Raw genomic sequence first — 144,179 nt, 5'->3', positions numbered from 1 at the left:
ATATGTTGATAGATTTAAAAAAAAAAAAATAGTGAATTAACTTTTTTTTTACTTATAAACATACATACAAACATTCATTAATTAGTTTGAAAATACTCCTACTCCAGACAGCAGATCGTGAATAGTATCTTACGGCCTTGAAAGAATGCAAGTTTTGTAGCAAAGGAAAACTGTGCCTGGTTTTCAGTGGTAATGAATCAGGCTTATGAATGATCCTTTGTACAACAATGTGGATAACCAGTAAAGTATATTTAAAAAAAACACCAATTGTGACACAGAACAATGACACTAAGATATTTTAAGATATGTCAGGGCAAATTATTTTCAGTTGAGACAGCTCAAACATGCATTTTAGTCTGGGACTAGCTTAAGCCTTGTCTGTGAAACCAGGGGACAAAGTTTAAATTAATGACAATAGGTTGAAATATTATAAAAATTTACCAACACAGTTTTTTCTTGTGTCACTTCCATATAGGGTTCAGACAAATATACTGAAACAATATTTTATGTTATTTTAATGTGATAATGATCACAGTGCTTTACACTTGAAGTTCTTGTTGTTTACTTTTATTTTTAATGTAATAGATCATAAGAAAAGTGGGAAAGTGATTTTATAGAGGAATTTTATTAATCAGAACATCAATTAAAGGGACTAGGGAATATAGCCATCTACATAAATTAAGAAAAGAAGCTATTTCACTGTTGTCGAGTGTTTGAAACATGTGTATCTGACTGTGTGTGTGTGTGTGTGTAGGAGTCTGTAAGTGAATGGAATGTGCTCACATATGATAAGCTGAAGCCCCTCATGCGGGCATCACAGAAAATTTATGAAGAGGCCTCTTGTTCCAATTAATATTATCAGACTTTAGTGAAGAAAAGTCCATAAATAATAGTGGTACAGCGTTTAAATGTTTTTAATGTAAGATTTATTGACCACACCTTGGGGAAGAAATGTAGAAAAATGAAAGAATGCAAAAACTGATCCGGCCATCACTCTGTAGACCAACTTGGCTTTGTTACTTACACGATAAAGTATACTTTTTTGAATAAAACTCAAGACTTTAAGAGTGTTCATAACAGTTTTACATTTATAGCTGTGTATGCTTGCTGCAGTTTAATTACAAAAAAGGACCAATTTTCCTGTATGAAAATACTCAAATTCTGCCTCATTAACCAGCTGACTGATGTTCACAGAGATCAGTTAAATGATGATCCCATAGGTGTCTGTATGTATGTCTTGTCTGTATGTTTCTGATGCTGTTCATTCTCCTAGAAATTCCCAAAGAGAGATCAACTGCTGGATAAATTCCACTGACTTCTATCATGTTTTTTTTTTTTTTCACCTGGGCTAGAGGAAGTGCACTGACATAAATCTTCTTACTATTTCTTTAAAAGATGTTCATAGACAGGCAAGTATCACACCATAAGCTGATGATCCATCCTTATTTTTAACATTGAGTTCCTCTTGTCAAAATAAAGTGATTTATTCTCATTTAACAGGGGACTCGACTCACCTGAATTTATATTAATTACAGATGCTGGGTTATTCAGTTGACAGGACAAAAAAGCTGCAGCCTTCACTAAAATTTGAATATGATAATAGGCTACATAAACTGTGTTATTTGTTAGACATGCTGTGTTGATCTATGATCTATTCATCCTGTGTTGAGGATGAATCTGTCAGTCAGGAATGCGTTTTAGTGATTCGGTTTGTAGATTTGTCCTGATAGCGTCCAATTCGTCCACATATGCATCAGTTCCTTTTCATCCCCTTACTTCCTCTCACCCATCCTTCCCTTCACTCAACTCACTCAGAATGGTCAATAATAGAATATAATGTTCTACATGAATGCAAGTGATATTTACAGTCATGTTTGGTATCATTTGAATTGTCTTAGGGCGTCTGGTACAATGGTCTCATTCTTACAAGAAGTAAGTGGAGTGAAGGAGTGGATGCCGAGCTGCCCTATCCTTCATATTGATATTAATTATATTATTTCTTGTTTGACTATTAATCAAGTTATGGCAAGAGTGAAATGTGTAACCTTAAGTGCGCTTATGAGATATTAAAGAATCCTGCTTTATGCTGTACTTCTACTCTCTAAGATGATGACTTCATAGTGTGTGTGTAACAAACCATACTGATAAAAATCTAGCTAGGGCTAGGCGGCCTTGAAGTTCTGATAAGTGCTCTGTGTGTGTGTGTGTGTGTGAGCTGGGAGATCTCTCTCTGTGTGTTAGAAGACTGTCTCTGTCAGCTACCGCCATCCTGACCAAAAATAGGTGTCCGGAAGACACCTATCTTGTATGATCCCTGATCGCTGACGTCTGCCCAATCTGATGGAGATATGTTTGATGCATTTACGTCCATATGTGGAGATTGTCTAAGTTTATCTAGGTTTTAGAACCTATCAGAATTTTGATGACTTATGCATTGACGCAATTAGCAACCTCTGTTAGGGTATAATTGCTGGTGTTTTTGACATGTATGCAGAGCGGCCTACGAACTCAATTGTGAGTCTTGAAGCTGACTTCTGCTGATGAAACTGCAAACTATCTTCAGTAAATTTTCTTCATTTTTGATCGAATCTCTTGACTTCTGGTCTTCATTCAACACACCTGGTCCGAGGGTCTTTACTGTAAATTCCCCTACAAAACTAAAAGGTAATACAGATCCTAAGAGTTTAGAGATATTTTGCATACTGTAGAGGGCAGCTCAGTTCTATCAGAAAGACTCTCTTTATTCCAATATATTTATTCCGTAAAGTGTTAACAGATGGTGGCGAGCCACAATAATTCATGTATAGTTTCTTTGGCATATGCCCCGTCCTTTATCCAAATCCTGGGGATGCAGATTTGGCTGATCCTGCCTGAAGATGAAGTCAGGGGCGGAGCCTACCCCCAAAAAGAAGTGTGAATTGATACCCACCAGTTGACGCATTTCTTAATTGGATTTCCTAAAATGAAAAGTCAGAAGATTAGCATTACATTATATGAAAAGCCATGAATAATAAATATTTATAAACAAATGACTGTATGAGCTATGTTATGACAGGCCGCATTATGCCATTTAACACGGAAAGGCAGCGTAATTCATGTAATAAGAAAAGTCATGATAGGCCAATTTCGTAAAGGGCCAAGATAGGCCAATTACCATAATAAAAGCCAGACTTACCTGATGGTCACGATAGGCCATACTGTTCAAAGGCCACAATAGGCTGTATAATGAAAAAGCCTTGGTAGACCATGTAAAGTGAAGGCCCGTGAATGCCCCGATGGGCCATGTGACAGTAGAGGCCCCGACGGGCTGAGTGATGATAGGTCATTGTATGTGAAAAGTCATTATAGGCTGGACATGAGGAGCAAATGAGGAAGTAACCACCACTAGTAGCTGCTCGAAGTACCCCCTCCCCCCCCAAAAAAAGCGAGAAGAAAAAAAAAAAATCAGATCAGCATAACTCACAAGAAAGAGGAATAATCACTGTTGTGCAAAGGCTACAACTGGCCGAACTTCTTAAACAATAATAGTCATAATAGTCAGACTTACCTGCTGACCACCATAGGGCAGAGTTATGCGAAGGCCACGACTGGCCGTCATATGCGAATGCCACGACTGACTGTGAAATGCGAAGGCTATGATTGACTAAAACAGTAATAGTGTTAACAGTAATAGTCAGACTTACCTGATGACCACCATAGGCAGAGTTATGTGAAGGCTAGGATAGGCCATATTAGGCAAAGGCCGCAATAGGCCATGTAAAGCCGGGCGCACGCTGTGCAATTTTTTTCACTGAGGGATCTCAGATGTCATCAATGTCAGACTGTGCGACAGGTGCATGCAAGAAAACTTGTTCAAAATGATACATTATCAACATGTAAAATTATACATTATAAACATGCAAGCTGCATTACACGCGGGGCTGTAATGTCAGCTATTATTTAAAGTATATGAATGGCAGCAATACCGGAGTATTCAAGAATAGTGTAAGCAGCGCTACGCACCCACATGAAAACAGCACACAACCAGAATTCATCATAGCTAAGGCTAAATAATAAATTGAGCAAAGGACCGAAGCGCCTGAGCTAATGCGGTAAGAAGAAATCTCTAGCATTAAATCTGTTCATGGATTATCTTGATGAATGTGGAAAATTTGATGTTCGTCATAGGAGAAGTCACACTGCAGGATTGTTCACCAAAATTTCTGACACTGCAACGACTATAATCGGCTGCCTGTGAACATGTCAAACCAGATATCAAAGATTACAGATTTTAGCCTATGATTACAGGAATCTTTTAAGAGGTTTTAAAATTTTTCCTCAGATGACCAAATTGTGGCAAAATCACAGTGTGAGTTAGGCTGACCGAAGCCAACAGAAATCATGAAACTGAATGAAAACACCACCAATATCTGCAAAGATAAACTTGCCTTGATTATAGCTTAAAGATGCCTGCTGAGCACTGAGCCAAATATTACCTAGAGCTCAAATGGGAGAATGACCATGTGCATCAACTTGACGAGACTGCATTCGTATAGTAGCACCAGTTCAAAATAATAACCTGTGTAAAGATCAAGTCAAGTCAAGTCAAGTTGAGCTTTATTGTCATTCCGCTACATGCAGTGGAACGAAATGTCGTGCCTCACAGGACCACGGTGCTACATAAATACAGGCATACAACAATGGGGTAAGACAATATAAACCTATACACAACTATCCTACTGATAGATTTTGACTATAAATATAAATATACTATCTATAAAAAAGTACCTATACAAACTAAAAAATACAAACTATACAAACTATACGAATGCTTCAGATAAATACTGTACATGTGCAAGGAGAAACATTGAGTTCAAGCAGCTGGCTGGGGAACAGTGCAGGATGATTTGTAGTGCATGAGCATGTAAACATACATATATTACTGAGTTCTTTTTGTGGGATTTGTGTACACACAGCAGTGTGTGTGAAAAGTGACTAGTGCGCATAGAGGAGGAGAGTGTGTTACTACAGGTGGTTTGTACAGGCCCACTCACCTGTGTGTAGCACACTTCGAATTGCACGTTACATGTTACAGGAGGTAGGGGGTTTGTATGGGGGTTCAGAGAGGGGCGGGGTGATTTGAGTTCAGGGCTCTCACAGCCTGGGGGAAAAAGCTGTTGAGCAGTCTGGCAGAGCGGGCTCTGATGCTCCGGTACCGTCTTCCTGATGGTAGGAGCTGGAAGAGACTGTGGGAGGGGTGTGTGGAGTCCTTCACGATACTATTGGCTTTGCTGGAGCATCGTGTGAGGAAAATATCCAGGATGGAGGGGAGAGGGGCACCGATGATCCTTGCAGCTGTGTTCACTGTCCGCTGGAGGGTCTTGCGGTCTGCTGCAGTACAGTTCCCGTACCAGACAGTGATGCAGCTGGTCAGCACACTCTCAATGGTGCCCCTGTAGAAAGTGGTGAGGATGGGTGGAGGGAGACTTGCTCTTTTCAGCCGGCGGAGGAAGTGTAGGCGCTGTTGTGCCTTCTTGGAGAGTGACATGGTGTTGGTGGACCAGGTGAGATCCTCTGTGATGTGCACCCCCAGGAATTTAGTGCTGCTGACTCTCTCCACAGTCGAGCTGTCGATGGTCAGTGGGGGGTGATCACCGGAGTTTCTCCTGAAGTCCATCACAACCTCCTTTGTCTTACTCACATTGAGGGACAGGTTGTTAGTGCCACACCATTCAGCCAGCTGTGCCACTTCCTCTCTGTAGTGCGTTTCATCGTTGTTGCTGATGAGGCCTACCACTGTTGTGTCATCAGCGAACTTGATGATGTGGTTGGAGCTGGACTTGGCAGTGCAGCCGTGGGTCAGCAGCGTGAAGAGCAGCGGGCTGAGCACACAGCCTTGTGGGGCACCTGTGTTCACTGTGTTCAGTGTGTTCAGATGAGGTGAGAGCCACGGTTCTCTGCATCTGCAGTCATGCTAAGCGACTGCATAGTGATGGAATGGCCATTAGATTAATAAAGTGATAGAATGTAGAAGTTAGTTTTAACAGAAAGGCTCAGAAAAGCATAAACATCAAAACTGTAATAAACATAACTTTTCTCAGGCTTGACTTCCCTGAGAAACCAGATCGCATGAAATATAAAAGTTAAAGAAATACTAGGAATGCAAAACAAGTACGAAGATAGGAAAATGTGGTACACTACCCTTCCAGGAGGATAAGAACACTTTAAATTTGACAACATCTACTTACTAGCTAATTGAACTAAGCTAGCTAATGAACCCTGCAAAAGCATTGTTTAAAGAAAATCCTTACACAAGGATAAATGTAGCACAACAGTATAGCAGTATGTCATGAATAGGCATGCAACTGACTGGAACATTAATGTTCCACAGGGCACGAAAACTAAATTAACGAGAAATGTAGTATTTATAAAACATGTGAGAACTACAGAAAGGCCTTAACCAAAACAAGTTTGCAATAGGATATAGATTACTTTAATATTCCACCACATAGAAAAAGATAAACGCCAACTAGTTACTTACCAGATGAAGACTAATACACAAACAGTAGCTGAAGCTGCATATATCGTCTTGGTCTGGAACAAAGTTAGCTTACAGAAATCATGAAAATAAGTGAAGCAGTCTTAAAATCTGACAATGACTCAAAAGAAAATTGACTGAACATTTTGAAGGGACTCTGCCCTAAAGAGCTGTGGCTGAAGAAAAATGAAGAAAATTCTTAAATAATAGTCAATAATGTTATGCATAAAGAAAATGTCAAACAACGTGCATTTCTCAACCTGAACGAACTTAAGGATATATGTGCTAACTACAAAGTTTAATATATAATTTTGACACCGTAGCAAGAAAAACATGTCTGTTTTCATTCAAACTCTTATTCAGGCAACATTTGTGCAGAATGAACAGCGAGGACATCCTCGCAGAGATGGGCTACACAACAAGAGAGACTCAAAGTCGTAAAACTTACCCTGTTCCAGGACAAGGCATCCAGAGATTGTTGTAGTAGAACAAACGAGAATAATATAACTCATAATAACTCAAGGATCACAAAGACAAAAACATGAGATTAAGATAGCTTAACAGTGTGCTAGACATAGATATTTTCACAAAAAGGTAGAATGCAAGTATCAGTCTTTATCAGATTCAAATATTACATAGGCCTAATAATAAATGCTCATGATGTCACATAACAAAATAGTTGTTTCAAACACTGAATGTTATTGTGAGTAAAACATGTCATTAAATAATCTCTTTTACTGGAAAACAGGTATGTAAATACTTCTAATTAAAGTAATATATACTGAAATATACTTTTATGATCGTGTTTCTATTAAATGCACGTTAAAGGTGGCAACTGAGCTTGCAAAGATAGATCGTGCAGCATTAAGCGTCATGCACTCTGATCTCAGTAGGCCTACTGTATTTTGCCAATAAAACGTTGTGCAAATAATTACTTAATTAGAATTTATTTTTCAAAACTTCAAGCCAAATCGCAACATAGGTTCAAATTGGGTTAATCATGCAGCACTGGTCTGCTAGATTAACCTCATGTTCAAATAATCAAACAACAAGCACTCACTTCGTAAACCAAGCGCTTTGTCTTAAGCACGTGTGTGTGAAAAACCTTGCAAATGATAAACTCTACGCCAAATTGCCAAAGTCCATAAAACAATAAGAATACTTATCATGGTGTGTGTAGCTGATGCAGTAATGAAGAAGGAATTCCGAAGGAGACTAGCAGCTGTGTTTTTGATAGCAGCCCTGGAGTCTTCAGTGAAAGTATACGTGAGCGTTCGGCGGAAAAATAATTTCATGTTTGAGACACAAGCAATGGCGGCGCAACAGTTCGGCGAGCACTCGAAATGACAGCAGCCTTGAATAGAGGGTGACACGGGAGTGGATTTTCAAACCTCTCCCGTCCACAAAAAAAAAATCTTGTCCCGTGAAAAATCCCATGAAAAAACTGGGGGAAAATCCCGTCCCGTTCCAATCCCGGAAGAATGACTCCCATTCCCTCCCACTCCCATGTTGTGTTGTGTTTTTTTTTTTTTTTTGGCTGGAACCTGTCAGTTACAGTAAAACTACAGTACAGATCACAGCGTGCCCACCTTAGTTGAATAAAAATCCAAAATCCAAAAGTTTTTTGTTATTATATTGAACTGAAAGCCAGCTTAAATAATGCACAGTGTGTACTGCACGCACATTAAATTTCATGTAAATCATCCATGCTAACACACACGTTTTCTATTTTAATTTTTTAATTTGACAGTAGACATTTCACTCTCTATAGATGGATGTCCTGCCCGAGTGTATTACCACATAGACCAGCCGTTACCAATCTGTCTGTCACGGACTGCGTCATTCACTTAACCAGCCACACCAAAGCAAACAGGAGGAGAGCGAGACAGGGCAACTAGAATTGAGTTCAGAATTAAAATATACAGTTTATAGTATATTTATATAAAAGGTATATTTGTGTATAAAGTTGGGTATCATTACTATTCCCGGTCCCGCCCACTCCTGCTGACATTTTTTCCTGTCCCGTCCCAATCACGTGATTCGTAGCGATTTTGTTTCCCATCCCGCGGGATTCCCGAAAAAATGTCAGCCTCTAGCCAGGAACTCAAAAGCTCTGCCAAAGTTTTGCATCCGCCACCATGACTGATAATAAATTGTTACATTTGATTTTATTCTGACTTGCTCTAAAAATTAAGTGAAGACGTATGTTTCCTCAAATCTTCGTCCAGAGTTAAGTGCATACTAGATCTCAGGTTAGATGGAGCATAGAGCACATCAGGTGAGATTCTAGATTTCTGACTAACTGCTTGATTTTAGTTTAGCTGTACTCAGTTGCGTTAACTATGGGGGGGGCTAGTTATAATACTGGTCATAACTGTTGGTTACTGTCTCAGTTTTAATTAAGTTGTATGTTGTTATACTAACTATCGGGGGCTAGGTATATGGTACTATCATAACCTCTGATTATGGTTTGAGCTTTATTCAAGTTGTACGTATTTATTTCAACTATGGGGGGCTAGGTGAAAATATTAAAGGGATATTAACATATTTCATAGTACTAGCATAACCGCTGATTATTGTTTGAGCTTTAACTAAGTTGTACATAGGTAACTGTAGAGGGCTAAACAGAACTACTATTTAAAGAATGGTAAATATGGGTGACCTATTAAATAGTATTAGCCATAACCTCTGACTAATGATCAGACTGGCGAGTTTGTGATTATGGGATACTACGTACATCGGCCGGCGTGATACACCCTGTGCAACATAGATTCCTAATGAATGAGTAAATATAAAGTAAGAGTTAAATAGAATAATCAAATGTTATAATAATAATAATAATAATAATAATAATTAGAAATGAACAAACAGCCAATTTGCATTTCAACCTAATTTTGAGGTCATAATCAAATGGAGTCAGATTAAATAATAAAATGGAGTCAGATTAGAATTCAACTTAAATTGAATAACTTTGCGCGCTGAAAAGACTGAAGACGCAGGAAACCTTCATCCACCATTGGATACCTTCTTTGGGCCAAATGCGTGGACCTTACAAAGTGGTGACCCCGACGTGATCTCCTAAGCAGGCGAATTACATCTTTCAGCGCAATATGGATTTGTACCAAAAAAGAGGTTTGACCATCTTTCTCCAGCTGCTGTGGTAAGTCAATTCTTATTTGCCTTTTAGAAATATTGAGGGAAAGATAGATGCATCCCATACACATTTGTAGAATCAACCGGAATGCTCATATTGTTAGACCGGAGACTGGATCCAGTGGGTTTGAGAATTAGACGAAACCATGTATTTGTCAAGGAAATGATAGCGACAGCGTAGACAAGGAATGACATCCCTTGTTCTGAAATGTAAATATCTCTTTGTTTGCCTAAGCAACAAGAGATGGAACTTAAAATTTGAATACCATCATCCAAATTATATTCTGGTACTCAACAGAGAGTCATAAATTAGAACCAAAAATTTTAATCTGCAAACTGCCTTCTCTATTGTTTTATTTGCTTCATTGCAACAAATGAGTAACATTTTAATGAGAATGAACAAACAGAATACAAATTCTAGATTTATAAACAATCTGAAAACTTGTGATTGGATGAAAGGAAGGCAATTTAGGTTGATACAGTTATATATGAAAAGGAAGTTGGGCAAGACAGAGTGATATAATTACAACACAGATAAAAGTGCTTTAAGGAAAGTCTCATTAGGCCAAAATTATATCACAGCTCTTGAGGACTACTGCTACAAAGCAGAACTTCTCTTGACTGCAGTTAAACGAGAGATGATGAGCAGAGAATGAAAGTGATGATGTTGCTATATTCCATTTAATAAAACAAAGGACTTTGTTTCTGAGAGTGGCTCAAAGCCGAGTCCAAGGGTACACTGACTCAGAAGACACATGCTTTTTCTCCCAGTTGCATGAGAGGTGTTTATGGCCAAACAGTAACACACAATTAAACATATCACACTTTATATCAAGCAAATGGCTACTGGGCCTTCATATATTATTTAAACAGACTATATTAAATAAACAAACTTTTAAAACCTAAAAACAGTGATTGTGCATTGCATCAGCCCTGAGCTTGCCCAGCTACTCGACACCTTTTCATATTCAAATTAATTAACTCATGCATTGCAACTTAGACCTTATTGCAGATGGAAAATTTCTCAAATAATTAGTGATTTGACCATGTACTCCAAATGTGCTTGCAATCATTGGATGTTAACAACTACAGAGTCTCTCACTGGCTTTAAGCCTGACCTGTTGTTATACATACAATGTACATGTGTGTATTGCTCTGACGACAGGGCCAAATCACAAGAAAATCTTATCCAAAACAAATACATTGGCAGCTATGTTATTCCAAAGACTCTCCAGAGACCAGAAATAATATTATTTTAATTTATACTATTTTAATATAATATAATTATAAAGCACATTATAATGTACATTATATTATAATCACCAAGCATAGCATTACATGGAGAAAGGTGATAGACTAACCCTTAGAATTCAGTTCATTGTTCCGCTACTCAGTGCTAAAAGGGAGGAGGTGTGTTTTCATTTCAATTGTGTGACACAAGTGATAGCGAACCAATTCATGATTCACTGAGGAGCACCAACTAAAAATTTAATATGATCAGAAACAGTGGTTAGCATTAACATCTAAACATTCAAATTTCAATGCAAAGTATTTTGAGCCAGATTACACCTCATACCCATACTCCCATGTTGGCTCCCTGCTACAGCAGCAGGATCAAATTTACATCACAACTTCCTTACCTTTGTTTGGAGCATAATAGAATTTGCAATTAGCCATAGCTGAATGCAGTTACACAACACCATTTGATCTTTTAAATTTACTAGAAAAATAATGAAAGGGAGGTGTAAAACACTAAATCATCAGACCAAAATACCAGAAGACTTTATGTGCCACAGAGATCTGCATGTGTGAACAACACCAAAAACGACAATTGCCAAACAGGCAACACCGAAACAGGTGAACACATCTCTGCCCACAGATCTGACTGTAATGAGAGCAACTGCAACTAAAGCCATGGACATTGGTCCATTGGAGTTCATGACGATATGGATGATAAAAACACCAGTTAATTTAGAAAATTCTCCCAGCAGAACTGGGGTCTCTAATGCTCATGACACAGCAGACTGTGAAGGCTTAACTGCAAGAGCAGCATCACGTGTTACACACTCAGACTGCACTGAAACAGCAGCAGTAATTCAGATCTGACCAACGAGACACAGTTTCATGTGACATCTGGAATTAAAATTACAATACATGATGATGAGGCAGTTAAAATAATTCCACATGCCTGAACGTGAAACTGATGAGAAGTTGTGGTTCTCTATGTACTTTTCCCTGCTTCAGGTTAACCACTGCAATTCCTTGGAAGTAAGAAACCAGGAAGGCGCCTGATCCCATCTGTATCAAGCCAGGACAACGGAATTGTTAGAACATAACCTGAAACGCGGTAGATGGGTGTGAAGACACTTGAAGGGGCCATTCACACCTCACTGTAGAACATTACTACACAAATACCTATGGCTTCCCGGGTAGCACTGGATTGTTATAGATTAGATTCCACCCATCTCCCAGACATGAGCACAGAGCATACACCTCCACCACTGCAACATTACTTCATCTCTAAATATTTCAAATAATTTCTTCAGAAATTGGAAGATGGTATTGACACATCATGTGACCAGGAAATATTAACATTAGGATTTAAAATATTCTAAAACTATAAAACTGACCAGTGTCTGTCTGACACTGAAGTACTCTGCAGAGGAGGAAGGTGGCGAGGGGTCCTTTAGAGTGACAGCTGCCCCTGATATTCCCTGATTTTATTACATTTTAATAAATGTCTGACGGTGTTGACAAAAAGTGAGGACACAACTTTGAAACCTTATGAAACATGCATGTGTCACTGAAAAACAACCTTGCTTTGATATGAGATATTATTAAGTGTTGCTTTTGATAAAACAAGCTCTTTTTTATCATTAAAAAACATTTTTATCCATTTTATAGTATATGAATGATTGAACCCTTCTCTGTGAACACACTATTTTAGATGTAGTGAGAAGACAATAAGTGTCATAGATTTCACATAATAATGATAAAATTAAATTGAAGGGGATAATTGTGTTAAATACATTCTATTATTAATCCCCATAACATTTACAATTGAAAATATTTTTATTTTTTAAATCTGATAGCAGTTACAATTGCTGGACATGTTTTGTCCCATGTCTTAAGAATGACTGATGTATTGTTTTTATTTCCATAAACACAAACAGCCTGCCCAATAGACAACACATTTATTGTGGCAATCTTCTTTTTTTTTTTTCTTCTTACATTACACATTACACATGTGTGTTAAAACCAACACAACAAGTGTCAGAATGCTGTCAACACAACCATGTGTATTGTTTTTTGACACATCTGTTTTTGCAGTGCACGGTTACTGTTTACTTTAGATTTAATATTTTTGTTATTGTTTTTTTATTTCTTTTGTTCTGTCAATGTGGGACCTAGAGTGGCAGAGGAGAGATTAGGCCTCAAAGAAACTGGGTTAATAGTGACTGTGTTATGATGCTGACTTGTGTTCAGGGCTGGGGAGTAATTACGTATTTAAAATACAAAATATGAGTAATTGTATTTCGTTATAATTACATTTTAAATAGGTGGTAATCAAATTACAGTTACATCCGAAAAGTATTTTAGATTACCAAAGTGATTAGTTTGAATTTGAATGTAATTTCTTAATTTAATATTTAAGTAAACAGTTTGGGGATTTTATCCAATAAGGCAACCGATTCTCCATTGAAAAAAAAAACAACCAAAAAAAACAACAACTGCGTGCAGCAGTTCATTTAGCAACTCGTAGTGAGAGTGCATTCCTCATCACCACGACACAACAGAAAGTCATTCGCATAATGCATTTCTCTCGTGGAAATACAAAGACTATTTTATAAATCTGAAAAAGGACGTAGGCCTACATCTCAGTGCAGTGCAATGCCTACCTGCAACAAAACTTCTATCAGCATCGAAGGATACAACGTCTAATCTGAAAAAGCATCTTGAGGGAAGTTGTTCTTGATCTTTGAAAAATTTTATCCAGTAACTCGTTTTTCTATTTTCTCATATTTTAAGTGTTGAATGGTTATCATTACGTTTAATATTTCTAAGAATTTAATTGACAAATGACACCGAATTCTCCTATAATTCACACTCTGCATTCAGTTAATAGATCCATACAAATCATGCATGAAAGAAACATTTATGAAGTCAAACGATAGCTTTGTGTGCTTTACAGATGAACTTGAAGTCTTTAGTCATTCGAAATGTTCAAGAATAGATCATCTTTGGCGCGGTAATGCGATGATTCGATTCGTGAACAGATTATTCTTTTGAATCAATCTTTTAAATGAATCATTTCTTTTGTTTAACGAATCCAGTGTGAATGGTTCACATTAAACTGGATAGATATGGGGTATGTTTCCCAAAAGCATCGTTAACGAACTGTGGTTGTTAAATTACATAACTATAATGACATTACTTGCGACCGTAGTTGCTTTGGGAAACGAGCCTTGTCAGTTTTGACTCAGCGATTCTTTTGTGACGATCGCTTCTCCATAGAGAGGATTATGAAGTAATCACTTAAAGTTTGGTCCATTCATTAAACAAATCTGTTGTATAACTTGGAGAACTGTGCCAGTTGTTAGCCAGTTGGCTACTGTTATGATATGTTTGGTGTGTTTGGATTCATTTTGAAGCTTGGAATGCAGCATGAAACAGCACGGAATCCCTTTCATTGTATTCAAATTGAATTTATATTGATTGGTTGTTCATTTTTTTGTTGTTCATAGAAATGCTGTGGAAAACAATGTTAAAAAATGCAAAGAAAACACTAATCTTATGACTGGAAGATGTCACTTTTATTTAGAGTTGGAAAACATAAAAACAAGACATCAAGTTAATATGTTCCTTTGTGTTACAGAGCTTAAGTAATTCAAAGTATTGTAAAGTATTTAGATTAAGTTACTAAACCTGAGTAATCTAACGAAATACATTACTGATTACTTTTTAAAGCATGCATTTTGTAATCTGTAGTGAAATACATTTTAAAAGTAACATCCCTTACGAAAAATAAGTTTATTCAAGTGTGCTATTAGTATATTTCTTTTAAACTAAAAAAGAGGAAAGTATACTTTTAGTCTACTTTTTATGTACTTCTCAGAAATGGGCTTTATGTACTTCTCAGAAATATTCTTAAAATGACATTTAAGTATAATTGACTTATACTTAGAAAAAGTCTAAATATATTTGAGTTATACTTGTGCTCCTAGAATCTGTGTTTTCATTGTTATATGGTAAGAGGCGCTAGTACACATCTTCTGTACAGCATTTCCAAAAAAAAAAAAAAAAAACACAAGTGAAGAAGAAACCAAAACAACAGATGCTTCCACGTGTAATCTAATACGATCATCTGACATAAAACAGCATCAAAACTGTGTAACATTATGGAATAAAATGTCGACCAATGAAGAGGTAATAACGACTATCAAGCTTTGGGGTGTTGATCGACTCCATCTATGTTTTGATTATTATTCTGAATTCAATTCATAGTCTTTTTTCAGCTTTTTGTTCAAAATGTTGTTTATTTCTTTATTTTTTATTTATGAAACTTACCCACATTCAAGTGTTTAAAAAAAGAATGCATGAAGCTAGAATAAAATGTGTTTGTTTACAAGCAGATACCCTGTTCTTTCTTTTGATGTTTTGTATGTTCAGATATTCATATAACAAAATATATACAAATTAATAAATAGGGACATAGTAGTATACATAGTAGTATGATGTAAAGTTCACTTAAAGAAAACTTACGAGTACACTGAAAAAAGTGTTTCATTGGATCAAAGTAAAAATTTTGCGTCAAATTGTTACGTCTAATTACTTTACTTTTTATCAACTTTAAATTTTTACATTGAAAATAATTAACTATCCATTACTTAGCCAAAGCAAAAATTATCTTTCAATCAAATAAAGTTTTTAAGTTTAATGAAATCTCAAATTATACTTTGTCTTAATGTTTTCTCTTTGTATTAACTTAATTATTTTACTTTTCATCTAACCAAATATCCAACTAAATACAATTTAAAATATTAATGTAATATAAAGAAATTTATTTACTTTCAGAATGTGTAATTTTATCATCTGTCTAAGATGAATGATTTCAAGCATCAAACTTTTGACAATTTATTTTGTCATACAAAATTTTTTACAATGTGTACAGTATCCTCATACAAATACACACTGTCTAACAATGTAAACACATCATAAACTTGACGATTTTTGTCATAAAACATTTCTACAATGTGTATAGTATTGTTATAAAAACACATACTGTATAACAGTTTTTAGTATCCATATACATAGACACACTGGATACAATGTAAATTCACCATAAGAATCAGTTATGGTTTCGAAGAGAAACATGCAATCTTTCCATGAACAGTCAATCAGAACTGACTACACAATCAAACCTTTAGAATTCTTCTGAAGTTAAAACAAGTTTGGCCCAAAAACTGGTTAGCCAATTGTAGAAATAAAAAAATAAAAAAATAAATGTCTTTTCACCTTCATGGAATAGTTTACCCAAAAATGAAACTTCTCTCATAATTGTCATAAAATGTCTCTGAACCAAATTTAATTCAAGTTAAATACTTGAATAGCTTAAGGATGAGTAAACAATGTAAGAATTTTCATTTTTGGGTAAACTATTTAACTAACCCTAGATAAAACACAAATTAACCAAGATAAAACAAATCAGGTTTAGTAAACAGTAGTACAGTTAACTTTGTATAAAAGGCTTTATACAGTCCAACATCTTCAAAAAAATTTACCATCAGCAGAACTTTGTAGCTGGGTCAAAGGAAACAAATTTACTCCTGCAGCTTTGAAGAGAGGTTTTGCACCCTTCGGCTCATCTGCTTACTCTCTATGTCCATGATTATTTTTTGAAAGGCCTCAAAGGACTGTTTTTGAGTCCTTCAGGATATTTTAAGTTCAGTGCATAAATGAGTCCAAACATCATGGCACAGGCAAATGCAACAGAGGGCAACTCATTTAGTACTTCCACACCGTCAATGACAATGGAAATGTCCAGTGCACGACTAAGAGCATCACTTTCACGGATCACAAAAAAATGCCATGGTTTTCTTTTCAAATTCTCTCTCCGCTTCCTCCCTCCGGTCAGCCTAAAAACATACAAGAACAGAGTAATTGAGGGACTGTGAAAAAAAAAAAAAACATCCCTTCATCTGAAAATTTATTACAAAATTTAGTTAGCTTTCCTACTATGGAGGTCAATGTAGAGCCCAAACGGCTGTAGCTAACTTTCATTAAAATATCTTCATTTGTGTTCAGCGTAAAAATAAAATTTGTACGGTTTATTACAAGAGTAGAGTAAGTGATGACAAAATTTTCATATATACTTTCCAACGAGAATGGTGAGGTAGAGCATAGCAGAGAAGAAAGATAAATTACAAAACTGACCCTCCAAAGCAATAATTAAAAGGTGCAAATTACTTACGTTTTTCATGTGACTGGATTATTCAAAACCTGTCATAATTGTTGTTCAGCAGTACCCCATCCTACAAAAGACAAAGAGAAATAAACTGGCTCACATAAAAGTAAACAGACGACTTCTTTACCGGGTATGCTGGTCGACGTGATACGTTAAAATAAGTGTTTAGGCACGTCACTAACATGTTTTTGGGCTTTCGTGTAAAGCTAATGTTGTGTGTTAACATTAATCATAAATGAGAGAGCACAAAAGTAAGCAGAGCGAATACCTTGCGAATGCGAGCTTCATAATAAATCAATAAAAATCATCATAATAATAAAACTTCATAACAACGTTAAGTCCATAAAAAGCGTCTGAAGCGTGCATGTACTTTATACATGGCGCCGTACAGTATCGCACTCCAGCATACCCGAAACAGTCTTTATACTACGTTTCAATATCAATCCATCTCACCTCAAGCAGTTTACTTGTATTATTATTATTTTATTTCCACTCGGTTTAACATTGTGATGAAGGAAACTTGTAAACCTTCTAGCCGAGTTAGAGCCGTCAAACTAGTAATACTAACCGTATGTAAAACAACAGTACAACATAATATTTTATGAAATCATACATGTATAATGTTAATAATACGCCCAAACGTATGTTTAAAATTACTTACCAATTTTCTTGATTCCCGCTTTACCACGCTGAGTTTATCCATGCGGTGTAACAAGATGGCGGAAAGCTGAACGTCCTCACGGATGACGTTAGAAGTCACGTGACAATGGGAACCAATATTTTTAATTTAATTTACAGAAATGTATTTACTTTACACTAACAAGACTTACTTTTAATTTAAATCAACCAAACCTTTTACATAACACTGATGGCTAGACAGAAAATTAAATGTTTTGAGTTAGATCAAGTAGAACAACTTCTTTAGAGTAATGACATGCCTTGTGCACTTTTTTCAGTGTATACTTGCAGTATAAAACTACTAAACTAGTAGTTTACTGAGACTACACTTCAAAGTGTACTAAAAATGCTACTACAAGTATTTAATTAGTAAACTATCAGTATACCTATAAGTTCACTTTTAGTATAGTTGCAGTACAAGCTAAAAACTTTGATGTAAACTAGTTGTGTACTCAAAGTTTACTACTGGTATACTTAAAGTATACTTAATAGTATATTTTATATACTAGAAAGTGGGCCAATTTAGTCCCAAGGAGTATTGAAATAGTACACTTAAAAGTATACTACTAGTACACTGATATTTGTATACTTACTACATAGAGTATACTTAAAAATATACTTGAACTTTACTTAAGTACTTAATAAAATAAACTTGAAGTATACTAGTTTTTGGTAAGGGCTTCCTAGCCCTGCTTGTGTTTGTGTCACGTGCATTTCCCACTGTTAATTAAATTGTTTATTCTTTTCTTTTGTAGGTTCAGTTTTGATTCCTTCAGCCAACGGTGGCTCGCTGTGCCCTCACTGTGTGGATGGCGGTGGTGAGGTGGCTGGGATTGTGTGGTGGTTTGATCACTTTTTTTGTTTTCGTTCATAAAACCTCTGTTGTAATTGCACAAATGTATGTCTCCCCCCATACAAATCTCTTAAAACTTCAAAAACAGATTCTGGAGTTTCCCTAGTAGCTGGTGATCAGAGTTTTATCTCCATTCTCCATTTTGTACTTTGCGGTCATGTCCAGGACATTGAATATTGCGATTTGCTGAATGGTTTTTGTGCACTACGGACCGACGTGCTGCCTAGCCAAGGACATAAAACACAGCTTTACAAGACTTGGGCTATTGTAAACAAGTTAAACAACTATATACTGACGGCGAATTGCACCTGCATGGCTGGGTAAGAATTAACTCCTATTCATTGTTTATTGTAAACAATGTAAATAACTAGAACTACTGCTGCTACTATAGGTGTATGTAAATGTTATTTCAAGTTATAGGTCTAAATATTATTTCTTGCTGTAGGCTAACTGTAGGGCTAATACAGTGTGCCTCTATGAATTGCATATGTGAATACAAAGAATTAAAAGCTCAGGCTAATTTAAGTTTTACTGCATTATCTAGATCTAATGTTTACATCAAATTCATGCTCTAATGTAGGTTAATCATTACAGGTTAAGGTAGTGCTGCAGCCATGCAGCCGCATTGCTTTTTAAGGTTGAGCTGTATGTCAGGATGCAGGATGGGAGGGAGAGACACAGCAAGCACATCAGGGGCCTGCATGTGGAAAGCCATGTCTAGGAGAGAGGTCAAGCCAGCACCCTTGAGTCAGATCAATTTCAGCAAGCCAAAGAGAACAGCCAGACAGTTCAAAGACATTCCTAAGAAAAGTGGAAAGATTAATGTGAAAGGCATGAACATGAATTGATTTCAGTGTTATCAAGTTAACCTTCAGTCATATTTATCATTAGTTAAAATGTATAGTGATCGTTGAGGAAAGGACTTAAATGTGCAGTTTCAAACTGAATCGTTACAAACAAGATGCAGCTATTCTCACCAGCATGGACCTCAGTGACACAGATTCTGCATCTGAATCTGACACTGAAACAAACCTTCAAAAGCCACTTACATCTGTTTATGACAAACAGTTGAGGGGTCTCCCACCAAATGTTCTGAAAAAGAAGAGTCTTGAGATGTTTCAGAGACTTGGAAAGAAGCTCACTTCAGATCAGTGTGAAGCCCTCGAACTTACTACCAGGGAGCAATCAAAATGCAGGGTCTGGCACACACACACAGAGAAAGCAGAATAACAAGCACAAACTTACACCGTTTGTGCATAGCTGGAGAGCCTACAGACAACAACCTTAAAAACATCATGCATTACAATAAGACAGAGGACCTACAAGTACCGGCCATACTCTAAGGGAGACAAATGGAGGATGCAGCAAGAAAATGCTACACTGAAGAAATGAGTAAAGGTCACACTAAATTCTTTGCTCTAGATTCTAGATTCTAGACTCTCTGGTCTTGTTGTTCGTCCAGACCACTTACATCTTGGTGCATCACCTGATGGAATTCTTATGAGTTATTCATGTTGTGGAAGGGGAACACTGGAGATTAAGTGTTCATATAAATACAAAAGATGTTTTAATAAATGTATACATGTTAAATAAACCTACTATATTTGAAAAATAAGTTTATTTAATTTGCATCTCTATTGTATTTGTCTTATAGTTTGTAATTTATTTTTTATTTTTTATTTAACAAAAATAACCAGATACCACAGCGAGGCCGGTGGAGTTAATGATAATGAGCGACACCTGTGCCACTCACCAGTCTCGAGTCCCACGGAGGAGCTCCGGAAGGATAAAAGGAGGAGCGACGACAGTGAAAGACAAAGAGAGGACCAGGCCTGGACTTTTATTTGTATTTTGTGTGCGGCAGTCGTCAGTGAGGGGCTTCCGCGTTGCTTTTGTGTTTGTTTATTTTATTAAACTTGTTTGAATGTGCGCCGGTTCCCGCCTCCTTCTTCCCGTTCTACGAACTGCGGTACATCGATGCCGAAACCCGGGAGGAAGGAGGGACATGCTGTCAGAAGAGCCCTCGCTGCTGAGGGGGATCGCGGTGCTGACGAGGTCGGGCAGCAGGAAGGAGCGGAGACCGCCAGTGGCTGCTTGAGGCGGTGGTCCTGGAGCAATAGAAGAAGGAGGCGGGAACCGGCGCACATTCAAACAAGTTTAATCATCATTAACTCATTAACTTATTAACTCCACCGGCCTCGCTCCCTTCCTATGGCTCTCAAGCATAGCAACAATATGGAGTAGCAACAATAATGTACAGTATGTGGAAAATAATGTGTTTATTGAACCTTAAATCGCATAAACACATTGCATTACACCAAATACACAAAATAATGTTCTTTTTAGCAACGTCATATGACCCCTTTAATCTGAGAGTGTAATACATACGTAAATTACATATTTTATTTGCATTTATGCATCTAGACTCTTTTATAAAATGTGACATAAAACAGAGCAACATACAGAATTTGTCACGGAGACAACAACATTTATAGCAATGCACAACGCCAGGTTTATTATAAGAAGTGAAATGCAACGAACAGAAAAACGAAAGTGCCACTCAAATTACAAGAAACAAAATCCCTGACTGAATTTTAAGCAATGCACTTGCAAAGCATTCTTTAACAAATAAAATCAGGCCTGCTCATGTCTCCAAAGGGGGTTGGAATTTAAATAACCTTTGCATTTGTACAACCAGAGCTGAATAGATAGTTCAGGGTGAAAAGCCATGAAAAGATTAATGAGGAATCACAGCATTATATCCTTCAGGGAAGGTAAATTCATCTTACATGTTATATGAAGGCCTGAATGAATTAAAGTTTAGGAGAAAAATATATTTAGTATGCATACCAATAACGTGTAGGAACATGTTTCAGAAGTTGCTTTCAGTGAAAGGTTTTTTCTTTCTGAAAATGAAAGTGATTTGACAAATCGTGAGCATGTTCAAATAAAAGTTGATGTTGTTCTCTTCAATACCACGACTGAGGTGAGACCCTTGAGCAAGGCACCAAGCCCCCAACTGCTCCCCGGGCGGCATAAATGGCTGCCCACTGCTCCGGGTGTGTGTTCACTGCTGTGTGTGTGTGTGCACTTAGGATGGGTTAAATGCAGAGCACAAATTCCGAGTATGGGTAACCATACTTGGCCAGGTCACGTCACTTTCACTTTCACTTTCACTACTTTCATATAAAGGCTGACCTCCTCAAGATCTTCCAGCAAACATGTGTGTTGAGGACTGGCAGAGAAAACTTAAAGTCTGTGTAAAGTCAATATTAAATGTGTGTTCTGAGTTAAAATAAGCTATCAAATCTTGAAAAAATAAGCAGTATTCTCTGCACTCAAATGCTGGGAACTTTGTAAATGATCACAACCAGGTATTATGTATTTACGTGACGTAGGCATAGCTAGCTAGCAACATCTAGGCTGTAGTAACGAAAGGTAACTCGCGATTGAGCGGGTAAACCACTGCCCTGTGGTTATTAGGTGTGTTCGATCTGAAGCAGGGCTGTGCAGAACAATCAGTGAATGACATGAGAGCGATTCGAAAGCATGAGGAGCCATCTGCTCTCTATAGCTCTGTACTTTGATTTGTTTTTTTGTTTTTTGTTTTTTTTACTTTTGTCGAACACACATCTTATAGTGTTAGGGGAGGGGCCAGTCACTCCGTTTTGTCATCGAGTCATGATTTTAGCCCCGCCCAAACAATCCAGACCACGAAAATGGTGAAAACCTGTTCAACTCCACAATTAAGTACTACATAGTTCACAGTCTTTGTAACATGTTTCCGCAATGCATTTCTAACAGTTACAATGTGTTTAGAAACAATTCTCAAAATTGACTTTACACAGACTTTAAGGATTTGATTGAAAATGAGCAAAAATAGATTGACACAGTTTTATAATTTAGGGAAAAATCAAGATTTGTGTGACACAGGAATTATGTTTGTATGTTGTATTTTAATGTCAGTTGTATGTGAATATGTGAATGTTCAGGAGTGTGTGAACAAAAAATCTGTCAGGATTTAATGTGTTTTGAAACTGAGCTGAACCAAGCAATTGTTACGTGAAGCAGAACAGACACAGAGGGCTGGATGTGTGACAACAATCTGTATTAACAGCATATTTAATTCTAGTCAAGTGGTATAAACTGTGTTATCTATTTTGCAAAAATAAATGCCTGTCTGTTCAGAATTGCCTATAGCCTTCACTGCTATAGTTTAATATAATTCCCTTGTACAAATCTACAATTATTGTCATTAATTGAATTCATTTATTGAATAACTTATTTTCAGTAAGCCTGTTTCCTAGACCTCATCAAATAAAGAAAACCTCACCTGTAAAGACACACTGACAAAGCAGAGGTTTTAGATCCAAAGTGGTTTAATGGTATTAAAAAATAATTGTACATTTGCATTGTCAAACCAGTTGCAATGTTATTGCATAAAAAGAAAATATTACAAAATCATTTGACACTTTAACATTGCTGTAAAAATTGCATTTAATATATTTTATAATGAAAATATAAGGTCCAGTGAATCTTAAGTCCTGAATCTATTGTACAAGTATTGTTTTGGATGAAAAAGCACAGGCAGGGAAATGCAATATGACTTTAAAGATGAAGTGAAACTATAATTCAGTTTCAGTCTTTGCTACATGAATGTTGTAAGGAATTTTAATAACTGATTATTAATAACTGATAACAACTGTCTTCAGTTCATTGTTGATTCAATTCCGTTCAATGTGTAAGTCCATCTATAAAGCAGCTCAGGAGAAAACAGTGATGCCATCCTCCGGCTCAGTTCACTTCTCATCCAATAATATCTGTGCATTATTATTAGTATTTGTGTATTATTATTATTATTGAGAAGAGATGGAGGAGGAGGGGAAGAGAAAAAATGAAGAGGAAAATATATTAAAGAAATCAATACCTTAAAACACTCCCATCTGATATGTCAGCTTTAATTTTTTTAATTTTTAATTTTTTTTTTTTTTTGTGGTTGATTTTTTTTTTTATGTTAGTCTGTATATCTATTTTGTATAGTTTTTATATGTCTACCACCTGTTCTTTACAACAACATCAACAACAAAAAAACAATTGCCTCTATAATATATGAATATTGTTAGTAGTAAATAGGGCATGGCTTATGACAAAAAGATTTATTGCTTTGACCTTTTGACCTTTCCCCCTCCCCCACACGGCCCACCCACATGGCGACCACCCAGGTCGTGTTGACCCCTTGACCCGTTAATGCTTTCCAGATGTGTGGAAATCGGAGAAGCGTGAAATTCCTACGTCATCCTGGGATGAGATATGTTGTTTGTACAAGTGTAAAACCATAAATGAGCTGTCGGGTATTGTTTTGAAGATTTTATGCTGAACCGGTGGGGGTTTGCCCATCTGTGGACCACGTGGTGGTTGCATTCCGAGGTCTGGTGTGTTATGGACTCTTTCCCTCTTTCTATGGGAGATGTATGTAAAAGGATAAACAGATTAAATTTTAACAGGTCAGTTTTAAGACAAGCATATATTCTGATGACTGTATAAAATGTAATTAAATAACACTCCTAATAATGAATTGGGAATGAATTAAAACCCTCTTACATTTTTTCCTCAAGAGAAAAAAAATATTTCCTCCTCTTGCAAGCATTACCATTCTTCAAATGAGAGGTTTACAAAAAATTGTGTTTAGTTTAAGTTGGAAAAGGCATCTGTCTCCACCCTCACGCTCTCTCTCTCTCTCACTCTCCGTCTCTCACACGCACGTGTGCGCATTCAATCGTCCCGAGTCTTATTTTCTTCTATTAAATGAAAATAAATAAATAAATTATGCAATTACACGCAATATAAAACATTTACACTAGTTTTAGGTAACAAAACATTTTGTAATGAGGAACGGCGACGTCGAAATAAGAAAAGGAAAACAATATATATATTTTAACAGGCCAAACGATAAGGGCCATTGTGGACCCGACACGCCCAGACATGACAAATTTCTATGTTTTATTCACATTTATTTGTATATTTGTACTTGTATCACAGAAAATGTAAGTTTCTACATTATATTTAGAGCCTTTAATATTTATAGTGTATCATCCCTAAACCTACCCAGCACAGTAAACTTTCTTATTTTTTACATTTTCATAAACATCATTTAGTATAATTTAATAAAAAAATAATAATAATAATAACATTTTAAAAAAAAGCTAATTTATTAAAATGTTTTAATTTAATTTATAAAAGTGCTTATGGGTACAATCATTTGGAGTATTACTACACTCCATAGACAAAATTATTTTTTACTGTACACCTACCAAAATTCTGCATACAACCATTTTTAATAAAATATATATGTTCTGAATTATGAGGACTCAAGAAGTTTCATCATAAACCCCATTGTCATATCAGTGTAATACCTATATCATTATACAATTTTGTATCATGATAAGTCATATAAACAAGCATGTGCTTAAACATTTCAAGCTAAAGAGACTTATCTTTTAAAGAATATGGTAATAAATTATTATATATGTCATAGTAACAAACGTTACTGAAGTAAATCATTTATCATACATTTTGAAGTATTCAACAATTAATTAAGTTCACTGAACTTATAAAACACATAATTCTCTTCTTTTAAAGAAGGTGGTAAAAATAAATAAATAATGTGATTATAAATAACATACTGTATAAAAATAACCATTTAGTTTTACATTATTCTGGGAGCGATGATGATTGTCCGAATGAGAGGTTGAAGTAGGAAAAGCCCCTCTGTCCCCTTTCTCACCCTCACCCTCTTTGTTTCTCTCTCTCTCTCTCTCTCTCTCTCTTTCTCACGCACACACACACACACACACACACACACACACACACGAACGAGCGTGCTCATGTTGGTTTTTATGTTTTCTGGGGGATTTTGTACTGTACAAACTGTACACATCACACAAAATGTTCTGCATATGCTTTACTTTTTTATTATTAAATATCGTTTTAAGCAATCTGAATTATGACGATTCAAGAAATTTCATTATAAATCACATCTACATTGTTATATCAGTGTAGCTTCCATGACACTATACAAATTTGAGTTCTGATAAATCATATAAACAAGCACACACATACATAAACATTTCAAGCTAAAGAGAGACTTATCTCTATTTTAAATAATATGGTAATAAAATGTATAGGACACCATAGTAACATGTTACTGAAGCAAATCATTTATAATACATTTAAACATGTATTTAGCATTTATTTAAGTTTATTGACCTTATAAAACACATCATTATCTTCTTTTAGAGAAGATGGTAGCAAATAAAACTGATTATATATAGCACACTGTATAAAATAAACATCTACTATAGTTTTAGATGACAATATAAAACGCCTTACATTTTGCAGAGTACTTAGAGGTAGGCTGGATCTTTATGCAATGACGTCTATTCCAGGAATTAAATGTTTCCAACAAAATAGATAAATATAAAAATAAAACAAAAAAACGTTTAAGTTAAATATAAAGAAAATTCATAGATCCTCCCAGGGCTAAACATAGTAGTGAAATGGATTGAATGCTTCAAGGCCCACTCAGAGACCGGGAGGAGTCTCTACGTCCATAACAGCTCATGTGTCAAGTTAGTCTGCTACCCCTTTTCAGAGTGAACGAAGACATCTTAAAAAATGTATTATTATTATTATTATTATTTAGGTATACTCTTAAGAGTGTAAATAAGAGTGTCTTTCAAACTTAAAAGACTGTTTAGACGGAATCTTACAGGTTTTTAAATAAAATATTTTACTTATCTGTTTGCAAATTTAACCTTAATTATGATTTTTATTCAACAGTACCTGTTCAAATTTTAGTTTAGCATTTAAAATTGTACTTAGTTTATTTTATTTCAAAGCATTTTCCCGCTTAAAAGGCTAAATAAAATGTTTCCCTATCTTAGACTATTACTAGGGTGAGCCTGTAGTTCGGCGCTTATATAGTTGTACATGTTCATACTTTTTTTGAACCGACCTTTATCAGCGTGATAAATATCATAGGCCTATACTATCAATATACTATTGGTTATCTACTGAATAATATATGTAGAAATATACAAAATGTCATGTATCCGTTTTGAAGAGATATTTTATGACTTTTGCAGACACCAACCCTTTCCCCCATAAAGCTCGTTTAAAATGTTTGTTTAAGTCAACTACAGACCACGACATGCATTCTTTGGAGTTGTAAACTACTCTTGAATGAATCAGCACATGTGAGAAACACCTTATGCGGAGCAACGGGGCCCCCTGAGAATATTTAATTACGCTTTAAAAAAACACAGAACAAGCTAAATGAATGTCAGACGGTATGAAAATACCTACAGTGTTAAAACCTATCTACAATATGTATTAAACATATGCTTTGTTGTTAAGACTGCTTACTAATAGTGGTAATACTGATGTTAAGTTTTAACAGTTCACAAGTCTCATAAATCTGTATCATTTTCATTTATTACTTTTCTTATTTTTACAAAGGTTTCAATTCCTAGTAAATATAAGGTCAAAACATGATATTACAAAAGAAATCAGGTTGACAAATGTTTTTAAAAATAGGGAATGCCAACTCCAAACAGATCCTCACAACCACACACACACCCACCCAATCACACACACACACACACACACACATACAGAGGCACCATTCAGGAAGGTCAGCAGTTCAGATCAGAACTTTTTCCAAAATCAAGTATTGTGCATTTGTATAAGACTTACTGTTTTAAAGCATCATATTCCTTTAAAGCTTGAATAAAAGGCTACCAGTTGTAGTTTCATATCCGTTGTGTTCTAACAAAGTCATTAATCGATTCTCTTTGTTTTATAAGATTTACTTTTATTACTGCACAAAGGTTCCGCTACTTTTATAAGTCTGATAAATATGTGATGAATACACGAGGAAGTGAGAATCAGGTTACCAATTAAGTTTGACACAATGTTTTTAAGAAAGACAATTTATTTATTTATTTATTTTATTTATTTATTTATTTATTTTAAACACAACTAAACCAGATAAAATATTCTTCTTTCTTTTTGACAAACCTACATTTAAAAGTATTTGATCTTAAAATGATTTGCTCTTATTTTCTAAGTTCCAATAGATGAACCTTCTTATCCCAACAAAGAAATCGCATTACACACTCATTCATCATATTTCATTCAATTGTATTATTTGTTTGTTATTATTATTTAGTACCGCGGTTTCATGTCTTTCTAATACTTTAGATGCACCAGAATGTGGATTTTTTCACCATCCAACACGAATTTAAAGAAATGTATCAGATGATCTTGTTTCACCTGTTTATTATTATTATTATTATATTTGACTCACATATAGAATAAACCTTATCGTCCATGCTTTCCCCCTGTATAGACCCAAAGATAATATCCAAACAAGATCTATGGGGGTACAGTTGTAAATTCCTAGAGGTACATATAAGAAAAGGGTCATAATGAAAAACCTCCTCTCGATCTCCTGTGACTGTCATTTTACTAAGTCAGATGATCAGGATTATGGATGACGTTGTTCACATTTTGTTTGCTGGACTGTATATGTCATTACAATGCCTGTAGGTGAGGCCTTCTCTCTCTCTAAGAGCAGTCAGTGTTATAGTGTAGAAATAAATGAAATTAAGAAAATTTCGACTTGAGAGCGAAGTCCGTATTACTTTTTAGGACAATTATCCATATCCATATCCGTAGGATGATAAGTCTTGTTGATTTACACATACAACTGAAGCATATCTAGCCATCGCTCTGAATGCCACACATTCAGTAAAGTTGATGTTGTACGTCTTCTTGAAAAGGTTACAGACACAAAATATCGAGGAATTTTGTGAGAACAAAAACCCTATGTATCTCAAGAGACACAGTTTCTAAGAGAATCGCCATATGAATACAGACAATTACGCACGTGGGCATTTGTGTATATTTTTCCTTACGTCACTAGATTTAGACCTCTTGTTCAAGATAGCTGATGACGATATTCACATTTTATTTGTCATACCAACGATTCGTTTCTTTCAAAGTTTTCAGTTTGCTATTAAATATTAGGCCTATGCATACCACCCTTATAAGCATAAGCATATGTCTCTTGCTAAAATTTTTCTGTTTTGTACACTTTTGGCAGATTTGGTAGAGGGGACTATGTCGACTTGTTGTAATGTGACCGCAATTAAGAACCATAACGTTAAACTACATGCCTATGAAAAGGTCATAGACGTAGTTTTTTATACAGGAAATATGTTTGCACAACAGAAATATGTATCGGTATAACAAATACCTAATACTGAAATACTCTCTTTTAAATATATTTAATGTTTTTAGTTTTAGTGTTGATTTGACGGCCTACCCCAATAGCCGATACCGCGCTATACTTTTTTCATTGTTTTTGTACAGTTCTTTAGTTGAAGACCATCCTCAGAGTTTGGTCAATCATGCAGCGAGCGAAAACGGGAACAAATACAGTATAAGATAATTAAAGGAAAGTCGAGAGAGTGTTTAAACGGACATTGTGGTGTGCATATTACTGGTCTGTTTACAAAGGGGCCATGCGACACAAGGCCTCGATCTTACTGTTTTCTCTGTTACATGTACATCTATTTCATTTAGAGCTCATAAGGTTACGCATTACAATTTGAAGATGGTGTGAAAACAATATTTTCTTTGTACGCGTCTCTAAACGTGACTTTAATAAGTAAATCACAAATGTCATGTAGTTGATTCATTGAAAGGTGCATGTTTTTGTCCGTTTTAGATGGTCTGCACCAACACACAGACACATGATTTAGGTATTCATCTGACCAAAAGTTTTGATCTTGGGGGAATTTTTATTTAGAAAACAAAAAGAAATCTACAAAGTCGAACTCTAACTTGGTTCTATGAGGTTCTATCTGTGAATCAGCCAATCAGCACTTCGAATGCACGCAAGAGGACCAATCAGGATCAACGTTCTTTGTCATGTCACCTTAAAACAGCAGGAAAGATTAAACTTTAAACAACAATAATTACGTGTCTGCATAATCAATAAGTGCAATTCACCTTTATTCAACAAAGTGGCACTGTTTAAAACATAATGATGACGTGATTTTTCACTCGTAATTAGCGCATGCATAAAACAAATAATCATCTGCAAAAATTTAACTGGCTTGAATGGCTTTACTGCAGAGCAATTACTGTACATAATGAAATGTAAGTGTCACTGTCGTTTGATGGTGGATGTGGTGAATAGCGATCAAAATGTTGTTTTTGAAGATGCTGAAAATGATAGTTTTGAGAATATATTAAGATCGTGAATATGAGCCAGATGCTGAATGTACAGTGGGGCAAAAAAGTATTTAGTCAGCCACCAATTGTGCAAGTTCTCCTACTTAAAAAGATTAGAGAGGCCTGTAATTTTCATCATAGGTATACCTCAACTATGAGAGACAAAATGAGAAAAACAAAAACCAGAAAATCACATTGTAGGATTTTTAAAGAATTAATTGGTAAATTCCCCAGTAAAATAAGTATTTGGTCACCTACAAACAAGCAAGATTTCTGGCTCTCACAGACCTGTAACTTCTTCTTTAAGAGGCTCCTCTGTCCTCCACTCATTACCTGTATTAATGGCATCTGTTTGAACTTGTTATCAGTATAAAAGACACCTGTCCACAACCTCAAACAGTCCAACTCCAAACTCCACCATGGCCAAGACCAAAGAGCTGTCAAAGGACACCAGAAACAAAATTGTAGACCTGCACCAGGCTGGGAAGACTGAATCTGCGATAGGTAAGCAGCTTGGTGTGAAGAAATCAACTGTGGGAGCAATTATTAGAAAATGGAAGACATACAAGACCACTGATAAACTCCCTCGATCTGGGGCTCCACGCAAGATCTCACCCCGTGGGGTCAAAATGATCACAAGAACTGTGATAAAAAATCCCAGAACCACACGGGGGGAACTAGTGAATGACCTGCAGAGAGCTGGGACCAGAGTAACAAAGGCCTCAAATCCTGCAGCGCCAGACGTGTCCCCCTGCTTAAGCCAGTACATGTCCGGCCCGTCTGAAGTTTGCTAGAGAGCATTTGGATGATCCAGAAGAGGATTGGGAGAATGTCATATGGTCAGATGAAACCAAAATATAACTTTTTGGTAAAAACTCAACTCAGCATTCTTTCTCCTCCAAACACGGCAAGTTGAGTTTTTACCAAAAAGTTCTATTTTGGTTTCATCTGACCATATGACATTCTCCCAATCCTCTTCTGGATCATCAAACTTAATTGGTAAGTGTCAAACTTAATTGGTAACCTGATTCTCACTTCCTCGTGTATTCATCACATATTTATCAGACTTATAAAAGTAGCGGAACCTTTGTGCAGTAATAAAAGTAAATCTTATAAAACAAAGAGAATCGATTAATGACTTTGTTAGAACACAACGGATATGAAACTACAACTGGTAGCCTTTTATTCAAGCTTTAAAGGAATATGATGCTTTAAAACAGTAAGTCTTATACAAATGCACAATACTTGATTTTGGAAAAAGTTCTGATCTGAACTGCTGACCTTCCTGAATGGTGCCTCTGTATGTGTGTGTGTGTGTGTGTGTGTGTGTGTGATTGGGTGGGTGTGTGTGGTTGTGAGGATCTGTTTGGAGTTGGCATTCCCTATTTTTAAAAACATTTGTCAACCTGATTTCTTTTGTAATATCATGTTTTGACCTTATATTTACTAGGAATTGAAACCTTTGTAAAAATAAGAAAAGTAATAAATGAAAATGATACAGATTTATGAGACTTGTGAACTGTTAAAACTTAACATCAGTATTACCACTATTAGTAAGCAGTCTTAACAACAAAGCATATGTTTAATACATATTGTAGATAGGTTTTAACACTGTAGGTATTTTCATACCGTCTGACATTCATTTAGCTTGTTCTGTGTTTTTTTAAAGCGTAATTAAATATTCTCAGGGGGCCCCGTTGCTCCGCATAAGGTGTTTCTCACATGTGCTGATTCATTCAAGAGTAGTTTACAACTCCAAAGAATGCATGTCGTGGTCTGTAGTTGACTTAAACAAACATTTTAAACGAGCTTTATGGGGGAAAGGGTTGGTGTCTGCAAAAGTCATAAAATATCTCTTCAAAACGGATACATGACATTTTGTATATTTCTACATATATTATTCAGTAGATAACCAATAGTATATCGATAGTATAGGCCTATGATATTTATCACGCTGATAAAGGTCGGTTCAAAAAAAGTATGAACATGTACAACTATATAAGCGCCGAACTACAGGCTCACCCTAGTAATAGTCTAAGATAGGGAAACATTTTATTTAGCCTTTTAAGCGGGTAAATGCTTTGAAATAAAATAAACTAAGTACAATTTTAAATGCTAAACTAAAATTTGAACAGGTACTGTTGAATAAAAATCATAATTAAGGTTAAATTTGCAAACAGATAAGTAAAATATTTTATTTAAAAACCTGTAAGATTCCGTCTAAACAGTCTTTTAAGTTTGAAAGATCTTATTTACACTCTTAAGAGTATACCTAAATAATAATAATAATAATAATACATTTTTTAAGATGTCTTCGTTCACTCTGAAAAGGGGTAGCAGACTAACTTGACACATGAGCTGTTATGGACCGTAGAGACTCCTCCCGGTCTCTGAGTGGGCCTTGAAGCATTCAATCCATTTCACTACTATGTTTAGCCCTGGGAGGATCTGTGAATTTTCTTTATATTTAACTTAAACGTTTTTTTGTTTTATTTTTATATTTATCTATTTTGTTGGAAACATTTAATTCCTGGAATAGACGTCATTGCATAAAGATCCAGCCTACCTCTAAGCACTCTGCAAAATGTAAGGCGTTTTTATATTGTCATCTAAAACTATAGTAGATGTTTATTTTATACAGTGTGCTATATATAATCAGTTTTATTTGCTACCATCTTCTCTAAAAGAAGATAATGATGTGTTTATAAGGTCAATAAACTTAAATAAATGCTAAATACATGTTTAAATGTATTATAAATGATTTGCTTCAGTAACATGTTACTATGGTGTCCTATACTTTTTATTACCATATTATTTAAAATAGAGATGAGTCTCTCTTTAGCTTGAAATGTTTATGTATGTGTGTGCTTGTTTATATGATTTATCAGAACTCAAATTTGTATAGTGTCATGGAAGCTACACTGATATAACAATGTAGATTTGATTTATAATGAAATTTCTTGAATCGTCATAATTCAGATTGCTTAAAACGATATTTAATAATAAAAAAGTAAAGCATATGCAGAACATTTTGTGTGATGTGTACAGTTCGTACAGTACAAAATCCCCCAGAAAACATAAAAACCAACATGAGCACGTTCGTTCGTGTGTGTGTGTGTGTGTGTGTGTGTGTGTGTGTGTGCGTGAGAAAGAGAGAGAGAGAGAGAGAGAGAGAGAGAAACAAAGAGGGTGAGGGTGAGAAAGGGGACAGAGGGGCTTTTCCTACTTCAACCTCTCATTCGGACAATCATCATCGCTCCCAGAATAATGTAAAACTAAATGGTTATTTTTATACAGTATGTTATTTATAATCACATTATTTATTTATTTTTACCACCTTCTTTAAAAGAAGAGAATTATGTGTTTTATAAGTTCAGTGAACTTAATTAATTGTTGAATACTTCAAAATGTATGATAAATGATTTACTTCAGTAACGTTTGTTACTATGACATATATAATAATTTATTACCATATTCTTTAAAATAGAGATAAGTCTCTTTAGCTTGAAATGTTTAAGCACATGCTTGTTTACATGACTTATCATGATACAAAATTGTATAATGATATAGGTATTACACTGATATGACAATGGGGTTTATGATGAAACTTCTTGAGTCCTCATAATTCAGAACGCTTAAAAAATATATATTTTATTAAAAATGGTTGTATGCAGAATTTTGGTAGGTGTACAGTGAAAAATAATTTTGTCTATGGAGTGTAGTAATACTCCAAATGATTGTACCCATAAGCACTTTTATAAATTAAATTAAAACATTTTAATAAATTAGCTTTTTTTTTTAAAAATGTTATTATTATTATTATTATTTTTTTATTAAATTATACTAAATGATGCTTATGAAAATGTAAAAAATAAGAAAGTTTACTGTGCTGGGTAGGTTTAGGGGATGATACACTATAAATATTAAAGGCTCTAAATATAATGTAGAAACTTAAATTTTCTGTGATACAAGTACAAATATACAAATAAATGTGAATAAAACACAGAAATTTGTCATGTCTGGGCGTGTCGGGTCCACAATGGCCCTTATCGTTTGGCCTGTTAAAATATATATATTGTTTTCCCTTTTCTTATTTCGACGTCGCCCGTTCCTCATTACAAAATGTTTTGTTACCTAAAACTAGTGTAAATGTTTTATATTGCGTGTAATTGCATAATTTATTTATTTATTTTCATTTAATAGAAGAAAATAAGACTCGGGACGATTGAATGCGCACACGTGCGTGTGAGAGACGGAGAGTGAGAGAGAGAGAGAGAGCGTGAGGGTGGAGACAGATGCCTTTTCCAACTTAAACTAAACACAATTTTTTGTAAACCTCTCATTTGAAGAATGGTAATGCTTGCAAGAGGAGAAAATATTTTTTTTCTCTTGAGGAAAAAATGTAATAGGGTTTTAATTCATTCCCAATTCATTATTAGGAGTGTTATTTAATTACATTTTATACAGTCATCAGAATATATGCTTGTCTTAAAACTGACCTGTTAAAATTTAATCTGTTTATCCTTTTACATACATCTCCCATAGAAAGAGGGAAAGAGTCCATAACACACCAGACCTCGGAATGCAACCACCACGTGGTCCACAGATGGGCAAACCCCCACCGGTTCAGCATAAAATCTTCAAAACAATACCCGACAGCTCATTTATGGTTTTACACTTGTACAAACAACATATCTCATCCCAGGATGACGTAGGAATTTCACGCTTCTCCGATTTCCACACATCTGGAAAGCATTAACGGGTCAAGGGGTCAACACGACCTGGGTGGTCGCCATGTGGGTGGGCCGTGTGGGGGAGGGGGAAAGGTCAAAAGGTCAAAGCAATAAATCTTTTTGTCATAAGCCATGCCCTATTTAGTACTATTGTTGGTGTTTGTCTACCTCATTTCAGCTCAAAAATTTAGCAACTTGTTGATTGATAGGCTTGAAATATACACATAGAATGCAATATAATTATTGCCTTAATATTGTCTCCGAATGTTGATTAAGAATGTTACAAATTGTAGAAGAATTTAAGTGAGGAAACGAATATCATGTCTCATCTCAAAACAAACATAAAACAAACGCAACAAAACGATCAAGGCTTTTCATGTGAGGACATTTAAACTGAAGGTTTAACACTTTCATTCATTTAAAACACTACTCCACGTTGGAAAAATTGACATTCTAGCTAGTTACTGACCTAATGCAAACACTAAGACAGCTAAATCTGACTGAAATCGTCTTGATCTGGAGCGAGATAAGGTAACGTTAATAACTGGGGCAGTCTCAAAACTGCCCAAATGGCTCTCAATTAGAGCGTGCTGTAGTCTCAGCCTCAGACGTCACGCCCACGGAATTTTAGCTAAACGTCTGATGCATATGACACACAAAAGTGGAAACACTTCAGGAGTTTCGAAGTCGTCGTCGGATTGGTTGAATTATACAGGATTTCCAGGAGATGTGTGTGTTGCGTTCTTTAATGTTCTGCCTGGAAACAAAGATGCCGTGATGCCAAACTACGCGAGACTAAGCATGCTGCAGTTCCACTTCTCACATTTAAATTGTAAAATGTGTGGGGCACTGTTGAGTTCGGGAGGGCACAGGTGCGATTGCCCCGCTTAGTATCATTTTATGTGCCTGCCAAAGCTTGCGATTAATTTTTATATATCCTGTGCACTTTATGACTTAAAATTATAAAGAAAATCAAAAAAATATTTGTTGCAGAATGCTGAACACATTTATAGTTTCTTATTGATTAAGTTTAAATAGAGGTCTATGTTTTGGGTGAATATTGGGGCTCTGCCCCACCTGCCCTTACAGACGAGCCGAGCCTGACTAAATGGTTTTTATTTCTATAAAAAAGCACAACTACAATGTGGGCAGTAAAACAGTGGGCAAGTAATGTAACCAGTGTACAGATGAGCTATATACCAATAACACTGACTACTGCAGCAAGCCTAGTGCGTAGGTACGTTTTTGGAGTTTGTAGGCAGAGGCATGTTTTCCCAGTGAGACTGGGTTGTTCTAAACAGTATGGCTATGAAAAACTGATTTGCTATTGAGAAATATTCTCTCCAGTGTGAATTTTCACGTGACTCTCAAGGTTTCCTTGTTGCGTGAAACTCTTTCCATGATGACAGCAGATGGAAGGCATCTCTCCAGTGTGAATCCTCTTGTGATTCTCAAGCTTTTGTTTCACTGTGAAACTCTTTCCACATTGAGAGCAGGGGAACGGTTTCTCTCCAGTGTGAATTCTCATGTGACTCTCAAGGCTTCCTTGTTGCGTGAAACTCTTTCCACACTGACAGCAGGTAAAAGGCTTCTCTCCAGTGTGAATTCTCATGTGACTCTCAAGGCTTTGTTTCACTGTGAAACTCTTCCCACACTGAGAGCAGGTAAAAGGCTTCTCTCCATTGTGATTTCTCATGTGACTCTCAAGGCTTCCTTGTTGCGTGAAATTCTTTCCACACTGAGAGCAGGTGAACGGTTTCTCTCCAGTGTGAATTCTCATGTGACTTTTAAGGTGTTCTGGTTGCGTGAAACTCTTCCCACACTGAGAGCAGGTAAAAGGCTTCTCTCCAGTGTGAATTCTCATGTGACTCTCAAGGCTTCCTTGTTGCGTGAAACTCTTTCCACACTGAGAGCAGGTGAACGGTTTCTCTCCAGTGTGAATTCTCATGTGCCTCTCGAGGTTTTGTTTCATTAAGAAACTCTTTCCACACTGTGAGCAGGTGAACAGTTTCTCTCCAGTGTGAATTCTCATGTGACTCTCAAGGCTTTGTTTCTTTGTGAAACTCTTTCCACAATGAAAACAGATGAAAGGTTTCTCTCCAGTGTGAATCCTCATATGATTCTTAAGGCTATGTTTCACTGTGAAACTCTTCCCACACTGAGAGCAGGTGAACGATTTCTCTCCAGTGTGAATTCTCATGTGACTTTTAAGGTGTTCTGGTTGCGTGAAACTCTTCCCACACTGAGAGCAGGTGAACGTTTTCTCTCCAGTGTGAATTCTCATGTGACTCTCAAGGCTTTGTTTCTTTGTGAAACTCTTTCCACAATGAAAACAGATGAAAGGCTTCTCTCCAGTGTGAATTCTCATGTGACTCTCAAGGCTTTGTTTCACTGTGAAACTCTTCCCACACTGAGAGCAGGTGAACGGTTTCTCTCCAGTGTGAATTCTCATGTGACTCTCAAGGCTTTGTTTTACTGTGAAACTCTTTCCACAATGGGAGCAGGTAAAAGGCTTCTCTCCAGTGTGAATTCTCATGTGACTCTCAAGGCTTCCTTGTTGCGTGAAACTCTTTCCACACTGAGAGCAGGTGAACGGTTTCTCTCCAGTGTGAATTCTCATGTGACTTTTAAGGTGTTCTGGTTGCGTGAAACTCTTTTCACACTGAGAGCAGGTGAACGGCTTCTCTCCAGTGTGAATTCTCATGTGCCTCTCGAGGTTTTGTTTCATTAAGAAACTCTTTCCACACTGTGAGCAGGTGAACAGTTTCTCTCCAGTGTGAATTCTCATGTGACTCTCAAGGCTTTGTTTCTTTGTGAAACTCTTTCCACAATGAAAACAGATGAAAGGTTTCTCTCCAGTGTGAATCCTCGTATGATTCTTAAGGCTATGTTTCACTGTGAAACTCTTCCCACACTGAGAGCAGGTGAACGGTTTCTCTCCAGTGTGACTCCTCATATGACTTTTAAGGTGTTCTGGTTGCGTGAAACTCTTCCCACACTGAGAGCAGGTGAACGTTTTCTCTCCAGTGTGAATTCTCATGTGACTCTCAAGGCTTTGTTTCTTTGTGAAACTCTTTCCACAATGAAAACAGATGAAAGGCTTCTCTCCAGTGTGAATTCTCATGTGACTCTCAAGGCTTTGTTTCACTGTGAAACTCTTCCCACACTGAGAGCAGGTGAACGGTTTCTCTCCAGTGTGAATTCTCATGTGACTCTCAAGGCTTTGTTTTACTGTGAAACTCTTTCCACAATGGGAGCAGGTAAAAGGCTTCTCTCCAGTGTGAATTCTCATGTGACTCTCAAGGCTTCCTTGTTGCGTGAAACTCTTTCCACACTGAGAGCAGGTGAACGGTTTCTCTCCAGTGTGAATTCTCATGTGACTTTTAAGGTGTTCTGGTTGCGTGAAACTCTTTTCACACTGAGAGCAGGTGAACGGCTTCTCTCCAGTGTGAATTCTCATGTGCCTCTCGAGGTTTTGTTTCATTAAGAAACTCTTTCCACACTGTGAGCAGGTGAACAGTTTCTCTCCAGTGTGAATTCTCATGTGACTCTCAAGGCTTTGTTTCTTTGTGAAACTCTTTCCACAATGAAAACAGATGAAAGGTTTCTCTCCAGTGTGAATCCTCGTATGATTCTTAAGGCTATGTTTCACTGTGAAACTCTTCCCACACTGAGAGCAGGTGAACGGTTTCTCTCCAGTGTGACTCCTCATATGATTCTTAAGGCTTTGTTTCACTGTGAAACTCTTCCCACACTGAGAGCAGGTGAACGGTTTCTCTCCAGTGTGACTCCTCATATGATTCTTAAGGCTATGTTTCACTGTGAAACTCTTCCCACACTGAGAGCAGGTGAACGGTTTCTCCAGTGTGAATTCTCATGTGACTCTCAAGGCTTTGTTTTACTGTGAAACTCTTTCCACAATGGGAGCAGGTAAAGGCTTCTCTCCAGTGTGAATTCTCATGTGACTTTTAATGTGTTCTGGTTGCGTGAAACTCTTCCCACACTGAGAGCAGGTGAACGGCTTCTCTCCAGTGTGAATTCTCATGTGCCTTTCGAGGTTTTGTTTCATTAAGAAACTCTTTCCACACTGTGAGCAGGTGAACAGTTTCTCTCCAGTGTGAATTCTCATGTGCAGCTTGAGGCTTGCTTGTTGAATGAAGCACATCCTACATTGATGGCAAGTAACAGAGTCTTCTTTCATATCCACCCGATCTAAAAAGAACATTAAAAGATAAATGTCAAAAAGCCATGTGATCTCATTTGTATGTATTTTTAGTTCACGTAAAGTATGCTTCAAACGTACAGTAATTTACTTACGTATAGACACTACATTGACATGTCTAGACACTGAAATTTAGAGTGTCTATGCAAGTGAAATACACACAATTTTTGCCCCAATTTACAGAGCTGGACAAGTTGACGCTAGTTGCCGAAAGTCAGAGCCAGTCTTCACATTTGAGATGACAGATATTGTTGTGGTTTATGCTAACTTTCCCGCTTGAGAAAGATCTCTCGAAGGTGTTCCAGGTGTCAAAATTAGATTTTATTGGCAAACAATAAAGCCGAGATGTTCAGCTGCACACATCTGAAATCTTGGGTCTCAATGCTCTGGTTATATACCATTCTGTGAGACTATTTATAGCTGTCATTATATTTCATACATCACAATGTTGTTTTTTAACTTTGGTGAACAAGCTCCCCATCATATTCTGAAAAGACCCCCTTATCACATGACTTTCTATATGTGTTAGATTTTAGCAGAAACACTCTGTGCCCTTTTGCTCAGAAGATGCGCTGATGTGTGCTGAGCTTGCATTTGTCCTAAACTTTGTCCTGATTGCTAAACAGACACAGTTCCATATTTAGATGATTTAGATGTCTGTGTCTGATATGATCTTGTGATCATCCAATGGTGCAACTTCTTGTTTTCGTATATATACTCCCTGATGGCTTAATAAATTCTGAGCTTTGGTTAAACAGGACACTTGAGTCTTGTCTTTAATCACTGCCTCCCGGGTACCCGAAAGGTTTCTCTTCTTTGTGCATCCGAACAAACCTGACTGCCGATCTTGGTATTTGTTAAGAGTTAGATTCTAACAATTGGGGGCTCGTCCGCGAAAGGGGGGAATCTTCCTACGAACTGGGAAAAGTGTTCCGAGATCGACAGGAAAAGACGTGTCAAGAGATCAAAGAGAAGGACCTACGATAAATGGGGTAAGTGTTTTTGCATATTTCTTGAGACAGAAATACAGCGCTTACCCCTGTAGGATCCTAGGGTTATCTCCGTATAGAGACGGGATAGTGTAATCACTTCGCTAGTGGAATTAATTTTCCATTGTTGTGCACTTGCTGGCAACAGTAGGTATACTATTAGCGTGAAGAGTGATGGTGTAAGCAGTACTGATCACACTGTATTTTTGTATTGATCATGACAACGTGTATACTTTCGCGAGAAGAAAGAAAATTTTTAATAATTATTGTTACATGCTGACGACAGACTGAAAAGACGGTGTTAGGGGCAATCAGGACTGAAAGTTTTGTGTAAGCCCACACGTAGAAAACACCCAGAAAAGATGGTGATTTAGTGGCAATCAAGACGAAAGTCTTGTGTAAGCCAGAAAATATAGGAAAATCACCCACGGTCACAATATAACCTTATGATTCTTCTTTCAATACATCTTTTGAGTTAACATACAGTGAGGGAAAACATTATTTGATTCCCTGCTGATTTTGTATGTTTTCCCACTGACAAAGAAATTATCAGTCTATAATTTTAATGGTAGGTTTATTTGAACAGTGAGAGACAGAATAACAACAAAAAAATCCAGAAAAATGCATTTTAAAAAAATTATAAATTTATTTGCATTTTAATGAGTGAAATAAGTATTTGACCCCTTCGCAAAACGTGACTTAGTACTCGGTGGCAGAACCCTTGTTGGCAAACACAGAGGTCAGACGTTTCTTGTAGTTGGCCACCAGGTTTGCACACATCTCTGGAGGGATTTTGTCCCACTCCTCTTTGCAGATCCTCTCCAAGTCATTAAGGTTTTGAAGCTGATGTTTGGCAGCTCGAACCTTCAGCTCCCTCTACAGATTTTCTATGGGATTGAGGTCTGGAGACTGGCTAGGCCACTCCAGGCCCTTAATGTGCTTCTTCTTGAGCCAGTCCATCGTCCCTTTGATGAAGTGCAGTTGTCCTGTCCCCTTAGCAGAAAAACACCCCCAAAGCATAATGTTTTCACCTCCATGTTTGACGGTGGGGATGGTGTTCTTGGGGTCATTCACATTCCTCCTCCTCCAAACACGGTGAGTTGAGTTGATGCCAAAAAGCTGGATTTTGGTCTCATCTGACCACAACACTTTCACCCAGTTCTACTCTGAATCATTGGCAAGCTTCAGACGGGCTGTACATGTGCTTTCTTGAGCAGGGGGAGCTTGCGGGGGCTGCAGGATTTCAGTCCTTCACGGCGTAGTGTGTTACCAATTGTTTTCTTGGTGACTATGGTCCCAGTTGCCTTGAGATCATTGACAAGATCCTCCCGTGTAGTTCTGGGCTGATTCCTCACCGTTCTCATGATCACTGAAACTCCACGAGGTGAGATCTTGCATGGAGCCCCAGACCGAGGGAGATTGACAGTTATTTTGTGTTTCTTCCATTTGCGAATAATCGCACCAACTGTTGTCACCTTCTCACCAATTTTCCAGTCTTGTGTAGGTCTACAATCTTGTCCCTGACTGTTACATGTCTGCCTGTTGGGAATCCCCTTTGTCCTTATTTGGTTTAGTTCCTGTCCTCATTAGTTAATCATCTGTCATTGTCCCCACCTGAGTTTAATTACGTTGTTTGCTCTTTTGTTCTCTCTCCTTTAAAAGTCCTCAGTTCTCCCTTTGTGTTTGTCCGTTATTGATGTAATAAATGGGAAAAGTGCGTTGAAGCCGTTTGTCCTCCCATCTTTCATTTATATTCCTTTTTGCTTATGCCACAACCACACGCCCGTGACACTGACATCCTTGGACAGCTCTTTGGTCTTGACCATGGTGGAGAGTTTGGAATCTGATTGGGTCCCACTTTATATTAGGTGGCCTTAACTACTGTGTACTTACATTTAAATTAATAATTTGATACAATGCACTTATTGTGTACATACATATTTTTACATTGTACTTATATTTTTTAAAATACCTATATGTACTTACATCTGTAATTAATTTCTGTAATTACATTTATACACTGTCAACCCATCTCTTACAGTTTAACCCACCCTTTAACCTACCCATACCACCAAACCTGTCCCTAACCTTACCCGTATCCCACCTCAATAGCAGCAGAAGTGTTTTGCAATACAATATGAACACAATAAGTACATTGTACTTATTATTATTATTTTTATTTTTATTTTTTTTTTTGATGTAAGTACATAGTAGTTAAGGCCACCTAATATAAAGTGTAACAAAATCTTATAATGGGCCATGTTTGGATCTTCCAACCGTACAATAATCCAAACACAAACCTCAAAAACAGCACAAAAATGGGTCACTGAGCACAAAATCAAGCTTCTGCTGGCCATTCCAGTCCTCTGACCTGAACCCTGTAGAAAATGAGTGGTGAACTGAAGAGAAGAAGCACCAACATGGAGCTGTGAATCTAAAGGGTTTGGAGTGATTCTGGATGAAGGAATGGTCTCTGATCTCTTGTCAGGTGTTCTCTAACCTCATCAGGCATTATAGGAGAACATTTAGAGCTGTTAAACTGGCAAATGGAGGTTTCAAAAAGTATTGAATAAAAGGGTGCCGTTAATTGTGGCCAATGTGTATTAGAGAAAAACATTTATTTCATAATAATATTTATTTCATAATGATATTTCCCTCCATTTTAAATTCTTATTATCCAATGAAAGGTTAGATTTTTGCAAATTTTTTAAATAAAAGATCAAAAGGATTAACAATACAGATTAATTTTCACAGCCAAAAATATCGGCACCCTTGGTAAATATGATCAAAGAAGGCTGTGAAAATTAATATTTATATAAATATTTATATAAAATTAAGAGCTTAATTAACATTTTATTTATATTCTGAAATTTTAAATAAATATCATTAAATGAAATTAATATAAAACATCAATTTGTAAATGCACCAGTCTGCAGGCATTTTTAGTGTTTTATATATAAGACAAGATACAATAAGAACATGAAAAAATACAATAAAACAAAGAGACAAATGAACAGTGCTTGAATTTTTTTTCATGGAAGTGTACTAACTGTTCAGATAAATAATATATTGTACTCTCAATAATGGCGGAAGACATGATTTGGGGAGAAGTTGAATAAAGTCATTATTTTTGTTTTCTTCGCGCATAAAAATGATTCTCGTAGCTTCGTAAAATTACGGTTGAACCACTGATGTCACATCGACAGTTTTTTTGTCCTTACTACTTTTCTGGGCCTGGGAAAATTTCAGTTGCGTTGCTGTCTGAGGGTCAGAAAGGTCTCAGATTTCATCCAAAATATCTTAATTTGTGTTTCGAAGATGAACGAAGGTCTTACAAGTTTGGAACATGAGAGTGAGTAATTAATGACAGAATTATTTTTTCTGGGTGAACTATCCCTTTAAATTAATAAATGTAATTATGCTAAACTTTTCCATAATTTGTTTGAAAAAAAAAAAAAAGACTTAACTTAAATAATATAAATAAAAACATCAGAAACCAAAACATCAAATACTACTACAAATGTGTAATGAACGCATACTGTATTTTTATTAGAAATACAGTATAGTTTTTTGGCACAATATGATCAGAACTATGAAACTGTAAGTCTATGTGAGATCATTGTTTAGTTAAACTGAACAGGTATACAGGGATATTATGCCAACATATTCTTTTTTACATGTATAAATCATAATCTTATAAAGTGAAATAAAATATATGTTAAAAATAAACTAATTGTGATAGCACCGCCATTAAAAAGGAACCAGTAAGACTATAAGAATTAATAGTGGTGAGAGATTGTGAATAATCCAAAAAGAAAAGAAGGGTAACAGCTGTGAATAAGATTATATGGACTGAATAAAATAAAGAGCTGCATTTGAGGTATCTGCATGGAATTCCATTCTGTTTTGTATTAGCCTAATTAAAAATAGTAATAATAAATTAAATCAGCTCTTAGATATTCAAACAAACTTCAGAATGCAGTAAAAAACGCAACATTTCTTCACACAGCTTCTCATAAATCATGATCAGCAGTTAAAAGAACCGATTCTTTTTAAACTTATTTGATTCTTTGTAAGTGTAGATAACTAACTTACTCTGTCTTTTACTCATCCGCTCTTGCCTTGTTGTCTTTGCATCAGGTGCTGGTGTCATCTGGTTGTTTACATGCTTTTCCATCTCTGTTGTTGTAGAAAATCTTTTTTCAAAAAATCTCTCAGGTCAGGGACTTCCAGACGACAAAAATCAAACTTCACCGGACAAGAAAAGAAAGCTGAGATGCCTGCAGAACATTTAACAATCTCAAATGTGGCTTTCTACAATTCATAACCACTGATCTCAGATGGTCTCCTCCTTTTCTTTTTTGGCTCATACCCAAAGTTTCTCACTCGTCCAAAAGCCCCATTCACGCATCTTTAAGCAACAGCAATGCTCAATATATGTTGATAGATTTAAAAAAAAAATAGTGAATTCCCCTTACAAACATATATATTTTACATAATTAGTTCATGAAAATACTCCAGACAATGGAACGTGAACAGTAACTTATGTCCTTGGAAGAATGTAAAACTGTGCCTGATTTTCAATGCTAAACGAATCAGGCTTATGAATGATCCTTTTTACAACAATGTGGATATACAGTAAAGTATATTAATAAGCCAAAGCAGTTTTCCTTGTGTAGCTTTCATAGGGGTAAAGACAGGGGCTTTCCTGCTATAAACATACTGAAAAAATATTTTTATCTGCTTTTCAATTGTTGTTCTTGTTGTTTACTTTTATTTTTAATGTAATAGATCATAAGAAAAGGAAGTAATTTTTATAGAGGAATTCTATTAATCAGAGCATCAAGTAAAGACTAAGGGAATAATAGCTGTCTACATAAATTAAGAAAAGAAGTTATTTTACTGTTGTCGACTGTTTGAAACGTGTGTATCTGACTGTGTGTGTGTGTGTGTGTGTGTGTAGGAGTCTGTAAGTGAATGGAATGTGCTCACATATGATAAGCTGAAGCCCCTCATGCGGGCATCACAGAAAATTTATGAAGAGGCCTCTTGTTCCAATTAACCAGACTTTAGTGAAGAACAGCCCATAAATAATAGTGGCACAGCATTTAAATGTTTTTAATGTGAGATTTATTGACCACACCTTGGAAAGAAACATGTAGAAAAATGAAAGAATGCAAAAACTGATCCGGCAGTCACTCTGTAGACCAACTTGGCTTTGTTACTTACATGATTAAGTATACTTTTTGCAACAAAACTCAAGACTTTGAGAGTGTTCACAATTTTAAGTTTATAGCTGTGTTTGTTTACTGCAGTTTAAATACAGAAGAAGCTCTCATTAACGTGTGTTGAAGATTGAAAATGTTGAATATAGTCATTATTATTATTATTTTATTTTTTCTTTTGGCACACAAAAGCATTGCTGTTGCTTCTGAAAATTACAGCTGGACCACTGGAGTAACATGGACTACTTCCATGATGTTTTAACCTTTCTGGGCCTTCAGGCTGTCAATGGAGGGACAAGAAACCTCCCAGATTTCATTTAAAATATCTTCAATTGTGTTCTGAGGATGAACGAAAGTCTTAGGGGACTGGAAAAACTTGAGGATGAGTAGCCTAATTAATTAATTTTCATTTTTGGGTGAACTATCCATTTAAAATTTTATTGAGTTTCAGTCCACAATAGTTTGTGATTGTTGTTCTCAAAGAGCTTTAATGAATTCTGTAATATAGAGTTCAATTGAACATTTCTTTTTTTTTAATTCTTGAGTTTTATTTTTTCTTTGATGCACCGAATGAAACTGAATCTGTGCAGAGCTCTGATGGAATGACCAAGGATTCCTGTGTCTGTTTCTGATGCTACTCATGTTCTTAGTGATTCCCAAACACATCAACCACAGGATAAATCCCACTTCATCTATGATCTAATATCATTCATCTTCAGCAGAGCTAGAGGAAGGGGTACTGACATATGCCTGAATCTTATTAAGATTTCTTTAAAAGATATTCTCAGGCCAAAAGAGATTCATTTTCATTTGGTTCAACAGGGCACTCGAATCACCTCCATTTATAATAATTACAGATCTGAGTTAGGCTATTCAGTTGACAGGACAAAAAACTGCAGTCTTCGCTATAAACTATGAATAATGATAATACATATGCTGCTTTATTTGTTAGACATGCTGTGTTGGAGGATGAAACTATCAGTCAGGAAGGCGTATGAGTTCGTTCAACCGATTGGTTCGTTTTAATGAACCTATAGGTTTTCGAAAATCATCGAAGTAGTAAATTTTTTGCTAAAATTTAGTTAAATTCGACAATACTGTGTAAATATACTTTTTATATCACGTTTACAGTTCATGATGGTAACTCTTTAGAATAATGAATGAATGATGCATTTATAAAGCGCTTTATTGTGTATTGCTGTACACCCAAAGTGCTTTAAAATCATTAGGGGGTCTCTCCTCAACCACCACCAGTCTGCAGCATCCACCTGGACGATGCGACGGCAGCCACAGGACAACGGCGCCAGTGCGCTCACCACACACCAGCTAGGTGGAGAGGAGAGAGAGACATAGTGCCAATCAAGTGAATGGGGATTATTAGGAGGCCATGATTGACAAGGGCCAGTGGAGGGAATTTGGCCAGGACACCGGGGTTACACCCCTACTTTTTATGAGAAGTGCCATGGGATTTTTAGTGACCACAGAGAGTCAGGACCTCGGTTTAACGTCTCATCCGAAGGATGGCTACTACAGTAATTTTACATGAAATATGACCCTGGACCACAAAACCAGTCATAAGTAGCATGGGTATATTGTAGCAATTTATATGGGTCAAAATGATCAATTTTTCTTTAATGGCAAAAATAATTAGGATATTAAGTAAATATCATACTCCATGAAGATATTTAGTAAATTTCCTACAGTAAATGTATCAAAACTTAATTTTTATATGCATTGCTAAGAACTTCATTTGGACAACTTTAAAAGCAATTATTTCAGCATTTTTATTTATTTATTTATTTTTTTTGCACCCTCAGATTCCAGATTTGTCCCGTCCTAACAAACCCATACATCATTGGAAAGCTTATTTGTTTAAAAAAAAATTACCCTTATGATTGATTTTGTGGTCCAGGGTCGCAAATAAAACCGTTGAAATAAAACGAAATTAACAAAAGGATATAGACGCCGCATTCTTGAAGATTAATGAATTAACTGTTAATATAAAGACTTAAAAACATTAGGCTATTTACAATGGCTTTACAATCTCGATCAGGCACGTGAAGAATGGGGCTTTGAGGGCTCAAATTTGAAGTAAACGGATGCGAGTCAGTTCAACTGAATCATTACAAAGAATCGTTTTAAATGATTCGTTCTTGAATTGGACGCCACACGCTGGACGCGCATCTTGTTCTCCAGTCGGAGCCGATCCGCGCTGCTTGTCTGCGGGATGAAGGCGATGATGATGATGTGAAGATCCGCCGGTCGAACCGATTCACCGGAAAGACTTGTGAATAATAGGTAATAAACAGACTGTCATCCTGACAGAATATGAGGGAGCTTCATCGCAGATGCTCAGCCGGTACCGGCGGCTCTCCGCCCGGGATCAGCCGCTCCAGCTCCGCGGGTGGAGGTGGAGGAAAAGGCGGATTATCTCAGCCGGCTGGATGGCGCTGTCTGCTGTCTTTCACCATCCTTTTCCTGGCGTGTGTGTGTGGATTCATCTCCAGACTGTTCGCGGTGATCCGCTTCGAGAGCCTCATCCATGAGTTTGATCCGTGGTGAGTAACTTTCCGTCCTTATTTCTTCGAAACACTCTTAAAACTCTTGATAACTGTGAAAGTCATCTTGTATTGTGCATTGGATCTGTTGTGCTTTGACTGTCAGAGCTGCAGTAAAGTGTGTGTTTAGAGAGACTCTGTTTTTACCTCAGTTTGTCTCAAAACCTAGTGAGCTGTCTTACTAGACAGCATATGAACAGAGAGCTGATGTTTCAGAGCAGCACATGAAGACAAACATCTGCTTTAGCTTTCTGCTCTATTTTCAAGCTAAAGAGAGCAGTGGCCATGTCTCAAAATCTAGAGTGATCTGTCTTCCAGACAGTATTTTTGATCTCTCAGACACTGTGATATCAGCTTTTCTGAGTGGACCTGGAGCACACTGATGCCTGCATTTTTCTTCAGAGGTCAGGTTTGTTTAGCTTTTCTCAACAATCAAAATGTCAGTTATTTATTTAACATAATTTGTTGGCAAGGGTTTATTTGGTTTGTTTTATGCAACTTTCTGTACATTCGATTTAATAGTCTAGCAAGTCAGTTAGTTGTGTAGATGTTGACGTGGTCGGTATTGGAAGGCCATGGGGAAACAAGGATGCATTTACTTAAAAATTAAGCAATCATTTTTGCACAAACAAGACACTTTTTCAGTTTTTTACATGGAATTTTAAGCAATATTAATTAAGAAACCTTAGCTGGCAGTAACCAAATGTTTAATATTCATTTGTGTGTTTTGCTTAAAATACTGAGACATGCCAATTTTAATGCTGCAGCATTACAGATGTCACACATGCTCATCTGTTTACGTCTGCCGAGGTTTCAAGTTCATTTTCATTTGTAAAAAAAAATTAAATCTGCTCATATTCATTTCAAGATGTTCTTAATTGGTTCTATAATGAGATGAAGTGAAGTGGAACAGATTGTCTGCTGTTATTGTCTGGACTAATTGAAGGTGTTTGGTGACTCAGAGATGAAAAGTTATTACGTTTCGGTCAAAGAAGGCATTGAAACATTTGCAATAAGACCAGAAGCATGCATTAAAGGGATAGTTCACCCAAAAATGAAAATGTGATGTTTATCTGGTTACCCCCAGGGCATCCAAGATGTAGGTGACTTTGTTTCTTCAGTAGAACACAAACGAAGGTTTTTAACTCAAACCGTTGCAGTCTGTCAGTCATATAATGCCAGTCAATGGGCACAGAATCTTTGAAAAAAAAAAAAAAAACATGCACAGACAAATTCAAATTAAACCCTGCAGCTCGTGACGATACATTGATGTCCTAAGACACGAAACGATTGATTTGTGCGAGAAACTGAACAGTATTTATATAATTTTTTACCTCTGATAAACCTCAATGTCCGACTGTCACAACATCCGGTGCGTGATGCGTCAACCTGCTCTGGCACATAGATATATATACATAGATGCCTCGTTAGCGACTGAGAGGTAAAAAATTATATAAATGCTGTTCAGTTTCTCGCACAAACCGATTGTTTCGTGTCTTAGGGCATCAATGTATCGTCACGAGCCGCAGGGTTTAATTTGAATTTGTGTGTGCATGTGTTTTTTTTTCTCTCAAAGATTGTGTGCCCATTGACTGGCATTATATGACTGACAGACTGCAACGGTTTGAGTTAAAAACCTTCGTTTGTGTTCTACTGAAGAAACAATGCCCTGGGGGTAACCAGATAAACATCACATTTTCATTTTTGGGTGAACTATCCCTTTAAGAAAGAAAGTCTGAAATCATGTGGACTTTAAGGCTGGAGCATCTTCTTATCTGTATCAAAATGGAGCATCACTATTGTGTTTACCTCACATCTAATGATCTTAATTGATTGAGAGGAAAATAAATTCTGGTCGGACTCTGTGTTTGTGTTCACACATGAGTAGAGGAGACAGAACGAGACATAGATGGATGGATGGAGAAAGCGCTCTGGCTCGATCCTGCGGTTTGTTTGCCAAACATCTAGTTCCTCCTGCTGCTCGGCGAGACACTGATAGTTAACCAGTATTGATTAAGTAGCTGTTAGAAACACCGCTGCGGTCTGTTCTTCCTGATAACATAGAAATATGGATTTTCTCCATCGTTTAATCCACTGATTGGTTGGATTCAATTCAAACTGTAGATTAGTAAAGTAAATCAGGTCAGAATGTAAAAGACCTGCTTATAAGATACATTTTTGTATATAATTGCTAAAGTATTTATTGCATGTTTCTCCTCTGTAATAGAATAAGCTTAAAAGCGCTGCTGCAATTTCACTCATCTTAAGTGAATTTCATAAACAAGGTTTCATCATGAAGCAGGTGTGTTTAACCCATGGATAAAAGATTAATTATGTCTCGTCACGGTTATTATAGAAATGTCTAACTGTTACAATCCCAGCGGCTCTTTTATGACACTTAATGTGCTGAAACTGGTTTATTGTGAGGTTATATGGACAATAGATCAGTTAATGGCAGTACAGACTGCAGTCTAAAACACATTGCACATTTCTTTCTGGTTGTATGCATGCAACCTCAGTGAGATTCTGCAATATGCATCTGGGACTAGGGTCGTGATTGACAGCACACCTCGAGTCTGTTTGTTTGTTGTTTTGGCTTGAAGTCATTCTCCTTCAAAACAGCACACTCTGTCCTTGCATAATCCAGTGCATATTATTTGATGAAAATATAAATATTTATTAGATTATCCCTTTTTTTGCAGAGTGCTTCATGAATTTATTGTATCAGCAGTTCTTAGAGCGTGCACAGCTTTTTTCACATTTTGAAAAAAAAAAAAAAAAATCCAGCAAAACATTTATTTTGCAAACCATGACTCAAATTCTATTTGCATTTGAATTCGTTTAACTACAATTTGAATTTAAATTGAAGATTGAGTTGAAACGCTTAACTTTGAATTTGTTTGAATTCCAGATCCAGAATTCCAAAGTTCCAGCAGAAATCAATCTCTCAGAAAACATCTGCTGTTTTGTTGAATCGCGAGCAGCTTTCTCTGAGGGTTTGGAGGGTTTAAACTCACACCGAGAGTGTTTGTTCGTCTGCGAGCTGCTCTGTGTTTGTATGATAAACGGCTTCATTAGTCTCTGTTAGCAGAAACCCTCCAGTGCTTCAGCGATTGATTCTCTCCTTCAGAGCTTCTCAAGTCTGTCTGAAGAGCCGTTCGCTCGTTCTGAAGGAAAATGAATCACTCTTTGTCTGAATCCTCTTATGTTTGTCTTGTGAAACAAACAACATCATACAAGTCAACAGGTTTAAGTATTATCTTTGTCTCCTAAAACATCCACAAATGAGTCAATAGTCGTCGTACAGTACGACTCGAGAGCTATAAAATAAATATGTGGAGCAGCTCAGATTATTTGAAGAGAAATGTTTGAGTTCATAGAGACTCTAGACTTCATGTGAGATTCCTGGAGTCTCTTGCTCTCCATTTAATCTCATTGCTGTCTAGGAGAAAGAATGAAGTCATAAATGAGATGTTCTGTGTGTTTTTTTTGGCACAGAAGTTTGTGATTCTGTTTTCTGGCATAAACACTCGTCTAAGCTGGTCGGCTGGCACATTGTTGGGCATGTTGCTCTGTTGTGTGTGTGTGTGTGTGTGTGTGACTATAATGGCATCATCTCTGGTGGCTCACAGACTGTGTGTTTTGTCAGTGTCGTGTGTTGCTGGTTGGCAGACTGTCAGTCAAACACAGACATCAGACCCACAGGAACAAGAAAACCATTTTATGTGATCCAAAATTCTGTTTTACTTTTTCATAAATTAAAAATGTTCTGGATCCTGTTTTAGTGATTTAATTAAGTTGTAATGATCAAAAAGCATGTCTGATGAATTGAAATCATGGAATTTTTTTTCCAAATTCAGTTTTATTTTTCCCGAAAGTTCTGTGTTTTCCATTTTAATAGTTTCATCTAAAAACGTCTAATTAAAGTCATGAAAGGTGTACAATTTAACAACAATTTATTTTTTAACAATATTTAACAAAAAATTTAAAGGATGAAACTGACAGCAGTGGGCATCTTTTTCAAGTAATCTTTTTCTCTTTAAGAAGCACAAAAGTGAATTGCTGACAGCGTTTCCTCCTGCTATGGTAAACGCTTTGAAAAAGTATTACTTTAGAGCATCAACACTCACTTACTCATTTGTCATTCATCAGGTTTTCAGATGCATGCATTTCAAAGGATCTGTTTTGTCGGCATATTCAGACGTTTGAAGAGATTTCACTGTAAATCACTTGATGTCACAGAAGTTCTTTGAAGTCTCTCTTGACTCTTTCTAACTCAAGAGACTCAGTGAGAATATATAATGTGCAGTGTTCTCAGCCAAATCAATCTCTATATAAGTCTCACTGAATCCAAATGGTCACAACTTAAAATGAGTCAAAATCAGACACGAAAAAAAGAAATTAGGCTAAAACAACTTACAAGTTGATATGATGTTTCTTTTTTAATTCATTTCCTCAAAGACTGCCAAGAACCAGTCTTTGAAAACCTGAATAAATTAGGAGATTTTAAAGTCTGATTTCTGGACCTGGAAGAGTCATGGGCATGAATAAAGTTATTAAAATATCAAGAACAGTTTTACAAGCAATGCATTTTTTTCTGTTTATGTCAAGCACTAAAAAATATTTCATTAAGTGGAACTTGCTATTTGTGAGTAAAAAACAAACCTTCACGAAACTGGTAATAAACATTCATTTAATGATCATTTTTGGGTCTAAACTTTATAATTGATTACATGTCTTGTTTTATTCTTCAGACTTCAGACTTCTGCCCGCAAAATAAGATAATTTCAATTATAATCAATATTTGATGTTGAAGATCATGACTGTTAGTGGATGTGATTATTGTGTGTCCAGAGGTTTTGTGGTTGGTACACAAAGATGACGGCAGTGTTTTTACTCTAAATGTTCTGCTTATGGTAGAATAAACCAGTAAAAAACTATTTTGAAACAGCTGAAGATGCTCTTTACCTGGGTTTGTTTTGCAGGTGTTTCAGTATTTTAACATTCTTCTTCAGCCCCGGAAGATCATTGGAGTCAATGAGGTGAAATTCAGTCCGAGTTTCTCTCGGTTTCTTCTTCTCCCGCTGTTGTTTATTTCTTCATTTGTGTTTGCCTCTGGCATTTTCACGTTGTTTTGCAGTTCTCTCTCTCTCTCTCTTTCTGTCTTGTGGTGGTTTGTTGCATGCGTTTGTGTCAGGGAGGTGCCGGTAAGATAGTAGCTCCCTCCAAGCCTTAAAAATAAAGCTTCCAAAATGTGTTTTTTTTCTTCTCAACGATACAATAGAAGAACTATTTTTTTCCCCCACAGAGAGCCTTTAAGTGTACATTTCTTAAAATATATATTTTTTTTCTTCGTGCGACGAACATTTTTTGATCTAAACAACCTCTTTCTGCTATAAAGAACCTTTTGTGGAATGCAAGGGTTTCATGGATGTTAAAGGTTCTTTACGGAACCATTGATTCCAATAAAGAGCCTTTGTTTTTAGGAGTGTAGTGAGCTGTCTGCACAGGCAGCTCCCTTGTAAATCAGCATTGTGTAACTGTCCAGCCGTTCACATTGGACGCTCGCTTGCGATGCCTTAAAATGCTGTCTAGGTAGGCAAGTTTGGAAAACGGGCGATTTTCATTCCTTCTGCCATCCTGCAGTTCACTTTAGGCCATGAGCAATCGTCATCACACACATATTGATTTGATTCGACTCACAAAAGTCTTCATTTCATGCTCTGCTTTGAGAATATGACAGACTATACAGCATATTTTATTGCATTGTTCGGGTTTAAATTGTATTAGACAAGGTTTTTATTCCAAAAAATCAATAATGGACATTTTAAGAAAGACTTGTCCTGCGGAATTGTAGCTCTTCTGTCAACTATCAAATTGAAAAAGCTAAGTTTTTATGTTGTTAAAACATAAACATAAACTATGTATACCTTTATGTATTGAATTAAATTTGATTGGTATTGATTTAAATTTTTAGTACCCTGAGTTTGCCATTAAAGTAGCATTTTTTGCTGTTTTGGTGTTAATAAATTCTCCTGGGAAAATTGTGGCCTAGCTTTTCTTTCAGATATCAAACTGATATATAATATATAATACAGTGTATAATTTTTTTTGTTTATTGAAATTTTATTGTTATAATGATTATTAAAATGTTTGTAGTTTGCCATGCATAATTTAAAAAAACAAAATACATGAGAATATGTATTTATGTATTCTTTTCTTTTTTGTTTTCTTTTTTCTTTTAAATAATTTTCATCATTTTATGTGACTCAATCAGACTGTCGAAAGACTACTATAAATGCTAAATAACTTTACTCACTTGTGCCACAATATGGACTGTACATTGTTTCATGTATTCATTTTCATGTTTTTTTTATATGGTATGTTTTATGCAGTATATGCTGCACAGTGTGCAGCTCTTTCTCTCTTGTTCTCTTTTCGCTCTCTGTCTGTTTTTCTCTTTTTCTCTCTGCAGTTGGTAATAAATGAGAGCTGGTTTATTTTGCCCTCTCAGTTTCTCTTTAGTTTGTCCTTGAAGTTCTGTTCTGTAGGCCATTTCTCAAAAGACAATCGATATCCTACAGTCCTTTTCAGCAGCCCTGAACTTCCTGTCGTCCCTCTCTCCACTTCCTATTTGTGTGCATGTAATTGAGAATGTAAACCGAGTTAATTTAGATTTCACACTCACTTACATGGTCCTAAAATTAGGCTTTGTTTTTTCCCCATGCAAAAAAATAATGAATACTTTTCTGTTGATTTTGTTTTAAAGATTGAATTGAAGAACAGACTCAATGCCTCTTCAGACTTGTAACTTGTAACATTTATCATATCACAATAATTCAGTTTGATTTAAAGGCCATTTTTTACAATGTCTCTGTGTCCTTGTAAAACTGAAGCTCTTTTTTATAGCTGTACTGTGACCTTGTGAAGTACAGTTATCTAACAGCAGCGTCTCACACCTGCTAGTCCACATTTCTCATCTAATATAAAGTTTGACCTTGGCAGTTTTTATGATCTGTAAATGTATGAATGACAAGATCCAACATCAACTCTTTGCAGAAAGCTTGTTGGATTCACGGGGAATGAATTTGATAGTGTTGTATTAGCTGCAAGGATTGATGCCACAGTAATCCTATAGCTCTTGTTATTAATTTAAGTCTCACCTTAATTAATATTTCTGCTCTGAAGTGTGCTGTGACTTTTTAATCTGATTTCTGCTTCATTTGGTGGCTGGCATGCACAACGCTGGAGAAAATTATTCTGCGTTTTTAGTATTTATAATGCACTAAACAGATCTCTTGTCCTTTGTTTTTACTGCATCACACAATACAATCAATAAAATCATGATGTTACGATGATTATTTTCCCCTATGGCTGAAAACAGTGTTTGTACTTGTACGTGTGCGTTTGTTATGGGTCATTGTGTACCTTTTATGAGCTAGAGATCATATGCTTGAGGGGTTTTTTTTTTTGTGTGTTTGCGGTGATGCATGTAAAAATAGTGAACCTGCATCCTTTAATTCATGGTCATTCTGACTGAAGTTTTCATGTAGGATCTGGTTAGATGTGTTTGAATTCAATCACAGTTTCTGCACTATTGGTTTTCTTAACTCATTGTTTGATCAGACTGCCTTCATTGCACACTGTATACTGTTACACATACTATTAAAAAAAAAAACAGTTGTTTGCAGCACTTACTTTGGAAAACCTCAGTCTCAGATTCAGGCCTTTTTCATGATTTCTTTGGGCTCTTCCCAAAAAATAGAAAATGCCAAAAAAATAAATACATAAATAGGCAGGATTGCTGTGTCAGAATTTAACCAGGGCTCAGGGCAAAATACCACCAAAATTAACAAAAAATTACTCCAGATATTTAAAGCAAAGACATGCCTTTGGAGCAAAAACATGCTTTTATTTTTTTCTTCATTTTAACTCTTTAGAAAACATGTAACATTTTTATGTGCACAATATTTAATAATATTATATTCAAGGTTTAAGCCTGATCTTTTACATTACATACAGCTGGTTTTGTATTTGATATGGCTTTGATTTATTTTTATTTTTCTTTCTTTCTTTCTTTTTTTTTTTTTTTTTTTTTTTTTTTTTTTTGTAAATTGTTAAAAACTTTTTTTTAAATTGACCTTTTGATTTAATTATTTTTATATTGTATTTTTTTTGTATTGTTAATTGACATGTTAACTGTTCCGATTGGCAATTTAAATAAATAAATAAAATATTTGCCTAAATGGGCAGCGTTTTTCTGTGTGTTTAAATTAAGCAAAAATTATCCTGAAATGTAATTATAGGATTTAATTAATAACAAAATTATAAGATTAATTTAATATAGAAAATGTAATTATTTTTAAATTTTTAGATTATTAATTAACACAACTGTTCATATTTAATTGAACAAGTTAAATATTTGCATAAATGTTTGGGAAAAATGCATCCATTAAGATAAAAAAAAAAATGATATGGAAAATGATCAAAATGTAATTCTAGCAGCAAATATTAAGCCTGTTCTTATGCATTATATTCAGATTCTTTTGCATTTTATATTTTTATATTGTATAATTTTTATATTATTAATTGACATAACTGTTCAGATTGGCAATTTAAAATAATAAATTAAGTATTTGCAGAAATGGTTGACTTTTTGTTGTTTATATGGAAGAGATAAATGCCCCCAATAAGCTGAAAAAAATATCCTCAATTTAATTCCAGGGGAAAATATTGTCTGATCAAATATAATTAAATAATAAATGTATTTCTTTGTGTTTATAGAGTATGAAAAATATGACACCACGAAGCAACAAAAATTATCCTCAAGATTTAATTCTATGGGCAAAATATTACCCCTTAATAAAGTGGAGTAATTCCTGACATTGATGCAGTGTGTAGTAGTGTTTTGATGAATTGAATATTTTTGGAGTCTCATAAGAGCTGAATCATTTCTGACTGATCTCAGACCAGCTCTGAATCTCTGATCAGGATGAAACCGGTGCTGGTTTCTTCTGATCATACAGTGAAGAGAGCAGAGTTCCCACTCCATCATTAATGAATCTGTCCACGTCAAACGAATCAGATTATTCTCTAACAGATGGTGGTTATCCTCAGCATGAAGCTCTAGTAATGCTCCACCTGCTTTATTTTCATGTAAATCCTCATTGGACGTCTGTTCTGAATACAGAAGCCATGATCGGGATGTTTCTGGCTGCTGCTGTGCTTTAATGCGTGGCCTTTTTGAATCATTTTAATGAATATAAAGCTCATTTAGTCATGGCCGGTTTGTGTTTGGTGTTTATGTTTGGCAGGTTTGTGTCTCATGGTGTTTGTTAATCTAGGACTGAATGATTAGAGTAGTTAAAGGAATAGTTCACTCAGAAAATGAGGAGACACACGTGTGATTACAGGGTCTTTGTCTGAGCCAGACGTCTGTGTTTGATCTCTGTTCTTCTGTGGAGCACAGCTCAGATCTTTCACTGGTGTTTTATTCAGTCTTGAATGGATCAAACGTCCTCGCGTCGTTTGTGATAAACTTTTATTCGTAGAGTCACTTTAATCTCCTATTGATTCACACACACAAGATCACTTCAGTCTATCTATCTATCTGTCTGTCTGTCATTCTCATACCTAAACAATATCTTAAATATTGTAAGTTTCTGATGTAATCAGAAGATGTCAGAATAACTTGTAACATGTTTTTGGGTCATTGAGTTATTGAGGTTTTTATTCATTGTAACTCTAGATTTACAACTGCCCAGAAGCTGGGTCACTCTGTGTGTGTGTGTGTGTGTGTGTGTGTGTGTGTGTGTTCCTTTGTCCCAAAAAAATGAACCTGTTGACCATCACATTTATTTCACCTCCTCCTCCTCCTCCTCCTCCTCCTCCTCCTCCTCCTCCTCTCTCTCTCTCTCTCTCTCTCTCTCTCTCTCTCTCTGTCTGTCTCTTTCATTCTTCTCTTTGTTCATGGTGAATTCAGGCTGTTCTTTCTCTCTAAACTCTCTTCTCATTCAGTTCAGCTCTTGTTTTCTGTACTTTTGAGAGTTTTGTGTCATTCCTGCGTGAGTTTGAGTGTGAAGTTAGAGGACTCATGCTGAGCTGGAAACATCTGTCTGAAAACCTTCATCCATCCTCATCCTCATCCTCTGAGTGTTGGAGACAACATGACTAAATTTCTTCTGTTCTACTGTCATCGAACGACTCTTCCTCCTCCTCCTTCAGTCTCACGTGATTCAGTGTCACGTTTAGATCTTTTGATTTTGGATTTCACGTCAAAAAACTCAATCTGAGTTTAGTAATCATGTTGAGATCATAATGAATAATGTTGTAATGAGCCGCTGATGTTCCTCGTGTTCCTGGATCTGTTTGATTAGAGACGTCACAGAGATCAGTTCAGTATTTTTATTGTGGTTCTGTTATCTGAACATCAGTTGAGTTGCTGCAGTGCGTCAGATCTGATTCATGTAGCCCGTAGTTTGTTTATAATGGCTTTTATATCAAGTGGTGATATTGAATGTGTGCACTAAACCAGGAAAACTTGAACATGATAAATTTAGAAATAAACACACTGACACAATCATCTCTCAATGTTTATTCTCAAAATAAACTTTCTTGTTGTCTACTCAGATGCAACAGAAATAGGAGGAATATTTTAAACTGTGTAATTCAGATCAGTTTTTAATTTAGATTTTTTTTTCAGAATATTTTTTAATTCAGATTAATTTGTTTTTAATTCAGATTAAGTTTTTTAAGATTTTTTTTTTATTCAGATCAGTTGTATTTTTAATTTAGATCAATTGTATTTTTATGAATTTGTTTGATTTTAATTCAGATCAGTTGTGTTTGTAATCAAATTCAGTTTAATTTTTATTTCAGATCATTTGTGTTTTTAATCAATTCAGTTCTGATTTTAATTCAGATCAGTTGTTTGTAATCAGTATCAATTTCATGTTTATTTTAGATCAGTTGTGTTTTTAATAAATTCAGTTCTTGTTTTAATTCAGGCCGATAATGTTTGTAATCAGTTTCAGTTTAATTTTGAATTCAGATCAATGTATTTTTGACAAATTCAGTTCTGATCTTAATACAGTTTGTAATCCGTTTAAGTTTGATTTTAATTCAGATCAGTTGTGTTTGTAATCAATTTCAGTTTAATTTTTATTTCAGATCAATGTATTGTTGATAAATTCAGTTCAGACCAGTTGTTTGTAATCCATGTCAATTTGATTTTGAATTCATATAAATTGAGTTTTAAATCAGATCAGTTTTGTTTTTAATTCAGATGAATTGTATTGTTATAATTTCAGTTCTGTTTTAAAAATCAGATCAGATTTGTTTGTAATCCATATCCATTTGATTTTAAATTCAGATTGTGTTTTTGTGTAGAGTCTCATTCTGACAACTTTGACTGTACAACAGAATCTGTCATTGACACAGAAAACTGATTAGTGTCCTAAAATAGTGTGTGTGTCATCTGTGATGGATTACCAGCGTTGGTTTCACAACCTCTAGAGCAGAGAAATGGGTTCTCCGAGATCAGCTCACAAACACGCTCAGACTGTCAGACTGTCAGACTGTGTGTGTGTGTGTGTGTGTGTGTGAGGATGCTCAGTGGGAGTTTGTGAGTTTCTCTCGTTGTGTCCAGAAGCTTTTGATGTTCTCATGTTGTGCTCACAGATGCTGCTCTGATCCAGACAGACGGATGCAGATGATGTTCATGTTCTCTCAGTATCTGAGCAGGTGCAGCATCACTGTTTACAGCTCATGCCTTCAGAAGATGAGGAATAGTCTGTCATAATTCATACCATATGTTTGTTTATTTTTGTTGTAAGCTCATTTATTTATTTACTTATTTGTTATGAACTCATTTTATAATTTTATGTATGTATGTATTTATTCATTTATTTATTTATTTATTTATATTTTCATTAATTTAAAACTGAATGATTCTCTTCATGTACTTATTTATACATTTATTTATTTGTCATGAGCACTTTTTGTTTATTTATTCATTTATATGTCATGAATGCATTGTTGTTTATTAGTTTATGTCATGAGCTCTTTAAAGCTTCATCATCAGAATGTGAAGTCTGTCATAATAGCGTACATGTGATGATGGACTGATTCCAGATCAGCTGTCAGACCTGGAAGAAGAGCAACCACACCATACAAATGATGTTACGTTCTTGTTTGGCGTTCGCAAAACCTCTGCTCTGCATCTTATTTGCATATGCACCATTCATGAATGTTTGTGTGTGTTTGTGAACAGGTTTAATTACAGATCCACCCATCATCTGACCACCAGCGGTTTCTACGAGTTCCTCAACTGGTTTGACGAGAGAGCCTGGTATCCTCTGGGGCGAATCGTTGGAGGAACGGTGAGTCGTGATTCAGTTCATTCACGTCTGAACTCTGCTTCATCTGAGGAGCTTCTTGAGGAGCTCAGACCGGTTCCTGTGTGCTCCTGCAGGTCTATCCTGGTCTGATGGTGACCGCAGGTCTGATTCACTACATCCTGAACCTCGTCCACCTGAGCGTCCACATCCGGGACGTCTGCGTGTTCCTGGCGCCGGTCTTCAGCGCTCTGACTGCGATCGCCACCTTCCTGCTGACGCGGGAGCTGTGGAGTCAGGGGGCGGGGCTTCTGTCCGCCTGCTTCATGGCCATCGTGCCCGGATACATCTCGCGCTCGGTGGCCGGGTCCTTCGATAACGAGGCCGTCGCCATATTCGCCCTGCAGTTCACCTACTTCCTGTGGGTAAGAGGAAGCGCTGGAGGAAGTTTGCCATCACTTTATAAATTGAACTGGAAGTGAGTTTTCTGTGTTTGTTCAGGTGAAGTCGATCAAAACTGGATCAGTGTTCTGGACCGTCGGATGTTGCCTCTCGTATTTCTACATGGTGAGTGTGAATGATGTACTGAATTCAGCCCGTGTGTCTACAGGATAAAACAATTATATTGTGCACTTGTAGTGTACTTCAAATCTTATATTTTATTTAAAAAAGACTGTACTTGCAGATAATATAGTATTAGTGAAATAAAAGGCCACTTAAGTATATTTAAAAAGAAGGTTGTTGTACATGAAGGTTTCTTACACACTTAAGTACACTTTTAATAATAATGTCAAAAGTATATTTTAAATCATTGTTTTAATAATCTTTTGTCATGGTTTAAACAAGTACTTATTTGATGTGTTGACTAACATACTAAAGCACATGTAAAGTACTTGATTATATTTTAACTGTAGTGTTATTCAATATTTCTGAATGTGCCAGTTTACTTAATCACAAAAAATGTTTTAATATTTTATATACAAGTTTAAATACTTGCATAAATTCTTGTCAGTACATTCAGCAGTAAACTGTAACCTTATTTCAAAGAAAAGTAATTATAAAAGTATGAAACATATAAAGATGCATTTTAATTCACCTAAGTGGGTCTAATTGCCCATAACATGGAGTTAAGTGCCTGAAAACATTACATTCAAATCAGTTCAATATTTTTAGTATATTATTTCCATAATAAGTACTTAAAAGTTGTAAAAGTATGTTAAAGTGTACTTCTTTTTCTCCAGGGTATTGAAGACGTTCATCATGAGAGAGATCTGATCTCAAACGAAGGACTGAATCTCTTTCTTGAATCCTCTTTCATTGACAAACGTGTTCGTCTCATTCAGTCTGTTTTTCACTTGACTCTTCAAAGCTGATTGATTCTGTGTTTCTGCTCACGGTCGAATCGATTCAGTGAAGAGTGTTTTTCACCGAGGGAACTTTCTGTTTGTTATTTTGACCCGCATATCAGCGTTTTTACCAAAGATGGGATCAATATTTATTCTATAAATCTGTGTGTGTGTTTGAGGTGTCGGCGTGGGGCGGTTACGTCTTCATCATTAATCTGATTCCTCTTCACGTGTTCGTTCTGTTGTTGATGCGGCGCTTCAGTAACAGAGTTTACATCGGTGAGTCTCAGTCAAGATTCACAACGATTCACAGCACAATCTGAACTTTGATTCATTCCAGCGTTGATTCTGATTGGTCCTCTCTCTCTCTCTCTCAGCGTACAGCACGTTCTACATCATTGGTCTGATTCTGTCTATGCAGATTCCTTTTGTTGGGTTTCAGCCAATCAGAACCAGCGAACACATGGCAGCAGCTGGTGAGTCTCCTCATTGGCTGCAGAATCACAAACACACAAAAGCTGATTCAGTGTTGATTTAATGTTGATTCAGTGTGTGTGTGTGTGTGTGTGTGTGTGCAGGTGTGTTCGTGCTCGTGCAGCTCTACTCGTTCCTGCAGTTCCTGCGAGACAGACTGACGCTGCAGGACAAACAGACTCTGTTTTCTGTCTGCGTTTGTGTCGCTGCGCTGCTGCTGTTTGTGTGTGTCGTTTACCTCAGCGGCATCGGTCAGTTTACCGCGGTACATGATCATGAGACACATATGATGACATGAGCGTGTGCTGATGATCGTGTGTGTTTGTGTTCAGGTTGGATCGCTCCGTGGAGCGGACGCTTTTATTCACTCTGGGACACGGGGTAAAAATCAACTGATAATTACATCATTTACAATCAGAAACTCATTCAAAAAACAGCAACATTCTAAACTTCACTCAGAACACCAGGGTTCCCACGGGTCCTCGAAGTCCTTGAAAGTTTGTGAATCTGATTAAAAATTTTCAAGGCCCTGGAAAGTTTTTGAAAATAAACAAACATAGATACAGGTCCTTGAAAATCCAATATTATTCCCTCCGGTCCGCTAATGTGTTATTTCGCCGACACTTTATGCATACTAGCTTGCTTGATTTACGTTGCACATTTATACGTTACGCTAAGTGTTTCCCACGTGAGGTACTTTGTGTTGTTTGTTGCCATGACGTTCACACGCACACGAAACTACTAAGATGGTACCACAACGTTTCACAGACACACCGTGAAACATTGCAAAAATAGGCTGAAACCGCTGAAACGTGATGACTGGAAAATGCAAGTTTCAAAATATTTGGCTCACCAAAGAAGATTACAAAGAATGGCTTGCCAGAGATTCAAAGGATGCAATGTTGAATTGCTTTGCTTGTTAAGATAATGTAAAGCCATGAGGCAAGAAAAACTTAAAAGCATATTCATATATCTTAAAACTTCTGGTTACATGCGCCTAAGCTCTTTTCAATAGTTAATATCAGATCATTTTAGAATACAGTATAGTATGTACCAAATATTATTCAATTTTATGCAAAACAGAAATATGACAAATATCAGATTTCTGTCATATGGCCAAAAATAAATGAAAAAAAAAAAAAAACATTTGCTTTTTTGCATAGTTGTGTTTGATACATGAAAACTGTAACAATGTATCTTACAAGGTGACGCGATGTAACCTTTACTCTCACTTGAAATGTGTCCCCACATTAAGTCCTTGAATTTGAGGGTATTGGACCTGGAAAGTCCTTGAAAGGTCCTTGAATTTGAAGTTAACCAAGGTGTGGGAACCCTGGAACACCCTAGCAACCACATAGCAACATGCTAAAAACACTATGAAGCCCTAGCATCTGTACAGCAGCTCTGGTAATGTTCAGTTTTTTTACAGGTAAACAACACAGAAATCTCATTTTTAATCAAAGTTTATGTTCGTTTCAGGAAATATTCTCAGGCCGTATGTTTAATGCGTGATATTTTTCTGCAGCTATGCTAAGATTCATATTCCAATCATCGCGTCGGTATCGGAGCATCAGCCCACCACCTGGGTTTCCTTCTTCTTTGATCTTCACATCCTGGTCTGCACCTTCCCAGCGGGCCTGTGGTTCTGCATCAGAAACATCAGCGCCGAGCGCGTGTTCGGTACGTGCCCTGCCACGAGTGCTTTCCTTCAGGTCCAGTGCTGCGTGTCTCAGGTGTGTGTGTCTCTGCAGTGGTTCTGTACGGCATCAGCGCGGTGTATTTCGCCGGTGTGATGGTGCGGCTCATGCTGACTCTGACGCCGGTGGTGTGCGTTCTGTCGGCCGTGTGTTTCTCCAGCGTGTTTGAGCGCTATCTGAGCGACGAGCTCAAGCAGGACGATCCTCCGGCTGAAGACGCTGCTGACGATTTCGACAGGAGGAACTCTGGGAGTCTCTATGATAAGGTGCGACCAGAACCTGTGAGAAACTGCAGAAGAGCACTGATTCACCACAGAACAAACATTCATGCAGATTCTGCAAGTTTTTAAGTTTTTATTGAAATTCACCATGTTGATCGACAGAAAGGTTTATGAAATCTGCTAAATTTTCATGAATGTGACCGCACAACTCAAAGCTCTCTTCTCAGTCCAAGTAGACAATTATTTAAAACTAAACTGCAAAAACAGCTAGTTTATCCTGTAGTCTCACGCCCACGGAATGTTGGCTAAACGTCTGATGCATATGGCACACAAATGTGGAAACACTTCATTGGCCTTGGCCAATGAAAGCTACCATAGATTCCAGACCTTCAGCCTTCAGCTACGCGAGACCCCACATTTGTACTTCTATGTGCAAATATGTGCTTATATAATCAAACATTATTTATTATCCATGTAACTTTATATATTTATATTTTCTATATTTTATACAAGTATGTAAATTATTATTTAAAAATACATTATTTATTATATAAAATTATAAAATATAATACATTTAAGTGCTCCTATAAAATAGATGAAATATAAATATATTTTAGTGCTGTCAAGTGATTAATCGTTATATATTCTGACTTTTATTTTGGATGTGATTAATCACAATTAATCGTTTGACAGCACTAATATATTTAGATATTATAAGGATTAAAAATTATGTTTGGGAGATTTAGAATAATGTGTCCTCATGAATCATTCACAGTAAGATCAAACATTTAAGAAAGTACATTTTATTGTCTTGTTGATTTCAAGAGTCCTAGTGATTGTGTGTTAAACTGACGTGTATCGCCCCCTGCTGGTGTGTGTGTGTGTGTGTGTGTGTTTCAGGCTGGTAACTGCGAAAGCATCACGTGTGTGAAGAGGGTTTGGGTTCAAACATCAGGAGTCTGGTGATGGTCCTGCTGCTGCTGCTGTTGCTGATGTTCACTGTTCACTGCACGTGGGTCACCAGTAACGCTTATTCCAGTCCCAGTGTCGTGCTGGCATCACACAACCACGACGGGTACGCACACGCACGCACACACACACACACACACACACACACACACACACACACACACACACAGCGGCTCATCCATCCTCCTGTGTGTTTCAGCTCGCGCAGCATCCTGGATGATTTCAGAGAGGCGTACTATTGGCTGCGGCTCAATACTGATCAACACGCGCGCGTCATGAGCTGGTGGGATTATGGGTATCAGATCGCAGGCATGGCCAACAGAACCACGCTAGTGGACAACAACACCTGGAACAACAGCCACATCGCGCTGGTGAGACACGCCGGCCGCAGGAAGAGACACTCCACCGCAGGAAGTCTGACTGCCTCTCTCTGATTGGCTCTCTCAGGTGGGCAAAGCCATGGCGTCCAATGAGAGTGCGGCGTATGACATCATGAGGCTGCTGGATGTGGACTATGTGCTGATCATCTTCGGAGGGGTGATCGGATACTCGGGCGACGACATCAACAAGTTCCTGTGGATGGTGAGGATCGCCGAGGGAGAACATCCCAGAGACGTGCGGGTGAGTCCCAGCACGACTAAACTATGTAAAATACACATATTAGGTGAAAAACTTAACCAAAAAGTAGAAATGTTGCCTTGGCAACTAACTGAAATATGTTTAAGTTGAAGTACCAAAATTACTAAAACTAAAATAAATTAATAAAAACTATATAGAAATATAACATGACAGAAGCACATAAAATTACTAAAACCATTACAATGCATGTTCATTAATTGAAATAAAGATGAAATGAATATTAGATGAACATTTTGGCAAATAACTGAAGTTTAAGCTAAAGTACTAATTACAAAACTAAAACTGAAATAAACTCATTAAACAAAAATATAATAGAAAACTAATAGCAATGACAAATGCACAGAACAAAATTACTTAAAGTATTTAAAAATCATATTTGTTAACTGAAATAAAATAGATATGTTAGATGAAAAACAAACTTTAAAAAAATCTAAAATGACACGTTGCCTTGGCAACAACTAACTGAAATAAATTAAGTTAAGATTGAAGTAATAAAATTACTAAAACTAAACAATTAGCAAAAAATATAACAATATTACTAAAACTGAAGTAATAGATAAATACAGCTACATTTTATTTTACATAAAATTACTAAAATAAAATAAAACTAAAAAGAAATGTTAAAAAACAAAAACATAAACTGAAAATATAAAAATAAAGCATAATTCAAAATATTAAATACTCTAATAGTATATAAATAACAAAATATCACTGCCAGCCCATACAGTCTTAAAATAAAGAACCTCTTGAACAGGAGTGTGTGTGTGTGTGTGCGTGCGTGCGTGCGTGCGTGCGTGCGTGCGTGCGTGCGTGTGTTGTGTGTTCAGGAGAGTGATTTCTTCACACCGCAGGGAGAGTTCAGGGTGGATAAAGCCGCGTCTCCAGCGCTGCTCAACTCTCTGATGTATAAGATGTCCTACTATCGCTTTGGAGAAATGCAGGTGATTCTGGTCACATGATCTCGTTCTGCAGCGTGTTTGAGGCTCGTGTGTCAGACGTGTTCTTCTCTGTTCAGCTGGACTTCAGAACTCCTCCAGGATTCGACCGAACGCAAACGCCGAGATCGGAAACAAAGACGTGAAGCTGAAGCACCTGGAGGAAGCGTTCACCTCCGAGCACTGGCTCGTCCGGATATATAAAGTCAAAGATCTGGACAACCGACAGCCGCTGGAGCGCAAACCTCGAGTCACAAAACACAATCATAATCATACACACAAACTCTCCTCCAGAAAGGTATTTACGTCTCATCGGGTCATTTACAGATGTTTTGATCTCCTGATGTTGTTTTAACGTTGTTGATCTGTGCAGGGCAGCAGGAGGAAACGAGGATTCATTAAAAACAAACTTGTTCTGAAGAAAGGCAGAAGATTGAAGCGCAAACAGAAGCGAACGAGACTAGACTGAACAGAACCGGATCAGTGAAGATGAAGACTGACTGTTTGATGCTCTAACGCTGGCTATTACTGTTTCATACTTGAATATGTGTTTGATATGAACGGGAATAACAGGTTTTTTTTAATAAGTCATGAAGGAAATGGTAGACTTTTTAGACATTAAAGCTGAAGGAGAATGAAGATATTGAGAGCTCATGATCTCCTCATTTGAAACATTTACACTTGAAAATTACAATTATCATTAAAAAATATTTAGGCCAAAATTAAAAAATTTTATGAGAATTTCATATACCAATTGTAACTTCTTAAATTTTAACAGGTATAACTTAAAACTAATAAACCTGATTTGGTGCGTATGTGTTAGTCATACATAAATGAAACAGGTCAGATTTCTGCTTATTAGTGACTATTTGCATCTGTTTGATTTGATTTAAATAATCAGATTTTCAGAATGCATTTATGCAGTTTGAATCAGCATCAACCTGTTCATGGTGAAAACAATTATATTTAAGAAGTTAAGAGTATGAACATGGTTAAAATGTTTATCTGTGAAACATGAAATATTCCGTTAAAATGTACGAGATAGAAACAAACTGGATCACCTGCTTATCAGTACTATTACAGAAATCTGAACCGTTTCATTTATGTATGACTGACAAATACGCATCACAGTAAGTTTATTAGTTTATTTCAATGAATCAAATGATGCAATAATTATCAGGACTTTTGGAGTTTTTGCGTGAATGTGTTTTCTTTTTGTGATAAATGTACAGCATGAATGTTTTTACATGTAATCCTTAACTCTGATTTTATAGTACAGTTTAGTATGCAAAAATAAATCTTGTCATGTCTGCAGCTGCTGATCTCACTGATCTGATGCTGCTTTACTCCGAAAACTTGAACTCAACTTTTGCGTGGATTTATACTGTGCCTCTGAACTCTGTACTGAATTTCATTTTATTTCTCAATAAAAGCTTCTCTAAAAGCACGTAGCTTTCCAGCTAACAAAAATATCTTCTAAGAACGTTTTGCTGATGTTCCCTGTAAGTTTAAACATTCTTTTTTAAATGTGTGAACATTAAGGGAACATTCCATTTTATCATTTTGCAGAACTTATGGGAACGTTACTTTTGAACGTTCTGAAACAAGTAGGCTAACATTCAAAAAACATATGATCAATGTCCAGCTAAAACATTTCATGAACAATGTAACGTTTTGGCCTGTTTAGCCAAGCTAAAAACATGCAAAAAATGCCAAATCAATAAAATAACATAAATACATAACATATTATGCATTAGTGGTGTTTGGTGATTTGTTACAAGCATTTTTGTTTGAACTTAGTTTTCGTTGCATTTACACAGTTTTGACCAGCATGTGGCATTTAGAGGACTTTGAAACCGTGAATCATTTCGCGGCGCAACGGGTTGATTCGAAAAGCTCCGTTTTTGTTACTCTTTTGAAGATGCCATTCATATACACAGAGAGATTTGGTCAGATTTTTTTTTTTTTGTAATGTTCATCCAATCTCATTTTGTAAGAGACTTTTCTTTCTGTTAGCCTATAAAGATGTTTTCTTTTCCACTTTGAAGGCATCCAACACAAATCTTCGAACATATTCAGGTGAAAACACCACGATGAGCTGCACCTCAAAATGCGTATTAGATGGAAACATTTTGCATTGTGATCGATTTTGTAACTTAATTCACTATATTTTAAATCCTTTGACACCTGCAATTTAGTTCAGTAATCAGTTGAAAAAGATGATGATGGCCATTGATTCACAGACTCGGTTATGTGCACATGTATCTGTAACACTGATCAGTTCACATGGAAATCATGACATAATGTTCATCTTTGAGTGAATGATTCCTTTAATGTCATCAGACAATGGTTTTATTCAGAAAATTCTCTAAAGGAGAAATTTAACTTGGTATGAAGCCCCAAATGTTTTTATATTTTCATTCAGACATAGGGTGTGTTTACACTTGTAGTTCGGTTCGTTTGGTTCATTTGGTCCGGACCAAAAAAGGAAAATGATTCATTAGGTCCTGGTCCACTAAGCGTTCACACTGTCTTTTTTGACAGCGAACCCAAAGATACCGAACCTAAAGGCATAGTGATACGTTCACAACCTGATTGGTAGCCTTGAATGATGTATATTTCCTGAACTTACCGAACACCCCAAACAAAGGTGCGTTCGACTCAAAGCGGTGCTGCGGGTGTATGATATCAAAGCACCCATTAACCAATCGGTCTGCTCGGCGCCGCTTTAAGTCGAACACACCTAATGCCGTCTGCTGGACTAAGCGCGCTCACTGTTGCGCGTATATATAATTTTATTTTCACCAACTGCAAACTCACAAGGAGCTCATAAAAGGCACTTTACCTCATTGTTGCTCCACGTTTGACCTCTGCTCATTTTGTTACACCGCTTGTTCCGTGTCGTCAAATCATGTCGCATAGCATCGCATCTTGTCAGTTTTTGGTTCCTTTATAAGTATTTGGTGTATTTGCCAAATTTGGGTATTTGGCGTTCATATTTCATTCGAACTGCACCAGAGTTCGTTAAAAAAGCAGATCTTTTTAGCGGTCTTGGTCAGCTTGTTTGGTGCGCACCAGAGTTCGGATGGCAGCGTTCACACTTACTCAAATGAAACACACTAACAGAGCAATCGCACCAGAGTACGTTTTAATCGAACCAAACATGACAAGTGTGAACACACCCTTAGGGTGTATTCACACCTGTCTTGTTTGGTTCGATTGAAACGAACTCAAGTTCGTTTCCCCTCTTGGTGCAGATCTTTTGGGCAGGTGTGAATACAGCAATCGCACTCGGGTGCGCACCAAACAACCGCACCGAGTCCCAGCTAAAGAGGTGGTCTCGGTCTGCTTCCAAACGAACTCTGGTATGGTCCATTTAAGGTGTGAATATGAACCGATCCTCGATCCTACCCAATTGCAAAAAGCACGCTCAGAAACACACAGCTCGCATATAGTGCTGTTGTTTGCATTTCAATCGCTTAAATCACTTGTTTTTAAACCGCAATGCTTAAAAACCTGTGCAAATTATGAGTTTTCGTGACCATAGCGCCCACAGTAACGTGACGTGAGCGCACTAAATAGGCTAAAGCTTGCCGCAAAGCCCCAGCAAAAGTTACAATGAATGTGTCTGGGGGAAATAGTAAGGAGATATTTTAATTATTTGTTAATAAACTAGTGTTTTCTGAGTCAGTGTCACAAAGATGAAGTTAAAAATCCTGACTCGCCATCTCCTCATTCATCACTTCTTTAGAAAGAAATACATCTTTACGGATTATAATGAAAAAGTTTTTGTTTTGGATATGAATGATTTCATTTGTAGTAATTCAAAGCTTTCTATAGATATATTCATCATGTCTGTAAGGAAAATATTCACTGAGTTTCGGTTTATTTTTGTGAAGGGCTCCTGTTCAAGACCGGGATGGCAAGCGCATCCGATTAATTTTCTTTATTTTAGAAAAGCACTACGTTTTGTTGATATTGTGAGTGCACACAAATAAAAATATACCCTTTACAGTTCCGAACGATGTATTATTCTTACCTTTATGAGCAACAATTACGGCATATTTAATTTGTTTCCACTGATGTCCTGAAGCGTGCTTCAGCTTCCTAGCGCACATTTATCTAGGTTAAATGTTTAAACTAACATTTTGATATGCTTTAAGTATTTTATATCTATAGATTTTATTTTCGGCAAGTCGTCATTACATCGTATGACATTGTCTCATTTGAGGCTCATAAGTTTCTTCATATTGCGTTAGTAGCCTATCTCATAACAGCAAATCAGTAAAAGAATAAAAATTGCACTACGAAAGATCTCCATGATTAGCCTGTTTTTGCACTTCCTGTTTTCCCTGCTTGAGAATTTCATCCAATGAATGGATGACCTTGGCACACGTGTGGTTTTGTTTACAATTTCTGGTTCACTTGCAAAAAGGGCAGTGTGAAAGCGAACTGCACTAAACAAACAAAATCAACATTGTATTTAGTCCGGACCAAAGCAAGTGAACTAGCGGACTTTCCTGGTGTGAATACACCTTTAAGACACAGGAAGAAAAAGTTTTCCACCTTTATTTTTTGTTCCCTTCATTTTGCAGTTCAGCGCTTCTGTAGAAAGTGTGAATTGTGAAAAGAATGTTTGTTTTATTCTGTGGGCAGAAATAAGCTTCCATAAGTATCATATCCACCTTTCTGCATTTACGTTACAAATGGCTGAGCAGCTCTTATGCTAAAAATTTGGTGGATAGTGTCCCTTTAAATTTTAAATCAGGACATACAGCAATGCCTGCTGGGAACCTACAGTTCAGATCAATGGACGTCATAATGGTGATGTTGTTAATATAAAGTCACAGGACTGAGTGAAGGCCTCTTAAAAGTGCATCAGAATTGCGGAGGAGCAAAGCGATGTCAAATCTCTCGGGTAAAATCTCATTTAATGGCCAATTAGTTTGAACAATAGCGTTCTGTCAGCAGGCTTCAGTAATTAGCAGTGACTCATGAAGAGGATATTGATTGACCAGACGCGCTCATTCATTTAACATTTAACTCAATCACACCACCATCAGCTCACCTGAGCAGTGAAACACAACCATTTTCATCCATTTAATGTCTGCTGATTCATCTCAAACATAATATCATCACTTATTCATCTGTCAAGAACATGTGCAGATCATATTTCATCGCAAAATACTGTTTTATTTCTTAACTAAACATAAGAAACTGAAGCTTATTTCAGGACCATCAAGATTTATTTAAAATAATTGTGAAGTATTTCTATATTGTATTTGTTGTACAACTAAGTTATGCTGATTTAATTAAAATATTATAGGCTATTACAATATTAATTTGTTGTAATGGAGTAAAAAAATAGGATATTACAGTTATAATAATTTAGGTGGGAAATGTGTATTTTTTATTAAAATAATGTCACAATGCAAAAACCTTATAATGTATTATGTATTATTAATTATATAATTATGATATAATTGAATTTATACAATGTATAATTTAACTTACAATTTAATTATGAATTATTACAATATAATGTATATTAAAGAATATATATATATATATATAATATTGGGGTGAAATATGAGCTGAAATACTGTTTAAATTTGATTCTGAACATCTTGACCATATGTTAAATGCACACTGGAAGGAAATCCATGACTGTCTTACTCTGTTAACAAATCATCTAATAACAGATCACATAAATACTGTGTACATGTGCATATCCACAAAGGCTTGGTTATAATCGTGAAAAATAATATATAATTTATACAGTGTATAAAAGGCATGTTCTATGTGTTCTCATATATACACACTGGTTTCTGTACAGTCTGTAGTGTGATGCATCATTATTCTCCTGTTTTTGATTTTTGCTGTTTGTTTTCAGTCCCTGTGTTCGTCTGATCTGCGTTCGTCTTCCTTTCTTCAGTGTGTTTTCCATAAGGGGTTTCTGTAGACCCATCCGTCCCCCTGCACACAGACAAACACCTTCATCAGCTTCACACCAGAGAAACTCCAGGAAAACGGTTATAAAGGTTTCATCTTAGCTGCATAAGAGAGATAAGCTTCTCAATCTTAATGATCAATATTTCCCAAAGTTTTCTAATGTATTTTCTTCAGATTTATAGTTTGTCAGGTTTGATCGAGGCGGTTTCAAGGTGTGTTCAAGTCATGTCAGATAGATCGTATTTATGAGTTGAACGCACATGAACGCCACCACAAAGTCGTTGTTACAAGTGGGAAACTCAATTTTCTTTAAGCCCTGAGTTTCCGAGTTGGGGGCATGTCAGTGAGAAAACGTGTCGGATGCAATGGACGCAGCCAAAGACTAGGCTATAGATATGCAGGCAGCGTCTGTATTGACGGTAAATTTGTTGAAATTAATAAAATGATAAATTTTTTGTAATGTAAATATTATATTATTGTGTAATTACCATAGAACATATAATAATTCAGTTTACATCACCTTCATAAACTGAAAAAAGCAAAAACACAATGAAGCACATTCTTTATTCATCGTTTTGCAGATGTAGAGTTTAAAAAATCTTTGAATTTTATGTAGAAAAGTTAAATCACCATCTTATTCCAACCAAAGAGACTTGAACGCACCTGACGTCGTTATTACGACTTTCAGTACGAACGTCCCAGGAGGACTTGAACGCAGCATCATCATGAACGCACCTCTTTGTTGAAGTATTTGGGTTTCCAGGGCATGTTGTTGGTGGCTCTCTGTCTCTCGTCTGATCGCTGGTCTTCCTCTAACACATGCTTGTGTTCAGTGGCCAGATCAACGTTTCCTTCCTTCAGCGCCACAGTCACATGCTGCCAGAGACGCCTGAGATCAAAAACACAGAATATCACAACTATATCAATGACCACAAAATTTAAAAAAATTGCTCACTAAGGCTGCATTTAGTTGTTAAAAATACTGTAAAATAAGCAATATTAAGAGATATTACAATTTAAATAGCCGTTTTCTATGTGAATATACTGTAAAATGTGATCATTGCTCCAGTCTTCAGTCACATGATCCTTCAGAAATCATTCTAATATGCTGATTTGCTGGAAACCATGATACACTGCAATTCCAAAGTATGGGCTTTCTAAATACCTTTTTAATAATAAGAAATTGACACTTCTATTCAGCAAAGGGGCATTAAATTGATCAAAAGTTAAATTAAGGCTACAAAATATTTCTGTTTCAAATAAATGCTGTTCTTTTGAACTTCTTTCATCAAAGAATCCTGAAAAATAAAAGTGTATCATCATGGTTTCCAGAAAAATATGAAGCAGCACAACTTTTCTCAACATTGATAATAATCAGAAATGCTTCTTGAGCAGCAACATATATATATACAGTGCCTAAATTTATTAGACCACCACCCAGTATGAGGTTTGTGCCACAGCTACCCTAAACTAACAATAGTGGCGATTACCAAAAATCATTTTTTATGTTTCTATAATGGTTAATCCACCAGTATGTGTACGATCTTTACAGTAGTGTTTCTAATGCTAAAATATAATTGTTGTTATCCATGAATTTTCAAATTTACTGTTTTACAAGAAAGGCAAAAAAAAAAGAAAAGTAAAGCACTTGTTTAATTTTTTTATTCAGATGCCCAATTACAGTCAGTAAACACAGTCTAATACATTTGTTAAGCACTGTATGTTCTTAACAAGTTTATTAGACCATCTGCCATAATAAAGAGAAAACACAAATATTGTAGAAATCTGTCAAAAAAACTAAACCTTTATTGACATTTATTAGGCAAATAACAAACTGAAATCAATCTATCTTTATTCACACATAACCAAAAAAAATAATAATTTGTATGGCCTCCTTTGGCCTTAAAAACAATGCCAGCAAAAATGCAAGCTGTTATCATGTACTTTTCCAGTTATTGACTGCATTTAGGCATCCGAGTAAAAAAAAAAAAATATTTTCTGTCTTTCTTGTAAAACAGTAAATTCCAAATTTAATGGATAAAATATATATTTCAGCATTAGAAACACTACTGTGACTATAGAGCATACAGATACTGATGGATCAACCATTACAGAAACATAAAAAATGATTTTGGTAACTGTGGCACAAATCTTACATTGGGTGGTGGTGGTCTAATAAATGTGTACATTTTGTGTATATATATATATATATATATATATATATATATATATATATAAATACAAGTAATCGAAGAGTTTTACCTGGACTCGGTCTGGCCCTGTTTGTCGACGGGGCGAATCATCTTCCTGATGATGGGCAGTTTGTTTGTGTCGATGACTTTGGTCTCTCCGCTGCTGTAGATGAACTCCAGCGTCCCGTTCCACTCGCCCTGAGCTTTACACACCACTATCCCGCTGGAGTTTTGCTTCACCTCTGCGCTGACCCTGAACACACACACCTTCATCATCATCATCACTCAGAGACTTCTCAAGTCTCAATCTTTAAGAATCAACGACATTGCTGACTGACCTGTGAACTTTGCCCCCGTAGAGGGGTTTGGTGTGGAATGTGACATTGGCCGAGTATCCGGTCTTGGCGCAACTGATGGTGACCTTTCCTCCGAGCTCCACCCACGGCACGGTGAGGATGGATCGAGCGTACGCACTCGGGAATGTAAACACGTACTCCTCCCCATGATCACGCAGGTACAGCACGCCTGAAGAGCACAGAGCAAAACCCTAAAGCAACACTGAGCACATCAAGCTTGAGATTTGTGTGTATGTTTCATCAGCACAGATAATCCATCAGGTTCACATCACACCAAGAGTCCAACGGGAAAACAAACTCCACCCTCGTGAACGCACTCACATTCACACAACACCTTTCACCCCTGAACTGAATTGTGACAGTGAAAATTATCTGCTAATGTAAAATCATGGAATAAATCTCATGAAATATATATATATATATATATATATATATATATATATATAAAATGTGACCCTGGACCACAAAACCTTAAGTCTTAAGTGTCAATTTTTCGAAACGATTGAGATTACATAATACATAATACATATTTTATACATAATCTGAAAGCTGAATAAATAAGCTTTCCATTGATGTATGGTTTGTTTGGATCGGACAATATTTGGCCGAGATACAACTATTTGAAAATCTGGAATCTGCAAAAAAATCTAAATATTGAGAAAATCGCCTTTAAAGTCGTCCAAATGAAGTTCTTAGCAATGCATATTACTAATCAAAAATGAAGTTTTGATATATTTACGGTAAGAAATTTACAAAATATCTTCATGGAACATGATCTTTACTTAATATCCTAATGATTTTTGGCATAAAAGAAAAATTTATAATTTCCACCCATACAATACATTTTTGGCTATTGCTACAACACTGTAAAAAATTTCCACCTATTTCAACTTAAAAACTTAAGTTTTGTGGCTGCCTTAAATTTTTAAGTATAAACAAATTACAAATACAAGTCATTTCAACTCACTTTGTAAAATCCTGACTGGCGCTGAATTGCTCTCTGTAAGCTGATTGGACTTTTCAGTATTAGTTGTTTCAACTAATCATGTCAAGTTAAAAAAAAAAAAGTAATCACTTGTGAACCTCAACAATGGTGACCATTTAAAAAAACAAACAAAAACAAACAATCATGCAGCAATGCATGCTGGGATCCATGGATGAGTTTTGTACTATGCTAGTACCCAGCATGCATTGCAGCATGAATTTTCTTTTTTTTCTTTTTTTATAATGGTCACCATTGTTGAGGTTCACAAGCTGATTCTTGATGTCTGTGTGAGTCTAATTGCTGCCATAGATTAAAACTTTTTGTGGACAAACTGTTTGGAAAGTCCTTTCTGTTAACTAACTCACAGAACCACTGGCTCTTAGAATCACTTTTACTATAATAAATATAACATTCATTTAATCAGAGATTAGATACACAATGAGATCAGTTTGCTAACAGATGATTGTCATTATAAACATATAACAAACAACTACTGATCATTTTCTTTGGTTAAGTTATAACAAATATGTTTGAAGAACACATGGTTACAACAGCCAGAGAAAAAGAGGAGGGGAAAAAGATAAGATCTTTTGTAGATGTCTGACAGAAATAAAGTCAGTCTGGTTCTTAATAAGTGGAGCTGGTGATGCTGTTTGTGGGGTTGTTTACTCAGATCTTGAGAGATTTAATGTATTTTATTTCAGTTGATTTCATCTAAGGCTGTGACTAAAATTAATTGTTCTTGTGTTTCTTTTTCTTCAGTGATTATGTTTGTTAACAGCAAGTGTTCATCACTAATGCTCAATTATCACTCAATTGCAATGTATATCTTATGTATATGTATATAAGTTCAGAGCACTCATAATTGTTAGTTTTATAAACTTAAATGGTTTAAGGCAATAAGTTTACTCAAACAGTGTGAGTTAACCTAACTTGTTGGGTGTTACAGTGCGCAAAAATAAGTCGAGAAAACATTTAAGTTGGCTCAATTTTTTTTTTTTTACAGTGTGCCAGTAAGTTAGAACTTAAAATGTTAAGTTCACTGAATTAAATTGGTCTCCCTGAATTTCAATAACATTAAACTGACTTAAAAAATCAAGTTGAATCTAGCATAACTTACAAAAAAAAGTTGAAATTGCTTAAATTATTTTTATGAGTTAAAGTAACTTTAAAACATAAGCTGTCATGACTTTTTCATCATGTCATTTTTTACAGTGAAATATACCCCAGCGACTTAAGACTGGTTTTGTGGTCCAGGGTCATACACACACACACACACACACACACACACACGCACACATACATACATACATATATAACTTTACTCAAGAGCAACTGGTAAACATACAGTAACATATGTAAGCATCATAAGTCCATCTCCTGTTGTCCTCTCACATCAAAATCCACCAACATATTTGTTTAGAGCTGTTTTTGACTGTTTTCGCTTATAAACTGGGCTTGATCTGTGCATATTTTTCTCCTGATTCAGACAAGATGACTTTTCACTGGAGAAAGCAATATTATGAATAATGGACGGTTTGAAAGGTCTTAATGTTGGACTAATTTCTAACAAACACAGTTTTTCACTTCACAAGACATTAATTGCTGGACTGGAGTGGTGTGGATTACTTGTGGATTATTGTGATGTTTTTATCAGCTGTTTGGACTCTCATTCTGACGGCACCCATTCACTGCAGAGGATCCATTGCTGAGCAAGTGATGAAATGCTACATTTCCCCACATCTGATGAAGAAACAAACTCATCTACATCTTGGATGGCCTGAGGATGAGTACATTTTCAGCTAATTTTTATTTTTGCATGAACAATCCCTTTAATTATGAAATTTACTAGCAACCTTTGAGTGAAAATTGACCCACCTTCTCCCACCATAGAGACGCCCACTGACATGCCCATGAACTTGCTCTTGGTCCAGATGTATGTGTTGACGCACATGCCTCTCTCTGCACACTCACAGTAAAACCCAGACACCGGAGGATGATGGGAAACCTGCTCCGCCACGAAACGCACCCTGTAACAGTCTGACCCCGCCCCTGTCGCCTCCTGATTGGTCCTGGGGTTGGTCTCAGTCCTTAGAGGGCAGACTCGATCTTGTGGAACCTCCCACGAGCAGTGGAAGGTCTCACCCAGCACGGGGTTGTAGGGCTTCTTGGCAACAGTGCCCTTACGTCCTTCATGGAAGGCGGTCATGTAATATTCAACGAAACGCACCATACGCTCCTCTGGCGTGCTTCCGGCAGAGATGGACAGGAACAGGTCCGGGTGCGCCATGAAGTTAGCGTACATCTCCAGCAGTGAACGCTTCTCCAGGATGAATGTGGGAAGAACAACCTGCACACAGATAGACATTTTAATGTCAAATGTAACTCTAATATTCCGCAATACTGGAGTGTTGTGTTGTTGTGATTCGCACCCGTGTGAGATCCATGCCCAGTTTGAGCTGAGACAGCAGATGCAGAATTATGCTCCTCTGGTCGTCCAACACACCCAGATCTTCTTCAGTGTTATCATCTGAATCCATCACCTCCTCCTCAGGAGAAATCACCTCCATCCCATCCTGTAGCAAACACATACATCAGATACATGATCTCACACACTAAATTTAAGCAGCAATATTCTATAAAATGAATAAAAGAATGAATACATAATATAAAACATAGAAAAACATATTTGATTATATTATTTGATTATATTATTTGTATCTCATTTATAATATAAAATTATATATATATATATATATATATATATATATATATATATATATATATATATATATATATATATATATATATATATATATATATATATATATATATATATATATATAATAAGGTAATAAATAAGGTAATCAACTTTTATTCCATAAGGATGAATTAAATGTATTAAGAGTGTAAATAAATGCTGTTTGTTTTAACTTTCTATTCATCAAAGAATCTTTAAAAAAAAAAAAAATCTCAGTTTCCACAAAAATATGAAGCATCACTACTGTTTCTTAAGCAGAAAATCTGCATATTAGAATGATTTCTGAAGAATCATGACTCTGAAGACTGAAGTAATTATGCTGAAAATTCAGCTTTGTTCACAGGAATAAATGACATCTTACAATATATTATATTAGAAAACTGTTATCTTAAACTGAAATAATATTTTACAATATTATATTTCTACTGTATTTTGGGAAAAACAAATGCAGCTTCAGTGAGCATAAAAATTTAAAGATTTCAAAAACTTACTGACCCAAAACTTTTGAACGGTAAAATATATATAATGCACCGTATTGTCTCACCTCGGTGTTCTGCAGCAGGTTTGTTTTCCTGAGGGAGGGCGAGGGCGAGGGCTCAGTGGAGCTCCGGGTAACAGCACCGCCATTCCTCAGACGTTCTCCTGAGGGCGACTTTGGGATGGTCCACAGGGGAACATTGTCTGCAGGGACGCAGAACACATGACCAGCAGTCAGCAGTTACACATCACGCTGAAACTCAAAACCAAATCAATTAGTGACCTTCAGTCTGCGTTCAGTCGGTCACACTGATGACCCTGATTAAAAATAAAAAAAACAGCCTTAGGTGGCTTACAGAGTTTAGCCAGTCGACAAATGCCCATCAAACTAAAACTGGAAACCAACTAAACCCAGCAAACCACCTAGGTGATTTTTTTTCAGCAGGAATGATTCACACCTTTCAACACAAACATCATATGCTGCTTTGAACGGCAGTTTTAACACTGTATTATTATTTATTTTATATATATAACCAATCAATTGTAGATTAATTCTGCAGCAGTTCAGTGTGTTGTAGAAAGATGTGAAGTATCTTTAAGCTCTTGTACTGATGCAGAAACATCTCAAATTCTCATTACATCATGATCATAGCATCCTGAGAGCTGCATGAACTTAGCATCTGCTCTCACAATATTTGTGATCAGCTGATGTCAAGTTTCTTACATTCAGACAGATTCAGCCACATATAATTTATGACAGAACTGAGATGTAAATAGTTTGTCTTTGTGACATTGTGGCCCATTTTTAGCTGTAGATTATTTACCTTTTAATAAAATAGATAGATAGAAAACTAAACAGACTTTAGTAAAGATGCATCAAAAAGAAAACAGAATATCACAAACTGAACCTGTTAATTTCCTTCAAGATATTAACTTATGAAAATATTAATTTATAAATGCATGAGATGCATGAGGCTCTCTTTAGAAATCATCTACTCTTAGAAAAAGTGAAATAAACAACCACTGCTTGTACAGAAGTCTTATCATTTACATTAAAAAAAAAATCACTTTTGATGACTATATACAGACTGTTTACTTGAACTCTAGCCCGCATGACTAATATCAGAAACACTCTAGAGAGATTTACTAATGCTTTCCCTCGACTCTCCTCACTGATATACCCAAGAAAATAATAAAAATCACGAATGAGATCTTACTGTTTGCTCTGAGAGTACATGGAGATTATATGGAGTCTTTCACAGATGAATGTTTGATACTTAGCGGGATAGTTCACCTAAAAATGAAAATTCTGTCATTACTCACCCTCATGTCGCTCCAAACCCGTAGGATCTTTGTTCATCTTCGGAACACAAATTTTTTTTTTTTTTTTTGATGAAATCCGAGAGCTCTCAGACACTGCATAGACAGCAAGGGTACAACCATGGTCAAGGCCCAGAAACGTAGTAAGGACATCGATAAAATGGTCCATGTGACATCAGTGGTTCAAACGTAATTTTACAAAGCTACAAGAATATTTGTGTGCAGAAAATAAAAATAAAAATCACAGTTGAACCACTGATGTCACATGGACCATTTTAACAGTGTCTTTACTATGTTTCTGTGCCTTGAACGTGATAGGACCGTTGCGGTCTATGAAGAGTAAGATTTCAAAAAAAAAAAAAAAAACGTGTGTTCTGAAGACGAACAAAGGTCTTGCAGGTGTGGAATGACGTGTCACAAACAGAGTCGGGAACCAGAGGTGAGTGAAATAAGATGATTTATTAACAGGTTGAATGCAGATCGTGAGGAGAGAATGACAGGTGAGTATCTTGGAGGATGGAACAGTTCAGTGGGTCTTAGCTGTCATCTGATCAGAGTATCTTTACAGGATCGATGGAGAGCGGGAACCAGGAGTCAGGGGGTCTCTTGACGGGGTGTCGCAGGAGGATCGTAGGAGAAGGTCTGGGAAACAATAGGCAAGTATAAACACATGTAAGCAAGAGTGGAGTCGGGTTACTGTTTGGGTGGTGAACTGTAGACCGGACGATGAGTGTGAGAGAGAGTGTACTTATGGGAGTGCTGATGAGGGATTGCAGGTGTGGGTGATTAGAACTCAGGTGATTGTGATCTGGTGATTGCTGTTGACGGCGGTGACTGTGACTCTCTGAGCAGGGAAACGTGGAATGTGGGGTGAATTTGATACCTGGGGGGGGTATTTGGAGCTGGTATGTGACCTCGTTGATCTGCCTCTGGATTGTGAACGGACCAAAATAGCGGGGACTCCGCTTCTTGCAGTGCAGGCAGAGTCGCAGATCTCGGGTGGATAACCACACCCGGTCTCCAGGGTGGTAGATGGGAGAGGGAGCGCACTGGGCATCCACAAAGACCTTGTCTCCGCACTGCCCGCTGGAGGTGGATGTGAGCTGAGTCCCACACCCTCTCGCTCGCCTGGAACCAGTGGTCTACAGCTGGAACCTCCGATGGCTCTCCTGTCCACAGGAAGAGTGGGGGTTGGTAGCCGAGTAAGCACTGGAATGGCGTAAGGCCCGTGGTGTTCTGACGGAGGGAATTCTGTGCATACTCGGCCCACAGGAGGAAGTATGCCCGGAGGTACTGTCTGAGTTCTTGGATCTTCTGCTCAGTCTGGACATTTGTCATGGGAAATTAACTGTGGACCGCGATCAGACACAATGTCTTCTGGTACTCCGAAGTTCCTGAATATGATGGAATAAGTGTTCCGCAGTTTCTAGGGCCGTTGGCAATCCACGGAGAGGAATCAGCTTGGATCCCTTTGAGAAGCGGTCCACTGCTAATAGGATGCAGGTACTTCCCTCAAAGTCTGGGAGGTCAGTCACAAAATCGATTCCCATATGTGACCAGGGTCGACGAGGAATGGGAAGAGGTATGAGCTTGCCCACCGGCAGATGACGAGGAGTCGAGGACATGGCACAGACTGAGCAACTGCGGACGTACCTGATGATGTCACGGGACATACTGGGCCACCAGTACCGAGCTTGGAGCGAGAGGGTCCGTTGGCTGCCTGGATGTCCAGAGCCCGGTATGTTATGAACTGAACCCAGAAGGGATTGCCGTTGGGAAGATGGAACGCAAGTCTTCCCTTCTGGGCCTCTCAGCGGAGCAGGTTCAGTGAGAGTGACGGTTCTGATGTCCTTGTCGATGTTCCAGACAATGGGGTTGACAATGAGGGGTGGAGGGAGAATTGGCTTGGGATTTGTGGGAGAATCAGGCGAGTATAGACGGGATAGAGCGTCAGCCTTGCAGTTACGGTTGTGGTAAAGAACAGGGCCCAGCGGGCTTGTCGGGGGTTGAGCCTTTTTGCTTCACGGAGGTACTGGAGGTTTTTGTGATCGGTGATGACTGTGAAAGGATGATTGGCTCCCTCCAGCCAATGCCGCCACTCTTCTAGGGCCAGCTTGATGGCTAATAGCTCCATGTTACCAATGTGGTAATTTTGCGCCGCTGGGGTCAGTTTCTTGGAATATTAAGCGCAAAGCTGGAGGTGTGGAGGCTCATCATACTGCTGGGACAGCACGGCCCCGACCCCCGTGGTGGAGGCGTCCACTTCCAACACGAATGGCACATGGGGGTCTGGATGACGAAGGATGGGGGCCGTGTTGAATGTGGTCTTGAGGCTTTCAAAGGCTTTGTGGGCGCTGGAACTAAAGGACAGGGACTTGGGCTTTCCACGGAGCAGGGTGGTAAGCGGGGCTGTGAGCAGACTGAAACCCTTGATGAACCGGCGATAGAAATTGGCAAATCCAAGGAATCTCTGCAATTCCTTAACAGACTGGGGAGTCGGCCATTCCGTAACTGCTGTTACCTTCCCCTGATCCATCTGGATGCCTTCCTCTCCGATGATGTAGCTGAGGAACTGCACCGTGGGACGATGGAACTCGCATTTCTCTAGCTTTAGGTACAGATGGAATTGCCTGAGTTTTTGAAGGACCTGCACAACGTGGTGGCGATGGTCGGCCAGGTTCTGGGAGTAAATAAGGATGTCGTCGATATAGACTATAACAAAGCGGTGGAGGAACTCCCGGAACACCTCGTTCATGAACTCCTGGAAGACTGAGGGGGCGTTGGCAAGGCCATACGTCATCACAAGGTATTCATAGTGGCTGAAGGGAGTAATGAATGCCGTCTTCCACACGTCGCCCTTCCGGATCTGAACGAGGTTGTATGCACTGCGCAGGTCCATCTTAGAGAAGATGCGGGCCCCACGGAGTTCCTCGAGGGTGGCCGGGACCAGGGGAGGTGGATAGGGGAGCTTGACAGTCTGGGCGTTCAGAGCTCAATAATCAATGCATGGCCTCAAGCCCCCATCCTTCTTACCCATGAAGAAGCTTGCTGCCGCTGGTGAACTGGATGGCCGTATGTACCCCTGATTAAGAGCCTCCTTGATGTAATCCCCCATAGCCTTGCGCTCCGGGATGGACAGCGGATACACTCTACCTTTGGGGAGTTTATATCCAGGCAGCAGATCTATGGCACAGTCCCATGGCCGATGAGGTGGTAACTGAGTGGCTGCCTGCTTGCTGAAGACATCCTGGAACGCCCTATAATCAGATGGGATCATGGGAGTCTTGCTGGACTCGGGACTCTCAACTCGCGTGGAGGCGACCTGAGCGGTGGGTAACTTGAGGTGGCCGTGGAATTTCCCTGAGACAGTGTTGATGACACCATTCACTCCAGCGAATTACCTCACTGGATTCTCATCTGATCTCTGGAGAATGGAGTATGAGCCAGGGGTGTCCCAGGATGATATCCACAGTTGGTCCCTCCAGTACCAGAAATTTGATCTCTTCCTCATGCAGATTGCCGATCTTGAGCTTCATCGGAGGAGACTCGAACTTCACATACCCACGTCCTAGCAGCTTTCCATTAATTGTCTCGACTCGGAGCTCCCGGGCATGCCATTGGCGGGGTAGGCATAAGCGGCTTAGGAGGTCTTGGGAGATTAAATTGCCTGAGGAGCCTGAGTCGACCAGGGCAGAGGCTGAAACGGATTGGGCTGGAGTGAATAGTTGCACAGTAAGCACAGGAAGCTTGGAAATTATAGGATCTGTCTGGAGAGTACTCACCGCTGGACGTGGGGGTTTGATGGGGCACGATCTGATGAAGTGGTCTGCAGAAGCACAGTAAAGGCGCAGCCCAGCTGCCAATCGGCGGGCACATTTGTGGCTGGAGAGATGAGCTCTGTCTACTTGCATGGGTTCTGGGGGACCGGTGGCGATTGAGACAGGGTGGTGAGCGGCTTCGGTGGTGTGGCAGGCAGATAGGCGTTGGGAGATTCGGTTATCCCTTTGCATAAAGTTTTCCAATCCTACAGTATCATCATATAAATTGCCATCTGAGCACAGATAGTAGTATCTAATCCCTGCCGAAAAGCGCTGAGGAGAGCCGCTTCGTTCCAACCGCTAGTTGCCGCCAGAGTACGGAATTGCAACGTGTACTCCTTGGTAGAGGAAGTGCCTTGATGCAGGCGCAGTAGCTGGTCCTTCACCGAGAGCGCTCCGGTAGCTGATCCAAACACCTCCTTGAAATGGTGAGTGAATGCTTCATAGGAATTTGTTATGGCAGTATTGGCGTCCCATATGGCTCTAGCCCATGTTAAGGCTCGACCGATGAAAAGGGAGATTACCTTGGAGGCTACCTTGGAGCGCTCGGTAGGAAACTTCTGTGGCTGCGTCTCGATATACAATGCCTGTTGTAGGAGAAAGCCGCCACACTCACGAATCACCCGCATAGGCAGCCAGCAATGCCATGGGACTGGAAGAAGCAGATTGAGGGGGTGGTGCTGGTAGAAGCGAGGCGCAAAGAGTGTTGACCAGCTCCTCCAGGATTTCGGAAGGTGATGAAGGCTGGGGATCCATGGGAGTAACGGTGCAGGTCTGGTCTTCTGTCACAAACAGAGTCGGGAACCAGAGGTGAGTGAAATAACTAGGTGATTTATTAACAGGTTGAATGCAGATCATAAGGAGAGAATGGCAGGTGAGTATCTTGGAGGTTGGAACAGTTTAGTGGGTCTTAGCTGTCAGCTGATCAGAGTATCTTTACAGGATCGATGGAGAGCGGGAACCAGGAGTCAGGGGGTCCCTTGACGGAGTGTCACAGGAGGATTGTAGGAGAAGGCCTGGGAAACAACCGGTATGTATAAACACAGGTAAGCAAGAGTGGAGTCGGGTTACTGTTCGGGTGGTGAACTGTAGACCGGACGATGAGTGTGAGAGAGAGTGTACTTATGGGAGTGCTGATGAGGGATTGCAGGTGTGGGTGATTAGAACTCAGGTGATTGTGATCTGGTGATTGCTGTTGATGGCGGTGACTGTGACTCTCTGACAACATGAGGGCGAGTAATTAGTGACAGAATTTACATTTTTGGGTGAACTATCCCTTTAAATCCTCTTAAATCCGCTCTGAATAAGCAACCTCTGAACAATAAAATGCCAAAAAAGAAAACTGAAGACCCATTTACACCAAGAACAATAACCATATTAGTACACATCAACAGACTTTGGTATAACCCTGTTTATTATGAGTGCACTGCAGTTTTATCGTCTGTAGCTGTATAAACGCACTAGCTCTTTACAGCAGGATGGATTCTGATTGACTGTCGATTTTTTTAACGTTCATCAGCTGAAAAAAAAAAAAAAAATTCTGAAAGTTATGGTTCCTCTGTATCATTATCATTATGGTTGGACTCTGCGATTAATTTTTAGAACAATTTGTAATACTATATATTTATCGTAATTGTTATAGCCCTTGGTGTGAATGGACCTTCAAATTCTTAAAATTGTAAATCACAGGGAAAATGTTAACATTTAATACATTTTTTAAAATATATTAAAATACAAAATGTATTTTAAATTGTAATGCTATTTCACAATATTACTATTTTTACTGTATTTATATTAAAATAAATGCAACCATGTTGAGCAGAAGAAATTTCTTTCAGAAACACTGAAATGTTCCCAAACTTTTAAACAGTAAAGCCGCAGCTGAAAATAATTAAATAAAATGTCAAAAAATAAAAGTGATCCTTAAGACCATGATTCTCCTCGAAAACACTATATCAGACATCAAGCATCATTTCATATGAATTCATTCTTTTCTGAATAAACTGGAAAACAAATTCTCACACAGACCATGCATCCATGCACAGACCAGAACATGTGTAATGTTCCTGCTGATCATTGTGATGTAAAGCAAACGGTTCATGCAAACAAAACACACAATATGTATTTACCTGATTGGTGTTTCCCTCGTTTGGATCTGCAGGCCCCGCCCCGTTCACAGCCCCGCCCCTGCCAGAGCCCCGCCCCCTCAATGTATGTCACTAGCCCACAGACCTCAGTCAGAGATCAAAGATGTCATCTGAACTCATTCCTTTAATTCATTTCCGTAACATCAGAAACATTCTAAGCGATCAGTTTTGGATTCAGTTCATTCAGTACACCATTACGGTCTCATTTCCATCTAAATTTGAACTCATCTGAAGCATTCAGGGTGAGAGAGGAACAAGCATTTTCGGTCTCGTATTTTCAAAAATATTTTTTTACAAAACTGAAGAAAAACAGCATTAAACGAAGGCTGAAACAAAACGCAGTTTGTTCTCTCCAAACACAAGGAACAGAACCTGAGATCTGAAGATTAACATTCAAAACTGAAAATACAAAAGGAAAATACAATATTCAGATCAGGCACAGAGTCATTCAGCTCTCAAGTGTTTCTCCTTGGAGAAAGAAAGACATCAAAGGTGTCCATTCATATCAAGGAGTTCTCGTTTTGTGAATCAACATAAAAAATGAATAAAAATGCAAAACATAAAATCAAATAAAAAATCATGGCAATTGATTTTGACGCCCAGCGTGAAGCACCTGAGTCCATGTCAGGGTCAATTTGAAATGTTTTATTGGATCCACTGGGTCGTTTTGAGTTTTCAGGCACCTGTGTGTGTGTGTGTGTTTGTGTGTGTGTGTGTATGTATGTGTGATTCTTTGGCATGTAGTTCATCCAGCATTGAAAAGCAACTGGAATCAGATTCCAAACACTCACACGAATCATGCATTAACATGTTACACACTCAGCACGGATACAAATGATACAATCAGGCACAGAACCGAATGAACAAACGATTCAAATGAAGAGCCAAAATACAGATGAACTCACACAAACAGTGAACATGCGGCATGAACGACGAACAGCCCTTCAACAACATTTATTGCAAACGTTTAGCTGCACGGGCCCCGTTAGATACGGACAGGGGCCGCAGTCGACCTCGCCCTGATCTTTGGCCGGCTCCGGGTCTGGAGGACGCATGGGCGTCTGTAGGGTGTCCGTATTGGACTCACCGGAGGGCGGCCCGCGGTTGTGTCCGGCACTCTGCTGTAATATAGTCAGGCACTCGCCAAGGCAGCTCAGGGTGGCGGCAGAGGTGGCTTTCAGCAGCAGCAGGTCCTGATCCAGACAGGACAGGGATCCTCGCGTCGGCAGAGACTCGATGGACTGGACCAGACTCTTCTGCTGAACCTCGACCTGGTTCATAACCTGAAGAAATGAGGAAGGGGCTTTACTGCAGTCGACTGACAAGTGGCGCCATTCAGCTACACTCTTAAAAATAAAGCTTCTTTATTGGCATGAATGGTTCTATGAAAAACCTTGAACATCTCTGCAACCTTGCAAATGCAGAAAAGGTTCTTTATAGTCAAAAAAGGTTCTTTATATTTTTAAAATGTTCACTGAAAGGTAATTTGGGGAACTTCTATGGCATCATTGCAAAAACACCCTTTTGGAACCTTTGTTTTAAGACTGTATATTACTAACTAGAACACAACCCTTGAGATTAAACTGGTAAAAAATATCATCAGAAAACTCGCAAGTCTGTTTCAACAATAAAACACTGATTTTTTTTTTTTTACTTTTATTAATGAAGGATGCATAAAAGGTGACATTTACGATGTTGCAAAATATTTATATTTCACATAAATGCTGTTCTTTCTGAGTTTTCTATTCATCAAAAAATCGAGAAAATTAATATGTATTAATTTCCACAAAACATGAAGCAGCACAACTGTTTTCCACATTTATAATAATAAGACATTTTTCTTGAGCAGCAAATCAGCATATTAGAATGATTTCTGAAGGACCATGTGACTCTGAAGACTGGAGTAATGATGCTGAAAATGCTTTGCATCACAGAAATAAATTATATTTTAAATATATTCAAACAGAAAACAGTTACTTTAAATTATGTAATAATATTTCAAATTTGTACTGTTTTTACTGTATTTACAATCAAATAGCCCTAAATGTGGTCTTGGTCAGCAGATGGCACATTATTGTAAAGAATCTTTATATTTTTTAATCAGATCTTTCTCCATTTCTGAAATGACTGATTTAATCGAGGGCCTGAAATCAAAGCAGTAAAGTTTCAGCTGTGGTTGATGCGGACGATCACACAAGCCGTGTGTCGACAGATTTGACGGACGAGGTAATAATGTTTCAGCTGACGCAGGACTTATTTAATTCTCTAAATGATGCTCTGGCACAGAAATAAAATCCAACAGAGCTCAAACTGACAGTTTATATGAGGAGAAACATCTCTGTGGCGCTTCTTTATGCTCAGAGCTACAAAACCAGCTCAGTTTGTTCCTTATTTCTATTAAAGGAAAGAGATGTTTCCGGAGAAAGTCTGTGTGAAAATGCAGTATTCACATTCATGCATTTGGCATATGCTTTTATTCAAAGCGACTTACATTTTATTCAAGATAATAATCTTGAGAATTAAAAAGGACATTGTGGTGGGAAAAATTTGGGGTGAGTGGAAAAAATTCAGGTTGGGAGGAAAAAATAATTTGCAAATGTTTTGCGTTCTCTCCAGAAACTTTGCATTCTCTCGCAAAACCATTTGAGTTCGGACAAACGCTTCCTGTTTACTTTGCAGCTTGCAGTGGTTACAGCTCGTATGTTCACAATGGAGCGGTTCATAAAGTATTATTTTGAACTTGGACTCAAAGTAATACAGTCAGTGCTTATTTCGAGGCACGAAACGCTTAATGTGGCTTAATGTTTTAAAACAGTGACATTGGAGGACTAAATTCGATAATAAATCCTGATAAAAATTATTAGGCTAACATTAATAACCTTATTAATAGTATTACTATTAATAAAGCAGAATATGAACGCAACGCCCTGCACGTTAAGCCTTTTCTTCCCCATAGAAAACGCTTAAGGCTATAATGAAAGGTTCATACAGCTGGTATGTTCACAATGGAGCGGTTCATAGAGTTTTTATTTTGAACTTTGACTCAAGTATAAAGAAATACAGCCAGACTGTGGTTAGTTCAAGGCATGGTTTTGGGACATTCTAAAACGCTTTAATGTGACTTAATGTATTAAAACAGTGACATTAGGACCAAATTCTATTGTTAGGTTTATATTAATAACCTTATTAATAATATTACTATTAATAAAGGAGAATAGCCCAGAATATGAATGCAACGGATTTGGTATTTTTAAATCACCGTTTTTATTATAGCCTACCTTAAGCGTTTTATGGGGGAGAAAAAGCTTAGGCTACGTGCAGGGCGTTGCGTTCATATTCTGGGCTATTCTGCTTAGTAATATTATTAATAAGGTTATTAATATTAGCCTAATAATTTTATCATCTTTTATTATTATCGAATTTGGTCCTTCAAGTCACTGTTTTAAAACATTAAGCCACATTAAGCGTTTTATTATGTCCCAAAACCGTGCCTTGAACTAAGCACTGACTTATTAATTTATTTGAAACCTAGTTCAAAATAAAACTCTATGAACCGCTCCATTGTGAACATACGAGCTGTGACCACTGCATGCTGTAAAGTAAACAGGAAGAATTTGTCCGAACTCAAATGGTTTTGCGAGGGAATGCAAAGTTTCTCGAGGGAACGCAAAAGTTTTGCGAAAGAACGCAAAAGTTTTGCGAAAGAACGCAAAACATTTGAAAATAATTTTTTCCTCCCACCCCGAATTTTTCCCACCACAATGTCCTTTAAAGGACTCCGTAGTAATCCAATAGAAGAAGACATTTGTGAGAAGTACAAACGAAGCAGAACCAGTAGAGTGTGGCTAAGCCTTACAAAACTACAATCAAAAGTGTTGTCATGTTTAAAGGGGGATACAGCCTACTCACAGTGAAGTTTTCGAGCTAAAAAGTTCTGTATACACAAGCAGCGCTTCACAGTTAGCGAACATCCGCATGCTGCTGAGCAGCATTCAGAAGAATATGCAAATATGTGCTGCGCAATTTCCCCTCAATAACTAAATAAAACAACTAAAATGCTAGTAGGAAGAAAGCATCTGATCATAGCAATGTGGATATGTTTGCAACAGCTCTGCAATTCATCAAGTCACGTTTATTTATATAGCGCTTTATACAATAGATCGCTATAAGCAAGCAGCTTTACAGTATTAAGCATCAGTACAGTGTTTGAGGCGTGTGTGTCTGACCTCTTTGACCTCCAGGAGGCGCTCTGGGTACTGGTTTTTGGCACGGCGGGCGGCTGCAGGCGACTTGTGGTGCGTGATGGTAACGATGTTGCTCTGAGGCCCGTGGTGAGGGAGATGTCTCTGACATGCAGGAGAGGAAGACGGAGGGAGGTGAGGAAGCAGAGAGAAACTCCGCGTCCGGCCCGACGAACCCTGAGACTCACAGAGAGAGATGGTAAACAAAAACCTTCCCATTCACAGATACACATAATACAGTCTAATGAGCAGTGAATGCAGAATTACAGGTGCATTCACACTGCAATCACACTCCAGAAAACACAAGCCACAGACGTCACAACCAGAAAACATTACACTATCAAACTCGCCTTCACACAACTGCTACATACACTAAAGCTTCAGAACTATACCGATATATAAAAGAGCCTGATATATTATCAAAAAACACTGAAACCTTCAAACATCCTAGTTAATGCATTAACATATGCAACTAATTAAATGATGATTAAATCAGGGATATTATCATTAAATAAAACAAACAAACAAAAAAATCATTTCTTGAAATAAAATAAATGTTAACTGAAGTAAAATATATTAAGCTTGTTGCCACAGCAACATTTCTCATTTTCATTTAGTTTCAGCTCAAGTGCTTTAGTTAACTTGATTTTATAAAATAACTCAAACGTAAACGGAAATAAATAAAAATAAAATAAACTATATAGACATATTTAAAAAATAATAATAATAATGACAATAACACACAACAAAGTTACTAAAACTTGAAATAAAATTCAAATGAAAACTAAATGCAAAAACAAAAACTAATTAAAACTATTAATAAAACTTTAACTGTGTAGTATATCATTTCAATGACACTAACAATGTTTTAATGCCGTTAATGCGTGTAATCAGTTATGTAATCAGGCATTATAACTTTGTGGTTGCTAAAGTTTGTACCGAAAATTTTGAGCTGATTAAAACAGGATTTTCTCACACATGCACAGACATCAGCGAAGCATCTGTTTATCACTAAATTGGTAACTTATAAATCAAACCTAGATGTGATGTGTAACAAAAGTCAATTTAGCGTGTTTGTGCGGTGAAGAGTAATGATCAATGAGAATCAATAAGGGAAAAATCACCCATGAGTGATTCACAGAAATGTGAAGAGAACTGCGTCTTTACAGTACGATTAAATCCATAAAGTGAGGAAAGCTGTTTTCAGTATCGAATATGTTGATAAATGAATATGTGTATTGGTGTGTGTTTTGATGCAGTTTGAGGATAATCGGTTTGTTTTTGTGTTTGAGCTGCTACTCTGATGTGAGTGTCATTCACACAGATTACTGTACTTCACAATCACACAAGCACCTGTTACTGAGTTTACTCAGAACTCAGTGTGTTAATTACAACAAGATGATGCAATTAATCACAACAATTCACAGCCTTGAATATAACATTATATGAGCCTGTAATGAAGTGAATCACAGAGTAGAAGTAGGTCAGATGTTCACACAGACCGGTGTCTCTCTCTCTCTCTCTCTCTCTCTCTCTCAGTAAAACACTATAGCGCTCTATCTCTCAGGTGAACTGAGATGTGTGTGTGTGTGTGTGTGTGTGTGGGCCGAACACATTCTGACAGCGAACGTGGGCACAAAGCAACCGAAGCCAAATGTTGTCCCACAGGCCTGAAATCATTTTTAAAATAAAACATTCATTTTATTTAGTGCAGTGTGTGGTGCAATGATATTTCTAGCCAAAGACATTATTAGACATTTTATCAGTGATCTTCATTCTTATTAGTTCATGTATTAAAGCATTAACACTGCACTGAATATATTGCAAGAAAACTGATGTATCAGGAATTTTGTCATTGCATCATGACTCAATTAATCAAAAATTTCCCATAAATACTGTTTAGTTAGTTACCTTTAAAAAATGAATGAATGCCAAAAATGAATGAATTAATAAATAAATAAAAATTATGAGTAATTTTTTATTAATTAAATGAATAACACAACAAATAAATATCTCATCTTTGGAAAAAAGTCTTTAGATCTTTTTAGTGCTTTAGGCTTGGAATTAGTAATGCAACTATGCAACAAAAAAAAAAGTATTCTTAATACTTAATGAGTATGTTTGTCTTTTTTTTCCTGTTAACATCTCAAAATCCTTGAAATAGGATAAGTAAGCTATGGAGTAAGACAAAACACACTCATATTTAAGATACAATCTATAACAACAAGTCATAATTTCTCATGCAGTGTTCTTTCTCAAGTACGTGTATCTTGTTTCAAGGACTTTCAGTGATATTTTAACTAGAAAACTAATTTAAACAAGTTTTTTGCAGTATGCAGGTAACGTATTTAGGATTTTGGTTAACCGTATAAAAAGTGGACATTGAAAAAATGCTTATTTATTAGTGCTGGGCAACGATTAATCGCGATTAATCGCATCCAAAATAAAAGTTTTTGTGTACATAATATATGTGTGTGTATTGTGTGTATTTATTATGTATATATGAATACACACCCATGTATGTATATATTTAAGAAAAATGTGTTATGTTTATATATTAAATATATTTATATATCATATAAATTATATTAATAAATATATACATGTAAATACATGTAAATCTTTTCAAAATATATACTGTATGTGTGTGTCTTTATATACACATAATAAATATACACAGTACACACAGATATATTATATAAACAAAACTTTTATTTTGATGCGATTAATCGCGATTAATCGCATCCAAAATAAAAGTTTTGTGTACATAATATATGTGTGTGTATTGTGTGTATTTATTATGTATATATGAATACACACCCATGTATGTATATATTTAAGAAAAATGTGTTATGTTTATATATTAAATATATTTATATATCATATAAATTATATTAATAAATATATACATGTAAATACATGTAAATCTTTTCAAAATATATACTGTATGTGTGTCTTTATATACACATAATAAATATACACAGTACACACAGATATATTATATAAACAAAACTTTTATTTTGGATGCGATTAATCGCGATTAATCGCATCCAAAATAAAAGTTTTGTGTACATAATATATGTGTGTGTATTGTGTGTATTTATTATGTATATATGAATACACACCCATGTATGTATATATTTAAGAAAAATGTGTTATGTTTATATATTAAATATATTTATATATCATATAAATTATATTAATAAATATATACATGTAAATACATGTAAATCTTTTCAAAATATATACTGTATGTGTGTGTCTTTATATACACATAATAAATATACACAGTACACACAGATATATTATATAAACAAAACTTTTATTTTGGATGCGATTAATCGCGATTAATCGCATCCAAAATAAAAGTTTTGTGTACATAATATATGTGTGTGTATTGTGTGTATTTATTATGTATATATGAATACACACCCATGTATGTATATATTTAAGAAAAATGTGTTATGTTTATATATTAAATATATTTATATATCATATAAATTATATTAATAAATATATACATGTAAATACATGTAAATCTTTTCAAAATATATACTGTATGTGTGTGTGTGTGTTACCTGTGCGTCAATGTGTTCTGAGTTCGGTCCACACACAGATGCTCGTCACAATCTTTGAGTTTCCTCATCTGTGAACAACAACAGATCAGATTACGCCTTAGCAAAGAGCTCTCAAGATGACTTAAAATGATTTCAAATATGACAAATGCTAAAACAACTATCAAGATCTATCTTATTTTTTTTATTTTTAGAAACTATTGCAGGACTTCCCATAGATTCAAATAAGTTTCAGGGCTTTGAATATTGTTGTGCACAGTGAGAGGCCTCGGAGCCAAAATGGCTGATCCACTGCCTTAGAAACTATATTAGTGAGCTTATCTCATAGACTTTAATTGTTTTTCTATCAGATTAGTGATCTTTTCTATCTCCTGACCTTAAAGACCCTCACAGAAAACCGTGCACATAATTAAATTTGCATAAAAGGCAGCAAATGGACCATTCATGAGTCTTTTCAATTAGTGACGGCACATTGAATGTCTTCAGGAGTCACTCATCATGATATTTCACTGTATTAGTGAGGATATTTGACCCTCACAAGTATACAGTATGCAAAACTTTACACACGCTACCCAAAATCTCTCAAATGCAAAAACGGAATCTCCTAAAACACTTTCCTGCTCTCCTCAAACATACTCCCCAATGTATGTGTGTGTCTTTATATACACATAATAAATATACACAGTACACACAGATATATTATATAAACAAAACTTTTATTTTTATGCGATTAATCGCGATTAATCGCATCCAAAATAAAAGTTTTGTGTACATAATATATGTGTGTGTATTGTGTGTATTTATTATGTATATATGAATACACACCCATGTATGTATATATTTAAGAAAAATGTGTTATGTTTATATATTAAATATATTTATATATCATATAAATTATATTAATAAATATATACATGTAAATACATGTAAATCTTTTCAAAATATATACTGTATGTGTGTCTTTATATACACATAATAAATATACACAGTACACACAGATATATTATATAAACAAAACTTTTATTTTGGATGCGATTAATCGCGATTAATCGCATCCAAAATAAAAGTTTTGTGTACATAATATATGTGTGTGTATTGTGTGTATTTATTATGTATATATGAATACACACCCATGTATGTATATATTTAAGAAAAATGTGTTATGTTTATATATTAAATATATTTATATATAAAAAGTGCTAATGTGAATATTGGTGGAATTTGTATTTTTTCATATTTTTGTATTTTGAGACTGAGGTGGGAGAATGTGGTTTTTGAAGATTCAGAAACAACTTTGTGAACCGAAAAACAAAAGTAGTATGTGTGTGCTGCTAATGCCCTCAGCAGTGACTCTAGATCCGTCTGGATCAATATGTGTGATATCAGTTACAGAGGAATCTGAGTGAGAGAGAAAGAAAGAGTCAGTGTTTCACAGGCAGAATCAAGTGTCTGTTCTTCACTGAATGAAGCTCTGTGATCATGCGCTGATGAGCAGTTACTACAGCACAGCATTAACAGAGACAGACCGGCACTATGTGCACAACTATCAAACACTTCAGGACATGAGACACGTAACATAACAAACACACATTAAACAAGAGAAAGTGTGTGTGTGTGTTACCTGTGCGTCCAATGTGTTCTGAGTTCGGTCCACACACAGATGCTCGTCACAATCTTTGAGTTTCCTCATCTGTGAACAACAACAGATCAGATTACGCCTTAGCAAAGAGCTCTCAAGATGACTTAAAATGATTTCAAATATGACAAATGCTAAAACAACTATCAAGATCTATCTTATTTTTTTTATATTTGTTCTTTTTTTATTTTTAACTGTTTCTTTGAAGAACGTGTTTCTTTCACGGTCTTGAAATACCTGGATTTCAATTTTATAAGCGTGATTTCTAGACCTGGAAAAGTCATTGAAATTATTACAACCTTAAAACTATATGGGCATTTTTATAATGAATACACATTTTACCAGTTATGCAAATATTTTTTTTTTATCAGAAACTGAATTATTTTAGGATTATCTAAGGTTTATTTTATTTCAAATAATGAAAATGTTTTAAGTAAGACATGGTTATAAATATTAATAATAGCCCTTAAGAATATTTTTGGAATCCTCAAATGTAATTGTTTTATTATAATTTTTTAATGATGTTTTTTATTTTTTTTTTATTTTTAGAAACTATTGCAGGACTTCCCATAGATTCAAATAAGTTTCAGGGCTTTGAATATTGTTGTGCACAGTGAGAGGCCTCGGAGCCAAAATGGCTGATCCACTGCCTTAGAAACTATATTAGTGAGCTTATCTCATAGACTTTAATTGTTTTTCTATCAGATTAGTGATCTTTTCTATCTCCTGACCTTAAAGACCCTCACAGAAAACCGTGCACATAATTAAATTTGCATAAAAGGCAGCAAATGGACCATTCATGAGTCTTTTCAATTAGTGACGGCACATTGAATGTCTTCAGGAGTCACTCATCATGATATTTCACTGTATTAGTGAGGATATTTGACCCTCACAAGTATACAGTATGCAAAACTTTACACACGCTACCCAAAATCTCTCAAATGCAAAAAACGGAATCTCCTAAAACACTTTCCCTGCTCTCCTCAAACATACTCCCCAATGTATGTGTGTGTGTGTGTGTGTGTGTGTTCGCACAGACCTTGGCACTGCTGTCGGAGTGGCGTCTGGTACACGCCTGTAGCTGCGTCATCCACAGCTGCTGTTCTGTAGCGTCCACCGCTGGGACAGAGGAATTATGGGAGGAAACATGAGAGATAGAGAGAGAGAGAGGGAGAGTAAATATGCAAAGTATTAATGCATTATAGTCACCATGGAAACAACTTAAAAGATGCATTCTATTATATCATGTTAGATAGGGACTGAAGTAAAACACCAAAATTGTCACTAAGCAGATAACTAACTAAACAAAGAAGTAACTAAAATGTAAACATAAAAGTAATACTATTTCAAACTCTAAATGAAAACTACAGTATAATAGTATCTCACTGATACTAAAATAACACACTGATCACAATGACTGCTGAGGGTCAGACGAGTGACTCCGCATCACTTCCACATTCAACAGGAAGTCAGACTATTCCTAGAGACAAAACAAGCACCAGTGAAGCAGAAATCAAGTGAGCTGAAATCAGCAAACTTCACTGAGCTTCAGCAGGGCATCAGCATCAGAGCCTGAATAAACCAGAAGCAGACGATTAATGGGAAACAGAGCAGCAGCCGCCCAAACATTAACAAAACATAACACACACACACACACACACACACACACACACACACACGTCTGGTTTGCTATCCTTGTGGGGATTCTCCATAGGCGTAATGCTTGTTCTACTGTACTGACCGTATATTCTATTGCCCTACACCTAAACCTACCCCTTACAGGAAACTTTCTGCATTTTTAGATTTTCAAAAAACTTAATTCTGTGTGATTTATTAGCTTGTTTACCCGTGGGGACCTCAATTTAGGTAAATAAATAAATACATTAAATATGTAATAAATTACTAATATTAATATGTAATAAATAAATGCATATGAAATGCATCAATATAAAATAAAAACACACTAATAATAAACAAATCAATATAAAATAAATCTAAGTAAATACATATAAATAAATAAAATTATACTAAATAAATAAATCTAAAATAAAAATGTTAAATATAATAAATAAATAAATATTTTTTAAGCTGGCAAGCTTTGATTTCATGTTGAATTTAAGATGACATGACCTGATTTTCATCATCAAGACCCTTGGTTTCATACCTTAGCCAAATCCTCACAACTGAGGACCACCTTGGACCAGCTAGTAGAATCCAGCTACTAAACCGCACAGTAAATACCCTTGAGATGGCAGCAGCGAGCAGATCCTCTGAGAGTCAATGTGGCAGATGTTCTTCCTCTCACTGTTTCTCAGTTATTGTTGCTCATAGAAATAGATGTTGTCTCTCATCAGAACATGCAGCACTACAGTCTTCATCAGAATCCATTTAATGCTCAATCTTATGAACGAATGCATCCTGGGTTGTTAAGAATGCTTCATCACGAATAAGCTTCACTCAGATCCACTCAGCATTAGCAATTTAAACAAGCTCCCACTTTAATTAGGTGATGAAGATGCTTCTGTAACGAGCAGGAGATGGACTGACTGCAATTAACAGATATGCTAATAAACAGAGTCATTCTCAGCAATAAACCTGATGACACCGACAGAACATTGGAAATATATGGAATTTATTCGGCTGGATTTTCAGCATCATTACTCCAGTCTTCAGTGTCACATGATCCTTCAGAAATCATTCTAATATACTGATTTGCTGCTCAAGAAACATTTCTCATTATTATCAATGTTGAAAACAGTTGTGCTGCTGAATATTTTTGCAGAAACCATGATAAACCATGATTTTTTTGGATTCTTTGTAGCATAGAAAGTTCAAAAGAACAGTATGAATTGGAAATAGAAATCTTTTCCAGTATTATAAATATCTGTCACTTTTTATTAATTTATTGCATCCTTGATGAATAAAAATATTAATTTCTTGGGGGAAAAAATCAAACCTTTGGTAATGGTAGTGTATGGAACTGACATCCAAATGGAAGTGAATCATCTGTTTAGTTCACAGTTTTTCTCCATATGGCTGGACAGGCTGAGAAACAGACTGAATGTCAGCGAGACTCTCAATACAAAAGCCTCCAGCACTACAGAGAGAAAATACTGAATAATTGTACAAACTTCTGCACGAAACATTAATTTTGTAAAGAGAGGCCGCTGGTTGCCGTGGTAACAGCCCAATACTGCTGCGTGAAACGAGTAACCTTTAGCTCATCGTCGCCCGAACCCACTGACCTGAGAGTCACGAGCGCGAGTGTAAAATACCTCTAAGTTTGAAGAGCTCCCCATTGGCCGAGCTGACGATGAACATGTGAGGCGCCTCGTCGCTCGCTGTCACAGACGCACCAATCAGAGGCAGGGATCCGCGGGGTTTCTGACTCCGCCCCTGCTCACTCACGAAATACTGCAGCTGACCCACATCAGGGTCCAACACGAAATACCTGCACACACACAGATCAACATCCATCACCATACATTCATACAGTCATGCATCACCACTGGAGTGAAGTGAGAAAGACTCTGTGTGTTGCATTGCACTGCAACGTTTGTCAAACATTAAATGATTTTATTTCTAAATACTAAATACAGAAATACTTTGACAGAACATGCAAAGCTGACAGTCCTGTGGTGTGGAAAGCTTCCTTTAAAAAAAAAAAAAAAAACCTTGTGAATGCCAGACTTACTTACAATACACTGAAAACAATAAGATACAAAAGAAACAAATATAAACAAATAAATATACAAACAAAAGACTAAATCCAAGCATTAATAAATACATGTAAACATAATTAAATCTAAACATAAATAAACCTTAACAAATAATTCTAAACATAAAAACAAATCTAAACAGATAAGTCAATCTAAGCATAAATAAATCAAAACATATATACATAAATCTAAACATAAATGCAAACATAAATCTATACATATTGGATTTATTATTGGATTTAGTTATTATTATTTATTGTAATTTTTTTTTTTCTCTCCCAAGTTTTTTTGCAGGCCTTTTAAAAAAAAAAGGGGGGGGGGGGTTCAGAGGGTCAGTTTGTTCTGTATATTTTGAAGAAGTAATTGTATACAATTGTGTATAACCCTTTCTATGCAAAAACAATAAAAATAATTATCCCAAAGAATTAAAATACATAACATATCAAATAAATATATTTTTGAAAATATAATATATATTTATGTTTATTTGTTTATTTTGCTTCTTTGCTTCTTCCACTAATTTGAGTAATCTGCAATATGTGTGTGTGTGTGCATGTATGTATGTATAGAGAGAGAGAGAGAGAGAGAGAGAGAGAGATTTGATTTCTGTTTCAGCTTTTACAAAAGGAACAAGTGTTTCATGTGACTGCTGAAATGTTTTGAATAGTTGTTTAGAAAACAATTTTATGTTTAGCAAATTATGTATGTGTGCATTTATAATTATTCTATTCTTTGTGTGATTTGTGATTTGATATTTTGTGTGTATTTTATGTAAAATAGTATATATTATACAGTGCCCTCCAAAAGTATTGGAACAGTGAAGACAAAATTGCTCTGTTGGCTGTGGAGTCAAGACATTTACAAATATGATTAAAAGATGAATATGAGACAAAACTACAGAATGTCACATTTTATTATTGGGTGATTCAACACATAGATGTTTTACCAGCTAAGAAGTTCAGCGCTTTTAGAGTTTCATCCCTCTATCTGATGTGAGCATAAGTATTGGAACAGTTGCCTCACAGGTCTTTCTCAGTGATCAGCTGTGTCCTGTTGCATTAATTCTTCAGATATTAAAATCAGGGAATGTGTCGTATCAGTTATATCCATTACTTCTGCATTCTGAATCTTGCATTCGATGATTTTGAGAGAAAAGCAAGCAATTTGGATGCTAAAAGAAAAGAGGAAGTCAATTAGAGCTCAAATCAAGAGTTTGGAAAGGACCAGCAACACCAGCAACCAACAACGACCTGATCGGCTGAGAAAACAACAGTAGTTGATGACAGACAAATCATAAAAGCTGTGAAAATGAATCCTAAAAGACGTGTCTGTAAAATCACCAACAACTTCCAGAAAGCTGGGGTGATGCTCTGACAATTTACTGTCCTCAGGAGACTTTGACACAGAATTACAGAGGCTTCACGGCAAGATACAAACCTCTGACCAGCACCAAAAATAGAAAGGCAAGATTAGAGTTTGCAAAAAAGCACAAAGGTGAGACAGAAGAGTTTTGGAACTGTGTTTATGGACCGATGAGACAAAGATGAACCGTGATGAAAAATGTGGAGAAGAAAAGGGAACTGCAATGATCCCAAGCATACAGCCTCATCTGTAAAGCATGGTGGAGGTGGTGTCATGGCATGGGCATGCATGGCTGCCTCTCAACTTTACTGATGACTTAATGTATGATGACAGTAGCAGAATGAATCTGGAAGGGTACAAAACCATCTTGCCTACCGATATTCAAGAAAATGCCACCAGATTCATTGGGAAGTGCTTCACATTGCATCAGGACAATGACCCAAAACACCTGCCAGTTCAGTCAAGGAGTTTATAAGGGCAAAGAAATGGAAAGTCTTAGACTGCCCAAGTCAATCTCCAGATTTAAATCCGATTGAACATGAATTTCACCAGCTGAAGAGGAGAGTAAAGGCAGAAACTCCCCAAAACAAGCAACAATTGGAAATGGCTGCATTAAAGGCTGGGAAAAGTATTTTAAAGGATGAGACCAAGAGTCTGGTGATGTCTATGGGTCCCAGACTCACTGCTGTGATTGTGCGCAAGGGATCTGCAACTAAATAATAGCTTTTAATCTTTTATATCTGCCTTATGTTCAACTGTCCCAATACTTATGCTCACATCAATGAGTGGGATGAACTCTAAAAGTGCTGTTCTTTTTATTTGGTAAAACATGTATGTGTTGAAACGGCTAATAATAAAATGTGACATTCTGTAGTTTTGTCTCATATTCATCTTTTCATCATATTTGCAAATGTCTTGACTTCACAGCCAACAGAACAATTTTGTCTTCACTGTTCCAATACTTTTGGAGGGCACTGTATATAATCTCCAAAAACCCAAAAGTATGAATGTGAGTGTAGAGCAGAACAGAATCAGAGTCTGGACACATTGATTAATAATTTCATCAACAGACCGAGATTAACAGAAGAACAATGAAAGAGAATCAGACAGAGAGAGTTTGACTTGAAGATCTGCATATGACTGCTGAGCTCAGATGATGGTTTATATGTGATGACTCTCATTCAATCCCACGATCTCTCTGGCCAGAGGCCACGGCTCCAATCACCCGCTCAGACAATTAGAGGATGTAAATGAGAGTGAAAGTCCCAGCTCAGCTCTCTGTGTGATTAAACCGTATGAGAAAGTGCACATAACAGCAGCTGAACCACAGAAAAGCACCGATTCACAGCTCCAGCCTGTTCTTACAAACAAACCTGGAAAACAGTTCCTTCAACGATTCATTTCTCATCCTGTAAAGTAACTGCAGAAGTTGTTTAGATTTTGTATTTGTATTTGTTTTAGCCTTGCTTTCTGGTGATTTTATGATGGTGTTTTTCACCATGTACGACATAGAAACTTCCACTAAAAATACAATAAACCACACTATTATGAGTAATGAATATATGTAAAAATGAATGTGAACATAATATTTGGGTATTATTCTCAACCCAAAGTAAACATTAGTAACTGTTTTTTAGCAATCTTCAATCCCAAATATGCGGTTAAAATTAAGATAAAATTAAAGTGCAATATTTCCAAAAAGAAAATCTTTGGTTTTAGAATGCACACAAAATAAAATATATTTAATATTAATATACAGGTTTTTGACACAAGTTTTATTTTTGGAAAATAAAATAAAGAAATAAAGCAAGAAAAGGAAATAAAGAAAATAAATTAAATGAATGAATGAAGAAAAAGTAGAAAGAAAATTAGAAATTGTAGAAATTGTCAGTCCCTCACATGCTATTCATAAATAAATGAAATAAATTTTTTAAAATATTTTTGTTTAAGAATGCATGCACAATTAGCACATATTTAATGTAATTGTGTACATATTGCATATACAATTTTTGTAATTTTCTTTTTTCTTAAATAAAACAGAAAGCAAGCAAGCATGTGCGAGAGAGTGTGTTGCAGTGAGGATGTTGTTGTGTGCGTGTCTGTGTGTTTCTCTCTGAAGCGGATCGATGACTCTCTCTGATCACAGCAACAGCAGCATTGACCAGGAAAAAACTTCAATAACCACACAAACACACACACACACACACACACACACACACGTTTGACATTTGTTTTGACATGTTTAGTAAAAGTGAAGCACATGGATCTTAGTGACAGGCTCATTTTTCCACATGCATTATGAATGTGTTTCTAGTGTATTCACCAAACCCCAGTGTGCTGCTCGCTGTCTACACACAGTAGGCCAGTGCTTTCTAAAGCAGCATCCTCTCACCCTCATCTGGAGAACTGACTGCTTTAAAACAATCAATAAAGCTTTGGAAATAATGGAAAAAGACAAAACAAACTGCACTTTGCAACATAATCACAGCTCAAAAAAACCTGCACTGTAATGCATCATATACTGTACATGCATTTGCTGTATATCCAGCTCAGAAATGTACAGTATTTTTGTTGCAAGTTGCTACATTTTTAGATGATTTTATAGCCTGTGTTGAATTAAAATCATGCCAAACTTCCTTATTTTGGCACACAAGTAAGCAGATATGATCTGATCAGGCACAAGTAAAAACCCCATTCATTTTCGCCACACAGAAAATTTCATATAAACAACCTTTATAAATTATTTGCTTTTTAGTGATTTCCATTATTCCATATTAAAATATATATGTTACATTGATTCAGTAATGTCATTTGAAATGCTTTATTTGAAACAAGTAAATGTTTTCTTCCCTCTAGTTAATGTTTGTAATGTGATTGATCTCAAGGCTGTTTGGTTTGGTTTGTGCTTAAGTATTCTTTATTGAGAAAATGAGTGGAGAAAATACTTTCAGAAGTGTTCTACTGGTCCACGTGGCACCTTTTAGTTTTTGAAGTATAAATTACATTTGAACATGCAGCTGTATAGTAGGCCTTTTAAAACGGAGGCAAAGAAAAGTTACACTTCATAATATAGATGATGAAATTAGAGTGAACATTTGAGTCCATTCTCTCTGAGGTTTCTATCCTTGCTGCTCTTTATCTCATAGACGAAGCCTTCAGGCACCAAACATTTCAAAATGTGCTCTGACCCCAAATCAGACCCTTTCAAGACCATGTAATCATGTTCACAGAGACATAAAAGAGCAGCTCTGATCCTGAAATAGAGGAGGACGTTGATTTACCATCACTGAAGCAAACAAACACGGTAAAAACGTGCTTCATTCGTCATATGAGCATTATTCAGTAATCAGATGTGTGGCCTAGTTACACAGACACTCGCAGCACTGGAATAACTTCATATCTGTAAATCATTCACTTTTATAGATGTTGTTCTTCCAGAGAGACGCTTTCAAGTCCAGTACGACACCACAAACCGTTTTCCCACTGACAAAGCAATGATCAGTCTATAATTTAATGGTAGATTTATTTTAACAAAAAATCCAGAAAAACGCATTTTTAAAAAGTTATAAATTGATTAGCATTTTAATGACTGAAATAAGTATTTGACCCTTTCACAAAACATGACTTAGTACTCGGTGGCAGAACCCTTGTTGGTAATCACAGAGGTCAGACGTTTCTTGTACACTGTAAAACCCAACAGTTAGGGTAACTCAAACTGATTGAGTAAACCGATTGCCTTAAAAACCTGACAAGTTAGGGTAACTCAAACAGTTTGATGAAACTTATTGTCTTAAAACATTTAAGTTTTTTAAAACTAATAGTTATGAGTACTCTGAACTTATTTCAGCTGAGTTCACTAAATAAGATATATGCCCAACAAGTCACGGTAACTCAAACCGTTTGAATAAACCGATTGCTTTAAAAACCCAAGTTAGGATAACTCAAACCATTTGATGAAACTTATTGCCTTAAAACATTTAAGTTTTTAAATCTAACAATTATGAGTGCACTGAACTTATTTCAGTTGAGTTCACTAAAATAAGATATACATTGCAGTTAAGTAATTAAGTGATTAATTAAGTGCTGATTGAGCATTAGTGATGAACACCTGCTGTTAACAAACAGAATCACTGACAGAAAGAGAAACTCAAGAACAACAGCTGACTTCAGCCATAACCTTAGATGAAATCAACTGAAATAAAATACATTAAATCTCAAGATCTGATTAAACAACCCCACAAACAGCATCACCAGCTCCACTTATTAATAACCAGACTGACTTTATTTCTGTCAGACATCTACAGAAGATCTTACTGAGAATTAACTAAGGTTTAGATGTTGATTTATTTTCATTTGAAGTAACCATGTTAGAGATCAGTGTCTGCTTTAGTTGGGCTCTTGACCCTTGACTTCTGTGTTGGTTGTTTTGTTTTCTCTTTTTCTCTGGTTGTTGTAATCATGTGTTCTTCGAACATATTTGTTATAACTCAAAAGCCCAGAGGAAATGATCAGTAGTTGGTTGTTATATGTTTATAATGACAATTATCTATTAGTGAGCTGATCTCATAGAGATTGAACATAGACTCATTGTGTGTCTAATCTCTGATTGAATGAACATATTGATTCTAGTGAAAGCGATTCTAAAAGCCACTGGTTCTGTCACAGTCAGTTAATATAAAGGACTTTCCAAACACTTTGTCCACAAAAAGTTTTCATCTATGGCAGTAACGAGACTCACGCAGACATCAACAATCAGCTTGTGAACCTCAACAATGGTGACCATTAAAAAAAAAATAAAAAAATAAAAAATCATGCAGCAAAATTATTATTATTTTTTTTAATGGTCACCATTGTTGAGGTTCGTAAGCTGATTCTTGATGTCTGTGTGAGTCTAATTGCTTCCGTAAATTAAATTTTTTTGTGGACAAACTGTTTAGAAAATCCTTTATATTAACTGACTGTCACAGAACCAGTGGCTTTTAGAATCGCTTTCACTAGAATCAACACATTCATTTGACCAGAGATTAGATACATAACAACCAACTACTGATCATTTCCTCTGGGCTTTTGAGTTGTAACAAATATGTTCGAAAAACACATGGTTACAACAACCAGAGAAAAAGAGGAGGAAAAAAACTACTAACACAGAAGTCAAGGCTCAAGAGCCCAACTAAAGCAGACACTGATCTCTAACACGGTTACTTCAAATGAAAATAAATCAACATCTAAACCTTAGTTAATTCTCAATAAGATCTTCTGTAGATGTCTGGCAGAAATAAAGTCAGTCTGGTTATTAATAAGTGGAGCTGGTGATGCTGTTTGTGGGGTTGTTTAATCATATTTTGAGATTTAATGTATTTTATTTCAGTTGATTTCATCTAAGCATGTGTCTAAAGTCAGTTGTTGTTCTTGAGTTTCTCTTCCTGTCAGTGATTCTGTTTGTTAACAGCAGGTGTTCATCACTAATGCTCAATCAGCACTTAATTAGTCACTTAATTACTTAACTGCAATGTATATCTTATTTTAGTGAACTCAACTGAAATAAGTTCAGAGTACTCATCACTATTAGTTTTAAGAAACTTAAATGTTTTAAGGCAATCAGTTTCCTCAAACTTTTGAGTTACCCTAACTTGTTGGGTTTTACAGTGTAGTTGGCCACCAGGTTTGCACACATCTCAGGAGGGATTTTGTCCCACTCCTCTTTGCAGATCCTCTCCAAGTCATTAAGGTTTTGAGGCTGATGTTTAGCAGTTCGAACCTTCAGCTCCTTCCACAGGTTTTCTATGGGATTAAGGTCTGGAGACTGGCTCTAGGCCACTCCAGGACCTTAATGTGCTTCTTCTTGAGCCACTCCTTTGTTGCTTTGGCCATGTGTTTTAGGTCACTGTCATGCTTGAATACCCATCCATGACCCATTTTCAATGCCCTGGCCCTGACGGTACATGGCCCCGTCCATCGTCCCTTTGATGTGGCGCAGTTGTCCTGTCCCCTTAGCAGAAAAACACCCCCAAAGCATAATGTTTCCACCTCCATGTTTGACGGTGGGGATGGTGTTCTTGGGGTCATAGGCAGCATTCCTCCTCCTCCAAACACGGCGAGTTGAGTTGATGCCAAAGAGCTGGATTTTGGTTTCATCTGACCACAACACTTTCACGCAGTTCTCCTCTGAATCATTGGCAAGCTTCAGACGGGCTGTACATGTGCTTTCTTGAGCAGGGGACCCTGCAGGATTTCAGTCCTTCACGGTGTAATCTATTACCAATTGTTTTCTTGGTGACTAGGTCCCAGTTGCCTTGAGATCATTGACAAGATCCTCCCGTGTAGTTCTGTGCTGATTCCTCACCGTTCTCTTGATCACTGAAACTCCACGAGGTGAGATCTTGCATGGAGCCCCAGACCGAGGGAGATTGACAATTATTTTGTGTTTCTTCCATTTGTGAATAATCGCACCAACTGTTGTCACCTTCTCACCAAGCTGCTTGGTGATGGTCTTGTAGCCCATTCCAGCCTTGTGTAGGTCTACAAACTTGTCCCTGACATCCTTGGACAGCTCTTTGGTGTTGGCCATGGTGGAGAGTTTGGAATCTGATTGATTGATTGCTTCTGTAGACAGGTGTCTTTTATACAGATAACAAACTGATTAGGAGCACTCCCTTTAAGAGACTGCTCCTAATCTCAGCTCCTTACCTGTATAAAAGACACCTGGGAGCCAGAAATCTTGCTGATTGATAGGGGATTGAATACTTATTTGACTCATTAAAATGCAAATCAATTTATAACTTTTTTAAAATGCATTTTTCTGGATTTTTTTGTTGTCATTCTGTCTCTCACTGTTCAAATAAACCTAGCATTAAAATGATAGACTGATCATTTCTTTGTCAGCAGGGGATCAAATAATTTTTTCCCCCACTGTAATTAATATATATATATTGGATATATCGAGGAAACCGCAGAGACATGTGCCGATGATGGAGGAGGTCAGAGGTCAGGATGCTAACCCAACCTCCCCATCTGACTCTGTCTGTGTCTGTTAAAAACGCTTTGATCTGACTCTGTGTCACTGACTTCCTGTATAATATCACAGCTCTGTGTCATTTTTGCATAATCTTCATTTCCAGATTTCTCGCATCAAAATGTATCATTAAGAGCAGGAAAGCAGCAGTGCGTTCTATGCCACGTGTTGCAGGCGTCCTCGACCATCACACCAGACTGTCAAATACAGGAAAGAGAGAATGAAGAGACACTCACATTGACAAATATTAACAAAATTAGTCTAAAAGGTGAAAGATTTATTAAAGCCATCAATCTACTGGTAAGATTTTGTATTGTTTTTTTTTTTTAAATAGTTTTGTTTGCGCACCAAGGCTGTATTTATTTGATCAAAATACATTAAAAACAGTAAGTTAAGTCAAATAATGCCACAATGCGTCTTAATGATCCTATAAAATGTGCTTTGCTTTATGTAAATTATAATTTCTTTATTTTGATTTTGGGGTGAATTGTGACCTGTAACCATAAAAAAAAAAAACATTTTCGTTACTTGAAATAAAATAAAACTAATATTGTGAAATATTATTAAATTTTAAAATAGCTGTTCTCTGTGTCTGTATATTGTAAAATGTAATTTATTCCGGTGATGAAATCTGAATTTTCAGCATCATTACTCAAGTCTTCAGTGTCACATGATCCTTCAGAAATCATTTTAATATGCTGATTTGCTGCTCAAGAAACATTTTTTATTATTATTATCAATGTTGAAAACAGTTGTGCTGCTTCATACTTTTGTGGAAACAAGTGATACATTTGTTCACGATTCTTCAATGAATACAAAGTTAAAAAGAACAGCATTTATTTTAAATAGAAATCTACATTGCATTCAATATAATGTTCATGTAAATTATATTAAAAATATTAAAAAATGTATATTACAATATCACTTTTAATCAATTTAATGCATTCTTGCTGAATAAAAATATTAATTTATTTCAAAACAATAATAATAATAATAAAAGTTGCATTTTGCCATAAACTTTTGAATAGTGTGTAAGTTTTGCTTAAAGATGTTTCCTGACACATTATTTAGTGCTGGTGTATAATAAAGCAATGACAACACAAATTTGTGTTATGTGCGTGCAAAACAAATGAATCTTGTTAAGAGAAAGATTCACAAACTAATGATTTATGGGTTTAAATCAGTCTAATGAAATTGTGGAAAGCATTAGAGCAGTAACTGGATTAACATTTACTGACTCGTCTACTGAATGTTTAGTAGTTAAAGAGACACTCTCACTAAAGAGCTCTGTTGTGATATGTGATATTTTCAATTTAAAAATAGAATGTAAAAAAAAAAAAACTTCTGTTGTTTTGAATTCTGCAGGAAACACTTTGATGGAAAACAGTGAAGTGAGTCAGTACTGCAAAAGAAAACGCAGCGACACAAACACGTCAAGAATTGTCGCCCACGGCACAGTAACACCTGTGAGTTTCACCGTTCCTCAATCAGCACAAATAACACAGAAATAAAACCACAGGTACACTTCAGTTTCTGCTTTTCCCTGACCCTTGAACTTCACATTTTCCATGCTTCAAACATCTGTTCACTGAGAAGAATTCAGTCACACAAAGATGTGTCCTAGCAATCTGAGAAAGGTCATAATCCCAGAGTGGAGTTACATTTCTATTCTTCAGCCTGGTTTTTCCAGTCCACCTATTAAACCTGGTAAAAGAGTTACAAAATAAAAAATATACTGTATACTGTAGTACTGACTGACAACATAATGAACAGCTTCTACAGCCTCATTTTCATTCACCTCAAATTAAATATTTAATCTAATTTCCATAGAGCAGAAATGGCTTTTGTAAGTGTGTGAGCTGGAAAAGTTTATGGCGTATCATAACTGATAAATGAGGTGTTATATTATTGATATTTTAGACAGTGATCTCTCTCATCGGTAATTAGCCTGCTCTTTCGATTAATCATTCCCTAAAAAATGTATGTTTGCATCTCAGCAAACCAACAACAGCAGCCTTGAAAACGCCTCGAGAACACGTGTAGGGCATATTTCAACAACTGAAAGAAAGAAAGATAGAATTAACAATGTTTTTAGGACCATTGTGATTGTTGGACTTATATTATCACATTATTTTCAAGACAGTTAAGCAGATTTAAATGCCAAATTATCATTACTGTGATGCAAAAGTAATAAACTACTAGTTATGTATACATAATAGTAATAGCTAGTACATAACACATGTACATAATTTAATTATGGTTATTTATTAAATAATATATAAATTATATATAATATTATATTATTATAGTAAATATTGAGAAAAAAAATAAAGTAATAAATAATTCCACAATGCATCTTAACAGTCCTAAAAAAATGAGCTTTTCTTTATTTAATTATTTTATGAATTATATATATATATAAATGTGAGGGTTATTATAGTTAACATTAAAACATAGTCATTATTTTGAATAAATAATTTTATTAAATAGCTTCTTTTTTATTCCAGTTTGTTTTCAAGATTTAAATTTAAATTTGATTTAACCTGATGTTCTAAAAAAGTAAATCTAAAACTGAAATAAACATTAATACAAATTATAGACGTGTTTTTAAAAAGTACTAAAAATGACAAAAAAAACAACATTTTCACTAAAAATGGGAAGTATAAAAATAAAAACTTAAAAATTTAAAAAATAAAAAATATGATATTATCTCAACGATACTAAAATAATATTGCATGTAAGAGGTGTTTAAGTAACTCTAGACAGGGTATTTATGATCTGAAACATACAACTGAATTAAATGTTATAAACAACCACTGAGATCAAGGACAGAAAAACACAATGGATGAATAACACACATCTGATATATTCATACTATATTTACTTTCACTCTCCTGACAACAACAACAAGAAAAGCTGCTTGAGTCACGTCCACCAGCTCAGAGACTGACAGTCCTGCTGAACACGGAGAAACAAGCGCTGAGCGTGTGTGTGTGTGTGTGTGACTGAACTCAGAAACATTACATTGTCACCATCCAAATGTCAACATATGTTCTCATCTCCTCCTGAGCCATGGAATGAATAACTCTGCATACAGGACAGAAAAATCACAAATGAGATCTCTTTAATATCTCAATTAGTTCTCCTAGACAGAAGGAGCTTAAACGAAGAGCAGAATGTCACTGAATTTGGCATAATGAATCAAATCTTTTGGCATAATAAATCAAAAGGATGGCTGTAGCATACATCAATTTCAAATCATGATATGAATTAGAGTCACTACTTATTAAACTGCAAACTGACTGCTATTTAAATATGTAATCAGCTTGTTCTGTGTGTCTATATTACGACGGGAGACCACATAAACTTCACCTCTAGTTAAATTAATTTAGTTAAACATTTTCACTATTTTCATTTTTTGTTTTTTTCCCGCCAAAATAGAAGTCAAAGTTCAATTAACCCGAAGTTATGATGGAATTATATTACTATTGTACATTCAAATGTACTTCTCAAAGTAATCAATAATAATAACAACAGCATTATTATTTTAGATTATTAGTATTGATAATAATATTTGTATAATAATAAATACAACAGGTTGCACAGTACATGTACTTACAATGTACTCACCTACATGGGGTTAGGGTTTGGTTTAGGGGTATAGTTTCAGGGTTAGTACCTAGTTATTACTCAGTTATTGTAATAATTATAACAAGTAGATAGTATGTACATGTGGAACAGGACTGTAAAATAAAGTGCTACCAAATAACAATTCTTATTGTTAATTATTTATATAATTGTTAATTATGATTTATAAAGGAATATAATAATGCAGATATTTTAACATCCAAGTTCTGTTGTGCATTGCTACCATTGTAAAAAATAAAGAAAGAAATAAAACGCAATGTTTTATTGTAAATTAAATCACTATATTTTCATTTCATTACATTTTAAAAGATTTTTTTTATATATCATCAAACCATTAAAACAGAATCTAGAAAAATTTACATGGAAAAGACGGAATTTGGGAAGAAAATAAAATGGATTTTATAGGGCCCTAAATATGATGTTTACATTTTTCGTAACTGAGGTCCTGATCTTTAAAAGAGTAACGTCTGAGCAATATAATTTTCCTCTAGATTCTAGCTCATAATCTCAGTCTCATAACAGACGGTCCAGTCTCTGCAGATGAACTCTACTGAGTCTGGATGTCACCATCAGCAGAGAATCTGATCTGAATATCAAAGCTCGTCCCACAGACACACACAGGTCAGAACGTCCTAAAACACGCACATTTGCACAATCCTCTTCACGAAACGCAGCCTGAAATAGAGCTTGTGTGTGAAGAAACTTATTTCCGCCTGCGCTGTTTTACAACTTACAGATGGACTGTGTTTAAAGTACAAAGATCAGATTCTCAACTAGATAACATGTGTGTGCATTTATTTATTAAACTGGTTCCTGATCGCTTGTGTAATTATTCCTGAATATCAGTTCATCTCAGAATCTCTTGTGAAACGAGCAACAAGTCTGAACCAACCTCAAGTGTTTGTTCAATGACTAACATATCAGGATGACTTCAGCTTTAACTCAACAAATACAAAAACACATTTTTAACATTCGAATGTTTCGCTTTAACACTAAAAACACAAAAACAAACATGTGGCATCAATATGGGGGACTATGAGGAAGTTTTATGATGATGCAACACTTTAGTAATGAAGGAAATTAGGAAATTTAGTCACATTATGCCAGAATACACAGCAGATATGAGAATCACAACCACAAAATAAGAGCAATACATGAGTTCAAAAGCCAGAAATTGTGTGAAATCGTGCATACCTTATCTTATTTCTGACTATAATTAATCTAAAAAATTTTCTAACTGTTTTTCCAAGCTATCTAATTATTAGTTTATATATTGTCAATTTTTCTTTTATGCCAAATATCATTAGGAAATATCATGCTCCATGGATAGCATAAATTTCCTACCGTAAATATACGTAATTTCTGATTAGTAATATGCATTGCTAAAAATTTGTGTGATTTTCTCAATATTTTGATTTTTTTTTTTTTGCACCCTGAGATTCCAGATTTTCAAATAGCTGTCTCTCTGCCAAATATTGTCCTATCATAACAAACCATACATCAATGGAAAGCTTATTTATTCAAGGTCGAGGGTCATATAAGTAGCCTACAGAAGTATCTTATATGTTATAGCCTATATAATGAACTAATGAACTAATATAGTATCTAATGAACTATCATAACTGAATAACTAACCTAAATTTAACTAAAAAAGGCAAATGACAAACAAAAAAAATCTTAAATAAATCATATTTAGGTCTAAAATGCAGTTAATGTCACACGTAACTTATTGTGGTAATATGTCATAACCTCGGACAGCGGCCACGAGTTGAGCTCGGTCAATGTAAACTTCATCACGCTCTCGGTCGTGTTCGGTTGTGTTTGGTTGTGTTACCTGTTCTGCCAGCCCTGGATGAGGTTGGTGTATTTGCTCAGCACTCCTTCTATCCTGCGCGTGCGTCCGCGCTGCAGCGGCGCGATGTTCCCCACCGGAGACGCGCCGAACCCGAGCGAGGCCGCGGGCTGCGACGAACACAGCGGCTTTTCCATCGCGGTCCGGATCCAGATCTAAATCATGACCGGAGAGCTGGAACCCGTTTCCACCGCGCTGCGCTTCCGCTTCCCTCTGCCCGATGCCATATTCCCCCGGAGCGCGTCTCTCTCGCTGCTCTTTCCAGCGTGTTTCTGTTGGGAATCTGAGACACTCCCTCCTTCCAACCCGGATATTACAAACGCATCCGAACGAACTCTGCCGTCCGTGAGCGCGACGCGTGCGTAACGCGTAGCCTTTTCACTGAATCTTAAATCTCTCTCTCTCTCTCTCTCTCTGTGTGTGTGTGTGTGTGTGTCGTGATGCATCATCTGCTTGGACTATAATGTTCTGTAGATAGCGCTGAGCATCTCTACATTTTGGGTTATTTTGCCTGTATGGACAGCAGAACCCTTTTTATTTTCTATGAAGTACAAGACTTTGTTATAAAAATGAAGGATCTTTATATCATTGGTTCTCAACTGGTTCAGTATCTCAAATTTGACATTGCACTTGAAGTGGCGGCCAAAGAAACTGTTTCTGAAACGCAATGTCTTTACAACCAGACATTGAAATGTATTTAATTTGGCCATGAACTGCATAATAAAATTCAATTTTCTAAATGGATAAACATTGGCTAAGGTGGTTTATAGAGTTAAACCTTTAAAAAAGGGTTCATGCTCTTATAGCCAACTATAATTTACAGCAACTTCTTTGTTGCAAGTGAACTTGTATTTATTTAATATATTCTGGGTCATATTTTCTTTTAGCATGTGTACTTTTATATTCATGCAAATTGTCCATTTATGCCTTGTTTAGATGAATGCTCTCTAAAATATCAGTTTGACTGGACGCGTTGCCTTTGATGTCAACAACAAAATGTATGGGAAGTTTTCATGGCCTCCCTTTAAGTTTAAATTTATATACATATTAATACACACACACACATATAAAGTATGCATAATTTTACAGTTCATTTTATTTTATTAGTTGCATTTAACATTTATTTTTTCTCTACTGTCTGTGACCCATCATAACAATCTATTTTCGGGACTAAATATGTTTTTGCAGGCCAAAAAAGCTGTATAAATAATGTTTCTTTATAACGTTTATTATTATTAAGGACCAGATAACTCGAATGCATGTTCTGGATTGTTGTGCATGTTTTTATCAGCTGTTTGGACTCATTCTGACGGCACCCATTCACTGAAGTGTATGCACTGATGAGCAAGTGATGTAATGCTAAATTTCTCTAAATCTGCTCCCAACAGTGCATACTGCATAATGAGTAGTGTGTATTTCATTCTGAACTCACACTGCACTCAGCACTTGCTTGCGGCTAATTGAACATGACGAAACCGTAATGCTTTAAAGCTGTTTTCTCAAGGCCTGTTCACTTAGTAAACTCTTTACCTGACAGTGACCTGCAGAAAGAAACAGTTTAAAAGCTGAAATAAACAGCACTTCCTCTTCTCGCTCTTTCTCTCCGTCCATTAGTACAATAAAGAAATGCGTCCATGGCTGAAGCATCTTAAGAATCACTAAATCAATCTGAGTCGTGCTGAGAAATAGAGCTACTGATGGATCTGTGCTGCATATTTACCAAAGCCTTTGCATCAGGTTTCACTACAAGAGGCCAGAGATAGATTTCCTTCTGCCAGCACAACACAGCAAACACACTGCAGATCAATATGAGCAGAGAGAGCAGCGATTTTGACTGAAGTCAAGCTCAGGTCAACTGCATTACTGCAAATCATACCGAAGTATGGCTACATGATTCATTGAAATAAAACCGAAATCGTGATATGGCTTAGTGCGACTATCAGATCATAAAGGATGTAATTAAATTCAAATAATATATACGTGTTTCTGCATGTTTCTGAGTGAAGCACGGCACTGTGTTCATTTACACGTGAGCAGCTCGTGATACTGTTTTATATGAAAAATTATTTTCACTAAGGAAAAAACTTCTTACCTCACAATTCTTTTTCCTCTCAACTTTATATTTAAGAATTTTCAGAAAAAAATTCTGAGATAGAAAATTGTTAGATAGAAACTCAAAACTGCAAGAAAAGTCTTTATTGTGAGATAAAAATTGTTATCTATTTATTTCTTGGTAGATATAAGCTTCCGTAGGAAACACAGTATCATGAGCTGCTCACGTGTAAATAAACACAGTGCTGCGCTTCGCTCTGAATCATGCAGAGTATATATTCATTCAAATAAATTGCAACCTTTATCGATCTATTTTCAACATGCATTTGGAAATGCAACATGCGCCAAAATTCCCAGATTTGTAATGAGATTTGCTTATCAACAAAAGAGAAGCTTCAAGTTCTTTCTGAGGTTTTCTGTCAAAATAAAAGTTCAGTGGTTTAATGTTTGAAAATTAAGAAATTAATATTGTAATTTTGCAGTTGTAATGTAAAATAAAATAATAATTTATATTTATTTTTCAAATATTCTTTTTTTATTTTGAAGAAGGTTTTAAAGCTGCACTGTATTTTTCAGTTTAAGGCAACCAGCTTCAGGAGATTTTTGAGTTTTCTCAACTTCTTGTATTCAGTTTATACAATAAAAAGTTGAGAAATCTCAAAAATCTCCTACAAAAACGAGTTGAGAAAACTCAAAATCTTTTCTCAACTTTTGATTTTTTACAATGTGGCTTTGTTTTTTGTTTTTTAAGGCTTTGTTTTACGTGAACCTGCATTTATTTAATATATTCTGGGTCATATTTTGTACTTTTACAGTCATGAAAACTGTCCATTTATGCCTTATTTAGATAAATGTGTTCCAAAATATCAGCTTGATTGGACATACTGCCTTTGTCAACAACAAAATGTATGAGAAGATTTTGGCCTCCCTTTAATTTTATATTTACTTCACTATAGTATGTATGCACAATTATATGGTAGTTTGTTGAATTTTAATAGTTGCATTTAGCATTCTTTTTTTTTCACTGTTATTACTATCATTATATATTTCCTAAATATTCTTAGTTTACAGTGAAATATATAGAATTTTTTTTAAATACTAATAATAATTATTATTATTACTGGTATTATTATTTTATAGCTATATTAATATATTTTTTATTTTAATAGAAAAAAACGGATCCAAGGCACTTCTTCTGGTTCAAAAATGTTAAAAGGCCTTTATTCAAACATGGTTCACTCTAGAAACATTAAAAACTACACACTGATGCATTTCGGCCACCCAGCCTTCCTCAGAGTGTGTCAGATACAAAATTGATCACAGGTGTAGATATAATCAATAGCTCAGTAAAAAAGGAAGATACCAAAATAACCATTACAAGGGGGGACATAATATCATAAACTTTTACAAGGTATAATTACATCCCCCCCCAAAAAAGGAAAACAGTCATACAAATAAGAATCATAATAATGAGTCATTTCACAAATATGAAGTTAAATCTAATTCCTCATTCAAACCAAGAAAAATGGTGGCTTTTATCTGAAAAATCCAAAAGGCTTCCCAATGATTCTTAAAGTAGACGGATTTGAGTCACGTATACAGATGCATAATACTGGGTAATCTTTGTTTCTAGTACGAATTGCATTTTTGTGATCTCATAATCTATCTTGTAGTCTACGTTTAGTCTGGCCCACATAGAAACAGTTACAGGGGCATTGAAGCCTATAAATTACATCCGTACTTTTACAATTAATAAAAGATGTAATTAAATACGTTTTCTTTGTGCATACATCCATAAATGATTTGGTCTGAATTACATTCTCATAGTGATTGCAGTGTCCACACTTAAACATGCCTCGTATTCCTCCGTCAGACCATGTTGTCCGTTTCTTAGCAGGCAAGTAACGTCTTACAACTCTGTCTTTAATTGTAGGAGCCTTTCGATAGCTCACAGTTGGAGGCTCCTATAAAATCTCTCGTAGACTTGGATCACTTTGAATAATCCCCCAATTACCATTTATTATACGCTTGATGTCATGTGAGACAGTACTAAAATCCATAACAAAATACGGTTGTGGAACTGTTCTTTTTGCTTTTCTTTTTGAGTAGATCATCCTGTTGTAACAGCGTCACTTTATCCAAAGCCTGATCGACCACTCTTTTTTGATAACCTCTCTGTTTAAAACGATATTTCATATCCATAGCCATATGATTAAAATCGGAGTCTTGATCACATATCTGTCCATCTTTGAAATTGACCCAGTGGAATGCTTTCTATCAGATGTTTCGGATGAAAGCTCTTTGCGTGCAGGAAGGTGTTGTGGTCTGTATTCTTTCTGAAAAGAGAAGTATGTAAACGTCCCTCTTGATCTTTAAAAATAGTAATGTCTAAATTTTTTTTATCTTATCCTGATTATATTCGAGACTCAACTTAATGCATGTATTTATGGAGTTCAAACTAAGTAATTCAGTTTCATGTCCTTCAAAAATCATACAGATATCATCAATATATCTGCTCCACCATTTTATTTTTGTGAAGAAAGGATTAGTCTTAGCATTAAATACAAACCCCTCTTCCCAGAGTCCCAAAAAAAGATTGGCATAGTTTGGTGCAAAACATGCTCCCATAGCAGTACCTTTAACCTGTTGGAAGAAGTTGTCTTCCGTTAGTGTCAGGATAAATTCTGCCGGAGGACTCTCATCCATCCGACCAGATGTTAGATAGTGTCTTAAGGCTTGAAGACCTTCATCATGGTTGATGTTGTTGTATAAAGCCTCCACGTCCATAACTACCAACAGAGAAACAGATCAACAGACCCAATATCCTTAATTTTTTTAATAGCATCTGTTGTATCCTGAGCAAAGGCTGGAAGAGTGGGTACCAAGGGCTTAATAAAATAATCAATGTATTGTGAAGATGGTTCCAGAAGGCTTATTCGAAATAATCGGACGTCCAGGAGGTATGTTCAAATTTTTGTGAATTTTTGGCAACATGTAAAAACATGCAACACGTGGATTTGTCTCATAAAGAATTTTTAATTCATTATCCATAATCCAACTCCTTTCTCTTGCATCAGTTAATAAAGATAGCAATTCTTTTTTTATTTTTTTAAAATTCTTTAGATAGCATTTAGATAGATTTGTTTTATTTTGCCAATTTGCAATATTTCACAATTTTCATCAGAAAAATTGCGTTTCTATGTTTTCCCTAAAAAGAGCAGCCCGACGCCAGTGAAGTTTGTTCCTACAATTTCCTGCTTCAATTTGAGGTAATCTGTGCATGAGAGTCTCATCCTGCATCACAACATGAACATGATGAGCTGTGATTTACTGCACAGCTGCAGCAGATGTTGATGCAAATGAATGTGAATGTGAGGGGTAAATGTTCAGTCTGTGTTGTGTGCAGTGCAGTGGGGAAAACTTAAAAAACTTTCATAATTTCTGTGTTTAGTGTTTGACTTACTGACATTACCAGTGTCTGTCTGTTTTTTGTCTGTTCTGTTGTCCAGCACATACATATTAAGACCAAAGCGCTCATTCTGATGATGATGAGCTCAGGAACTGGACATCAGGAAATCTTTCCCATTTTCTTGCTGTTTTGCTGGTCATCACATACTAATATCTGAACACACACAATTAAATCACAAACATCTGCCTGTCACACAGTCCTAATGATCTCCTGTATTCTCCTGCAAATATTTGCCTCATGGTATCCAGGGAAACTAAAACTACTTTCTTCTCATACTATGTTATAAGGAACAGAAATAACAAGCATTTTTATGCTTTATCACAAGAGTATAACATTTTGTTAGTTTTTGTAATTAATGCACAGTATGCTTCATACAAATGCAAATGCACTTAAGGCAGGGATGTGGACTATAAAGCAGTTCTCTGATCTCTTATATAATGCATCTGATTAATTCATAAGAATGGAAGAAATGCGCATCAGATCAGATTCTGCCTTCAGAAGATATTCAAAGGCTTCTGAATGATCAGCGCGAGAGACACAATGAGCTCATGTGATTGTGTGTGCTGATGTTTTGGCATGCGTCTGCTGATGCGTGCTGTCATTCGCTCGCTCTGTCGTCGTCTGAAGCAGCACGCTCCTGTGATGGAGGCTATATTTGGCCTCAACATGCTCACAGTGAACGTCGTTCCAGCTGAGAAGGTCCTGTCAAATTAGGCCCCCCGACCAGCACTGCATCTCTAAGAGCTTCTGAACAGAGAGACGTGACAGTGGAGCCACAACTGTAGCCTGTTACACTCCAGAAAACTAACTCTCTATGTCTATCATCTGTCTGTGTCTATCTATCTATCTATCTATCTATCTATCTATCTATCTATCTATCTATCTATCTATCTATCTATCTATCTATCTATCTATCTATCTATCTGTCTGTGTCTATTTATCTGTCTATCTGTCTTTGTCTGTCTCTCTATCTGTCTGTCTATATATCTGTCTATTTGTCCGTCTGTCTATCTATCTATCTATCTATCTATCTATCTATCTATCTATCTATCTATCTATCTATCTATCTATCTATCTATCTATCTGTCTGTCTTCAAAAGGGTTCAGTATCGGGGAGGAATGGATGGTGTATTTTTAATTGCCTAGGCCGTCCCAGTTCGCGTCGTATCGGGGCACTGACTGCATATTGTTTTGTAAACAAGGTACGGTGTAATGGAGAGTCCACACAAAGAAACATTCATTGAAAGATGAAGCAGCCAACTGTACTGAATCTGACAGCAGCAGCAGTTACAGTTGTAGTAATGTTTGTCAATTTATTCGTTTTTTATTATGTCTGTTTTTTTTTCTTTTTTAGTAAGTTTTAGTTTTGTTTTGTTTAATTTGAGTTATTTTACTACTTCAACATGCTAAATGGAAATGAAATAATATATATATTTAATTAATATATATATATATATATATATATATATATATATATGTGTGTGTGTGTGTGTGTGTGTGTGTATGTGTGTGTGGTTGTACATAAACATATGTAGTTGCTGTTTTTTTGGTGTTTGGCTTAGTGTTATGTTAGAATCACAATTATACTCATACCTTTTGTTCTTTTAATATTTTGATTTGTTTTTAGCTTTATTTTTTGTTTTCATTTAAATGTTTAGTTTTGAAATGTTGTTGTATGCATTTGTCATTTTTATTTAATTTCTTTATTTTTTAAATGTGTATATATAGTATTTATAGAGTTTTAGCTTTTAGTTTTAGTTACTTTTCCTTATTTATAAGTCGCTTTGGATAAAAGCGTCTGCTAAATGACTAAAAGTAAAGTAAGCTGCAAGCCGTGAGTAAACAATTTCATAATGATTTGTCTTGTTTTGTATGTATAATGTGTTTTAAACACTTATTCATGGGGCATTAGTTAGATCTATAAGAGAGCTCATTACATTTATATAGTGGATTATACTTTTTCCTATCGAATGAAGCCAATGACCCCTTAAAAATGGATAATATCGGGCCAGAATGAGAAGACCTCAAGGAATGTATAGCTATTGCAATAATAAAAAAAAAAAAAAAAAAGATGCAATTCTTGTCAACCAATCAACATCGCGAGAGAGAAGGAGACCATTTTTTGACAATCCTCTGTATGACGTTACACGTCAGGCCCGATCACAGCAAGAACTGTAACAACCTTAATTTAATTAATTAGTTATGGAAATAATGCGTCAATTCTTCGTCATCAGTTAGGAACCTAGGTGTGCTATTTGATAGCAATCTTTCCTTTGACAGCCACGTTTCTAGCATTTGTAAAACTGCATTTTTCATCTTAAAAATATATCTAAATTGAGACCTATGCTCTCAAAGTCAAATGCAGAAATGTTAATTCATGCATTTATGACCTCAAGGTTAGATTATTGTAATGCTTTATTGGGTGGTAGTTCTGCACGCTTGATCAACAAACTACAGTTGGTCCAAAATGCAGCAGCTAGAGTTCTTACTAGAACCAGGAAGTATGACCATATTAGCCCGGTTCTGTCAACACTGCACTGGCTCCCTATCAAACATCGGATAGATTTTAAAATCTTGTTAATTACTTATAAAGCCCTGAATGGTTTAGCTCCTCAGTACTTGAGCGAGCTCTTATCACATTATAGTCCTCCACGTCCACTACGTTCTCAAAACTCTGGCCATTTGATAATACCTAGAATATCAAAATCAACTGCGGGCGGCAAAACCTTTTCCTATTTAGCACCAAAACTCTGGAACAATCTACCTAACACTGTTCGGGAGGCAGACACACTCTGTCAGTTTAAATCTAGATTAAAGACCCATCTCTTTAACCTGGCTTACACATAATACAGTAATACGCTCCTAATATTCAAATCCGTTAAAAAATTGTTAGGCTGCATTAATTAGGTCAACCAGAACCGGGAGCACTTCCCATAACACACGATGTACTTGTTACATCGTAAGAAGAATGGCATCTACGCTAACATTAGTCCGTTTCTTTCTTATTCCGAGATCACTGTTGCCACCCGATCCAGTCCGTATCCAGATCAGATGGTGGATCAGCACCTAGAGACGACCTCTACAGCCCTGAACGTAAGCAGAGATCAGGACACCTAGATGAGCCCCAGAGACAGATCCTTAGTGAAGACCTCGTCACCTAGACAGCCATCGGGACAAGACCAAGGGAACCAAATGAGTTCTTTACAAAATCTGACATGGCTGTGGTTGGAATTGAACTGCAAGTTTCATCTGGTCAGAGGAGAACTGAACCCCCGACTGGTTCCTCCCAAGGTTTTTTTCTCCATTCTGTCACCGATGGAGATTTGGTTCCTTGCCGCTGTCGCCTCTGGCTTGCTTAGTTGGGGACACTTATTTTCCAGCGATATCGTCGACTTGATTGCACAGATACTATTTAAACTGAACTGAGCTGGACTATGACATCACTGAATTCAATAATGAAATGCCTTTAACTGAAAATTGAGTGTTTAATCTTGTCATTTTATATTATTGACACTATTTTCCTATTCTGATATTGGAAAGTTGCTTTGACACAATCTGTATTGTTAAAAGCGCTATATAAATAAAATTGACTTGACTTGACTTGACTTGACTTAAAACCACATCACAAGCATTGTGCATTTCCAAGCACACAAAAACACAATTTCTGAATGAATCTGCGATTTGAAAAAATGGGGTGAACCAATGATTCTGCATGAATCAGCCATTTGAACAAATCCAAAGAATGAATAAATGACTCGATTTATTCATTAAGACATTTTACTGCCACCTACTGGCAGTTTTAGTTTCTTTTTTAGAGTGTAAAAAGACAAAAAAAAAAAAAATCATATTTATGTAATAAAAAATCTATATTAATAAAAAATAATCATAATAAAAAATAATAATTGAAGGGATAGGTAACCCAAAATGTAAAAAAAAAAAAAAATTAAAATCTACTTTTTAAAATATCATATCTTATGTTAAGCTAACTGAGACTTGTTATAGCACTCGCGTATAATTGCTATTTTGATGATTTTGATTGCTTCCATTGCCCTCATTTGTATGTCGCTTTGGATAAAAGCGACTGCTAAATGACTAAATGTAAATGTATCTGTCTGTCTTTATATCTATCTATCTATCTATCTATCTATCTATCTATCTATCTATCTATCAGTCTGTCTATCTGTCCGTCCATCATTATCTCTGCTAATTAACTCCTCGTGTTCTTCACACTTTCAGGAAGGAAAATCTTGCACATAAGAGGCCAATTATCCTTGCGTTCAGCAGAGACAGTGAACTGTGACGACCTTTAACTGCTTCTGTCTGTTGTTCATGGGAGGATCGTCCACAGAAACACGAGCTGGTGGACTTTTGCCCCTCAAACGTTCGCTCTGTTTTCTCATGCTGTTCATTGTTCAGAGTGTTATTGTGCTAATGAGAGAGTCTAAAAGTTCGATGATCTCTGGAGGCATCTGCATGGACTCTCTCAGAGAAACTTCAGTCTTTGCTGAAGATGAAAACATGCAGCTGATGACCTCAAGCAGCCTGGATCTTCCAGTTTGCTTAATCTCAGAGAAGTTACTAAAATACTAAAGGAGTTTTGGAAAGAAATGTTTTGCAAACTTTTCCAATCTCACGCCTTGCTCTTTTTATTTTTGAGATGTTTTTTTTCTTGAACTGAGAACGATCAGATCACAGAACTTCCGTTTGGTAGTTAAACATGGCAGGGGAAGATGAAGAAGAGGGAAAAGAGGAAGTAGAAGCTTTGAACTTCCTAATAGCAAAAAAGACCGAGAAACCTGATCGACTGACAGAAAAGAACAGCAATATTTCCACAAACCTCCTCAACAAGACACGTGATTTGAGGGCTTGATCATGTCTGGAGCACAAACAATGAACAGTGAATCTAGTGTCCTCTACTGGCCTCACAGCTATATAACATCACTAATATACCTTCAAAAATAACAGAGGGCTGCCAAAACAACATTTAGTTTAAATCAAAATAAAATCAATTAAAAATGGCTGTATATAAAAAAAAGAAGAAGAAGAAGCTGTATAGACCTTTTATTTTAAAATGACAAAAACACATCAAAATTAACTTATTAAGCCTAAAATTATAATGTAAAATATATAAATATCTCAGTGATACTAAATTAATTTTAAGTAAGATAAGAACAGTCCACTGACATGCCTGTAATGACCTTTAGATCTGAATCTGATCTCCATCAAGTCACCATCCATCGCTTATTAAAGTCACAGTTCTTGGATGGAAACATATGTTCTTTAAATGTCGTTGGATGATTTCTTTAATGGGGATGATGAGTCATCCGAGAGCATCTCTCTCTCTGATGTGTCTGATAAGGTCATGATTCCTGTATCTATCTCAGAATGGAGAATCATCTCATTACCATTATATTATTCTCTCCTTCCACAGACAAAGAATACTCAGAATTTCACTGGAACATCTTTGAATTCAATTTATCTAATTCATAAATGCACAAATGCATGTATGTTTGTTTTTGAAAGAAGTCTCTCATGTTATACATGTAGATTTTCAGGATTCTTTGATGAATATAAAGTTCAAAAGAACAGCATTTATTTGAAAAAAAAAAACAACCTTCTATAACAAATCTCTTTACTGTCACTTTTAAATGATTCAGTGCATTCATACTGAATAAAATTAATTACATTTTGAATAGTACTGTACAATTTCATTAACAAGGCCTCAACCATGTATTCATTAAATGTTAAATTTAAAACTGTGATCTAAATAAACCATTTCAATAGTCATGACAGTTTTTTATAATTTAACAATTTTCTTTTCAAAAGTTGTGATGAGTATCATGAGATGTTACATAACAAAGAATATATATATATATATATATATATATATAATTTTTTATTATTTTTAACTCTATAATTTTAAAATAATTGTAATGATCTATAAGCATTTATAAAATAATTATATACTACATACATTTATTATAATTATATAATACATATCAACTGATTCTATTTATTTGTCATTCTAACTGATAGAACCAAACAGAAAAAGGATTAGGTTTAAAATATGTATTTTCCTAACCGTAGTATTCCAGCCTTCATCTGACATTGAAAAACCTTCAAATGTCTGATGGTTTTTATTTTCTGTTAGGCCCCAGAGCATCAGGAATTTATTAAACTAAGCATGTTTCTTCAGAATGACTTGTTCTTCATATGTCAAAAGTTTTGAGGAGTTTGAACAATGCACTTTAAAGACAGGCTATAAGACAACTCCTGTTTACTTTATTGGCATTGTTTTAATAAATCACGATGGCAACACCGCTTGAGATATATAATTTAGGCTCCTTAGTGTTTTGGCAACATGTAGACAAAGTTTGGTGTAAATCGTATAACAGCCATTGGAGGAGTATATACATAAGAAGAACTTTAAAGTTTGAAGCATTGCCATGGCAACAGTACTTAAAATATCAAAAATCCCTTCACATCTGCCATGTTTTGACATTATTCTGATGAAGTTTATAGCAAATCGGGTAAAAATAAGAGGACGATTTCAAAGCATTTTGAAAAAGACACACTTCCTGCTGCCAGTTGGTGGTGCAGTCATGGCCAAAAATATCGGCACCCTTGGTAAATATGATCAAAGAAGGCTGTGAAAATTAATCTGCATTGTTAATCCTTTTGATCTTTTATTTAAAAATAAAATTCACAAAAATCTAACCTTTCATTGGATAATAAGAATTTAAAATGGGGGGAAATATCATTATGAAATTAATGTTTTTCTCAAACACACTTTGGACAAAATTATTGGCATCCCTATAAATTATCTCTGAAGTATATTCCCATTCATATTCACAATTATGAGCACTCCAGGGTGATTATGAACATGAAATTATGTTTCACAGAAATATAAATAGGAGGGAAAACAAAGCCCAAATTCCCTTAATCATCCATCACAATGAGAAAAACCAGAGAATATATTTCTGATGTGCAGCAAAAGATAACTGAGCTTCACAAATTAGTGAAGTGGCTTTAAGAAAAGAGCTAGAGCAGTGAAAATTCCCATTTCCACCATCAGAGCAATAATTAAGAATTTCCAATCAACATCAAATGTGACGAAACTGCCTAGAAGAGGACGTGTGTCTATATCGTCCTAATGCACGGTGAGAAGGAGAGTTTGAGTGGCTAAAGACTCTCCAAGGACCACAGCTGGAGAATTGCAGAAAATAGTTGAATCTCGGGGTCAGAAAACCTTAAAAGAAAATTGTCAAACAGCACCTACATCAGCACATGTTGTTTGGGAGGGTTTCAAGAAAAATTCTCCTCGCTCATCCAAAAACAAACTCCAGCATATTCAGTTATCAGACACGACTGGAGCTTCAAATGGGACTGGCTTCTATGGTCAGATGAAACTAAAAAATGAGCTTTTTAGCAGCAAACACTCAAGATGGGTTTGGTGAACACAGGGATAAAAAGTACCCCATGTGTACAATGAAATATACTGCTGTATTTTTGATGTTGTGGGCCTATATTTCTGCTGGAGGTCCTGGACATCTTGTTTAGACACATGGCATCATGGATTCTATCAAATACCAACAGATAAAAAATCAATAAGTGACTGACTCTGTTAGAAATCTTATAATGGGCCATGTTTGGATCTTCCAACCGTACAATAATCCAAACACAAACCTCAAAAACAACACAAAAATGGGTCACTGAGCACAAAACCAAGCTTCTGCTGGCCATTCCAGTCCTCTGACCTGAACCCTGTAGAAGATGAGTGAACTGAAGAGAAGAAGCACCATCGTGGAGCTGTGAATCTAAAGGGTCTGGAGTGATTCTGGATGAAGGAATGGTCTCTGATCTCTTGTCAGGTGTCTCTAACCTCATCAGGCATTATAGGAGAACATTTAGAGCTGTTAAACTGGCAAATGGAGGTTTCAAAAAGTATTGAATAAAAGGGTGCCGTTAATGTGTTTTAGAGAAAAACATTTATTTCATAATGATATTTCCCCCCATTTTAAATTCTTATTATATAATATATATTTAATATTTTTGGCCATGACTTGTATCTTTCACTCATAATAGTCACATCTATGTGACCGGCCTGGTGAAGTTTGATTAAAATCAGACAAAGTATGCTTAAGTTATAATAACACACCTTCTCGAATATATCTCGAAAATCCCTTTGCAATTTTGTTTCCTCAATGTCTTGACATCATGCCTGAGTTTGGTGGCAATCGGACTAACATACTGAAGCGTAGAGAGGTAGGCTACAACAAAACTGTGTTGATCATCTTCTCTAAAAGCACTTAGCTTCCAGGTAACAAAAATATGTTCTAAGAATGTTTTGCTGACGTTCCTGTTTAGTTATGAAAATGTTATTTCTGAACGCATAAACTTCCATTTTTTAAAAATGCGTGAACGTTAAGGGAACATTCCATTTGATCATTTTGCAGACATTATGGGAGCATTATATTTGAATGTTCTAAGTTTTGCGCAAATCTGTAATGGAAACTCACCTACTGTAAAGCAACAAATATAGATATTTAATCAATAAATTAGGCCTAGGACAAACACCCGCCTTTAGAGCGATTATATGAATGGTTTGGTTAGCATGGTCTGTGGCAGACTTTTCTTAGTGTCAGGACAACATTTCAGTAAACGAGAAAAAAAAAATTCTACTCTGACTAACTGTACTCTCGTGACTGAACCGGAAGAGAGAAAAAATATTGAATAAAGTTGTTATTTGTTTTCCTTTGTGCACAAAAAGTATTCACATGGACTATTTTAATGAAGTCCTTACTATGTTTCTGGGCCATAAAACGTACCAGTTGCATTGCTGCCTAGGGTCAGAATTAATCTCTCGGATTTCATAAAAAGTTAATTAACTTGTGCTCCGAAGATGAACGAATGTCTTACGGGTTTGGAACAACATAAGGATGAGTAATTAATGACAGAATTCACGTACACAATGCATAAAATGTGCAATGCGGCACGGACTACATTTCCCAGAATGCACCTGCCCGCGCGCTTCCTCGCAGCGGTGATGCTGATGGAGTGTTTTCGCTCGCGGTGCTGGAGATGTGATGGGTCTTCTGGAGTCCGTCTCTGATCGTCATGTTTCCCGGGGTCCTTTACGCGCTGCTGGCGGGTTTTCTCGGCGCGGTCGCGTCCTCCTCCGCCAAACTGTCCCTCGGCACCGACTATCTGAAGGGCGTATGTGAGACCGGCCTGCGGACGTGGGGCGAGCAGAGGAGATTCACGCAGCACAACGACACGAGCGCGTGCGACTGGGTGAGTGTGCGTCGCGCGTGAAAACACAGCCACTGTCACATCAGGGTTCAAACATCTCGCGTTTAGCTGTTTTCTGGGATGAGGATGAGGATGAGGATGATGCTGTTACGTGACAGACACGTATGACCTTCAGCAGCGCGCACACGTGAATGCTCTTTTTGATGCACTAATTGAGCATTAGTATTTCCACAGCTTGAACCAGTAGTATTCATTTATATGGACACCATGAGTCATATATGGCTTGTGAATATTGCAGTATATTCTAGGTTAAAAAAAAAGCAACAACAAAAAAAAGTACACTTCTACTTAAAGTGCTCTATTTTTGCGCACTAATTTTGTACTATAGGCTACTAAAAATGATTCTTTAGTACTACTTAAGTTAAACTTAAGATCAACTAAGAGTACTCAACTGTGCATTTTTGGTAACCATGAATATGAGCTAAAATAAGCATTTAACATACTATCTCTGTATTTAAAAAAAAAAAAATTATCACTTGCACACTTGAACCCATTTTTCATACACTACTGCTACACTCAAATGTACTACAAGTGGTTATTAAATACATTTTTTAAATGCAGAGATAGTATGTTAAAAGCACATTTTAGTTCATATTCATGGTGTCCCAAAATAGCATAGTTGATCTTAAGTTTATCTTAAGCAGTACTCAAGAATCATTTTTAGTATATTAAGGATAAAATTAGTGTGCGAAAATAGAGCACTTTAAGTACATTATGGAAGTGTACTAAGTGGGATACTAAGTGAATTGTAATTGGCCCACTTTTTTGTGTGCTAGTTGCACATCCCTCTCAGACTGCTGTGTGGAGGTCTGCTGTTCACCTGTAACGCTGTGATGTGGACGTTCCTGGCCAAAGCTCTCCGCAGCTCGTGCTCCTCCACCCGCACCACTGTGACCACCACCGCCTCCAACTTCATCTCCTCTGTGAGTATCAGCGCCACAGCATCTGACTGATGAGTGGGTCAGTGTGCAAATGACAGGGGGTTTGATAGGAGGGTCTGACTTTCCTCACGAACTGTGTAGTCAATAAAAGTACTTCTAGTTATGCTTAAGTCAAAAACAATTCATCAGCTAGAAATCATTAAATAATTTGACATTTTTAGTTTGTATTTATTTTTTGTGTTTTTGTGTGTGTGTGTGTGCATCTAATACAAATTGTACTCACAAAAACCAAAAAATAAATAGTAATTAAAAATAATAGAACAATTTTTAGCTGATTAATTATTTTAACTAATTATTTTTTAAATATATTATCTTAAGAATAATAATAAAAAAAACCTTAGCTAGTAATCTGGAACAACTGGAACAATCAGAAAAGTGATTATCTTTTTTTAATATAGAATTTTATATAAAATTGCACGCGTGAAAAATAATCTTTCAAAATAATAGAGCAATTTCTTGCTGCTGAATAATTGTAAAAAAAATTATTTAAAAAAAAATTAATTAATCATAATATAAAAATCACTTTATTATCGATAAAAACAATGCGCTTATGAAAATAATAGGGATTTCTAGCTGATGAATTATTTTAAAAATTGTTATCCTGAAAAATTATTCATTATTTTAAAAATCCTTAAAACAGAAAAGTGATTACTTGTCACTCTATTATAGAAATAAAATGCAAAAAAAATAAACAAAAATGTAAAATAATAAAACAATTTCCAGCTGATAAATTACTTTTTAGAATTAAATAACTATTTTAAAAAATATATTATTAAATTTGTTCTTGGAACTGGAAAAATCTCTTTATTATAGATAAAAATACACTCTTACACACACACACACACACACACACACACACACACACAAATAAATATATATTTTATATATTATTGTATTTAAATATATATGCATTTTTTAAATGATTCATAATTAAAAAAGAAAAATCTTTAGCTAGTAATCTTATTAAAACTAAAAAAGTCAGAAAAGTGATTATCACTACATTAAAGATCATGTTTTGTTTGACGGTTTGACTAAGTATGCTGGAGATTGAAAACGTCCATTTGGGTTGCATATGGTTATGTAAAATAAACAAATACATTGACATGAAATATTAATTGAAGTGATCTTGTCATTTTACTTTAGATTAATTTAAGAATAAACAGTTCATGACAGCATAGAAAATAATCTTCCCAGCAGCAATATTAATTTGTGATAGAGGTCTTGAGTTGAACTCTTCTGCTTGTTAAAGTCTATATAGATGTCTTATGTCATGATGATGATCTGTTGTTTTTTTCCTTTGCTGAACAGGCGTTTCTGGGGCAGCTAATATTCGGGGAGACACACGTGGCTCTGTGGTGGGTGGGCATCTCTCTCACTCTCTCCGGTCTTCTGGTGCTTCATCACACATCGCCCAACCTCACCCAATCACACGACAGCAAGAGAGAATGACGCTGCGTTAACGTGCATGTGCAACGACACTGCTGCATTATTAGATGAGTTCAGTGTGTTTTATAAACATATCAGAAAACACTAATATCACCACTATTCAAACTGTGTGTGGGTCCAACTTCTCTAAGACACACAAACCTCCTACAGTCTTTCCAAGATTTTATTTGTGTTTGCTTCACTGCACAAGCGTTGCTCGAAATATTTGAGGTTAAACGTGAAAACGGAGAGATTGAAATGTTCTCGCAGCCGTAAATCTACTGTCATGCCAAAGATCGATTTAAATATTTAAAAAATACATTTTATTTATATTTATTATTAAAATAGCAAATGTTAAAGATCCATAAAAATATTAAAAACAACTGGTGCATTAATCTACATCACTGTTAATGTGGTGGGTGAACCTCAAAATTAGTAGAAAAATTAAAAAAGAAGATGAAGCTTGTTTTGGGACAATTAAAAAAGGAATAGATTAAAAAAATGAAAATTATGCAGGAATAGTCACATCAATGACTTGTTAATGGTAGCATTTACACGTTTGAGTGAAATAATGCAAAATATAATTTCTTTTATTTTTATTTTTTAAATATGAGCTGGACACTGTTTCCTGAAAGGTTTTATGAGATTTATCTAGTAAAATATTTTTTCCCATTTTTTTCTTTGCTCCAAAATGTAAAAGTTGCCAATTGATTTGACAACAGTGTTATTTTAGTATATTGGCATCCTATTGTAATTTTTGTTAATATTTTGAATTCGATTTTAATTGTATATTTTCTGTTTCCATTTTAATTTTAATTAAAGCTTTTGTTAAAAAATATGGTAACACTTTACAAGGTGTCATTTGTTAACAGTAGTTACTGTATTAACCAACATGAACTAACAATGAATAATACGTTTGTTACCCTATTTATTAATCTTTGTTAATGAAAATACAGTTGCTCATGTTAGTTCACAGTGCATTAACTAATGTTAACAAATACAATTTTTGATTTTAATAATGTATTAGTAAATGTTGAAATTAACATTAACTAAGATGATTAAATGCTGTAGAAGCATTGTTCATGCTTAGTTCATGTTAACTAATACACTTAACTAATGTTAACTAATTTACAATAACCTTATTGTAAAGTGTTACCAAAAATATGTATAGTTTTTATTGATTATTTTTTGTTATTTTGATCATTCAAATTAAACTAAGTGAAAATAATAATAATAATAGTAAAAAAAACCTTGGCAACTAGTAAAATAAATAATTTTTTAATGGTTATATTATTTTGAGTTACAGAAATATTTTAACATGTTAACATGTTCAACAAACAAGCAAATAAACCAATAAAAGCATAATAAATGCATAAATCAACAAACAAATACTTAAATCAATAAATATTATTTAATTTAAATAACAAAGTAGTTTTCCACTCTCACAGCTTTCTTATCCTTCAATCTGGCTATTTTGATGTCTCATGCCCTCAATGACATCACTTCCTTCAGTCTCCCAGAGGGTCAGGTATTGATTAAAGCTGTGCTTCCCCGCATGCATTTCCTCCATCATCATCATCCTCCAGCACTGTGAGCACTGCGTGTGGCAGGAGACGTGCAATAATAACACCAGACCTCTGCAAATGTTGGCATTCTACATTCTTTACCAGAAGATGCTTTTCCCAAATAATATGCCACATGACTTATGCATGCCAACATCCAGTGATGTGATAGCAAAGACACTTTCTGTAGCTGTACGAATGAACGCAAACCAAAACCTGTTCTTCAGCCCCTTCTGCACACACACCGAAACTTACTAGGATGATGCAATGCTGGAAACCAACAGGTCATACTCGCTATTTAACTCGTCTAATCTGATGCGTTTCCTAGTGAAGAAAGATCATTTAGCTTGTTTGTAAAAATGTGCACTATTAGATCAGTAGCATGTATGAAGAAAGTCAGCTTTGATTTCACGTTGACTCTCTGGAACATTGTAGCTCCTTACCAGACCACCTAGACCAGGTGGAAACCACGTTAAACTACCTGCTTTATCTGGATCTTCCAGGACACTGAAGCAGATTTAGCAGGTCATTACTGGAGGGGGCTAAAGGACGAGGTCAAGGTCCTGTACTTCCTGTGAATTTATTCTAGTTCTTCCTGTGTTATGAGTCTCAACTGGGCGCATGAACCCAGAGACTCATAGAGCAGCTAAATATGGTAGATATTACTAAGATAAACATGGACCGAATGCATTACACATGTCCATTCGTCGTGCAAAAACACTGAACGCTTCCAGAATCCAACATAATGTGATGTTATGAAGTCCCTGGCAATGTGATGCCGTCTGTGTTTTTATGTCGATAACATCCGTCCTTGTCATGAGCCCATTATTTGCAAATAATTTTTCATGTTGTTATAATTAGGCGGGATGAACATTCAGGTAACTGTTTTACAGGATTTACAGTGACTTTCTGTACATCTGAACAATGACACTAAATTTACTTACTTAATTACAGCTGTTACCATAGTAACTATAGAATGTAGGATTATGATTCAAATATGAATTATCTGGCTTGTATGTGGGCATTCCTTTTGTGTCATTATGATTAAAGGATCAGTTTAGCCAAAAATTAAATTTGCTGAAAATGTAGCCTACTCGATCTCAGGCAATCCAAGATGTAGATGAGTTTGTTTCTTCATCAGATTTGGAGAAATGTAGCATTGCATCACTTGCTCACCAATGGATGCTCTGCAGTAAATGGGTGCCATCAGAATGAGAGTCCAAACAGCTGATAAAAACATCACAATAATCCACACCACTCCAGTCCATCAGTTAACCTTAATTAATCTTGTAAAGCGAAAAGCTGCTTTTGTAAGAAACAAAATTTAATTTAAGACTATAATTTCTGATTAAAATATAATAGTTCATAATCCATAATTATGATTGCTCCAGTCAAAAAGTCAATCTACTGTTGTCCTCTCTCATCAGAATCCACCGCATATTTGTTTATTCTATTTCCATTGGCTGCATGGACTTGCTTATTAGATGGGATTTGGTTATACATGTTAGCAGTCATTCTGTACCCGTAATTGTATGGTGTAACATGGTTATGTAGAGAAAATTAAAATAAAGTGAGGGGGGAAAAAACAATAACGCATATTTGTTTAGAGCTGTTTTGGACTGTTTGGGCTTGTAAACGGTGCTTGATCTGTGCAGATTTCTCTCCTGATTCAGATCAGATTACTTTTTACTGGAAGCTAAATTATGGATAGAGGACTCATATTTTGCTCGAAGTAATGGTTTAAAGTTAAAACATCTTAATGATGGATTTTTCTTTTAATTACAAATATGCAAACATTTTGCTTCTCAAGATGTTAACTGATGGACTGGAGTGGTGTGGGTTATTGTGATGTTTTTATCAGTTGTTTGGACTCTCATTCTGACGGCACCCATTCACTGCAGAGCATCCATTGCTGATGAAGAAACAAACTCATCTACATCTTGGATGGACTGAGGGCGAGCACCGTCTCAGCAAATTTTCATCTTTCATCTAGAACTAAAATATTCACATTTGGCATTATATACTGCAGTATTAGGGACCAAATGAGAAAATATAGTGCATTGGGGGCCTGTTTGTAAATCTTTGACTTTGATTTTAAATTGCTATGACCTGTTACTCTTAAAGAAAGTATAAGTGAAGGGATAAATGAAAGTAACTCAACCATCATGTTATATTATCCTTCTCATGTCAAGTAGCGTACGGCATCTGTTTATGTAACCATCACTGTATAAATCACAGGCCACATTTATAAATGTGTACATAGTTTTATTATTTAACGGACAAACTAGAGCTCTGTAAACTCATCTAAATTAAATGATACTACACAAGTGATTCATTAAACTGCTATGAAGTGTTTTGTGTGATTCTTTCATTGTTATCAGTAATTGAAACAGAAAAACAGAGTTGAAATGATATTAGATGATACTCAAACTGGTATATAATCATTTTAGATTTGTTTGAATGTGTGGACTATGGAAGCCCGTTTTCACCACAGAATAAAAAATAAATAAATAAAAAACTGTAACTGACTTTTTATCTGCTAAAAATTTGGAGTTTACATCTCAAAATTCTATTTTCCTCAGAATTCTGAGTTTATATTGCAGTCGAAACTTCATACCTCACAATTCTGTTTGTATCTTGCAATTTTGACATTTCCTCAGAAGTCTGAATTGTGATAAAAATGTTTATTTTTGCATCCCATGGTGAAAATAAGCTTCTGTAATAGACTTTATTGTGGAGATTTTATTTTTCATAAGCCATCAAAAGACAACAAAGAAGAAAAATACCACATTGGAAAAACAACAGAAAGAGAAATTTATTGACTTGACTTTCAAAGTGAAAGCAACCCGAAACACCCAAAACTGCATTAAGATACTGATATATTTAAAATACATGCACAACATAAAGCATTAAAAAAGACAGAATAAACTAAAAACAGGCAAAAGAATGTGCAAAGAAAATGGAAAAAGAAACGGCGGTCCTTTACATCAGGCCTGTGAACAGCAGTGATTATGAGCGACCCGTAGAGACCCGTAACTCAGAGAGCAGATGGGAAATACTGATCCAACAGCAGAGCCGTCGAACATTTCAATGCATTGAAACCCAACCAACAAACTTTCAGTCATAAGCAGCAAAGTGAGGCTTCCAAACCACATGACCCGACATCATAAAACAAGCCCGAAAACGTCTACAGCTGTCAGTCTCCACAGTTTCAAAGCTTTCGAGGCTGCAGACGCTGAGCATCTGATGGTCTGAGCTGGATTTAAAAGAGAAGCAGGATTGATAAGAACATCATATGAACCTGAGGAGTCACAGGACAAAGAAAGCAGCCGTCTGGATTCAGGAAGACTGGAATACTGTAGTGACACCGTTACTGAAATCCATGAGCACCACCGCCGAGAGACAGTGAAAACCGCCCAAAGAACGGCTCAAAGTATTGCAAATGTTTTATTACAGTCATAACCATATATCTAGGTCTGCAATGAGCTACTGCATTCAGAAATGAATCGGATTAATCTCATAAAACATGTTTTAAAACACCATATTTCATCCCAAAATCAACAGAAAAAAAATTTTTTTTTTAAAGAATTACCAGGCAAAATGCACCAGGCAAATCTATTATTTTAATGATATATATATATATATATATATAAAAAAATTTAAATAACATTTAATAGTTATTTAATGCATTATATATGTACTGTTTGCTAACAATGTAATTAAGTAAAAACTTTATTACAATAATGAGAATTACCAATGAGAATAAGATTTAAAACAAATAGAAAATACAAAAAAGAAAAAGCTGTATTTAGTATAAAGAGACATGACCTAGTAATCACAAATATTATTTCCAAGACAATAATAAATATCTATGATTACTTTAATGAAAAAAAAGAGTGTAAAAATGACTATTACAGTAACAAGAATCAGCATTGAGTGCTAGAATCACCAAAAAATAACAAAAATAATACAATACAAATTACAATTATGTAAATTTGATAGTATAATGTATTTAATTGTCATGAAAATAATGTCACAATGCAAAAAAGAAAAAGATTTTGGTATGGAACATGGCCCAGACATGTTTTCATGATATTCACCCATTAGTGTTATGCAAATTAATTTGTTTTGATCAAGAAAGGGAAAAAAGATGATTGTGTGTCATTTTACTTTTCATAATGGAATAAAATTTGGCAACGAAAGATTCCTCACACTACAGCAGCGTTTCTGTGCTAAGGCTTGAGCAGAGAATGAAAAAAGAAAAGGCATTTCCTAATTAACCAGCGAATGTAAAGGCATCTGTCAATCAAGAAAAAAACAACATCAAAAAGAAACACTTCAGTTATTTGCCACGGCTGGTGACGGTTAGTAAGTTCCATAGTCAAGGCCTCTAGAATCTCACCAGACTAGATCCAATTCATCACAAACATCATTGGTAAACGACAGTGTTCACAGTGCGGGATTGGTTATAACAGTGCAGCTGGGCCAGCGGTGCTCAGGACATCAGTTTCACTCTCCATCAGACCGTCAGTGTCTCCATGAGCGTAAAGAGGCCACTAGAGCAGCGTGGCGTGGTTTTCTGTGCGGTGAGGTCTTTCAGAGCAGACAGAGTTAAAAGCAAAGAGAGATGTTTGTGTAGAGACAGAGCAGGTGACGTGTCGGGTCGGTCTTCTCAGACCACATACTGGTAGAGATTGGCCTTCCCGTGATCCGGCGGGGCAAACGGACTCAGCCAGGCCACAGAGAACGGGTGACCGAACACCACCTTCATGTTCATCCACTTGGACTTTTTGGCCCATCGTTTCTCTTCTTTCTTCAGCTGCTCAATTCCCTGTGAACAGAGAGAATCACTGTCTCGGAGAATGGAGAACGAGAGTTTGATCTGATGATTTCTGCATTCAGTATTAATTGAATTCATCTAAATGAGTTCATGGGTGAATCAGTTGCTCAAGGCAATGTAGAAGGCAAACCCTTCTCACACAGACTGCTATTTGTGGATCTTGAAATGTGGACGATGAAAAGCAAGTGGAATTTCTTCGATGAGATGTTTGGTCACATAAACGGGTAAAAACTGCTCAAATTTACTCTTAAAATTCAGGGTTATTATAGTTAACTAAAACTAAAAACATCAAAAACTTGTTACTTGAAATAAAAGTTCACTGAAATAAATTATTTTTAAAAATGTAAACTTATTTTAGTTATTTGTCGAGGAAACATTTCTCATTTTTATTTAGTTTAACTTGACGCACTAAAATAATCTAAATGAAACTAAATAGACATTAAAAATAATAATAAATGACAAAAACAAAATTACTAAAACTTTCAAATTAAAAATGAAAACAGAAAAAAAAAAACTAATTCAAAATATTAATGTCAATGATGCAAAATAACACTGCTTAATTTTCACAAATTGATTACTTTTGTATTATTGATATACTATAGTTTTTAATAATATTTTGAATTAGTTTTTGATTGTATTTTTCACTTTTTATTTTAAATTGAGTTAAGTTTCAGTAAACATGAAAAACAATAAAATTACTAACATTTAAAATAAAATGATAAAAATTAATTCAAACTATTAATAAAAAAATAATGAAACAACTGCTTAAATTTGTACAGTTTTTTATTAATATTTTGAATTAGCTCTTTATTTTAATTTTAGTAAAAGTTAATAAACATTTTTAATGGTTTTAGTTAACGATAATAACATGGCATGAGGAGAAATGTTTTATTATTGTAGGAAGTGACATCAGATGATGTTCACTTACAGTCTCATCGTTACAGATGGAGTGGATCTGCGTGCCGAACATCACAGCAGTGAAAATGAGGAAGAGCAGACTCTCAAAGCACAGGAGGATGAGGAGGATGACGGTCGTCGGAGGAGAGAAGGAACTGCACTCTGAGGAGAGGAAACAGGAAGCTTTCTAAACTCACCAACCAATCGGAGAGCTCAGTTACAACACAAGTAGCCAATCATTTAGCAGCAAACGGAGGTAAATAAAACCCAGGCAACGAATCAGAAACAAGCACTTACTTGCCCAGTCTTCGTCAAAACAGAAGATAAAATGGACAGCGACCATGATGAGAGCATGAAGAGAAATCAAAGCAATGTACATCTGTAAAAAACACAAGAAAGTTTATTTATATACTAAAATAATTTTTCAAAATATTTAGAATTTTTATTTTAATTTATTTTTTTATTTTAGTAATTTTGTTATTTTATCATGTTTATTACTATTATTATTTTAAATATTACAACTTACTGTAGATGTAATTTAGTTATTTCCAGTTATTAATTTTAGTGCTTTAAAATATTTTAGTTAGTTGCCAAGGCAACATTTATAGAAATAAATGAATATATCATTATGAAATAAATTATTTTATTTCATTTTTCAAGTCTTTAACATTTTTAATTTTAGTTAACTAATAACAAAGGTAAGTGGAAATCATGGTTATTTGAATCGAAGAATGTGTGTTTTGCGAGTAGTTACCTAAAACTAAACCATAAAAAAAAACCTTGCATTTTGCATTTTACTTACAATGTTACTTGAAATAAAATAAATATTTAACTGAAATAAAATCTAAAAAAAACAGCTAGTTTCAAGGCAACTTTTCTCATTTTCATTTAGTTTAACTTGATGTACTAAAATATCTAAAACTAAAATTGAAATAAAAAGGAATGAAAACTATACAGACATTAAAAATGAAGAAAAATATTAAACAAAACATAATTACTAAATAAATATTAATTTAAATATTAAGTAAAATATTACATTTTAAAACATTAAATTATACATTACATTTTTACATTACATTTACTAATATTAAAACGAAATATAAAAATGAAAACTATTTCAAAATATTAATTAAAAAAGTATCTTGATGATACTAAAACAACACTCACAGTGAAAAGCACAAAGTATTTTTGGTTGCTCTCTCCCACACAGTTGTTGACCCAGGGACAATGATGGTCCATCTTCTTGATACAGCGCTTACACACACTACACAGAGAAAACACACACTTACAATGAGACGTTTTCAGAAAACTGCCTCGGAATTTAACCTCACACAGTGATGATTTAGTTCTTGATGCTGTGTGTGTGTGTGTGTGTGTGTGTGTGAGTACCTGCAGTGATGAGCTCTATCAGGTTTGATGCTGCAACATTTGGGACATTTATACACCACCTGTCCAGGCTTGAGCTGCAGACTCTCGATAAACTCTTTAGTGGCGTTTCCCTTTGGAACGGCTCCCTGGGAGGAAAGAGAGAGTCAAAATGCCAGCTCCATATGTGTTGTAACCATTAAGCATTAAATGATAAATCAGTTTCATGTTTAGGGTCTCTATATGTCAGTCACCGGTAGTTTGACACTTGCAAAACTAGATCTGTCACCCGGCGACATGTCAACGTCTGCAATTGGCTGCAATTCTGTAACCGAAACATGTGTTTAAAGACTCATTCACACCATGATAGATAGATAGCTGTAGAGTGAACTCCACTATTCTCATAGAATTAGAGCAATTATTAAAACTTGATTATAATTATAGTTATCTCTCTTGGAGTGAATGGGCCTTAAAGGGATAGTTCACCCAAAAATGAAAATGTGATGTTTATCTGCTTACCCCCAGGGCATCCAAGATATAGGCGACTTTGTTTCTTCAGTAGAACACAAACAAAGATTTTTAACTCAAACCGTTGCAGTCTGTCAGTCATATAATGCCAGTCAATGGGCACACAATCTTTGAGAGAGAAAAAAACATGCACAGACAAATCCAAATTAAACCCTGCGGCTTGTGATGATACATTGATGTCCTAAGACACGAAACGATCGGTTTGTGCGAGAAACTGAACAGTATTTATATCATTTTTTAGCTCTGATAAACCTCAATGTCCGACTGTCACAACATCCAGCGCGTGACGCGTCAACCTCAATAGATCTATGTCTATGTGTATATGTATATATGTATATATATGTATATATATATATATGTGTGTGTGTGTGTGTGTGTGTGTTCCAGAGCCGTTGACGTGTCACGCGCCGGATGTTGTGGATGAGCTCAGGAGAGTTGGGACATTGCCTGTATCAGAGGTAAAAAATGATATAAATGCTGTTCAGTTTCTCGCACAAACCGATTGTTTCGTGTCTTAGGACATCAATGTATCATCACGAGCCGCAGGGTTTAATTTGGATTTGTGTGTGCATGTTTTTTTCTCTCTCAAAGATTCTGTGCCCATTGACTGGCATTATATGACTGACAGACTGCAACGGTTTGAGTTAAAAATCTTCATTTGTGTTCTACTGAAGAAACAAAGTCACCTACATCCAGAGGCGGACAAAGTACACACCTTTATTACTTGAGTGAAAGTACAGATACCACTGGTCAAATACTACTCCACTACAGATGAAGGTTGTAAAGACAGATTTTTACTTAAGTAAAAGTACGGAAGTACATGTTTTTAAAAGTACTTAAGTATCAAAAGTAAAAAGTAAATGCATTGTTTTATTGTCACATTGTTGTATACTTACAATAACTTATACCACAAATGCAACCTACTGAATAAACTTATTAGCTTGTATTATCTTTGGAATTAAGAGCTTTTATGTTACCAAACTTATTGAAATGCGACAACTGAATGAAGATAATCATCTTTATTTTTTTATTTAACACTCCTACAACTACATTGAACTCATTTTAATACTTGTTTAAAAGTTACAAAGTTATTTTTCAAAGAGATACTGAAGTCTATTATATGGTTTATTTTAGGCAAACAAAGCAAACATTGAAAAGAAAACAAACCTTTAGTCTCTTCAGAAAACTGGATCATACTCTCTCAGTATGGTCATGGGTGTGCAGTTTGCACCAAAAAAACGTCTATTTGAATTTTGCCATCAACTGATCAGTGTTCAGAAAATGCTCAGAAATCAGTGAACTTCACAACATGTGGCTACGGTTGGGCATTGTTTGAATTTTATCCATTCCGATTCTGCTTATTGATTTCAATTTTTATCAATTCCCAGTGTAGATTCTAAAGTTGTAAAAATGAATGAAATGAAGTAAAACATTTTGACCTGTATGATCATTTAGCCTACTTATTGATAATTTGTTTGCAAAAAATATATGTATTTATGTGCAGTGTTTTGACAATAAAATAATGTTCAGATTTATATACTTCCCTGACCAGTTTTTAGCAGCAATTTACCAGTAGGCCCAAGTTATATATATATATACACACACATTGTAAAGTGTAGCAGCCATTTTTGACGGATATATTAGCCTACCATTTGTATTGCCATAGTTTAAATACAAAAATTAAACTATAGTTACTATGATGAATTTAATGAATATAATGAATTTTGTGGTTACTGAAGTTTTACTAAAAATAGCATAATTATGGTTACTATAGTGAGATAATAGTACATTTGTGGATATTGTTAATTATCGGACCTAAAAACCCCACATGTAATAACCTAGAACATTATCTAACACTTGATGGCTGCTCTGTCAATTCTTCTTCATCAGTCAGGAACCTAGGTGTGCTGTTTGATAGCAATCTTTCATTTGAAAGCCATGTTTCTAGCATCTGTAAAACTGCGTTTTTTCATCTCAAAAGCATATCTAAATTGCGACCTATGCTCTCAACATCAAATGCAGAAATGTTAATTCATGTGTTTATGACCTCAAGATTAGACTATTGTAATGCTTTATTGGGTGGTAGTTCTGCACGCTTGATCAACAAACTACAGTTGGTCCAAAATGCAGCAGCTAGAGTCCTTACTAGAACCAGGAAGTATGACCATATTAGCCCGGTTCTGTCAACACTGCACTGGCTCCCTATCAAACATCGGATAGATTTTAAAATCTTGTTAATTACTTATAAAGCCCTGAATGGCTTAGCTCCTCAGTACTTGAGCGAGCTCTTGTCACACTATAGTCCTCCACGTCCACTGCGTTCTCAAAACTCTGGCCGTTTGATAATACCTAGAATATCAAAATCAACTGCGGGCGGCAGATCCTTTTCCTATTTAGCACCCAAACTCTGGAACAGTCTACCTAACACTGTTCGGGAGGCAGACACACTGTCAGTTTAAATCTAGATTAAAGACCCATCTCTTTAACCTGGCTTACACATAATACAGTAATACGCTCCTAATATTCAAATCTGTTAAAGGATTGTTAGGCTGCATTAGTTAGATCAACCGGAACCGGGAACACTCCCCATAACACACGATGTACTCGTTACATCGTAAGTTGAATGGCATCTACGCTAATATTTGTCTGTTTCTTTCCTATTCTGTTTCTCAGTCCGTATCCGATCAGATGGTGGATCAGCACCAAGAGATGATGTCTACAGCCCTGATCGTCAGCGGAGACCAGGACACCCAGATGAGCCCCAGAGACAGATCCCCAGCGAAAACCTCGATTAAATACAGTATAACTAAAAATATAATAAAATACCTAACTATATAATACTACTATTGTTAGAAATTGCAACAAAATTAAAAATAGAAATATAAACTTTTGAACTGTGGGTTTCGTCTGGTCAGAGGAGAACTGGCCCCCCGACTGAGCCTGGTTTCTCCCAAGGTTTTTCTCCATTCTGTCACAGAGGAGTTTTGGTTCCTTGCTGCTGTCGCCTCTGGCTTGCACAAGTTGGGGACACTTCATTTCTAGCGATTATCATCGATTTGATTGCACAAATACTATTTAAACTAAACTGAGCTAGACAATGACATCTCTGAATTCAATAATGAAATGCCTTTAAATGAAAATTTAGTGTTTAATCTTATCATTATACATTATTGACACTCTATCCTCCAATTTGATACTGTTAAGTGCTTTGACACAATCTGTATTGTTAAAAGCGCTATATAAATAAAGGTGACTTGACTTGACTATTGTGATTTTACTGCAAATACCATAGTTATGGTTACTATAGTAAAAACATGGTTTAACTACAAAGGGCTTTAATGAGTTAACACATGCCTTTTTTTTTTTTTTTTGAGCGCTTTTAGCTGTGCAGTAGCGCGGACGTTTACATTAGTTTAGTGGGGAAGGTCCCGAGGTTTTCAGATTTGAGTAACAAAAATCAGCCAAATGTCCATTCAAAGCTAGGTGGTAACTGCAGGCTTAGAAATACTGTAAGACTTGGCAACACAAGAAGGTCCTGGCAGATCGCAGGCCAGATTTTCACTGAAAAAAAGAGTTAAGTAAATCTGAAAATGCACAGGAAAAACTGCTACATATAACGACTTTCTACTTGGGGACCTTGATACAAATGTAGATGAGTAAAAAGAACGATATTTGTCTTTCAAATGTAGTGAAGTTAAAGTCGCAAGTTTCCAGAAAAAATAATACTCAAGTACAGTACAGATACTCAAAAAGTGTACTTAAGTACAATACTCAAGTAAATTTACTTCATTACTGTCCACCTCTGCCTACATCTTGGATGCCCTGGGGGTAAGCAGATAAACATCAAATTTTCATTTTTGGGTGAACTATCCCTTTAACACTGGATACTCATCGCTTCACGTCTGATTAGGACTATTGCATGTGTGTGTTTGTCTCACCGGGTCGGTGCACATGGCCTTGAAGTGTGATGCCAGGGCGAGGAAGGCCAGTCCGTTAAACAAGGCGCCGTTAATTAGGCTGTACACCACACTCTTCGACGGCAGCAGCATTACGAAGACGACCACAAACTCGGCGAAGAAGACCAGCATCCATGTGATCACGCCGCACACGATGCCGCAGCCGTCCCGGATGAACCACATGTCGTCGGCTGAGTGTGTCCGCGGAGGGGGCGGCGCGCAGTGCTCCGGACGCAGATATCCTGCCTGACGCTCGATGTCCCGACTGCGGTTAGCTGGGGAACTCTTCATCCTTTCCACCGGGAAACACCCTCATCCTCCTACAGACAGACAGAAAGAGGTCACACATCAGCCAGTTCATGCATTTAGCAAACGCTTTTACCCAAAGTGACTTACAGCAGTGTTATTTTAGTATCTCTTTCTCCCTCCATAACTAAGACTAATACTTATGCTGCATTCGAGGTATACA

General features: G+C 36.1%; 4 protein-coding genes and 1 pseudogene across 4 annotated transcripts in view; 2 read left to right on the top strand and 3 right to left on the bottom strand.

Annotated features, from left to right (window-relative positions):
- Positions 1–36,024: 36,024 nt before the first annotated feature.
- LOC131525173 (zinc finger protein 850-like) lies at positions 36,025–38,865 on the bottom strand. Its single transcript, XM_058752545.1, is given in 3 exon segments — positions 36,025–38,563; positions 38,565–38,634; positions 38,637–38,865. Coding segments are annotated over 3 exon segments (2,838 nt in total).
- An 8,401-nt stretch (positions 38,866–47,266) lies between these two features.
- Positions 47,267–68,034, top strand: LOC131526461 (dolichyl-diphosphooligosaccharide--protein glycosyltransferase subunit STT3B-like; annotated as a pseudogene).
- Positions 68,035–71,388: 3,354 nt separating this feature from the next.
- On the bottom strand, positions 71,389–113,736 carry LOC131525847 (oxysterol-binding protein-related protein 10). The gene is given in 15 exon segments (XM_058753809.1): positions 71,389–72,286; positions 72,998–73,151; positions 74,525–74,707; positions 74,793–74,979; positions 77,674–78,145; positions 78,228–78,371; positions 79,101–79,286; positions 81,237–81,267; positions 83,572–83,578; positions 87,436–87,601; positions 90,545–90,736; positions 95,756–95,824; positions 96,810–96,889; positions 99,046–99,221; positions 113,346–113,736. Coding segments are annotated over 15 exon segments (2,247 nt in total). The 5' UTR covers positions 113,501–113,736; the 3' UTR covers positions 71,389–72,241.
- Positions 113,737–127,883: 14,147 nt separating this feature from the next.
- Positions 127,884–135,768, top strand: LOC131526095 (transmembrane protein 42). Its single transcript, XM_058754205.1, has 3 exons — positions 127,884–128,178; positions 128,973–129,119; positions 130,446–135,768. The coding sequence occupies exons 1-3, from the start codon at positions 128,002–128,004 to the stop codon at positions 130,584–130,586; spliced, it is 465 nt and encodes a 154-aa protein (XP_058610188.1). The 5' UTR covers positions 127,884–128,001; the 3' UTR covers positions 130,587–135,768.
- Positions 134,915–144,179, bottom strand: part of zdhhc3b (zinc finger DHHC-type palmitoyltransferase 3b) — a 10,435-nt gene continuing 1,170 nt past the window's right edge. Inside the window, exons 2-7 of the mRNA XM_058754204.1 lie at positions 143,693–144,030; positions 139,251–139,375; positions 139,029–139,125; positions 138,159–138,240; positions 137,893–138,023; positions 134,915–136,955 (exon numbers count right to left, since the gene is read on the bottom strand). Of these exons, the coding sequence (XP_058610187.1) occupies positions 136,797–136,955; positions 137,893–138,023; positions 138,159–138,240; positions 139,029–139,125; positions 139,251–139,375; positions 143,693–144,001 (903 nt within the window). The 5' untranslated portion in view covers positions 144,002–144,030 and the 3' untranslated portion in view covers positions 134,915–136,796. The remainder of the gene's footprint in view (positions 136,956–137,892; positions 138,024–138,158; positions 138,241–139,028; positions 139,126–139,250; positions 139,376–143,692; positions 144,031–144,179) is intronic.

This window comes from Onychostoma macrolepis, chromosome 19 (genome assembly GCF_012432095.1).
Source record: "Onychostoma macrolepis isolate SWU-2019 chromosome 19, ASM1243209v1, whole genome shotgun sequence".
Classification (NCBI taxonomy): Eukaryota; Metazoa; Chordata; class Actinopteri; order Cypriniformes; family Cyprinidae; genus Onychostoma; species Onychostoma macrolepis.
Note: the sequence above shows the minus strand (reverse complement) of the source record. Positions and strands in the feature narration are given on the sequence as shown.

Bases quoted from the DNA above. Each gene is read 5' to 3' on its own strand.
- LOC131526095 (XM_058754205.1), top strand. From the start codon at position 128,002: ATGTTTCCCGGGGTCCTTTACGCGCTGCTGGCGGGTTTTCTCGGCGCG. The intron at 128,179-128,972 runs GTGAGTGTGCGT...TTTGTGTGCTAG, and splicing joins ACACGAGCGCGTGCGACTGG to TTGCACATCCCTCTCAGACT. The intron at 129,120-130,445 runs GTGAGTATCAGC...TTTGCTGAACAG, and splicing joins CCTCCAACTTCATCTCCTCT to GCGTTTCTGGGGCAGCTAAT.